At 43.2% G+C, this 144,179-nt stretch overlaps 7 protein-coding genes and 1 pseudogene across 7 annotated transcripts; 4 read left to right on the forward strand and 4 right to left on the reverse strand.

Moving 5' to 3' along the window:
• Nucleotides 29,159-35,116, forward strand: LOC8075065 (plasma membrane ATPase 1). Its single transcript, XM_002459444.2, has 21 exons — nt 29,159-29,376; nt 30,027-30,146; nt 30,232-30,330; nt 30,434-30,571; nt 30,649-30,783; nt 30,875-31,054; nt 31,150-31,356; nt 31,448-31,567; nt 31,647-31,766; nt 31,862-31,984; nt 32,064-32,168; nt 32,244-32,388; nt 32,549-32,713; nt 32,869-33,107; nt 33,191-33,223; nt 33,315-33,396; nt 33,546-33,706; nt 33,795-33,980; nt 34,067-34,249; nt 34,389-34,567; nt 34,685-35,116. The coding sequence occupies exons 1-21, from the start codon at nt 29,323-29,325 to the stop codon at nt 34,779-34,781; spliced, it is 2,871 nt and encodes a 956-aa protein (XP_002459489.1). The 5' UTR covers nt 29,159-29,322; the 3' UTR covers nt 34,782-35,116.
• On the forward strand, nt 36,839-38,942 carry LOC8063656 (pentatricopeptide repeat-containing protein At1g59720, chloroplastic/mitochondrial). Its single transcript, XM_002459445.2, has one exon. The coding sequence runs from the start codon at nt 36,907-36,909 to the stop codon at nt 38,578-38,580; it is 1,674 nt and encodes a 557-aa protein (XP_002459490.2). The 5' UTR covers nt 36,839-36,906; the 3' UTR covers nt 38,581-38,942.
• LOC8063657 (subtilisin-like protease SBT4.3) lies at nt 39,119-44,207 on the reverse strand. Its single transcript, XM_021453337.1, has 8 exons — nt 44,094-44,207; nt 43,860-43,975; nt 41,393-41,722; nt 40,753-41,310; nt 40,324-40,539; nt 40,105-40,246; nt 39,781-39,994; nt 39,119-39,692 (listed from the first exon to the last, which is right to left on the reverse strand). The coding sequence occupies exons 1-8, from the start codon at nt 44,205-44,207 to the stop codon at nt 39,127-39,129; spliced, it is 2,256 nt and encodes a 751-aa protein (XP_021309012.1). The 3' UTR covers nt 39,119-39,126.
• On the reverse strand, nt 48,190-51,741 carry LOC8075066 (subtilisin-like protease SBT4.3). Its single transcript, XM_021453339.1, has 9 exons — nt 51,716-51,741; nt 51,549-51,640; nt 51,031-51,271; nt 50,361-50,853; nt 50,171-50,232; nt 49,716-49,937; nt 49,529-49,637; nt 49,217-49,430; nt 48,190-49,118 (listed from the first exon to the last, which is right to left on the reverse strand). Exons 1-9 carry the CDS (start codon nt 51,739-51,741, stop codon nt 48,520-48,522), a joined length of 2,058 nt encoding a protein of 685 aa, XP_021309014.1. The 3' UTR covers nt 48,190-48,519.
• On the reverse strand, nt 56,796-59,491 carry LOC8075068 (annotated as a pseudogene).
• LOC8075069 (ent-cassadiene C2-hydroxylase) lies at nt 63,334-65,296 on the forward strand. Its single transcript, XM_002459446.2, has 2 exons — nt 63,334-64,319; nt 64,447-65,296. Exons 1-2 carry the CDS (start codon nt 63,405-63,407, stop codon nt 65,071-65,073), a joined length of 1,542 nt encoding a protein of 513 aa, XP_002459491.1. The 5' UTR covers nt 63,334-63,404; the 3' UTR covers nt 65,074-65,296.
• On the forward strand, nt 76,447-78,557 carry LOC8063658 (ent-isokaurene C2-hydroxylase). The gene is made up of 2 exons (XM_002459447.2): nt 76,447-77,403; nt 77,787-78,557. Exons 1-2 carry the CDS (start codon nt 76,501-76,503, stop codon nt 78,417-78,419), a joined length of 1,536 nt encoding a protein of 511 aa, XP_002459492.1. The 5' UTR covers nt 76,447-76,500; the 3' UTR covers nt 78,420-78,557.
• Nucleotides 103,394-107,676, reverse strand: LOC8075070 (subtilisin-like protease SBT4.3). Its single transcript, XM_021453340.1, has 10 exons — nt 107,584-107,676; nt 107,327-107,442; nt 106,865-106,956; nt 106,422-106,659; nt 105,208-105,712; nt 105,053-105,114; nt 104,727-104,954; nt 104,416-104,527; nt 104,064-104,277; nt 103,394-103,947 (listed from the first exon to the last, which is right to left on the reverse strand). The coding sequence occupies exons 1-10, from the start codon at nt 107,674-107,676 to the stop codon at nt 103,394-103,396; spliced, it is 2,214 nt and encodes a 737-aa protein (XP_021309015.1).

Here is a 144,179-nt window from a genome sequence, read left to right on the forward strand (position 1 = left end):
ATTGCCTATGCATCTAGACAGTTGAAGAAACATGAGGTGAATTATCCAACTCATGATCTTGAGTTAGCAGCTGTGGTCCATTCACTGAAAATCTGGAGACACTATATTCTGGGTCATAAGTGTGATATCTACACGGATCACAAGAGTCTGAAGTACATCTTCACTCAGAATGACTTGAACCTGAGACAGAGAAGATGGTTAGAGTTGATCAAGGACTATGAACTGGAGATTCATTACCACCCTGGCAAAGCTAATGTAGTTGCTGACGCTCTGAGTAGAAAGAGTCAAGTGAATATGATGGAAGCCACGGAGTTACCGATGGAACTACTGGCAGAATTTGAGTATCTCAATTTGGGGTTTCTTGCTAATACCCAAGGTACTTCCATGGACATAGAACCAACTCTTGAGCAAGAGATCAGAAAAGGTCAGAAAGAGGATGAAGAGATCAAAAAGATACTTAAGCTGATAGAGGAAGGTAGAGCACCTGGATTCAAAGTTGATCAAGAAGGGATTGTTTGGCACAAGGACCGATTGTGTGTCCCTGATATTCAGAGAATTAAGGATGTGATACTGAAGGAGTGCCATGAATCTGCTTACTCTATTCATCCAGGAGGTACTAAGATGTATCAGGACTTGAAGCAAAACTATTGGTGGCCTGGTATGAAGAAAGAAATTGGTGAATATGTGGCATTGTGTGACACCTGTCAGAGAGTGAAAGCGGAACATCAGAGGCCAGCAGGGTTGTTGCAACCGTTGAAGATACCTGAGTGGAAGTGGGATGAGATCAGCATGGACTTCATAGTGGGATTGCCGAAAACTCAACGAGGTTATGACTCAATATGGGTTGTAGTAGATCGATTGACCAAGGTAGCTCATTTCATACCGGTCAGAACTAACTACCGTGGAGATCAGTTAGCAGAAAAGTATATGGAACGGATTGTGTGTTTGCATGGAGTTCCTAAGAGGATTGTGTCTGATAGAGGTACACAGTTTACATCAAAGTTTTGGGAGAAGCTACATGATGCTTTGGGAACCGAGCTCAGATTCAGTACTGCTTATCACCCTCAGTCCGATGGTCAGACAGAGAGAGTCAACCAGATAGTAGAGGATATGCTCAGGTCTTGTGCTTTACAGTATGGGGATAGTTGGGATGCTAGTTTGCCCTACGCTGAGTTCTCCTATAACAACAGTTATCAGACTAGTCTTAAGATGACTCCTTTTGAAGCCTTGTATGGAAGGAAGTGTAGGACTCCATTGTTCTGGAACCAGACTGGTGAAAGGCAAGTGTTCGGCCCTGATTCATTGAGAATAGCCGAAGAAAGAGTTCAGTTCATCCGACAGACTCTGAAGGCAGCTCAGTCTAGACAGAAGAGTTATGCTGATGTGAGACGAAGGGAACTTGTATTTCAGGCAGGTGATTATGTATACCTGAAAGTGTCTCCGATGAGGGGTCTAAAGAGGTTCAATGTCAAGGGAAAGCTAGCTCCAAGATATGTTGGTCCTTTCAAGATTTTGGAGAGGAAAGGAGAAGTGGCTTATGAGTTTGAACTGCCTGTTAGTTTATCCAACGTGCACAATGTTTTCCATGTCTCCCAATTCAAGAAATGTTTGAGAGTGCCTGAGGAACAGTTGCCACTAGAGGAACTGGATTTACAGGATGATCTAACTTATGAAGAGAGTCCTATCAAAGTCCTGGACACCGCAGAGAGAATTACCAGGAGTAAAACTATCAGGATGTGTAAAGTACAATGGAAACACCATTCCGAGGAAGAAGCAACCTGGGAAAGAGAAGATGATCTAATGTCCAAATACCCTCAGTTATTCCCTGGTTCATCCTAATCTCGAGGACGAGATTCTTTTAAGGGGGGTAGGTTTATAACACTCCAAATTTTTGAATTTCAAATTTAGTTTAAATTTGATTTAATTTTGGCTCAGTTTGAATTTTTGGGAATTATTGAATAATTTACAAAATTAAATAAAATTAAATATAAGGTAGAAACATGTTTGAGTTTGCATTCATGCTGCAGCATAATTTTTGCTTGATTTTATTTATTTTTGCTGGTGCTTGTTTTGTTTAGTCTTGGAGCAAGAAAGTTAAAAAAAAAAAAATAAATAAATACAAGGGAGAGCCCTCACCTGGGCCGGCAGCGGCCCAGCCGCTCCCCGCGCCCCTCTCCCCGCGCGGCCCACCCGCGGCCCAAGCCGCACGGCAGCAGCCGGCCCCGCACTCACCCCCGCTACCCCCGCCCGCAGTCGCTGACGCGTGGGCCCCACGAGTGGGACCCACCGCCTTCTTCCACCTCCGGCCGGGACGGACTCGGGGCGCAACCGACGCCCCGGTTTCCGCGCGCGGCGCCCCCAATCCGAGCCGCACGCGCCCCAAGGATCGTCGTGCCTTTAAATAGCCCCCCCAGCCGCCGCTCGCGAACCCCCCTAGAACCCTAGCTTCGAAATCCGCGCCGCCGCCGTTCTCGCCAAGCTCGCGCCGCCGCCGTCGAAACCGCCGCCGTCGAGTTTCTCTTTGACTTCGTCGTTTCGCGGAGGTGAGCTCGCCATCGCGCTCGTCGTGTCGCGCCGACCCCGCCCGTGCCCTCGGCACGCTCCCCCGTGCCCTGCAGCACCGCCGCCGAAGCTCCGGGCGGCGCCCATGGCGCCACCGCCGCCCGCCGGCGCCCCTGCGCACGCACCCGCCCCTGCACCGGCGCGCGGTCCACCGTGGACTGCGGCCCTGCGCCCCCGTGCGGCCGGTCCACTGGACCGGGTCCAGGAGGCCGCCACTGCCGCTCCGCAGGCGCGGTCCACCATGGACCGCGGCCTCCCCCTGCCCCGCGCCCCGGTCTACAGCATAGTGCTGTGGACCGGCCACTCACCGGCCGCCACGTGGCCAGCCAAGCTGGCCAGCCCGCGCGCCCCTGGCCTTTTTGCGAAAAGGCCCTCGCGTTTCTTAAAAATTAACCCGCGATCCAACTCAGTTATAGTTTTATTTAAAATATGCCCCTGCTTTTACAGTTTAACCCCTGCACCCGTTGGTATTTATATATTTAATCTAAAATGCGTTTTAATTCAGTTTTAATTAGTTTTAATTACGAAAAATAGTTCAGATTATCTGTAGAAATGCCATTCAACTTGTTTTAGCCATAACTTTTGCATCGTAACTCCGATTTAGGTGATTCTAGTCGCTATGGTTTCGTTTCGTCGAGTAGAATATAGTAGTGCAGTTGCTTTCTGTTTTCGCATGCTTTGGTGTACTGTTTCTGATTAAGTTTGTTTGCTTGCATGTATTGTTCCTATGATTGATGATTGTCGCGTATAGCCAACGAGACGTTCGTGAAGGAAGAGGTTCAGGATCCCGCTGAGTTCGAGCAACCCGACTTCGATCAAGGCAAGTGCAGACACCGTTTGATCATTTTGAACCTACTCATTAATGTCATTTACTTTATATGCATGTGTCCAATGAATGCAAACCCTAAGGACATGACTAGCTTTACTTATTATTCCTTGCTCACCTGGGGTTATGTATTTGGGTAGACTAGACTATACTAGGTTTGCTTAGCTGCTCTACTCATCTTATACACATGCCTAAACAAGTATTAGTCTCTACTCAACTTGATGCTTAAATTGTGCTGAATCTTTGGTCACTGCGGTGATGGCGATGTTGGGTGCTTATGAGCATCGTGATGATGGTGGTGACAGGGGGAGCGGGTACCGTTGGTGGTCCGGTTTGCCGGGCGTACCCGTCTCTGCTCTCCGTAAGGACTTAGTCAGGGAGCGGCCCCCTGGGACTTACAGTGCAGCTCCAAGCTATATGGCTCTGGCTTGACTAATTAGCAGGACCTCCACTAGTAGGGTGTTACTTTCCGGGTAGGCGTGAGGAAGTAACTTGGGTAATGAATATTAAGTTGTCGGTTGATCGGTACGCCATGGCTATGGGTATCGACTGCCGAGCGCCCCGGCAAAAACTTGCGAGTGGCATCCTATTAGTTGGACCCTGTGAAAGGTCTCGTAGTGAGACCCTGCCTGCTCACCTTGGAAGTGTTTTGGGGAGTCGCGACCCCGGGCAAATGGGAATCACGACTTGGAGTGAAAGTGCACACCTCTGCAGAGTGTAAAACTGATATATCAGCCGTGCTCACGGTCACGAGCGGCCCAGACCCTCACTTGATGAGCAAATTGGATTCACTGGTTACTTGGAGATGGAACTTGGCGAGGTTGCTACCTCGTGTTTTGGCGGAATGGCTATTCCGTGTTGGCAGGATTGCTGTCCTGTGTTAATAATTGGGGTTAATCCCTGGATTACTATAATAATTAGGATAGTCTTTTAAAACATGCTAATTGCTACCTACACTAATTAAGGGTTGGGTTTATGCTACTCATATTTAGTATAATAGGTTGTTCTAATAATAGTCATAACTAAAAGTGTTCAACTAAAATGCTACCGCAGTCAAACCAAATCAGCTTTACCTTGTTTTAAGCCTTGCATGTCATTACTTTCCGTCTGTGCTTGCTGAGTTCGACATGAGCTCACCCTTGCTATAATCATTAAAGGTTGCTCGGACGATCAGGAGTACAATTGCGATTTCCCTGAGGATTACCCTGAGTCTCCCGGTTGTTAGGCTCGTGTGGTTCTACCGTCGACCTTCCTGTGGCAAGGTGGTCCTGCTACGTCGGCGTTTAGTTTTCCCTTTATTTATGGAACAGTTTAGTTAATGTTTCCCCTCCGCACTTTGATAAACATTTGGCTTGTAATAATGGTACTTTTACTCTCATTTATGTAATTCGTTTGAACTCTGTGTTTTGTACCATTGATGATGTCGGTCCATGTGTGTGAATTTGAGATCCTGGCGCACATGTGATTTGGCACCCGAATGCTCTCTTACATCCGGGTGTGACACGTTTGCTAGCATTTGCGAGGCACACCAGAGGCTGCTGCTAAATTAAAGTGATGCATCGATCGGATCATGCATCAGCTCCTGGTGGTTTTGCTTTGGGCGCACCTTTAGTTTGATTTTGATTTATACAGCAGCATGCACGAGAAGAGAAGATCGATTAGGTTCCCGCCCTCACCTCACTCGATAACATGAGTTTCATTTAGGGGCGAAAAAATTGCAAAAATAGTAGAATTAATTAAAATTTTACCATATATGCACCCCCTAAAACTCATATATATATATATGCACCCACAAGCTAACTGCACCTCTCTCTGATTTGCTCTAGCTTCGCCACGGTTTTCATTACAGGGCCGTACGTCCTTGGGTACAAAAAACAGAGGAAATAAAACTGTTGAATCTCTTTACTTCAGCCAAAAGTGTTCTGCAAGGGAATAATAATGATTTGGAGTAAATGGCACTAGTAATAAGCTCATATAAAAGCCCGCTGTTGGCTGAATCAGTGAATCCACTATGTCTATAGGATCGCATCACAAATGGAGCACCCAAACTCCATGCCGTACACCTCAGCTCTTCAATTCCGTGCACTTTCCGTAGTCCCTCTCGTACGGAAAAAGAGAGACCACAGCCCCATGCCATGCCACTAGCCTTGTTTAGTTCAACCAAAAACAAAAAACTTTTCAAGGTTTTCCTCACATCAAATCTTGCGGCACATGCGTGGAGTATTAAATATATAAAACAAAAACTAATTGCACAATTTACCTCTAAATCGCGAGACGAATCTTTTAAATCTACTTACTCCATAATTTGCTAATGTTTGTCAAATAAAAACAAAAATACTACAGTGTCAAAATTTAAAAACTTTTTGGATTTAAACAAGGGCAGGTTCATCAGGCGTGGACCATGACCATCCATGTGCAGACATGCAGTGCGTGCGTTGTGACCGTGCTTTGCACTATCTGGCTTTCCTTGTGTGTGTGTGTGTGTGGGGGGGGGGGGGGTTTGTTTCATTTGCACTTTTCATTATCTTTGGTTTGGTTGCGTCGAGGGAGGTTAAACAATAGGATCGGTTTCAACTTTCAGAGTTAGGCCTTGTTTAGTTCCGAAAAGATTTCGGATTTCGGTACTGTAGCACTTTCGTTTGTTTGTGACAAATATTATCCAATTATGGACTAACTAGGATCAAAAGATTTGTCTCGCGATTTACAACTAAACTGTGTAATTAGTTTTTGCTTTCGTCTATATTTAATGCTTCATGCATGTGCCGCAAGATTCGATGTGACGGGGAATCTTGAAAACTTTTTGCTTTTTGGGGTGAACTAAACAAGGCCTTAGCTTTTTCCTCTTGCTTGCACGGAGCTCACCTCGCTCTTGATGGGGGGAAATTAGGCTCCGTGACAATGACACAGAGCTACTTTTTATTAGGAGCCAAAGTGGTCTCATCATATATACTCGATCTTTACTACTCTCTTGTTCTTTAATTAGGCCATGTTTGGATCTCTATAGATAGTAGTTATCTGCTAATAATAATTATATATCTTTTGAATCTAAACAGGTGTGGATAAATAGACTAGCTAATTGTTAGGTTGTGCTTTAGATAACAACTATCTTACTAGCTGAACCAAATCATATAATGATATATTGGCCAGATAATACCAGATAGTGAATGTGAATATCTAAACTAGGCCTTAATTACAAAAAAGTAATGATTGAATGGCATTATACACATATAAAAAAGCATATAATGGCGCATAATTATATCGCATAACCTCTCAAGAATTTTGATGGATTAGTTTGAGAGTACAACTCTAACTCCTTATTAGCTTGCAACCGTGCACGGAGGAGCGTAAAGTCAAAACGACTTCACCGGCTTCCAATTTATTTTTCTAAAAAAATGAAATTAATTATATGCTATTGTGCTACAAAGAAGCTAGAGCCGAGCGTAGCTTTAACAAATAACGGTCATGTTTGCTTATATAATTATCCGTCGAATCTACGAGCTATTTAGTAATATTTTTTCCTTATAATAAATTAGCAAATAATATTTTTAGTCATGTCTTTTCAGATAAATAAACTTTTAAAACTAATTGTGGACGAAGTCGGTTGTAAATTGTAAGATAAATTATAAAATTAAATACAGTTTCTAGACAAGTTATATAATTTTTTTAATTAATCTATGTTTAATATTTCAAATATAAACATCTAAATTTTTTCTTTTATAAAACTAAACGAGGTCTTACCTAAATAGACTCCTCCCATATACAGTACCTCACACTCCAGTGTCGTCTACACCGTGCGGTAGTAGTTGGCTCCTACTGTACCCAAATTCCACGGCCGCTACCGTACGCTTCCGTGCGGTTCCGTAGCACTCCTCGTACGGAACGGGGCGCAGCGCGGACCGCGACAGGACACCCACCCCACCACGCGCACGCGGTGCCCGTGACTCCCGAGTCATGTGGGACCCACCACGAACCATGTCGGCTCGCGCTTCGGCCGCTGCTGTGTCCTGTCCTGTGTGCTGTGCGCCTTCCGATACATGATGGACGGTGCCGGTGGTCCCCAGGGATTTTCAGGTTTCGATGATGACGACTTTGAACGAGCTGTCGAGCAGTGACTGATGGATGGATTAAGTTAACAACCACACTAAGTTAACGACCACAGTTTGCCTGTAATTTTTACTAGATGAATTTTTTTGAGTTTAGTTATTCTATGATTAAACAATATTTATCGAATACAAAGAAAAGTGTTATAGTGTCAATTTTGTAAAAAAATTTGAAACTAAACAAGGCCTTAGTTTCCAAAAATTTTTGTAAAGTTTTTTAATTCTCCGACACATCGAAACTTGCAGCACATGTATAGAACATTAAATATAGATTAAAAAATAAATATTTGTATTGTCTGTAATTTACGAGACGAATCTTTTGAGCCTAGTTAGTTCATGATTGGACAATATTTGTCAAATAAAGCGAAAATGCTACCGTGCTCATTTTGCATAACTCTTTGTAACTAAACAAGGTCACAGTTCCGTGGGCATTAAATGCTGATGTGGCATCGTATTAATGAAGAGAGATGATAAAAATTATCATAAAAATAGAGAGAGTTTTATGACGATAAAACTCTTCTGCATAAATATAAATACGTTGAAAACTATATCATTAAACTTCCACTAAAGATGGTCTTAACAACGAGACTAAACTTATATCTAACTGTCAGGTGATCTCGATTGCATTAAAATAAATCCACGCGTCGTGAGCCTGAACACGGGACATGGTGGGTGGCGTGGGCCGATCCTTTTTCAAACTTTCTTTTTTTTAATCCATAGGTATATATATTATATACTAATATAATAATCCTTTTTATAAGGTCGAGAAGTTTTTACCTTGGATATCGAGGAAGAAAATATTTGGCCTGAGCTCCCTTGCTGTGGTTGACAACGCGACGCGCGCGTTCGAAAGTGTGATACTGTGATGGGGAGCGTCATGCCGGGATGCTAGATGCCATGGTTTTAGCATCGACAAGTTCCGTTCGTTAAGGTAAAAAGTTAGAAAGTACTCGGTCCATCCCAAATTATAAGTCGTTTGACTTTTTTAATATCAAGTTTGACCACTCGTCTTATTCAAAGTTTTATACAAAATATCACTTTTTTTTTGTTGTGTATTGGTTTATTAATAAAAGTTCTTCAAGAATGACTTAAATTTGACTATATTTGTACAAATTTTTTGAATAAGACGAGTGGTCAAACTTGGAGTAAAAAAAGTCAAACGACTTACAATTTGGGATGGAGGGAGTAATATTTACTGATTTATTATAAAAAAGATATTCTTAATAATAAGTAGATTAGACTGATAAGATTAAACAAAATTATTATAACGTCTCATCTTCATAAGGCCAGGGCCGCTTATATCAGGCTACTTTTCTAAGACATAGACTACTCTCACAGACCAATACTAGTTTTTCATGTGCACTTTGTCCTCATTCTTACGACCTGAGAAGAATTTTCCGATCGGTCACTCATTCCTAAGTTTTTTTAGGCCAAGCACGCTTAACTTTAGAGTTCTTTGCAGATAGCCTTTCGGAAAAGAAATTGCAACTTGTTAGTATGACTATCTTATTAATCCTATTAAGCCCTAACTGTGCCATGTTGTGTGACCACTCCGGGTCTACACCAGCTATGAACTGCGACACACACGTCCGTGAAACCACGAGAGTCGGCTCTGATACCACTCTGTAATGTTCCGCCTCTACAAGGTCAGTCCAGCTTACATCAGACAGCTTTTCTAGGACATAGACTACTCTCGTAGACTTAACTTTAGAGTTTTTTGAGGATAGGTTTTCAAAAAAAATACAACTTCTTAGTATGAATATCCAACTAATTGTATTAATCTCTGAGCCAAGTGTTACAATTATGACAGAAATTTATGGTTCTTCTTTTATTATCTCGCGCGCCTGTGGTCCACAGTTGCGGGCGAGGTTTGTGCAGGTCAGCCTGGGCGTTCGGTAATACCGAACCGATCGGTTCGGTTCCTCGGTACTCATACAAATTCGGTTCCTGAGAAAACTGGTACCGATCGGTTTCTAAAAAAATTCAGTACCGAGCTAATTCGGTATCGGTTCTTTCAGTTCGGTTCAGTATTTACCGAAAGAACCGAACATATTAGAGCAACATGTAACATCAAGTTTAATAGCTAATTTTAATAAAAATTCAGCGTGATTCATATAGAAATAACAATGTCAAAATCATATATATAAAAGGCCACAATATAATAGGAGTAGATTAACACAAATATGTAACATAATTGTCTATGATAGATCCATCAACAATATTACATATTGCTAATAGTCATATTCGGTACTAGTTCGGTACTTCGGTTTACCGAGGTACAGAACCGAATATACTTCGGTAAATTCGGTTCTTGAGAACTAGGTACCGAATAGGGACCGAATTTTTCGGTTTCGGTAAATTCGGTTCGGTTCTCGGTTTTCGGTATTTGGTGCCTAGGGTGATGTGCAGGGAGAAGGGAGAACCGACACGAACGTTTGCACCAAAACTGTTTGTACATATGTGACGCCGGTAAACCGAGGGCGATGGAGATGCACGACGCAGCCTGAACCACAACCAAAGCATACTGTATACGCCAGACTTTTACTACTCCGCGTTGAATTATTCTATGCGCACACGATTGAATCTAAACCATTAATTAACCATGTAAGTAGAGTACATATAGCTACTAGTAGGCCTTGTTTAGTTCCGAAAAAATTTCGGATTTCCGTACTGTAGCACTTTCGTTTGTTTGTGACAAATATTATTCAATTATGGACTAACTAGGATCAAAAGATTCGTCTCGCGATTTCCAGCTAAACTGTGTAATTAGTTTTTGCTTTCGTCTATATTTAATGCTTCATGCATGTGCCGTAAGATTCGATGTGACGGGAAATCTTGAAAACTTTTTGCTTTTTGAGGTGAACTAAACAAGGCCTTATTACTGAACTTATTACTAGTACGAGTTCTAGAGCTCTGAAACTGATCCAGGGGTGGTGGGAGGAAAAAATTTCTTCAAAACAAATGTACTCGATCTCTCAATTTGAGCCTAACGTTTCTGTGTCATGTGTCTCAGCGTCAGCGTGTCGGTGGTGGCAATCTCGGACGACCTTGACTAGAAACATGCATCATTTGTAGCCTCATAATCCAAACTTCCACCGGCCAGGAGGTACTAGTGACGCTAGTAATCTGTGCGACTTAAGCTAGCCTTCATACGAGCCATGCGTATGCTTGTCCCGGTTTTAAACCATGCTGACTAGTCCCACTTATTTTTTTTGTTCTTTATTTATTATTTATCACCTCCTCCTCTGTTTTAAATCAAAAATTACTTTGGATTTTCTAGTTATATAGCTTTTGCTATGCAATTAGAGACGTAATAGTTACTATTTTTTACCTAGAAAAGCCAAATCGATTCATAATTTGGAGTAGAGAGATTAGAAGAGAATGCGTTTGTGCTTATGTTTTGTCATCCTCCTTACATAATTAAAAAACAAGGAAAACCTTCCTTACATAGTATGTATGGGCATATTTGACTCCATGAGAAAAGGGACTAGAGACTAAAAATATAGTCTTTAATCCCTTTTAACCAAACAGCACGGATTAAAAATAGCGACGTCGTCCTATTTGCTTCAACAATAAATCAGTACACATCATCCGCAGCCGAAAAACCATCAGCCAGAATCTTAAGAGCTAGACAAAGCTCATGGAATATTTTATTCAAGAAGAAGGAGAGAGAAGCTAGCAATTAATGAAGAGCTAAGCTTATACAATTTCCTAGTGTTTAGGGGCCAGATTGACACCCTTTGCCCCTCAATAATCCCATTCCGTGATTTGAGCAATAAATAGGGGCACTTTGGTCTTTGTTGAATTGCATTAATGATGTTTAGTCCCTTCTAGTCCATTCAACTAAACACCATTAGGGACTACAATTTATTTCATGTTTTATTCTCTAGTCCTAGGACTGGAGAACCAAACAGGTTGATCCATGCATTGCTGGCCATCATGTCGAGTGTAGGTACCGAAGACCAAGGCCTTGTTTAGTTCACTCCGAAATCCAAAAAGTTTTCAAGATTCTCCGTCACATCGAATTTTGCGGCACATACATGAAGCATTAAATATAGATGAAAATAAAAACTAATTACACAGTTTGTGTGTAAATCACGAGACGAATCTTTTGATTCTAGTTAGTTCATGATTGGACAATATTTGTCAAATAAAAACGAAAGTGCTACAGTAGCGAAATCTGAAATTTTTTCGGAACTAAACAAGGCCCAACTGTATTTTGCACATGAAGAGAAGGCAACATCACATCCATTGCAATCAATTGATGTGCTTGCTCATGGTCACGGACTACGGCTCCCGACCAGCTCCGCCCGTCGTGCGCTGCCCACATCCATAGAAACCTAAAATAGAGACTCATTCTATCATATAGGTCATGTACAGAGGATAATCCACTCAAAACTTTCTTTCTTCAATAGCTACCGCAAAAACAAAGCACACAAAACTGTCACGCCCTACTCTAGCCACTCGCCTATGCTCCTCCGGCCGCTTGCCATGGGCACGCCGCGGACCTTGCTTTGCCCCGCCAGCCGCGCCCCGCTCCCTATCGTGGACCCGTCCCAGTCTTGGGCCAGAATTCCTCTTTCCCGACACCCGCCCCATTCCCATGGCCGTCGCAGGTAAGCTCCTCCGCTTGGCCGCAATGATCGCCGTGGACAAGCTCCTTCTCCAGGCCCAACCTGGATCCTACCAAGCCCATGCCACTCACCACCATTGTCGTCACCGTCCTCCACATCCGCAGCTCAGCCCACACCAGATTTGTCGCCATGTGGGCCTTTCCTCCTCTGAGTCGAAGGTCGCCGCCTCGTCCGTGACAAGGACATTGGTGTCGTCGTCTCTAGCCTCCACCTGCGCCTCCGGCTACGAGGACGACATCTACAACAACAACAAGGACCAGCAGACGAGCTGGCTAGCTTCGGTCGCGGTGGTTGGCCTGCTTCGGTCGTTGAGACGCAAAGAGACCGACAGAAGACGCTTACTTGCTTTCCATGTCGGAGGCAATGCAAAATGGGTGCTCCGTCTGGCTGCTTTGTTGGAGAGTGATTTTGCTCCAAAAACATCGTGCACCACTCATTTTGGTTATGTGTCACTATAACTACGCTATTGGAGATAGTCTTAGAACATTTACGCCTACCATGTGATGGGTACAGCGTCGTCCCTATCCAATTTTCCTTGCCACTGCATGCATGCATATATATACTCCATGCAAGAGTCTCGCAAAAACCAGTGCAAGCTGCAACAGCAATTCTCACTGCCTTGTTTCAGTGTTTCTGCACATATATGCAATCAGACCTTACTATATCGTGCCAATGTTAGCTAGCTTGTTTGGTCTTATATTGGCTGCTGCGCTGTGGGCTCTGCAGCAAAGAATGCATGTGTTGTGTAGTAGTAGCTGTGTGTGCAGCTCTGAACCTTGGCATGTGCAATGCAATCAGACCTAGCTAGCCAGGTAGGCAGGTTTTGGCACACATGAAAAAATAGTATAGTCTTCATCAGTGTGCAATTCGATCTCAACTTTGGCATGTGCACTTAGGCTCTCAGTCTCGGCAGTCAGCACTGGCTTAATGATGATGCATGCAGTTTAGTTAAGCCTTGCATTCTTTGTTGCAACAATCCAAACTTATCTGCGTACGCACTAATGACAACTCTAGCGGTTGAGCTAGCATGCTTGCAGATCCAGATATATGATGATGACGTAGTTTATCTAAGCAGGGTCTGATGTCTTGATCAACAATAATCTGCCTACGTACTTTGGCCTATTCCATTTGCTTTGTGGGTGGTTGGGCTAGCTTCAAGATTTGAATATTCTTTTTTTTTGTGACTTAAGATTTCAATATTCTTGAGGGCCTGTTTTGATGCCCATGTATATCCACTCAATCGATCCATGCATGTGTGAGGTATATTGGTGTGTGTAATTTAGTTTGAATTTGACATTCACCCACCTCAACACATATGAGTTGAGGCAGATACATGAACATCTAAAGGACTCTGAGTTTGTTTCTATGGAAAAGAGGGTATACGTGTCTCTAAGCTGATTCCTAGCTAGCTAGCTACTAGAACTCCAACACATTTTTATAGCATACTGACACCATTCTGGGAAAAGAAAAGAGCTCCAACACATTTTTCTAGCATACTCCAACACATTTTTAATAAAAATGTTTGATGGACTTTGTTTTAGCATCCACCAAGATCCATGCATTTATTTATTAATAATAAAAACTAAAGACTGAAGGAAATTTCCACGAACCGATCAAACAAACACAGACGAGTGGCTCAACAAGATGGGGATCGATTCCATCACCAATTCCACGCCTCTTGAGAAACGCCGGTCCGTCCTGACGTCTTCGAAAAGGACGTTTAAAGGGCTGAAGGCTCAAATTCAGTCTAGTTTCTTTTTCCTTTTTTTTGGCCTCAAGAGGCTCTGCTGCTAGATTTTAGGCCTTGTTTAGTTCTCACTTAAATAATTTTCACCCTATCTCATCGAATGTTTGGACATATGTATGGAGTATTAAATATAGATAAAATAAAAAATTAATTGCATAGATTAATTGAAATTTTATGAGACAAATCTTTTAAGCCTAAAAATTTATGATTAGATACTAATTGCTACATTAACACATGTGCTAATCATAGATTAATTAGGTATAACGAATTTGTCTCGTAGTTTTCTAACAGATTCTATAATTTGTTTTTCTATAAACACCTTATGCAACATCCTCTGATGTGATACTCAGAAACTTTTCGGTCTCAAACTAAACAAGACCTTATTAATAATGCTGAAAAACATGAGCGTCTGGTCGCCCCAAGCGTGCTTAGTTCGCGACAGAATCGTCTCGGTTAAGGATCTATTCCGTACTATTTGATAGCTCCGTACCGCGATTTGTCACACCAAATGTCATGCAGCGTTTAATTTTTGGCTACTCGTGTTTGATTATTGCAGGATCGGTCGACGACCCCAGGTGTAGTAGAGCAAATCGTCTGCCCATACTTTTGGCACGAGCACGATGCATATATAGTGGGCCCGCGTGCACTTTTTAGACAAATGACTCCTCACGCCGCGGTTTTGCAGCGCGCAGCATCCTGCGGTCCACATGAACCTATTTGTCAAACTTGTGACGACTCGGGCCTTGTTTAGTTCAAAAAAATTTTGGTAAATCGATACTGTAGCATTTTCGTTTGTATTTAACAAATATTGTCCAATCATAAACTAACTAGGCTTAAAAGATTTGTCTCGTCAATTTCGACCAAACTGTGCAATTAGTTTTTATTTTCATCTATATTTAATACTACATGCATGTATCTAAAGATTTGATGTGACGGGGAATCTGAAAAATTTTGTAAATTTTTTTGGAAACTAAACAAGGCCCGTATACCTTTTTACAGCCCTAAATACAAACGGGCATTGCAGTTTAATTTGCAATGCACGCATGTGTTCTGTCCAAGCGAGACTTGATTTAATTTTAGTATTTTATTTACCATAACTAGGACGGAAGCCTATAAGTGTGGCACACTGTGGTAATAACATGCGGGTACCAAGCAAATAAGTAGATCCTAACTACTTACCCGTGCATTTTAAGGCCTTGTTTAGTTCCCACCAAAATCTAAAAAAATTTCAAAATTTTCTGTCACATCGAATCTTATGCCACATGTATAGAGCACTAAATATAAATAAAAAAATAACTAATTACACAGTTTATCTGTAAATCGCGAGACGAATCTTTTGAGTCTAGTTATTAGTACATAATTAAACAATATTTGCTAAATACAAATGAAAGTGCTACATAGTGAAATCTAAAAAATTTTCACAACTAAACAAGGCCTAAATTAGATGAAAAAATTTCTATGCTATCAAATATAGAAAAAGACTAGATCGCAAGGCAAAATAATGGTGTGGAGGTGGAAGCAGCAGCAGCACATGTAAACTAGCACTCACGCTCACGGGCAGCCGTCCAACAGAGAGTAGTAGCACTGCCTGGCTTAATTCGTAGCAGGTGTGGAAATTTACCTCCTGCTGATGGTGATGCTAATTTATTTTGAAAAAAAATTATTATTTCATAATTAAAAAGTAGTGCTGATGAAAGCGACCCAGTGTAAATTTCCTTTTCATTTGAGAGAAAAAAAAAGCTGCATGCTTTGTTCCTTGCCATTTCTCTTGGATATCATAGCCTCACTGTGTAATTTAGATCATCATCGAAGCTTTATAAAAGGGTCATCCACTTGGATCGCATCACGGCTTCCCCAACGCGACAGTGTGGAGTGCTGCCCCAAACTCCATGTCTGTGTTAAACTTCCAAGTCACTGATATTGGTGGCCTCGTAAAGGTGCAAAGTCTCTTGCAGAAGTTCTCATAGCCTAATCCGACACAGAGTAGAAGCACTACTTCCTATGGAGAGTTTTGGGTGTGGAGAAAAGAAAAATGCTGCAGCATGGCAAGCTTTTAGCTCTGCAAGAGCAGTAGAGACACCAAGACTGTGATAAATGGAGTGTTGCTTGGTTTCATCTTTTATATAGGTGGAAGACTACTTTTATATGAGGCTAATGATTCTATCTGCTTGAGAAAGCCCTCAAATGCCACGGCAAACGGAGCACCCAAACTCGATGTCCATGTCATACGCCTCAGCTTCTTTCGGTGCACTTTCCGTAGTACCTCTCTGGTACGGAAAAGATCACATGCCCTGCAGCCTGCAGGCCACAAGACCATCCATGTGCAGACGTGCAGCGCTAGCGTGCGACAGTATATGTGATTGTGCTTTGTGTTCTCTGAGTTTTGTTTTGGGGTTACCTTTCATTTTTCATTATCTTAATTAATTTTGTTGCGCCGAGGGAGGTTAATAAAGAAATGGTTATTGGCTTTAACTTTTAGAGTTGGCTTCTTTGTCTTTGCTTGCACGGAGGCCGGAGCGAGCGAGCTCACCTCGCTTGGGAAAACTAGGTTATGCGACAACAATAGTGTATGATCGAATGGCAGCATACACAACAAAAAAACAAATTGGCACATATAACTGTATATCGCACAACACTATCAAGAGTTTTAATGGAGTAGAGTTTAAATAAAGCTAACTCCTTGGAACACTATCAAGAGCTAGAGAGCTGGTGAAGTCAAGTCAAAATAATGACTTCACCTCAGTTTTTTTTTTTTGACAAAGAACAGGAGAATGGTACTACTACATGCTTTGCTCCTTGTCATTTCTATATTGTAGCCTGATTGTGTAATTGGATCATCATCGATCAAAATTTAAAAAAGCCCACGATCTGTGTGCCGGGTCAATTTGGTAGCCACCTAAAATAGACTTGCCGCGGGAGATCTCTTTTTGGCCTTGTTTAGTTTTAAATTTTTTTTTTGCAAAATAGACAATGTAACATTTTTGTTTGTATTTGATAAATATTATCAAATTATGGACTAATTAGGTTTGAAAGATTCATCTCGCAAATTACAGGTAAACTAAGTAATTAGTTATTTTTTATCTATATTTAATGCTCCATGCATGTACCACAAGATTCAATGTGACAGAGAATTTGAAAATTTTTGCAAACTTTTTAAAACTAAACAAGGCCTTGGATGGGTACTTCTGATTTCCACAATTGCGAAATTTTTTTGTTTCTGCAACTGTAGTACTTTCGTTTGTATATGACAATTATTATCCAATTATATAGTAATTGGGCTTAAAAGATTTGTCTCGCAAATTACAGACAAACTATGTAATTAGTCTTTATTTTCGTCTATATTTAATACTCCGTACATGTGTACAAAGATTCGATGTGATGAAGAATCTTGAAAATTTTTGACAACTAAACAAGACCTTAATGCGTCTACTAGTCCACTCTCTCCGGTGTCATCGAGTCGTCGTCCACGGTGGTTGGCTCTTGGCCTATCTACCCAAATTCCACGGCCGTACGCTTCCGTGCGGTTCCGTAGCACCCCTCGTACGGAACAGGGACGCATTGAGCGCGGACAGCAGCCGCCCACCTACCACCCCGGGCTTGTGGGGCCCACCACGAACCATGTCCTGAGCTCCTGTCCTTTCCTGCCTTCTGATCGACGATGGACGGTGTTGTCGCAAAAAAAAAAAAGGATGGACGGTGCTGGTGGCCCTAGGTATTTTTATGTTTCAATTCAACGGTGTCAGTGATTGACCAAGGCCTTAGTTTAAAAAAAAAATTACAACAGGTTTTAGATTCTCTGTCACATCAAATCTTGTGATGTATGTATGAAGTATTAAATATAAATAAAAATAATAACTAATTGTATGGTTTGTCCATAATTTGCTTCTATATTTGAACAATATTTATTAAATATAAACAGAAATGCTACAGTATCCATTTTGTAAAAAATTTTGAAACTAAACAATGCCTGGATAGACGGATGAATTAACAGCGACTACTCTTAGGCGTTGTTTAGTTATAATTTTTTTAGATTTTAATACTATAGCATTTTTTTTATATTTGTTAATTATTGTTCAATTATGGATTAACTAGGTCCAAAAAAATTATTTTACAAATTGCAGACAAACTGTATAATTAATTATTTTTTATTTATATTTTATACTCTATGAAGATTTAATGTAGTAGAAAATCTTAAAAAGTTTTTAGATTTTCGATGCCTTAATTCAGTAACTGTCAGGTGATCTCGATTACTAGGCCTTGTTTAGTTCCGAAAAGTGAAAAGTTTTCGATACTGTAGCACTTTCGTTTGTTTGTGACAAATAATATCTAATTATGGACTAACTAGGATTAAAAGATTCGTCTCGTGATTTACAACTAAACTGTGTAATTAGTTTTTGTTTTCGTCTATATTTAGTATTTCATGCATGTGCCATAAGATTCGATGTGACGGGGAATCTTGAAAACTTTTTGGTTTTCAGGGTGAATTAAACAAGGCCTACATTAAATAAATCCACGCGTGTACGGTACAGCGGCGTGGACGTTTGTGCACGCTGACTAGTGGGTGGTGTGGGCCGTCCTTTTTCAAACTCACTTTTTTATTTATAATATAATACTTAAATTATAAGATAGAATATAGTAATCCTTTTTACAAGGTCCAGAAGTTTTTACTTTCGATCATCGAGGAAGAAATATCTGGCCCTGATCGAGAGCTCACTGGTTGTGGTTGACAACGGCGATGCGCGTTCGAAAGTGTGATACTACTGTGATGGGAGCGTGAGGGGTGCTCCGGATGCATGGTTTCAACGTCGATAAAAGTTCAAATTTACAGCCACCACACGTTAGGATTTACCGACGCTAGCTGAAGTTTATCATCTTCAGGCAGCCTTTTATTTTTCCCCTCACGCGCTTGTGGTTCACAGTCGCGGGCTCTGCAGCCGCGAGAAGAACCGACATATGCACGTAAGATGAGGTTAATTAATTATAAGCCACTTCACCACCTGCAGGTTAATTATCACTGGACACACCATGCGAGTATAATCATGAGCTACCTTATTATAAACTTGGCGAATGAAACTAAAACAGAGATGCTTGAGCTTATCTATCAAATTTATCAACCATTCAACAGTATTTTTCTCTCACAATATATATACTGTACTACACTCCAAGCTTTTACTACTACTCGTTGAACTCTATGTGCACACGATTGAATCCAATTAAGTAATATAGCTAGTTGACTTATTACTAAACTTACTAGTACGTACGCGAGTTCTAGAGCTTTGAAACTGAGGATTCGGAGGAAATTTCCTTCAAAAACAAATGTACTAGTACTCTCTTAAATTTGAGCCTAGCTAAGGTTTCTGTCATGTGTCTCAGGGTGTCGGCGGTGGTAATCTCGGACGACCTTGACTAGAAACATCATCGTAGCCTCATAATCCAACTTCCACCGGCTAAGGATCGGAGGTACTAGTAACACTAGTAATCTATGCGACTTAAGCTAGGCCTCATACGAGCCATGCATGCGTATGCTTGTCTCAGTAGCGAACCATGCATGCATGTGGACTAGCTACTCTCACCATAGAAGCATCACCTCCACTGCAACGAGGCCTTGTTTAGTTCACTAGTACAGAGAAGCTCTATGCTGACGGTGGAATTTAATTTTTACAGGCGATTTCAAATAAAGAACGTCTATACAAAGAAATTGGCGGGCCCAACTAAAAAACTACAAGTAAAAATCAATTTTTACAGACGATTTTCCTAATAAAACCGGCTCTAGAAAACATGTATTTCTACAGGCGGTTCTTCTAAGAAACCGCCTGTAAAAATCATATTTCTACATGCGAAATAATTTGAAATTAAATTTTTTTGAGTTTTTCAAATGACCTCGTTTGAAAAAACCATCAAAACGAAAGTTGTAGATCTCGAAAAGTTATGAAACTTTGTATTTGATAATTTTTTCATTTGAAATCATCTTGTCGTCGAAAACTACGTTTGGATTTCTCAAATTTGAAATTCAAATTTTGTAAATGACCTCGGATGGAGAAACTACCAATATAAAAGTTGTAGATCTTGAAAAGTTATGAAACTTTGTAGTTGACAACTTTTCTATTGGAATCCATTTAGGGCCTTAAATAATCAATATTGCTCGGTTTAGGATAATATGTGGAGAACTAAACTCTAATATAGACACAACTGAGTGATAGGTGGAGTGGTAGAGGAGGCTGCGCGCAGCGGTTCTTCCCCACACTGGTACAAAAGTGCTCAAAGCCAACGGTGGAACATAATTTTTACAGGCCGTTTTAATTAAAAAACGCCTGTGGAAAAAATGAGGCTTACCCGACTACAAAACCGCCTATGAAAATCAATTTGTACAGGCGGTTTTTCTAACAAAACCGCCTGTAGAAATCATGTATTTCTACAGGCGGATTTCTTAAGAAACCGCCTGTAGAAATATGATTTCTACAAGCGGTTTGTTAAGAAATCCGCCTGTAGAAATAATTTGAACTTGATTTTTTTAAGCTTTTTAAATGATCTCGTTTGAAAAAACCGTCAAAATAAAAGTTGTAGATCTTGAAAAGTTATGAAACTTTGTAGTTGATAATTTTTCATTTGAAATCATCTTGTCATCGAAAACTACGTTTGAATTTCTCAAATTTGAAATTCAAATTTTGTAAATGACCTCGGATGAAGGAACTACCAATATAAAAGTTGTAGGTCGTAAAAAGTTGTAAAACTTTGTAGTTGACGACTTTTTCCATTTGAATCCGTTTAGGGCCTCAAATAATCAATTTATACTTGGTTTATGATAGTATGTGAGGAACTAAACTCTATTACAAACACAAGTGAGTGATAGGTGGAGTGGTAAATATTTGAAAAAAAACTAATTACATAGTTTGTCTGTAATCTACGAGACGAATTTTTAAACCTAATTAATCTATAATTTGATAATATTTGTCATATACAAATAAAAATATTATACTATCTATTTTCTAAAAAAAACTTGGAACTAAACAGCCTGAATTGATGTGCCTGTTCATGATTATGGACTACGGGCGGCTCCGCCCGTCCTGCCCACATCCATCTCCGACAAACCTTGCTTACAACATTTACACCTGCCATGTGACGGGCCTGTCATAGAGGCCTTGTTTAGTTTTTTTAGTTTTTTTTTACAAAATGGACGCCATAATATTTTTTGTTTGTATTTAATAAATATTGTCAAATCATCAATTAACTAGGCTTAAAATATTCGTCTCGTAAATTATAGATAAACTGTACAGTTAGTTATTTTTTATCTATATTTAATGCTCTATGCATGTGCCGCAAGATTCGATGTGACGAAAAATCTAAGAACTAAACAAGGCCAGAGTTTTAAGTGAGAACTAAACAAGCTTAATTCTTAAAAGAAACAGTGCAAGCAACAACCACCAAATCTCCCTATCATGCCAATGCTAGCTAGCTTGTCTGGTCTTACTTGGCTGCTGCTGCTGCAGGCTCTGCGTTAGCAAGAATGCATTTGTTGTGTTGTGTAGTAGCTCTTGTGTGTGTGTGTGCAGCTCTGAACCTTGGCATGTGCAATGCAATCAGACCTTTTAGCTAGCTAGCCTAGAATCAAAAGGCCTTTTTTATTTCACTCTTTAATTTGTTGCAACAATCAAAAGGTAGCCACAGGACGGGAGGTTTTGGCACACACATGAAGAAGTAGTATACTAGTCTTCATAAATACAGTAATGTGCAGTGCAGCTAGCAGCAAAGCATGCATGTGGCGTTAATTTGTACGTACGTAACTCTAGCTGTGTGCAAGTCTCAACTTAATTTGGCATGTGCACTACTCGGCGATCAGCAGTCATCAGCACTGGCGTAAACAAAGCCTGCTGTTGCAACAATCCAAACTTACCAGCGTACGCACTGATGACAACTCTACCGACCGAGATAGTTGCTTAGCATGCTTGCGGATCCAGATATGTGATGATGACGCAGTTTAATCAAGTACGTCTTGATCAACAATGATCTGCGCCTATTCCATTTGCTTGATTTGTGGGTGATCTTCAGAGAATATTTCATTTCCTGAACAATAGCGTAATTAATAATCTCAGCGCAAAGTGTTAACTGACTTTCATTATTTGAAGATACAAGTGTATCGCAAGGTGGATATACCATACTAATAAAGCCAGTACTACTACCTTAGCACAGCCTAGTTTCAATAATGAAGTTATTTTTGTTTTTTTAGAAAAGAGCTTCATAAGCAACTTTCAAAGTAGAGTTATTTTTTAAAGTTATTTGACAAAACAGCTTCACCAGCAGCTTCATACATAGATGAAAGAAAAAAAATAGAGGAGAGAGCTAGGATATTTATTTTTGAGAGGAGAAGAAGAATAACTTCACCTGCAAAGTTGTTTTGAAAAAAGAGTATTTGGCAAAAAAAATAAATAAAAACAGCTCACAGCACTTACTTGATTGATTTCGACAATATGTGCGTGTGCAAAGTGAGCTTTAAAATGAAAGAATTCTCGTGCGTTTTCTAATTGATTAATTAATCAATGCTTCGGAGGAAAACATCTTGTCGCGTGAGATGGACTTTATTCAGCACCTACCAAGATCCATGCATTTATTAAAAGGATCTAGGTAAGCCTTGTTTAGTTCCAAAAAAATTTGCAAAATTTTTCAGATTCCCCGTCACATCGAATCTTTAGACGTATGCATGGAGTATTAAATATAGATGAAAATAAAAACTAATTGCACAGTTTGGTCGAAATTGACGAGACGAATCTTTTGAGCCTAGTTAGTCCATGATTGGACAATTTTTGTCAAATACAAACGAAAGTGCTACAGTGTCGATTTTATAAAATTTTTTTGGAACTAAACAAGGCCCAATGAACCAAAACAGACGAGTGGCAATGGCTCCAACAAGATGGGGATTTCAATTCCACCCACGCCTCTTCAGAAACGCCGGTCCGTCCTGGCGTCTTTGAAAACGATGTTTATACGAGCCTGAAGAACGATCGGAGGCCCCGAGGGTATTTGGTTACGAGTGTTAAAGCTTGATGTGCACTGTAGTATTTTTGTTTTTTACTTATCAATTAGTGTTCAAATATAAGTTTTAAAAATCATCTTGCAAATTATTTTTTAGCTGTGTTTTAATTTCATATAAATAATTTATTTTTAATACTTTATACATATGTCTAAATATTAAAGTCTACTGCCTCTAATTTACTCCCTCCGTTCCTTTTTAATTGTCGCTTGCGATTCACGAAAAACAACTGCCGACAATTATATATTAAAAAAATATTAATATTTATAATATATAATTAGTATCATTAGAGCGATCTTTGAATCTAGTTTTTGAACAAATTTATTTGGAGATACAAATGTTGCATGTATTTTCTATAAATCGAGTCAAACTTGTGGCACGTAATCCAACAACGACAATTAAAAAGAGACAGATAAAGTAGCTAGGTTTTTTTTTCCTTCCACAACCCGGCCAATCACACACTCACGCACGCTCACTCGAGCTATGAGTAGAGAGTAGGTAGTTTCGTGGGGCTCGATCTGCTGACAGATTTTAATGTTGACAAACATGAGCGTCATGCGTGCTTAGGTCGCGACAGAATCGTACGACGTCTCGGTTAAGGCCTTGTTTAGTTCGTAAAAATTTTCAAGATTCTCCGTCACATCGAATCTTTGGTCGCATGTATGGAGCATTAAAAATAGACGAAAATAAAAACTAACTGCACAGTCTATCTGTAATTTGTGAGATAAATCTTTTGAGCCTAGTTACTCCGTGATTGGACAATGTTTGTTAAATAAAAACAAAATGCTACGGTACCTAAAAACAAAAAAATTTGCTAACTAAACAAGGCCTAAGGATACTATCTGCTAGTACCGACTACCGCAGTAGCAAATCGTATCGTCTGGCATGGTTTTGACACGATGCATAGTATACTACTACATGGAGTACTCCACACACCGTTGCAGGAAACATGCAATGCAATGCAACCACCCCGGCCGGCCAGCCCGATTGCCGCAGGAATGCAGGATGATCGATGCTTGCCTCGCCTTCTCGTCGTGGAGCCATCCCTAGGGCCTTGTTTTTCAAAATATTTTAGAAAATAGGTACTGTAGCACTTTCATTTGTATGTGACAAATATTATCTAATCATAGATTAAATAAGCTTAAAAAATTTGTCTCGCAATTCACTGACAAATTGTATAATTAATTACTTTTTTTTTATCTATATTTAATGTTACATACATGTATTAAAGATTTTGATGTGACGAGAAATTGTGAAAAGTTTTGTAAAATTTTCTGGGAACTAAACAAGTCGCTAGCCTCGTCGTTCAACCACCACAGAATCCTGCGATCCACATGTAGGTATTTGTCAAACCTGTGACGACCTATAGCTTTTAAATTTACAGCCCTAGCTAGCTAAATAATCCAAACGAGCCTTGCTTAATTTGCAATGCATGTTCTTTCTAAGATAGTACCAAGCGAGACTTAGTTAGGATACATAGGAATGCGGTAACATGCATGCGTATATATCATCTTGATGAAGTCTAACTACTTACCCATTTACATTTAAAAGATTTTTCTATCTATACATCTATCAAAGGTAGAGAGGAGAGAGAGAAAAAAAAAGACTCACAAAGCAAAATAGTGTGGAGGTAGAAGTGGTGCCTCACGGTAGTAGGACGTGGCATGCCGCAGGCGTGAGAATCCGATCAGTCCAGCCAGCTCCCGGCGTTGTTGGGCGGTGGGGACTGGCGCCTGCGAGCCACACGCGGCGCCGCAGAAGATCTCGGTGGGCCCGCGGGCGGTGCGGGGCGATGCGGACGCGCACTGGGGGTGTGGTGCGGGCCGTAGCTACGGCCTACGGAACCGTACCGCCGCCTGTACCCGCCTCACCTTCCCCCCTCCCCACGTCGCCGTCGCCGGATCCTCTGCGCCCGCCGGCCCCCCCCCCGCCGTCCGGGGGAAAGAGAAGAGTAGGACATCGCTGCAGCCAGCTTGCCGCGCTGTGCTGTGCCGATGAACTCGAGTGTCCGTGAGACCATGTGGCCGTGTCCCTCCACCGGCACCGGGGGCGAACACCAGAGTGGCCCGAGTCTGCCAGTGCCAGCCCAGCAGGGCAGGTTCGATGTGTCATGTGTGCAACTCATTCACTGGCCTAAGCTTCCCTTACTAAATTTTAGTCACCTAAATTTTAGTTATTTTAGTAGTTAAACTTTTAAACACATCGACTTAAAAAAAAAAGAGCTAAAATAGTTTAGTCTCACCAATAATCTAAAAGTAGCTAAAATAATTTTAGCTTTCTAAAATTTAGTAAGGGAAACCAAATAAGACCTTAATCATGTACTACCTTATGCCTTCTTTAGTTTCTAAAATTTTTTGCCTTTGACTACTGTTGTACTTCGTTTGTATTTGATAACTGTTGTTCAATCGTGGATTAATTAAATTTAATAGATTCGTCTCACAAATTATAAGCAAATCGTGTAACTATTTTTTATTTTAGTTTATATTTAATATTTCATACGTCTAAAGATTTAATGTGACAGAAAATTTTAAAATTTTTTAAACTAAACAAAGCCTTAGGGCCTGTTTAGATTGTTGATGAAAATTTTTTGGATGTCACATTGGATGTGTCGGAAGGATGTCGGGAGGAGTTTTTATAATCTAATAAAAAAACAAATTACATAGCTCGTCTGGAAACTGCAAGATAAATCTATTAAGCATAATTAATCTATCATTAGCCCATGTAGGTTACTGTAACACTTAAGGCTAATCATAGACTAACTAGGCTTAAAAGATTCGTCTCGTGATTTTCAACCAAACTGTATAATTAGTTTATTTTTTTATCTATATTTATGTTCCATGCATGTGTCCAAAGATTCGATGGATGGATGAAAATTTTTTAGGTGGAAAACTAAACAGGGCCTTAATGAACTGCCAAAACCATCCAAACCAGGCAGGCAGGCAGAAGAATCTCATCGGGCCAGGCACCATGCCGTATATCACGGCCCCCCGTACGCCCACTTCCGTACAGCAGTCCCCCGCCCTGCCCATTTCACGCGTCACGACATCGATCGACAGCGCGCCGAGCAGTCGGCCCCACCTCCCCTTGTTCATTCAATTTCAATTAATAATTACTCCTTAATAATTAATAAATCCAAACAAACAGTCATGGTTGTCCGTCCGTACCTGGGTTGTCCCGCGCGGCCCGTACAAGTGGACGTGCCGCCACCGCACGGCGTTGGAATCCACTAGCGGAGCGGCGCCGGCCGGGGTCGTCTCGCCGGCGGCCGGCGCGCGAGGCCGCCGACCCTGATGCCCGCCCGGCCCGGCCGGCGCTCCTCCGTCGCGTGCTGGTTCAACGTACGCATGCAATTGGTCCAAATGTCGCCACGCAGCCTCTCCATCCGATCCGTTCAGGGAGGAGCATCTCCACAGCTACTTTTTTTTTTTGGTAGTAGTAGTTGTTAATTACACAGCTGTTTATAGTATTACTAGTAATCTGTTCTTGTCAATACTAAGGGTCTGTTTGGCATAGCTCAACTTCACTAGTAAAGCTGTTTTTTTAGAAAATAGCTTCATGAGTGACTTTCTAGATGAAGCTAAGCTGTTTTGGAAAAAGTGTTTGGCAAAATAGCTTCACCAACTGCTTCATGCATAGTTGAGAGAGAAATGAGGGAGAAGCTGCAATAAACTACTTTTTTTTCAGCTTCATCCAACTTATGTTTTTGTGAGAGGAGGGGAAAAACAGCTTCACTCATGAAGCTGTTTTGGAAATAAGTGTTTGGCAAAAAAAAAACAGCTCACAACAGCTCATGAAGCTGTTGTGAGCTGTACCAAACAGGCCCTAAACTCCTTGATGCGACAGCATTAGTGAAGTTCCGGTTACTGGTTAGGGAATACAGTACTAGTAGTAGTAACCAACTGATATTTTTGGAAAGAGCAAATGGGTTAGAGAGACTCAAACATCTAAAAAACAGGGTTTTATGGCCTTTTTCAACGTACTGTAGGTAGTTGGTATAGTAACAAACAAGCTATGAGTGACTACAAACGTCTTTACCACATCACCTCTAGAATTAGAATGTTTCGTTGAGAAGAGAAAGGCATTACTCTGGTTATTACTTGGTCTTTGAACGAGGGCGGTTCTTTCACGGCTCGATAAAAATGCATCAATCCCTAGCTATTAGTGGCATCAAGGTCTCAAAGGAAACCTCCCCTGAAAATTTAAATCTTTATGTCGTTTCATAAAAAGGTTCTAACAAAAAAATATAACTTAGCTAGAAGCAATTGGCTTGCGGTCTACTTACCGTTGTTTCTGAAGTAACATGGAGACTATTCAATGTAGTGTCGTTATGCTAATTTTTTTTGGCCAGCGTTACATATCAATATAGTATCATGTTTGGTATCAACTCCACCTTCAAATTAATGAACTCCATATTTGAGGAGGTTGTCGTAGGATCAATCATCAATAGTCTACCCTTTACACACACGAGAGGCCCTTTTTTGTGATAAAATATTCTCTCTGCCCTCTTGGATGCTAGTACGAATGCATGGCGATCCGAGCATCAGCATCACAAGCATGGATCATCATGTGCCATTTTCTACATGGGAATGCGTGGCATGCAGCACGATGGATGGGTGCATCTTTGGCCTTGTTTAGCCCTTGTTTACTTCCCAGAAAATTTTGCAAAATTTTTCACATTCTCCGTCACATCGAATCTTTAGACGCATGCATGGAGTATTAAATATAGACGAAAATAAAAACTAATTGCACAGTTTGGTCGAAATTGACAAGACAAATCTTTTGAGCCTAGTTAGTCCATGATTGGACAATATTTATCAAATACAAACGAAAATGCTACAGTGTCCATTTTTCGGAACTAAACACGGCCTTAGTTCCAAAAAAATTTGCAAAATTTTTCAGATTCTCCGTCACATCGAATCTTTAGACACATGCATTAAGTATTAAATATAGACAAAAATAAAAACTAATTGCACAGTTTGGTCGGAATTGACGAGACGAATCTTTTGAGCCTAGTTAGTACATGATTAGACAATATTTGTCAAATACAAACGAAAGAGCTACAGTGTCGATTTTGCAAAATATTTTGGAACTAAACAAGGCCTTTGTACAGGTGTACACCACCACACATGCGCACAGTACTTTACCTACGCTAATTATAATCAACAAAGCTGGTGCTGATTGTGTGGTTAGCTGTTTTGCATCCAGCAACACACTTCTCTTCCAGAAAAAATAATAATGTACATATACTATGCTTTTATATTATGTATAAATTAACAGCGGAGTACGGTTATATTATCTTATTAGTGTACGGACTTGAGTTATAGTACATGTACTCTTTCCATTCTAAATTGCTTTTATTCCAAATTGTAAGTTATTTTGATTTTTTTTGAGGTACATAGCTTTTATCATGTACCTAGATCTAGATATACATTGTGTCTAAGGTACATAGTAGAAATGTGGGCTTAGGCCTTGTTTAGTTCCTCCCAAAAGCCAAAACTTTTTTAAGATCTACGTCACATCGAGTCTTACGACACATGCTTGGAACATTAAATATAGTTAAAAAATAACTAATTACATAGTTTTTCTGTAATTTGCGAGACAAATCTTTTGAGACTAGTTATTTTATAATTGAATAATAATAATTACCACATACAAGCGAAAATGCTACAGTAGCCAACCAAAATTTCCCCCAACTAAACGAGGCCTTACAAAAATAAAATGAATGATTTTCAATAATTTGGAACATAGAGTGTTAGAAAACAGCTAGAGTACCTTTCAGGTGGCTATATGTTCACGTTGCGTCGCCAAATGGATACCGTACGTACCAATAATACATAGCCATGTATAAATATAAAACTTTGCATTGTAATCGTACATACTGTAGTACATATCTGTGTGAAGCCGCCGTATAGCTGTGCCAAAAATGACATTATATTGACCTGTTCGGTGTTACCGTTAGCTAGAGTGGATCAAGTTTGGGGGGTCAGCTGCATACAGCTCTCTTGTACTACCTCTGTAGGAGTATCAATCAATCAGGTGCGGTGCGGATCGAGCCAGCCAGCCCCCTATTTGCCCGGGGCACCGGACGGCCACAGCGGACGCAACACGGCAGGAGGCCGCACGGGATCCGGACCCACTCCCCCCTACTCCTCCTGTCTTCCAGCCCCGGTCTCCCCTGCAGTCCCCACCGCCTGCGCCTGCGAAAGATCCCTCCCCCCCACGCTGATTCGCTCGCCGCCCCGTCCCCTCCCCTCCCCTGCAGGAGCCCCGCCTCCTATATAGGGGGTGTGTGCGGCCGCGGCAGCCTGCGCTCGTGGTGTGCCGTGTGCGACAGTCGCCAGCCTGCCCTCCCCGCCTGCTGCCGGCCCGCGCCTGCCCGAAGCCGAGCGCCGGGACGCCGAGGAGAGGCCAGAGGAGAGGCCGGAACGATGGAGGACAAGGCGTCCAACCTGGACGCCGTGCTCAAGGAGGCCGTCGATCTCGTACGCGCCAACTCTCTCATCCTCCTCTCTCTCTCCCTCCACGTTTTGCTTGCCTTTTCCTGCTCTCGCGGTTGCTTCTTGGGCTATCGTGCCGTCCGTGGGTGCCCGGCGCGGCGCGGCGCCGGCGCGCTGCTGCTGCTGCTGCTTCCCCAGTTCGTGGCGTGCGTGCATCCCTCGTTCCGCGGAGTTTTCTTGGTGTGAGGCGGATGTGTGGGGTTTTGCCGTTTTGGTGCCCTGCCGGCTGTCGCTGGCGGTGAACTAGTACCACTCCCTCTTCTTCCTTCCCGTTCGTGCCCCCCCTCCCCGCCTCGATCTCGTCGGCGGGACTCCCTGATCTTGTCGGCGGCCGCGCTTTGCCCCCCTCCACCCACTGGGCACTGCTCGATTCGGCGCTCTGATTGCGTGATCTCGCGCTGCGGTTACGCTCGACGCGGCCCAGGTTCTCTCGGTTCTTCTTAGTTCTTCCCAGTTGCTCCACTCCGCTGGTTACTTTTGTTGTTTTTTTTTTCTCCCTTTCCTGCCCCGTTCTTTCTGCTTTTATTTCTTTTTGTGTGGTTTTCAACGCACCAATTCTTTATCTTCTTGGGCGGTTCTTGTCTGTTGACTGATGATCCCTCTGCCGCCGCGATGCTGTTCTTGCGCCCGCGCAGGAGAACATACCGATCGAGGAGGTGTTCGAGAACCTGCGATGCAGCCCGCAGGGTCTCTCCACGGAGCAGGCCGAGCAGCGCCTCGCCATCTTCGGGCCCAACAAGCTGGAGGAGAAGCAGGTAAAAGGAATCCGCCCGCCTCTCCCTTGGCCTTTCATGCGTTTCTGTTCCTGGTGGTCCGCTTACATGATGGATGTGCCTGCAGGAGAGCAAGATCTTCAAGTTCTTGGGATTCATGTGGAACCCGCTGTCCTGGGTCATGGAGGCGGCCGCCATCATGGCCATCGCGCTCGCGAACGGGGGAGTAAGTACTGAAATTTCACATCGTGTGGGCATGGCAGAGGCGTTCTGGAGACTGGCTTCAGAGGTTTTGATGTGTTTTCTCTGTTTTTTTCTTCTTTTTTCAGAACAAGCCGCCCGACTGGCAGGACTTCGTGGGGATCATTACTCTGCTCATCATCAACTCCACAATCAGCTTCATTGAGGAGAACAATGCGGGCAATGCTGCCGCCGCTCTCATGGCGCGCCTCGCCCCCAAGGCCAAGGTACTGACAGGATCTTGTTTGCAGCGTTGTGTTGTTTTTCTGGAGGGTGTGCTGATTTCTGTTTCGCCGTGATAAAGGTTCTCAGAAATGGCCGGTGGACCGAGGAGGAATCGGCAATCCTTGTGCCAGGGGACATCATCAGTGTGAAGCTTGGGGATATCATTCCGGCTGACGCTCGTCTGCTTGAAGGGGATCCACTGAAAATTGATCAGGTAATGCAAACTGAAGCTGCTCCCCTCTGTATGTGGATTTTTTTGGGTTGATGTTAAACTGTGCTTCTCCTGACTTTTGAGTTGCTCGCAGTCTGCACTCACCGGCGAGTCCCTTCCGGTGACCAAAGGCCCTGGTGATGGAGTGTACTCTGGTTCCACTTGCAAACAGGGTGAGATTGAGGCCGTTGTCATTGCCACTGGTGTGCACACATTCTTTGGCAAGGCAGCACATCTTGTCGATTCAACAAACCAAGTTGGTCATTTCCAGAAGGCAAGCTTCTAATCCTGCTTTTCTGAACTTGCTTACTTTCTTCATTTGCAAATTTATGACGTGACCAAGGACGTCTGTTGTTTCACTATATACAGGTTCTCACTGCCATTGGGAACTTTTGCATCTGTTCAATTGCTGTGGGAATGGTCGTGGAGCTTATCGTCATGTACCCTATCCAACACAGGGGTTACAGACCAGGAATTGACAACCTGTTGGTGCTTCTGATTGGAGGAATTCCAATTGCCATGCCCACTGTCCTTTCTGTGACTATGGCAATTGGGGCTCATCGCTTGGCTCAACAGGTATGAACTTGTCAATTGGGAAAATTTTGATCTTTGTTTCTCATATATCTAATGTAGGAATTGAATACTGAAGTTGTGCTTGGTGGTTTAGGGAGCAATTACTAAGAGAATGACAGCAATTGAAGAAATGGCTGGCATGGATGTTCTTTGCAGTGACAAGACTGGGACATTAACCTTGAACAAGTTGACTGTGGACAAGAGTCTTGTAGAGGTAGGCTGTTGTTACTAGAAGTTCAATTTCCTTTCTGTTTATGGATCATTGCAGCCTAACCTGATCGTTAACTGGTCAGGTTTTCCAAAAAGGCATTGACCAAGATACAGTAATTCTGATGGCTGCCAGAGCTTCTCGTACAGAAAACCAGGATGCCATAGATGCCACAATAGTTGGTATGCTGGCTGATCCGAAGGAGGTACCCAGATTCCTCAGGAGTTTGTGATGTGCAGGCTGCAGCTAATTTTACTTTTACTCTAACTATTTCTCTTTTTTCTGCTTGTTTGACAAAAGGCTCGTGCTGGTGTTCGAGAGATTCATTTTCTGCCATTTAATCCAACTGACAAAAGAACTGCTTTAACCTACCTTGATGGTGAGGGAAGAATGCATCGTGTTAGCAAGGGAGCACCAGAGCAGGTACTGTTTTCCTAAGCACATATTGGGAACTCTACAATTGTGACAATGATTTCAATTATTAATAGTGGAAGTTAAACAGATCCTTCATCTTGCACACAACAAGTCGGATATTGAAAGAAGGGTCAGAGCTGTGATTGACAAATTTGCTGAACGTGGTTTGCGAGCACTTGGTGTAGCTTACCAGGTTTGTGATCCCTGACATGCACTATTGCTACTCTCTACAAGGTCTAGGTACTTGACTGACAAAATTCATGTACAGGAAGTGCCAGATGGTAGGAAAGAGAGTCCTGGAGGACCATGGCAATTCATTGGGCTCTTGCCACTTTTCGACCCCCCTCGCCATGATAGTGCAGAAACTATCAGAAGGGCACTCCATCTTGGTGTTAATGTCAAGATGATTACAGGTTTGTCATATTCGTTCCTGTCCACCTTGAGTTTATTCCTCTAATCTGAAGTTTCATCCTCTGATTCCTTGTTAGCTTGTTGATAGCAATATGTTTCCAGATTTGGCTAGTGCTACTGAACCACTTTACTGTAATACTGACTCGGTTTTTCTCCCCTCAGGTGATCAGCTTGCTATTGGGAAGGAAACAGCACGTCGTTTGGGAATGGGTACTAATATGTACCCTTCATCTGCTTTACTCGGACAGAATAAGGATGAGTCAATTGCTTCTTTACCAATTGATGAATTGATCGAGAAGGCTGATGGCTTTGCTGGAGTCTTTCCAGGTACAAATATGCAGATTACCTGTTTTTTATTACTCTTGTTTGATAGGCTCAACAGTTCTTCAGCATCTATATGCAGTACTTATGTCTAATTAATTTTTTTATTATTGCTTGATAGAACACAATGTCTAATTCATTTTTTTATTATTGCTTGATAGAACACAAGTATGAGATCGTGAAACGCTTGCAAGCAAGAAAACATATATGTGGTATGACTGGGGATGGTGTAAATGATGCCCCAGCTTTGAAGAAGGCTGATATCGGTATTGCAGTAGCAGACTCCACCGACGCAGCTCGTAGTGCTTCTGACATTGTCCTAACTGAACCAGGCCTTAGTGTGATTATTAGTGCTGTGCTGACGAGTCGGGCAATTTTCCAAAGGATGAAGAATTACACAGTACGTCAATTCTGCAGTTCCTTTTTGAGTCTCTTAGTGTTCCATTGTGTGCAGTTTTTTTCAAAGTTTATTCTTGCTTGCAGATCTATGCTGTATCAATTACCATCCGTATTGTGGTATGTACCTGTACTTAATTTTTAGAAAATAATGCTTGGTTGACTAATTGGACAAATAGTTTCTGACCCCTAGATACTTTTGTTGTAACAGCTTGGTTTTATGCTTCTTGCTCTGATATGGAAGTTTGACTTCCCACCATTTATGGTCCTGATCATTGCCATCCTCAATGATGGTAAGCATCCTTTTAGTTGGTTAATATAATTCATGATGAGTTAAATATGAAGTTAATCTTTAATTTGTTCTGTTTATATCTACACTCCTTTAGTCAGTGTCAGTATCATATTAGGTTACCTAACAACTTCAACCTCTTGACATGGATAGGTACCATTATGACTATCTCAAAGGACAGAGTAAAACCATCTCCACAACCTGATAGTTGGAAGTTAGCTGAGATTTTTGCAACTGGAGTTGTCCTTGGTGGTTATTTGGCCATGATGACTGTCATTTTCTTCTGGGCAGCGTACAAGACTGACTTCTTCCCGGTATGGACCAGTAATTTGTTAAGCATTATTGAAGTTTTTGAGGGACCGTTGCAGTTTGTTCATCCTTATCATGGTTGTCAATTTGCAGCGACTGTTCCATGTTGAAAGCCTTGAGAAGACTGCCCAGGATGATTTTCAGAAGCTTGCGTCCGCTGTGTACCTTCAAGTTAGCACAATCAGCCAGGCCCTTATCTTTGTGACACGGTCTCGCAGCTGGTCATTTGTGGAGCGCCCTGGGTTCTTGCTTGTCTTTGCTTTCTTGGTGGCGCAGCTGGTGAGTCATCTGAATCCAGTTTCATGCCTTACTGCCATGTTGTCTTTCTGTGTCTCGTCTTGCTCACATTGTGTCATGTTTTGCAGATTGCTACTCTGATCGCTGTATATGCCAACTGGGCATTTGCTTCGATCAAGGGCATTGGATGGGGCTGGGCCGGTGTCATCTGGCTCTACAACCTCGTCTTCTACTTCCCGCTGGATATCATCAAGTTTCTCATCCGTTATGCGCTGAGTGGGAGAGCATGGAATCTCGTCCTTGAGCAGAGGGTAAGAACACACACATAAGAGAATGATTGTTGACTTCCAATGTTCAGTTTTCTGACTGTCAAAAATGCGCACTCATCTGTGCTTGTTGTTGCCTGCCAAATGTGTGTTAATCATCTGTTTTGCTGGCATACACATTTAGATTGCATTCACAAGCAAGAAGAATTTCGGTACGGAAGAAAGGGAGCGCAAGTGGGCGCACGCTCAGAGGACTCTCCATGGCCTCCAGCCACCTGAGGCATCCATCTTCGAGAACAAGACGACCTTCAACGAACTGAACCAGCTCGCGGAAGAGGCCCGTAGGAGAGCCGAGATGGCGAGGTACATGCTATTTCAGAGCTTCTGGATATCCCATCTAGCCCAAGTGTAGATTTCTCGAGCGTTTCCACTGAATGTGACAAACCTGACTTGCCCTGCCCCCGTCTGATTTTGTTACAGGTTGCGAGAAGTGAGCACCCTGAAGGGGAAGATGGAGTCGGTGGTGAAGCAGAAGGGTTTGGACATTGAGACCATCCAGCAGTCCTACACCGTGTGACTGACGGATCATACAGGCACGATTATAGAGGCGGTTTCTTCTTACTATATATATATGTGGTTAGGGGAGCAATAATAAGGATTAAGGAACCAACCCTACATATGACTGGTTCGCGAGGATGATGATGATATATTTACGATGCCGGTGTGGTGCTCTGTCGCCAACACACCATAGCCGCCCTCACTCACCCCTATATGCTGTGCATTATTAACCACCCCCGGCAGGCATTGAGATTGAGATGAGAGATATATGCTCTGTTGTAGCCCTTAGTAGACGATGTTGATGATACAATACATTTTTGCTTGTTATTATATCTATTATTAGCCTTTGCTCCCTGGTTCTGGTTCTGCTCTGCGTGTTTTGATGCTGCTGCTGGTTTTGTTGTTCCTGATTTCCTAAATCTGATGAAGTGGTAGCAATAGAACTGCATATCTGCATAGGCATGTGCCATGAGCTTAGCATGTGCGGTGTTACCGTTGCAGCATGGGCAGCATCAGTTGCTCACATGCCCCAGAGATGGTGTCATGGTGTTGGGTGTGGTTTGTGAGGCCGCTATGGTCGCAGTTGAATTGAATTCATGGCATGAGAGGGTGTCGGGGTGTGATCTGCTCGCCTAGTTGTTAAAAAATGGCCTGATGCTATCTGGTCCTGGTGAACCATGTGCAAGTCCTTGCTCATAATGGCCGTCCAGCATCGTTGCCTACTTGCCTTGTTGGGTATCGACAGGCACAGTACGGCCGCCTGCCGCGTCACAGGTTGGATGGCGGGACGACGGTTCCTGCACAACGTGGCCGGCTAGTGTCAGAGATTCAGTGACCGATCCCGTGGAAACCCCATGGGCCGGGCCAGGCATAAGCAAACTCTGGAAAAAATCTACTTTTTCTCCCTCAACTTTCATAAAAGTCTACTTTTACTCCTTTAATTTCAAAACCAGACAAATTACCTCAACTTTTCAAACCGTACATTCTACCTTCCTGGAGCCGTTTCGAAGGCAGTTTTGCTATAGTAAACAGTGGTTTTGCTATAGGAACGGTGGTTTTGTCTTTTTGTTTTTTTTATTATTCCGACTGAATATTTGGAAAACCATAGTAAATCATATAAATATCATAAAATAAAAAATCCAATTTTATTGGACTCCACACAAGTAGATCTACACAATGAACATATAATATGATATATTATATTATATGTTTACTATGTAGATATACTTATATGGAAAAATCATAAAATAGAAAATACATATAATTTATTTTGCTGTTTATATGTTTATATATGTTTACTATGTAGAAAAATCATAAAATAGAAAATACATATGATTATTTTGTCAGACTAAAACATACATATATTATATGTTCATTTTTTTGTCGGACTAAAGCATATCATTATATGTTTACTATGTAGATATACTTATGTGGAGTCTAAAAAAAAATAGATTTTATATTTTATGATTTTTTCTATGATTTACTATGATTTTTTAAAGATTCAGCCAAAATAATTAAAAAAAGACAAAAACACCATTACTATAGCAAACCAATATTTACTATAGTAAAATCGCTTTCATAACCGCTATAGGGAGGTAAAATGCACGGTTTGTAAAGTTAAGGGAGGTGATTTGCCAGATTTTGGAATTGAGGGAGGAAAACAGACTTTCGTGAAAGTTGGGTAAGAAAAGTAGACTTTTTTCCAGCAAACTCCAATGTGTGGAATACTCACCGACGGCCAGCCCATGGAGCAAATGTCGCAAGGAAGCCCAAGTCAGCAGCTAGGCCTGGATGGGTCGCCGCGGCTGTTCTTCCAGCCTGCCAGTGCCCAGGCTCACAGGCCTGGACCATACCTGGCCCATATGCCCCTGCGAGGCCCGGAGAATAATAATAATAATAATAATAATAATAATAATAATAATAATAATAATAATAATAATAATAAACACGCCAAAATCTCCCAACGCGCGCTGCCGTCCACACAACACAACCACACGCTGCCCACCATATCCTCTCTACTCCCACTCCCCGTCCAAAACCTCTCCACCAACCCCGCCCCCCCCCCCCCCCCCCCCCCCGGCCGGGACACCGGCGCGCACCATGCGCCGCGCCACGCCCACGCCTCGCCTCCTCGTCGTCGCACCATGCCGCCCCTCGCCGCGCCAGCCTCCTCCATCCCCGCCGCCCCGCCGCAGGGCACCTCTACCGACGCCCGCTCCGCCGTCAACCTCCTGCGCTCCCTCGCGCGCGCGCGGCGCGCGGACCTGTCCCACCGCGCGCTGCTCCTCTTCCGCACGCTCCACGCCTCCGACACCCCGCCGCCGCCGCGGTACTCCCTCCCGCCCGCGCTCTCCGCGGCCGCCTTCCTCGCCGCGCTCCCGGAGGGCCGCCAGCTGCACGCGCTGGCCGCCAAGCTCGCGCTCCTCGCGCCCGCGCACAACAACACCGTCGTCGTCGTCGTCGCCAACTCGCTCGTCCACCTCTACGCCTCCTGCGGCCGCCCGGACGCCGCGCTCGCCGTCTTCCGCGGGGTCCCGGACCGCGACAGGTCGCTCGTGTCGTGGAACACCGCCGTCGACGCGCTCGCGGGCAACGGGGACCACCTCGCGGCGCTCGACCTGTTCCGGGAGATGCAGCGCGACAGGCCCGACCTCGCGCCCGACGCATACACGCTGCAGAGCGTGCTCGGTGCCTGCGCCGCCGCCGGCGCGCTCTCGCTTGGGCTCTACGCGCACGCGCTGCTGCTCCGGGAGCTCGGCGCCGACGCGTCGGCGGCGGTGTCGCGCGACGTGCTCATCAACAACTCGCTCGTCGACCTCTACGGCAAGTGCGGCGCGGTGGAGCTCGCGCGCCAGGTGTTCGACCGGATGCCCGAGCGGGACCTCGCGTCCTGGAACGCTATGGTCCTCGCGCTCGCCAACCACGGTCGCGTCCGGGACTCGCTCGACCTGTTCGACAGGATGACGAGGGTGGAGAACGTGAGGCCAAATGCGATCACCTTCGTCGCGGTGCTCAGTGCCTGCAACTACGGTGGGCTGGTGGAGGAAGGCAGGAGGTACTTTGCTGCCATGGTCAGCGAGTACGGGATCAGGCCGAGGATCGAGCACTACGGGTGCTTGGTCGACATCCTTGCGCGGGCGGGGTTCATTGAGGAGGCCCTTGATGTCGTGGCTGGGATGAACTGCCGGCCAGATTCCATCATCTGGAGGAGCCTGCTCGATGCATGCTGCAAGAGGAATGCTGGGCTGGAGCTCAGTGAGGCAATGGCCAAGCTCGCGCTTGATGTCCCTGATGATGCTGTGAGCGGCGTCTACGTCCTGCTCTCGAGGGTCTATGCATCCGCGCAGCGGTGGAATGATGTGGGCATGATCCGGCGGTTGATGAGCGAAGAGGGTTTCAAGAAGGAGCCCGGGTTCAGCTCCATTGAAATGGATGGATCGGTGCACCAGTTTGTCGCGGGTGACACTTCGCATCCTCAGTCGGAAGAGATATACGAGAAGCTGGATGAGATTCAGCAGAGGCTCACGTCTGCTGGATACAAGCCGGACTTATCGGAGGCGCCTATGGTCGCCGACATCGATCGCACCAAGGGCGCCACCCTGCGTTTGCACAGCGAACGGCTAGCCATATCCTTTGGTCTGCTGAACGTGACACCCGGGGCACCCATCCGGATTCTGAAGAACCTTAGAGTGTGCAAAGACTGCCACACCATCAGCAAGCTCATATCAAAGCTATACGATGTAGAAATCATTGTGAGGGATCGAATTCGGTTTCATCACTTCAAGGGTGGATCATGTTCTTGCAAAGATTACTGGTGATCCTTGAGCTATGATGACCCGTGATGCTATCTGGACAAATATTCTGAAGAGATCATTCTTGTGAGGGATCGGATTCAATTCCATCAATTCAAGGATGGATCATGTTCTTGCAAAGACTACTGGTGATCCTTGAACCATGATGACCTGTGATGCTGTCTGGAGGTGAGTGCCATTTTAAGTGCTGACGGCTACAGTGACCTTCATCTTTAAGCCGGGAGAAAAATGACCGGTTGTTGTTTAGTAAGTTGTGAATTAAATGGTTTTGTTCACCATGTTACTGATTATAGAAGCTCATTTGAGCGTTTTTCTTTGATCTAACGTAGTAACTCGAACTCAATGTATTCCAGTGGATCAGTTCTTCACACGCATTGCAATTTGAAATCTTGCCAATCCAAGAATTGCTAGTCACCTGTATTGTTGGCATATCTGGGATTGACGAATTCGTCCGACGACAGATATGCCGTGTTGTCCCCACGCTCCACTCCCCAGCACTATTTTGCTAGCTGTTGCAACATTAGTGTCCTGAGCAGAGCAGTGTCCTCATCCTCACTTAGGTGTGTACTCAACATCCACTGTGTGCACAATAATCGGACTCCTAACCTGACGCACACCATCAGACCACACGACAGCAGCCGACACGAACTCGTTGGCATCCGGCAGGGCTCCGGAGACCGTCACGGTGAAAGACACCTTCTGAAGCAGCCTGCTGAACGCCAGCCTCCTCGGCTTGACGGCGACTCTGATGTATGGCCCCAAGCCAGCGATCTTGGCGGTGTACACGGAGCCCGGCGCCCCGACGTTGGTGACGGTGCGCGGGAAGTGGACGGTGAAGTTCTTACCCGGCTTGGCGAGGTGCGCCATCGTCGGGTAGTTGAGGTCGGCGGCGCTGCCGCTGCCGCTGGTCGCCGCGGCATGGCAGGCCGTGGCGTCGGAGCCGGTGACGGCGCGGAGCTGCGTGGAGTTGTACCCCTCCGCGCACAGCATGCGGACGTAGTCGTCCTCGCGCGCGTCGTAGACGAGGCCCGGGTCGTGCGCCCGCGACGGGTTCAGCTGCCCGGCGCCGTAGACGAGCTCGCCGCCGCCCGGGTTGCGCGACGGGTCCATCGGCGTAGCTTCACGCAGGCATGTCCAATGGATTATTTACTTCTCTTGGAAGGATCACTAGTACGTGCATTGTTGAATTCGATGCAAGATATATACCTGTTGTGATGAGAGCTGACATGATCATCGCCGGCGACCAGTCGGGGTGGAAGGACTTGATGTACGCCGCGACGCCGGTGGCGTGGGGGCACGCCATGGACGTGCCTGAGATGATGCTGTACGGCGCGAACCTGTTGTCCTTGAGGTTGCCCGACACCGGCGACAGCGGCGTCCATGCTGCCAGGATGTCGATCCCCGGCGCAGACAGGTCGGGCTGCAGGTTAATTTCAGGGGTAAACAAAACGTCACGTATGGATGACCTACACAACACCATCATCAGTATTGGTCTTTGTTGATTGTGATTTACTAGTCGATGTTAACAACCTTGAGAATCCCTGGACTGATCAAGTTTGGCCCTCTAGATGAGAAGGAGGCGACGATGGGCGCCTTGGAGTCGAAGGCCGTCTCGGTGCTGCGTATCGTGCCCACAGGGTTGCTGCAGAAACATAGCAAAGCAAGCATTGTTCAGCACACATAGCAACAAATGCCACAGAATCTTCGTTCTTGTTGCCTGAGGGAATCGATCGAGCTAAGTCGTCGCACCGTGTCTTGTTGAAGTATGCCATGATTTTGGTGAATTGGTCCGTACTAATCGTCAGGGCAGGGAGGGGCAGCAGGAAGGCGACGTCGTGAGCGCCGCTGACGATGACTGCGCCGGCGGCGCCAGCAGCGAGAGGGCCCGTGCCGTCACTTCCACTCGCGCAGAGAAGGATCTTTCCCCTGTATGATTGTCCGGCCAGTAATTCCGGTTTGCAGGAGCTGCAATGCAGACAGAGTTCATGGTAAATTGGAGTTACTGAACCATTGTCCATTAACAGAAACACTGCTTCATACAAGCTGTTTTTGGATTAATTAATTATGTACCCGTTGATGTTCATCGGCAGGACGAGCGGGGCTTTCTTTAGATCAGGGAAGATGTTAACGGAGGCTCCCTGTGCCACACAAGAACATGATCACCATCGCAAAGAATTTCATGTTACGCAACGATTTCCCAAAAGGATCAAATCGGTGCATGGTGTACAGAGGCTCACCACAATGGTCTTGCCGTTGCCGAGGACAAGCTTGCCGACGAGTCGACGATCGGTGCTGCTCGCGGCGACGGACAGCATCCATGGCGCGACATTGTCGACGCGGCCGCCGTCGAGCGCGGAGTTGCCGGCCGCGGCGGAGGTGAGCACCCTGCGCCTCATGGCGTGGAACGCCCCGATGGCCGGCGCGTCCTCGAAGTAGGGCGCCGGGAGCTTTCCCCCGATGGAGAAGGAGATGAGGTCGACGCCGTCGGCGACGGCGTCGTCGAACGCGGCCAGCATGTCCTCGCTGCGGCAGAAGTCGTCCCAGCACACCTTGTAGACGGCGAGCCTGGCGCCCGGCACCGCGCCGCGCGCCGAGCCGGCGGCCAGGCCGCCGAGGTCGACGCCCTCCACCACACGCCCGCCCACCGTCGACGCCGTGTGGGTGCCGTGGCCGGCGGTGTCCACCGCCGACAGGGTCGTGTAGCCTCGCCTGTACGCGCGGGCGCCGATGATCTTGCTGTCAAGTGTCAAGAGTATCATTTTGTGTCAAGCAACCAGCAGTGGCACACGATAAGAGCACGACGCGGTGGCGAACGTACTTGTTGCAGGTGAAGTTGTGGCAGACGCCCTTCCACCGGCTCGGCGGCGGGCCGAAGCCCTCGTCGGAGAAGGACGGGGAGTCCGGCCACACGCCGGTGTCGATCATGCCGACGATGACCTCCGCCTCCGTGGGCAGGCTCCGGGGGGCCGTCTCGGGGAAGCCGAGGAAGTCCCATGATCTGGTGGTCTGGAGGTGGTACGTCCGGCTTGGGAAGACGGACACCACGCCCTCCTTGCTTGACAGCTTCCGCTTCTCCTCCTCGGTCAGCCTGGCCGCGAATCCATTGATGCTCCTCGTGTAGCTGTAGATGATCCTGTCCATAGCGTCGCTGCAGAATGCCACGCAGAAGCCGTCAGGGTTTTTTTTTGTTTTTTTTTTTGTTTTTGCAGTACTGCCTTGTTGTCTGACTCTAGCTAGAGCCGTTTGATGTTTACACATAAAGAAATTTATTTCAGAATTGAAATTTATTTCTACCCAAAGGATTTTTTTTACCCATTTGGATCCTTAGAATTGAAGTCCATTCTAATAATTATAATTTATATGCACAAATAAATTAAGTTAATATTATTGTGTTCGGAACATATCTATATACTATTGTTTAATAAAATGAAAACTAACTCGATTATGCAGGTAATTTTCAGAGGAGCATATTGGTTACGCTCTTGGGCCCAGCTACAGCGTGACGAGACAGCCAAGGACGCCCTCTCAATGATGAGCAAGAAATTAGAAATAATTGCTTTAGAGATTTCCAATAGGAGTTGGAACATTTATACTGTTTGCTTTAGCGTCCTGGTCAATTTATAAGACTATGACTTTTACTGTGATTCTCTCAAACTCTGTAATAATTGGCTGTGTACATCTCTAGATGTAGAGGCCGGATATTTGTTTATCCATTATCTAAAAAAATATGAGGGAATTCCCATATGAGAGAGGTATTTATGTGCTGTTGTAGAATTACAAGTCGAAGGGTTGTTGCTACAATGACGTTTCCAACAAGGTAGCTTAGAGCTGGCTTCGTGCTGACATGGAGAAGAGAGACACCAAAAGCCGCTCGCTAGAGAGATAACAAAATCTAGTCTTGCAAGAGACCCGACGCTCACCCTCTCACAGCTTGTGTTAGTAGGCTTTGATGTCGTATTTGTTTTTTTTTCTTGCTTGTCTCTCTTACATGTCAGCTGGCTCTTCGAAAAGGCTGTTGCATATGCTCTAAGTTGTAGAGTAGAAATATATCATGGTGCTTTATAGAATCAATTTTCATTTCTCATTCTATGACTTTAAGATAGACTTATATCTGACCATTGGAAAGTTGTCGAATGTTAATTTCCAAGCCAAATAACCTAATCTATTAAATAGCTTTCATTTCCACTAAAATGAGAGGATCCAAATGCCCCCTAAATGTTTCTACGTTTGCAACTGTTAGGAAACTAAAGAGTAATGTTCAATTGAACCTCTAAAAAGCTGTCGCTATTTCGACAACACTCTCGAACTTAAAATAATCCATTGGTTCCTTAGATGGTTTTGTTGACGTGGTGGTGGGTCTAGGTCAGATGGTATCTGCCTTTATGTTATTTAAAGTTATATTTTTTGTGTGAAGTTTGATATATACAAACTTTATATCAGAATGTTAGAGCTCAATGTTATCTAAAACTTTATATTTGCCAACTTTTTATTTATAATATTTTAGAGGCTCAAATATTCATTCCATGTTATTAGATTTTGAAATTCAAAATTTTGAATTTTTGGAATGGCCCATGATATTGAAATGGTATATAAAGTTGTAGATGTCAATGGTAGACACAACTTGTTTTTGACATTTTTTTATCTTTGATAATTTAAAGGCTCAAATGTTCATTTTTAAGTTATCAGATTTTAAAATTCAATTTTGAACTTCTTTGAAACGATCTTGGATTTGGACATAGTCTATAACAAAATTATAGCTCTCAACTTGATATATATACAACTTTGTTGTTGCAACCTTTTTTATCTGAGATCATTTGGAGGCTCAAATGTTTTTTTATGTTCTTGATTTTGAAATCCAATGTGTTTTGAATTTTTCAAATGACCTTGGATGCCGACATGCTAGATACCAAAGTTGTAGCTCCAAATGCAACTTACAACTTTGTAGTTGATACAATTTTTATATGAAATCTTTTAGAGACCCAAATATTTATTTAAATTTCTCACATTTTAAGATTCTTTTTTGCTAATTTTTGAAATGTCCTTGGACATTGTTGAAAACATCTTTACTTGAGACCATGTAGATGTCCAAATATTCATTTTCAAACGATCACTGGTGGAGATACGTACGCTCTACGCCGAATTTGTATTGCTTGAAGAGATCTAGAACTTTCTACTTGATTTTGTTTTTCCATTTAAGACCATTTAAGACCCCAAATATTCAATATAAGATGGCACAGTCAAATATATGTGGCTTATCAGTTATCACTGGGAATGAATGGCCTGACCTGCCATCGTCGAGGACCTTGTTGAGCAGGCCGTGATGAGCAGCTTTTGCTGCAGAGAAGCCACCAGCCAGTAACTCTGACGGCTCATGCTGATGACCCATGTACACGATGTACACCTGCACAAGTACATACACATTATATATAAGTTCTTGCTCCATCGATCAGGAGCTCGATGCATTCGCACGATCGAGTTGATGATCGCACGGACTAGATCTCAGGGATCGTCGTACTGACCTGCTGCGGCCCTTCATCGCCATGGCTGCTGACCTCTGAAGCATGCGAGCTGCCGAGGAAGAAGCAGCAGACAGCAAGAACGCATAGGGAGAGTGCCTTGAACACGGTGCTCATATTCCAAATTCGGCAGTATACGCGTGGATGCTGGATTGGATGTGCACGCGTGTGGGGCTTTTTTTGTATGCCACATGCGTAGAACCGGTCGTGAGGTTCCTTGGATAAATCGACTCATACACTCCCCGTCCACGTAATGGTTTAGGATCTCTGCATATCTACCTCGTTTTCACCGCAGTGTTTTGTTTCATTGTCTGAGTCTGACGGTGAGTTCGGGGACACTAGAGTGGATCATTCCTCGCTTGGTTTATAATTTCGACGTTTTGCTGAAATGGAATGGTCAAACAAAACATTCTTTTAATGATTCAGAACATAGGCCAACTTGTGCACTGATTAAGAAGATAGGAGAACTACATGTGTAAGCAGTGCCAATAGCTTTCCAGGATTGACAGACTGTCGAGCTGGGCAAACAAATGTAGAGATACCTTGCATTAGGTTTGTTATGACGATATTATATGATATAGTCTCACCTCTTTTCTCTTCCAGGTTTACCTGATGTGTTCGGCTATTATTAGTCGATTTTGTTGTACTTATACCTGTTCTAAGCAATGTGTGTGTGTAGCCAAGCTATGCAGTAATATTTTTTAATTAGTCTCATCCAATCTTCTATATGTTCTTCTTTCTAATTTCTTCATGCATGTCCTTCTTCACTTTTCTATATTTTTCTCTTCTCCTGCCTGTCAACCTCGTGCTATCTCTCATTCTGTATTGGGTCATCACACCCGTACAAATGCATGCCCATGCATGTATATGCTGTCATGCAGCAAAAGCTGTAGTTTCTCCATCCAAAAAGAATGTAAATCTCGAAAAAAAAAATCTTAAATTTGATTTAAGTTTGTAAGTTGTGCCATACAGGGCGCCCAGCAGTTGGACACTTGGATGAGCGCCAAGCCCCCCTGCGTTGTTTCGTGCACAAGGCTACGGAGCAAGCAATGGCAATAATGCACGCTGCAAGCTGATGCACGCCTGCTCACATCCTATATATCGTGAGTTGCACACACATATGTATTGCCCACACGAGTGTTCGTTTCGTTCCTGGAGCAGCGCGCTGCACCAAGGCTTCCAACACCGTGTCGGATACCATATATATGCATGGCTCGTCCCAGAACACAGCCGCGCTAGCTGCTTCTCCTCGTCCTCACTGTCGTCTTCGCCGCGAGCCTGAGCGCGTTCTGAATCCATCAGGGACGGAGGCAAAGATAGAGATCATCGATTCATCGGCAATTCATGCATGCATGGTCTGCATGGATCTACGAAGTTTTATCTCATCTACTCCCTCCATCCCAAATTTGTAAACCGTTTGACTTTTTTAACCTAAGTTTGACCACTCATCTTATTTAAAAGATTTGTGTAAATATAGTCAAATTTAAATTATTCTTAAAGAATTTTTATTAATAAACCAATACAAGATAAAAAAGTAATATTTTGTACAAATTTTCGAATAAAACGAATGATCAAATTTGATATAAAAAAGTCAAACAACTTACAATTTGGAATGGATTAAGTATTTAATTGATGGTGATCATATAAGCAAGCAGGTCTACATCGTGTACCTGGGGCACCTACCTAGCACGGATGCGTCGTCAGAGCCTGAAGGTTCCTCTGCTGTAGAGTTTACTCATCACGACCTGCTGAACCAGGTCCTGGACGATATATATAATCCCCAATGATGCATGCAGCCACTCCGATGAACACACCGCCGGGAAACTCCAACACGACCGCGCTCAAGTACGGCGCCGGCGGGGAATAATAACTTCTCCGTGGTCTTCCCGCGCACTGCCACCTAGGTCGGGGCTGCGGCCGCCGTGTATATATGACGTGATGGTCGTGTTTGAGGCATAGTTATTAGGACCGGATCGGACATCGAACCGGTGAGACCATCAGTTCAATGGTTCATTGGTCCAACCGTTAAGAACCGGTTGAACCGCTGGTTCGATTGTTTTGGACCAGATGAATTGAACCGTTCATAAATACTTTGAACTGATGTAATATAATGACATATAATAAATATTTTTTAAGAAAATATATAATAAATAATTAGCAACATACATTTGATCACATATATAAATAGCTAAATAAGATGATAAAGCACAATTATATAACTTGCTTCCCACTAATCTACACATGTACTTCAATATATCGGTGCTGTGCTTTGTTTTACCAGATATGTAGAAATATGTATAATTAATATACGGAGTAGTTATAAATTTGTGCAAAAATGGCTAGAATATTATTTTAAATATTCACCGTTGGAAAACAATCAAGAATACTAAATAGAGAACGTCATTGCGAAGAGCTTGTTGAGATAATCAAAATAGATATATTATTTTTCTAATTTGGAGCTTATTTAAAAAAGTTATGAAATTTCGAAATTTAAAAGCCATCCATCAAGCAATCAGCAGCACCACCCCATGCATGGAACATTCAAAATCCAAAAGGGAGCAGCAGCCATGTGGCCCACCAATGGCAAGTGCAGCGTACAGGCGCTCCATCAGCTTGGATAGGACCACGTGTCCATGCTGCACAGGTGCACAGCAGAACTGAATGAGCAGCATCAAACGGGGGCGGTTCACACAGAACCGGCCGGTTCACCGGTTCCAAAAAAAAACGGCCGGTTCCACCGGTTTTACCGATTCAATTACACAAACGATCTTTTAAGTGAACCGGACCGGTTAGCACTCTGGTTCGGTCTTTTAACTGTCGAACCGCCGGTCCGGTCCGGTCCCAATAACTATGTTTGAGGAGATCAATGACCTCACCGTTGATGTGTCGCCGAGCAGACTAGAGTTCAGCGTGCAGGGCCCCAAAAGATTTTGTTCACCGTGGGGGTGTCCGGCGGGGCGATGGAGGAGGAGGGTAGGGTCCATTTAGGCGCCGTCGTCTGGTACAACGACGAGCATGAGGTGAGGAGCCCGGTGGTGGGTCTACGCAACATCGGACGACTCCCATCCTCCCAGCAAAATGGGGCTTAGACGGTGAAGGAGCTGCCTGTTGGAAACTAACGGATAAGTGATCTCTAGCTCGAGCCGTTATATACAAAGGGGTACTAGGTTAAAGACCGTTTTCTCTGACCGAGTTAGTCGGACGCTCGTGAGGGCATCCCACGTACGCGCGATGGTCGGTAGCGCCCAAACCAATCAATGGTTGTGGTCACGAGTCAAACAACGCAATATAAAAAGAGAGACCCGAAAGAGAGACCTGACTTCTCTTTAGGTTACGGCTTCTCTTTAGGTTACGGCTTAACAGAGAAACAGTTCTCCGACACTTCTCACTCCGATCTAAAGAGGGCACTGGATCGACCCGAATGCCGCCGCCCTTCTTCCCCAACTCCGACACCGGCCAAGGTGTTTGGCTAGTGTCGTTTGCGTCCTAAAGGTCGGCGCTACCCCAACTCCGAACGACGACATCAACCTCGTATACACGTCCCTACTCCACCATGGAACATCAAAGTCTATATTTTATTGAATGTTCTTGATGTGATCTATCGACTAGGCTAGATCGTCTAATTGTATTGATCTTCGATCTGACACTGCCATCTAGGGCTTTTGAGAATTGTGCAACGGTGTCAGGATAAAACTTCCTTGTTTTGGCCAGCAAAAAATAGATCAGCTTGTGAAATCCCTGTACTTCAACTAATGCCAAGCCACTCATGCTGTATTTTGACCCTTCAATTTGACATCAAGATTTCTGGCTCCAAAAATGATGATCTCGTTACCTTTGTTAAAATCTGAGGGATATCGTTCTGGCGTGACTCATTCACTGTTATCCACGGTTTCCACAAGTTCATTTATTTATTAACCGCGGCCAAAATATGGAAGTTTAATTCTTGAATCATTATTGCACAAAACAGAAGCATTGAAAGTGCCAGGAAACGCAATCACACGCTGTATGGTGGCTAATCCTAACAATGAAACGCTGAACGCAAGAATGCACTGAAGAACACGAACAGCAACTGTCAGAGGACAGAGCTATTTTACTCACATCGTGGTGTTCAGTACAGGGCGCTTAACCAGCGGTTCAAGCAATAACACAACACACAGAGGTCTCGGCTACTTATACCAGCAGCTTAACACACGCACATTTAGCTAAGATAACCGCTAAAACAAAGATACACAAGATGTTGTAAAACACACATTCAGTAAAGCGACATGTAGTGGGCGCGGTCACCGCGAACTGCCGTTCCCGCTCTAGCTTCTCAACTTCAAACTGAAGTTTCTGGCCGCCCTGCTCCACCGTACCTCGCCATCTCTGAATCAGTCTTCAGCATCAGCGTCGACAGCATTACACCAACAAAGCGTTGCATGGCATCCCCTCACTGTCTAAACCCCCGTTTGATGCCAGCCCTGGGAGTCCGTCGTTGACTCCTTGTGTACACCACCACAGGGCTCCTCACCTTATGTTCCTTGTTGTACCACACGACGGTGAAAGAGTAGACCTGGCCCTCCTCCGGCGCCATGCCGGACACGGTCACGGTGAATGAGACCTTCTGGTTCAGCTCACTGAACTCTAGCTCGCTCGGTGAAACTTCAGCAGTGAGGACATTGTCCGCCTGATCAACAGGAGACTCGAACCAGAGGTCGTAAACGGCGCTTGCGGACCCGACATTGGTGACGGTCCGCGGGAAAACCACGGTGAAGTTCTTCCCCGGCTCCACACGGGCCGCCATGGTCGGGTAGTTGAGGTCCCGGGGAGAGCTGGACGACGAGCTGTTGCTGCAGGTCGTGGTGTTGGAGCCGGTGATGAGCGCGAGCTGCGTGGCGTTGTACCCCTGCGCGCACAGCATAGCCACGTAGTCGCTCTCCGATGCGTCGTACACGAGCCCTGGGTCGTGCGCCATTGCCGGGTTGAGCTGCCCGGCGCCGTACTTGAGCACGCTGGTGTTGGCGTTGGCCGGTGTGTCCATCGGAGTGGCTGCATATGCATGACGACGAGCACCATGCGTTGCGATGTATTGACAAAGAACTCGGAATGGATCGATCTTTGATGCCATGGGATATAATGGAACATACCGGTGGTGATGAGAGCAGACATGATCATCGCCGGCGACCAGTCACGGTGGAATGACTTGACGTAGGCGGCGGCACCGCTCGCGTGTGGGCACGCCATGGATGTGCCGGAGATGATGTTGTACTGAACCTTCCTGGTGTCGTTGGCGATGCCCGTAGGCGATGACAGCAGCGACCATGAGGCTATGATGTCAATCCCCGGTGCAGACAGATCAGGCTGCATTAGTTTGAACGTTGTACAAATTAATTTCCGCATGACATTTTTAACTGTGCGATGAACGTTGCAATGACGATTAGCATCAGGCAGGCACACACCTTCAAGATATCAGGGGTGACCACGTTGGGGCCTGGAGAAGAGAACGAAGCGGCTACCGGAGCTTGTGAACTGATTGTCTCGGTGGTGTGTATGGTACCCACAGGATTACTGCAGAACATTACAGGAATATCAGACAATCGAACACGATTACAGGAAAGTATTATGTGGTCAGCGAATTTCAGTCACCTTGTGCTGTTGACATACACCATGATTTGGTCGAACTGATCCTGAGTTACAGTCAGACCGGGGAGAGGCAGAGTGAAGGCCACATCGGGTGCTTCGCTGACTATGACGACGCCTGCTGCACCGGCCAAGAGAGGACCTGAGCCGTCGTTTTCACTGGCCTCCTGGCAGAGGACGATTTTGCCTGTGTATGAACCTCCGGCGAGGTTATCAGGATCACAGGACCTACACATGTAACAAGAAACCATAAACACGTACATACTAGTACTTGGTAGTGGCTAGTCCAATTCAGAATATATATAATTTTTGGCGTGTTAGAGTTTTGGCCGGCCATCGAACTGATTGATATGAAATTCTGCAAAATTCCAGTTTTCCAAATGCTTATATATGGTTGCCATGCATGTGCACTGAATTATACTAGTCACTAACTCATGCATTGTCATCATCTCTTCTATTACCCGTTGGCGGGGAACGCAAGTCTGGCATCTGATAGGGTTGGGAAGGTGTTAATGGAGGCTCCCTGCAAAAGAAGAACACAATGTAATGCATAATACAGTACATATTCATTTCAGTGAAGAAAAAAAAAGGTAGTAGCATTATTATTACAGGGATCGGAGCTCCCATGAGCATGTTGATTTCAGCGCTTACCACTATGGTCTTGCCGTTCCCAAGAACAATCTTGTCGACGAACTTGCGATCGATGCTGCTCGCCGCCACAGACAGCATCCACGGCGCGACGTTGCAGACGGTGAAGCCTTCCAGCCCCGAGTTCCCGGCCGATGCCGACGTGAGCACCCCACGCTTCATGGCGTGGAAGGCACCGATGGCTATCACGTCTCTGACGTAGTCAAATGCAAAGGGGCTGCCGATGGAGATGGAGATCACGTCGACGCCGTCGGCGATGGCGTCGTCGAACCCGGCGAGGATCTCGGCCTCGCCGCAGCAAACCTTGTAGACGGCGAGCCTGGCGCCGGGCACGGCGCCGCGAGCTGTGCCGGCGGCCAAGCCGTACAAGCTGGTGTTGGCCACCGCACGCCCGGCCGCGGTGGACGCCGTGTGGCTGCCGTGGCCGTCATCGTCTAGTGGCGACAGGCTAGAGTTGCTGGATCGTCCGTCGTAGGCGCGTGCTCCGATGATTTTACTGCATGCATGTCATGCCAGAATCGAACAGTGAGTCTGTGTTCTCCTTTGCTTTAACTGAACCGTTCTATTGATAAATTTTCGTTACAATGAGGAAAATTACTAACGAATAAAGAATATCTAAAATAACTAATCTGAACTAGGTGCTAGACAGTAAAAAGAAGAGGTGTTTACATACTTGTTGCATGTGAAGTTGTGGCATGTACCCTTCCACCTGCTCGGCGGTGGGCCAAAGCCTTCGTCGGAGAAGGATGGTGAGTCAGGCCATATACCGGTGTCGAGCATACCGACAATGACATCTCCTTCCAGTGGTAGTAGCTCTTCAAAAGGTGATTGAGGGAAGCCCAGGAAGTCCCAGGATCTTGTGGTTAAAAGATCGAGGGTTCTACTTGGAAAGACTGAGACAACGCCATTCATGCCTAATGGTAACAAATTAAAGGAAAATAGCACGTATAAGCTGGAGATAGATTCATGCTTGGTCATACCGTGATATATATATATATATATATATATCAATTAAAAGTTGATATCTGTGCACACGCATGTGTGTGTTGTGTTGTGTTTGGATTCATCCAGCTATCCCTTGATCTTGCATTGATGTCTCTACGTCGTCCTTGTGACATATATCTCAAACCTTATATGCATAATAACAAAATAAAAATGATTGAAAAGAAGAACATGTTAATTGTCACAAACCAGACAGTTTATCTGCCTCTTCTTTGCTAAGCTTGGCGGCGAAGCCATTTAAGCTTCTCTTGTAACTACGGAGAATCCTATCTGAAGCAGAGCTGCAAAAGACAAAAATACATTGGCTCCTGTATAAAGACAATCATTTTTTTTGTGTTTTCTTTCGGGTAGGTAGCTAGTCAACATTGGCTCTTGGGAGCATCGATTATTCCAATCCGTTGGGACACTTGTATCCGTTCCTTTGACAACTAATTAATAGCCTGACCAAATAAGGCCTTGTTTAGTTCCCCAAAAATTTTGCAAAATTTTTCAGATTCTCCGTCACATCGAATTTTTAGACGTATGCATGGAGTATTAAATATAGATAAAAATAAAAACTAATTGCACAGTTTAGTCGGAATTGACGAGACGAATCTTTTGAGCCTAGTTAGTCCATGATTGAACAATATTTGTCAAATACAAACGAAATTGCTACAGTGCTCATTTTGCTAAAAATTTTGGAACTAAACAAGGCCTAAAAGCAGAGGTCTGGATTGCTAAAAAGGAGAGTTTTTTCGACCTGCCGTCGTCGAGGACCTGATTCAACATGTCGTGATGAGCAAATTCTATAGCAGTGAAACCTTCCGATTCAGACGCATCCGTGCTTGCTGGTAGATGCCCCAGGTACACGATGTACACCTGCTTATCACGACCAAACAGATGTGACAAAATTGCATATAGATCTTTTCAGATCCTAAAAAACAAAAGGCACAAGACAACCAACATGCTACAAGCACGCATGCTAGCTAGCAACTGGCGGCAAAATCATGCATGCATGCTGATTTTCCATCTGACCTGCTGGCTTCCATTGCCGATGGATTCAGAGGCGCTCAAGCTCGCGGCGATGACAGTGATGACGAAGAGCAGAAGCATCGGTGTTCTGGGACGAGGCATCGTACCCTAGCAGCGCTGCTCCAGGAACCAACACTCGTACGTGTGAGCAAATATATATGCTTTGTGTAACTCAACGATAGGACGAGAGCAGGCGTGCATCAGCTTGCAGCGCGCATTGCTTGCTCCGTAGCCTCGGCTAAGCGTCCAGCTGGGCGCCCTTGTCCGGAAGCACGCCATACTTGCTTTCCACGAAATATCTCGGGCTCCTGCTGGTGCCGTAATAATATTCAGCGTGTGCTGACGCGTAATAATATCCCGTTTATTAGAGCATCTCCAACCGTTTTGCATAGTTCGTTTAGCAAATGAGGGAGTTGCCAAGTCTGAGTTTGCCAAGATCTGAAAGATAAAGGTACCTCTAAAAATTAAAATTTTTCTTTGGTTTCTGCAAAGGGGTGTCGTCCTAACCAAAGACAACCTTGCTAGAAAAAATTGGAAAGGGATTCAGAAGTGTATTTGCTGTAATGGGAATGAAACTATTCAGCATCTATTCCTAGACTGTCCCTTTACCAAAATGATTTGGAGGCTTATCTTCTTTGCTACTAGTTTGACCCAACCTTGATCAATCAGCCACATGTTTGGTACTTGGCTATCTAATCAAAATAAAAAGATTAGAGATTTGATCTGGGTGGGGGTGGCTGCTTTGCTTTGGGCTATCTGGAGATGCCGCAATGATTATGTTTTTAATAAAGTGAAAACTAACTCTATTATGCAGGTAATTTTCAGGGGAGCGTACTGGTTATGCTTTTAGGCTCAGCTGCAGCATGATGAGACAGCCAAGGACGTGCTCTCGAAGATAAGCAAGAAATTAGAAGTATTTGCTTTAGAGATATCCAATAAAGGATGGAAACATTTATATTGTTTAAACTAGCGTCCCGGTCCATGTATAGGACTATGGCTCTCTTTGTTTATCTCATTTTAAAACTCTGTAATTTTAGGCTGTGTTCATCCTCGGATGTAGAGGCCGGATTTTATATCCATTATCTAAAAAAAGTCTCAAATAAATATGGCAAAGATAAAAAGAGGCAATCTTCAATGGTTTGACATTAATCACTTGGTAAAAAAGAAATAGCGGTGGCGGGAGGAGGGAGTAGTCGCACAACCACACGCGGGGGCGACGGATTTCGCGCAAGGGACACGATGTCAAGCGCAAAGGGGTTTGGCATATATGCAAGTCCTTCCCCTTCTATTTGCCAAGTTAACAAAATTGCAAAGCCCAATTGCCAAACTGTTCAATAAGTGTTTTTTAAACTTTTTTAGAGCATCTCTAATGGTTTCGCAATTTTGGTTTGACATTTGTTGTTGTTTGCCAACTCCCAAATACAAATGTAAAGGAAAAAATATAGTCATCTCCAAGGGTTTGGCATTTTTGACTTGGCAATTAGCTAAAGTGGATCCGACCAAATCCTTTTGCGCTTCTTTCTGTCGCGCGCATGAGTTGGTTCGCGCCTATTCTCCTTCGCGTGTATGGAGGCGCCGCCGCTCGTAGGTATGTGTATGTCGCCGCCGGTTGTGCCGTCTTTCGTGATGCATATCATTGATGCACCAGATTTCTCTGTTCTCTGTCCCATCTGTCCCATCTTCTCCCATCACATTTCGGCAAGCAGTAGGCAGACAGACAGCAGCAACACACCACGAGATTTGCCGGCGTGGAAACTTGGCGCGAGGACTCCCAGCGACGAAGGAAACCGCGACAAAGAGATATGCTCGCGCGTGGGATGGATGCAGGAATACCGCGTGGAGGCGTTTGCCAAGCCACAACCCAACTCACAAATATGCCAAGGGGAGCCTCTCAAATGCCAAGTTTACTAAAATGCAAATCCATTTGCAAAACCATTGGAGGAGTGGTTTTTACTTTTTTGGCAAATAATACAAATGGCAAACTAGAATGCCAAACCGTTGGAGATGCTCTTATAAATACATGAATGCAAAGCCTATTTATCAAACGGTTGGGGATGCTCTTAGTAGCTCTTGGAAAAAGGGCCAAAAGGCTGCTAGGGTTATGGTATATGAAATTTCGGTATGTAGAAGATATATGCTTCTAGAGACTTTTGTAGAATGTTATAACAAGGGTGATAATTGTCAAAATGGATGGAAGCCCCATGTTTACACCGCCGCCATAAAAAATGTCTACAAGAAGTGTGGCATAGAAGTAGTGCCAGAGGGTGAATCAAAGGTTGCTCAAAGCCCCATACCTTGTTGATCATGTTGGGGATGATGAATCTAGGTATCTTGCGGCAGATGGTAGAGGGCTCATGAATTGCCGGTGTGGTTGTTAGGTAGAGCATCTCACCAAACATGAAGTCAATGCCACTGAGGTCATATGGCAAGTTCAGTTGGTGGCGGTTGTTGATGTTGGTGTTGATCTCGATGGCAACATTGCTGAGACTCAAGCTTTGGCACCCCATGTTGTATAAGAAGATGCCAATTGCCTTGAGTGGATTGCCCCTTGCCCATTGGCAAGTGAGCAGTATTCTAGAGGACAAGTTATCAGTTTGAGTTGTTGACATTGGGAGGGTATGGAACCCCACCGCTAGGCAGTCAAGGTTGTGGACGCGACACTGATTAATGTGTCGATGAGGGCTCGCATTAGAGGTGAAGCCACTGGTATATATGTAGAGGTGCTTGTCAAAGAAGATGTAGCTACCTTCCAGCGACCATACGCGGGCCGCCATCTTGTTGATGATGGTGGTGGCGATGTCGTGTAGTTTTGTTTCACGCAAGGTTGCTTGACGAGGTGCATCGAAGAATGGTACCTTTGTGTTGATGTTGAGGAGGCAGTTCAGTTGTGGAGGCTGTGTTTCCCTGCTTAGGAGGCAGTATGCCAGCGATGGTGGTGGAGGGGACCATGGTCGTTGTGTGGCTAGTCCGGGTGTCATCGTCACCGGAGTTAGAGAAGGGAGATGCAGGGTAGTGCCACTACCCATTTAGCTACCTCTAGTGCTACTGCCCATGCGACCGACTCAGTAGTTGGTGCTGGTGTTGCCACCCATGCGGCTGGTGCTGGTGGTGCCACCCATGGTGCCGCCCATGTAGCTAGCGTTGCTGCAATTGCCCGTGTGGGTGACGCTAGTGCCGCTTCTTGGCCATGTTGCTAGTGCTAGTGTTGTTGCTAACATTTGCTAGGGTGAGGCGCTGTGGTGGTGCTTGGTGGTCAGGGACGATGCAGGTGAAGGGGACCATCTGATTGTCCCACCGTTATCGCATCTCTAGGGATGTGAAATTCTAGAGGGCAATGGTGATGTCTGTCAGCCATGGATCCACAAGATGATGTCAATGTCATTGCGGATGGATAGGAGGAAGGCATCAATCTAGAACGTCTCACCAATAATGTAAAGTGGGATGCTGATGTAGGCTCCTCGGCAAGCTAGCTCTATACCACTACCAACGAGCATGTATTGGTGATTCATGTGGCACTCGATGAGGGTGATGGTACGTGTGGTGCTAGAGTCAATGACGTTCTGGGTGGTGCTGATGTCGATGAGGATCTAAATGCCCTTGATGAGGATGGATGCCACCATGAGCATGGTATGTCTTGCTTACACCCTTGACTTTGGGGCGGTGGTTAGCATCATCATGCGGGGTTCAATGTTGGTGCTGTCATCGTCGTCGTTGTCACTATCGATGATGATCTGTGATGAGGATCATGGAGTTGTAGCAATGATGTTAGTGATTCTCCTCATTGGCTCCATAGGTGGGGAAGCTATGGTGAACAACTTGTTTGCCATGGCGTCCACAAGATTGAGAGGCATGGTGGTGGTGGTGGGAACCTCTTCCTTCCTGTTGAGGAACGTGTGGCCGGTGTCCTCCATGACGCGCTTGGTCTCCTCCTCAAGCTCCTTGGTTGTGGCCTCACGTGCCTTAAGGGAGCATTCGTGCTCAATGTTGGCGAGGAGGATGTTGCATTGAGCTTGGTGAAGTTCGCGTCGATCCCATTGAAGCGACTACTCATGTTGACGGAGAAGATGTTAATCTTCTTCTTCATCCTAACTAGAATATATGGTGATGGTGACCAAATGATTGATCTGGTCTTCGGATACAAGTTGTCAAGGACTTTCTCAGGGTTGGTCGGCTACGCGGGGGGGGGGGGGGGAGGGGTTGCTAGGGTAGGGGAGGTGGCGGTGGGTGCAGGCGATGGCAGCAGCGTCAGACACTAGGAGAGGGGTGACAATGCTAGGGAATGTGGGACCACCAGTCCAGCGACTCGGGAGACCCATATCGTAAAAATACCACATTATTGAAATCAGTTCTTCTTTTTGCTTAAAAACGTTGCTTGCACATAAAAATACCACATTATTGAAAGTTACATAAAAATACAAATGCCTGGAAGTAATAAAATCATATCCGCAATAACATCTATGTGGAGCATGTCTTGAAGATCCTATGTGCTCTTACAAGAGGCCATGACTATTCATTATTATTAGTAATACCATACTGAAGCCATGAGTATCCTAATAGCATATGGCATGGCCAAACTGAACTTAAGCAGGACCCCTGAGGAAGATTGAGGTAACGATATCCTTGAGGTTGGCTCCAAAGGTGTAGGCGTCCAAGCCGCCTAAGTAGAAGACCTCCGACGTCCTTGACAGGTTGACTGCCGCCAGGTGAGCCGCTGGTAGTAGGATGGGTTTTATCTCCATACACCCCCTGTTGATCTTCCTCCAAGCATGCTCTGACATGGCAGCACATTCTGCCATCGCTTCCTCCCCTGTGCATCCATGTTCTTTCATGTAGCACTCCACCGTGCTAGCCACATCCTTCTTGTTCTTCCCCTTCTGCTTACATAAATGTGCGTATGTATGAAATGATTTCTATATACGTATCCACATATATTTCTTATATCTTACATATTCCTCCAGCAAGAAACTAGCTAGCTAATGAATGCCTCAAAAATTATATACCTTGTAGGAAGCAATATCGTTGAGGAGACGGCCGACCTCTCCGCAGGCTCGGAGCATCTCAGGGATGCCGACTCCCCACTCGAATGCCTCTTTGGTTGCGACGCGGCCTGAGCCCATCCACGCCGCAACTGAGAACATCGGGAGACCTGCCGACATGCCCGACAGATGTAGCTGCTCTCTGAAGCTTGGCACGTGGTTTCCGTGGCACCATGTAGCCTCTTGAAGGTAGAACGTGGATAGCAATTTGTACTGCATGCGTTGCAGAATGTATATACATACAAGTTAATTAACGTTGGATTAATTCATCGATCGAGGTCAAGGGCACAAATATATATAGCTAGCTAGTAGCAAGTAGCAACACTGTCTCTGCTGAAAAATATGATGCGAAACGAAACATATGGTATGATCCACTATATTTACCGCTTTTATGGTATAATGCACGCCGTGCTTCTCGTGCGGCGCCAAACTATCCTCAAATTCCTTGAATTGGCTGAGTGTTCGATATATAGCGCGTGCAGGTATTCTGGAAGGAGTGAAACCGCACTTGCATCCCATCTGCACAAAACAGTGACGATGGTCCATATGTACTTACAATCCGGTACAAATGTGGTGTATAAATTAATGAATTAACCTAGCTAGCAGCTAGCTACCTTTGCATAGCTTCATTCACTTTCTTGCATTCTTCAAAGCTAGCGTGGACGTCGTAGGTGTCATCCATCAGACTAGTCAGGGCAACTATCTTGGTATGAATCATTCGCGCGCGGGAGTGCTCCTCTGCGTGGGACACTCCAAAGGCCCAGAAGTACATCTCCACGATGCGGTCTCGAGTGTAGGGCAGATTCACCTCCTTGTACAGATCCCTCCACCACCTTCATAAGATAATTAATAACGTACTCTTGTTGCAGGTATAATATAAGTTAAGTTATAATAATGGATTAATCTAGGAGGCCGGCACAGCGAGACAGACACACGTACAAGGTGAGGTCCCTGAGCTCCTTCAGATGCAGAGAATTGAGGAGGGCATAGTCCAGCCTCGCAAGCTCCAGGATCTCCGGGTCATGCCCCTCCTCCTGTTGGTACTCGGAGATGTAGTACACAGCCTCTAGCCGCGGCATGAAGCGTGGGAGAGGAATATCGAGGGCGCGTGTGACCTGCTCTGACATTGGAGGCCTAAGCTTGCCTTGGGCAGCTTCGAGGTGCTGCCTTGTAAAGACTATGGCTTGGTCGAGAATTTCTTCAAAAGGAGTTGCCATGTGAGCCGCGTTGTATAGACTCAACAGGCCCCTCACATCGTTGCTCAGACTTTGGCTAAATTTGCCTGTCGTCTCATCTCTGAACTTATCAAACACGTCTGCATGCAGCACGAAACAATAATGTTCATCATGAGACATTATATTATTAGCTGTTTTGTGTGAGTGAATTATATATTTTTGTCAACTGCATGCATTATGCATGTATAGAGTATAGTATGTACGTACCTGTGGAAACCCATAGGCCATGTTGCCTGAGTAGACGGAAGTGGAGTGCGACGATATGCAGATCGTGGGAGCTGACAATGTCGGCCGGCTCCTCCCTGTGGACATGGCTTAATGCCAAGTCAATATCCTTGCGAAAATGGTGGTTGATTCCGAGGCGCTCCAGCGTGTCCACCAGCATCAGCATATCGCCCGTGCCCATCTTCTTGATGGCCTCCAACTTCAGGGCCACTTGTCCCTTGAGATGATCAGCCCTCTCTCTCATCCACTCCTCCGACCTCTGCAAATATATATTAGTAGTAGACAAAAGAATTAACTAATGTATTTATCCGAATTACACATTGATTCTAGCTATTAGCTATATAGCAGAAAGAAAAAAAAAGGTCCCTTGATTAAAAAGAGTTCATATATACAGGTATGTGCATGCCTGTGATGGAGGGGTGTAGTTGATAAAGAAGTCACCCCACACGCTGGGTTCGAAAGGGCCGCCGCCGGCATAGGCGCCGCCGTTGGCAGGATGCAGAGGTGCAGCGGGGATAGTGATGCTCGCAGCCATAGCACCAATGCAACGATACTCGATCGATCAGTAACAAGCTAGCTAGCTACGTTTTGTTTTAGATTGAAGCTACTTTATAAGTGCTTGGTATTACTGCTTGCTGCAAAACTCAATGGAGCGCTGCTTCCTCTTCGTCTCTATTTATAGGGCAACCTTCAGCTAGAAATGCCAAGTCTCTGTTCAACGACGTATGTCTGAGATGAATGCATGGAAGTCACCCAAGTCGCAGGCATGCTCTACTGTTGGAAAGAAAAGCCGCTGAAGAAACGCTGAGATGAATGTACGCACGGAAGTCCACTGGCATGCTGTTGGGAAAAAAAATCCTATAATAAATTCTTCAAAAAAAATGGAAACATATATGCATGAATTCGGTATTCTAATTTGAGATATCATTTTCATAAAGTATTCTATGTCAATTATCAGTTCAAGAAACATCGAGGAAAAAATTGCAGTTGGAATCCTATCAATGTGTTCTATGTCAATTATCAGTTCAAGAAACTAGTCAACATCTATTCAGTGACTGTCCATTTGCCAAGGACTGCTATAGAACTTACTGGGTATAACTTTTCAAATTGGAAACGGCATCAAATGACTGCATTTTGCAAATTAAGAGTCAATCCCATCCGGTCTTTTTCACGGTGGTGGTCGCTATCCTGATGACCTGGACGATTTGGACACTAAAAAATGACTACATATTCACGAATGTTTTGGAATTGCCTAGATTTGTCATGCGATTGGCGTGATCGTGATCTCTTTGCGGCCTCCACAGTGATAACATTAGGAAATAGTAAAACTACAAATTTTTGACGTCGTCCTGGATTGAGGGTACATCGCCAAAGAGCATTGCGCCGAACCTATTCCGAAAAGCTAAGAGAAAAAAAATTACGGTGTGGAAGGCACTTCAATATAACCGGTGAGTGGCACATATATATATCCTACCACTGCAAACAGTTCAAGAGCTGCATGAGTACGCCGCACTATGGGAACGAGTACAAGAAACTACACTTTAGGAAAACAGTGAGGACACAATACGTTGGAGATGGACAAGAGATGGGGAATACACAATCAAAAGCGCATACACCATCCAAGTTTAAGGATCTTTCAGCAAGCTAAAATTGACACCAATTTGGAAAGCACAAGCTGAACCTAAATGGCGATTCTTTGCATGGACACTTCTACACAAGAAAATTCTAAGTGCCAACAACTTGATGAAACGTAATTGGGCAAATGATTCCATTTGCAAACTATGTGGAATGGACCCAGAAACGCCAACTCATCTTTGCAAAGATTGCACCTATGCAAAGCAAGTCTGGTTCTATTTAAAACAATGGCTCAATCTGTACGCGCTAAACTCGGTTGATCCTTACATGGTTACTGGCGCAAATGCCGAGCAAAGTTTGATAGAAATGACGAAGAAAGATAGATGGTGTCATGGAACGTCTAGAAGGAACACAATAGAAGAACTTTCCAACAAAAACATCTGCAACCGATCCAAGTAGCCCAGCTGTGCAAGGATGAAATTCAACGATACCAAATGGCAACAAGAACTAGCACTGTTGTTGAGTAGGTGTTTATGCTAGTGCAATACAGTGGTTTGGAACCGGTTACTTTTTTCTTTCTGTCTCTTCTTTTTCAGTAGTCTTTTGGTTTTTGGCATGTGTGCCATAGTAGTTTCAAGTCGAGTTGCAATGTAAGTTGTTGTAAATCTGTTCTGTTTTTTTCCTCGTCTAATAAAAATATGGCAAAGCTCTTGCCGCCTTTCTAAAAAAATTCACAAATGTTCAGCCAAATCTTCAAACAGCTAAGGAACTCTTCAGAAAAGAATTAGCTTTGTTATCTTGGAGGGCAGAGACTAAAGTTTCAGTCACATTTGATCTATGGATACAAAATCCGTTGTAATCTTTCTGTTTGGCCTTAGTTTCTTCCTTTCCTTCTTTGTTTCTTAAGTTTCCTCTCTGTACTGTGTACTCTGTTTTCTATTATTTTAATAAATTTGTAGGCGTGCAAATCCCTCCTATTTCATAAAAAAATAATTACCTACATCTGTCATTATTAAAAAGTAGCCTAAATCCTAGTATATCTTTACTTAAATTCTACAATTGTTATGAGTATAGTATGAAAACTATGTTCATATCTAAATTGCCCACCTCTATCAATACGAAAAAGATAGCCTAAGACTGCATCAACTTTCCTAAAGGATACAATCTCAGAGTAGTACACCAAAGATTCGCATGCAATAGAGATTTCATTTCGGGGTGTTCTGATGGGGACATAACGAGATCTCCTGGTCGGACACTTTGTGGCCGTGGCGGTGGTGTTCACTGGTGACGGTTTTCAATCCAAGAGCATACAATCTGGACCTCATTTTTGGTGCATGTGCCCCAATGCATGGGCAGTAACAACACAAGTCAATGGGAGTAGGTGGGATGGACGGATTGCATTGGGAATCCTTGCCACGCGCAGAGAACTCCAGTCACCAAGGGCTCAGGATTATATTTTGGATATAGCCTAAGCCGAAGAGACACCATAGCCCTTCCGTCGCAGTTGGCGTTCCGTGCCCTGCCGTGATCGTCGACTATACATTACATGTGCGCCAAATACCTACGGGGGAAATGATCTGCAGATATATCATCTCACTACCACAATTCTAAATTGCGTTGAGTGCCAAAAACTGCCAAGGAAAGGACTTAAACCGCCAAGAAAATAATTCTTAGCCACAAACCGTTATGCAAACACACTAAGGCCTCGTTTAGATCTAAAAAGTTTTTGGCTTTTGACACTATAACACTTTCGTTTTTATTTGACAAACATTGGTCAATCATGAAGTAACTAGGCTTAAAAGATACGTCTCGCGATTTACAATCAAACTGTGCAATTAGTTTTTATTTTGAATCTATATTTAATGTTCCATGCCTATGCCGCAAGATTTAATGTGACGGAAAATCTTGAATTTTTTTTGGTTTTTAGGGTAAACTACTAAAGAATAGAAGACATGAGAAATTAGTTTCTTTTATTGTTTTGGCACTTAGGGATGATTTTCTTGGACGCTGACCGTCCACAAAACTACAACCAAACTTAATTAATTTGCCCAAGAGCCAAGAAAATATGTTGCAACCGCTAAAGAAAGAAGTTTTCTTGAGGATTGACAAACAGTCAAGTAAATTAATTTTCATAGGGGCTTACAACCACCAAGGAAACTATCTAAATAGCCAAGGTAATAGATTCCACTCATTAGCCTATTTTACAACTAATTAAAAATAATATTTACACCAAAATGAAAATAGTAAAATATAGTTTAATGAGATGTAATCTACCCTTACTAAACGAAGAAATTTCCATAATCTAAAGTGAGCAACATATGGTCTTAGTAAGTTTTCAAAGGAACTTACATATGCATGCCACGTGGAGCATGAGGTGGACGGCATTGTGGCATGCACCTATAGCCATAATTCTCCATACCGGCCGAAAATCGGTCAATATTGGTCCCGGTATTGAATAGTATTGTAAATTTTGATTAAAATTTGATTAAAAATTTAATCATTATTAGACTGATTTTAGTGAAATTTTGATTAAAAATTGGCCTTTCGGTCTTACGGGCTCCCTCCGGTATTTTTAGTTACACCGAAGAAACCCAAAACTATACCTGTAGAAGGCGAGAGCAATAAGTACAGCAGCTATCCCTCCCGGGCGCCGAAGGAGACGCATCGCAGATGCATTGCACCCTGCACTACCCGCCGAACGAGGTGAAGCTGACCGCGTGACCAAATTGTCAAACCACGATATCCCAATGTCAAGCCACAACATCTTTACTTTGACTGCCTTCAACAAAAGAGTACATGACTTTTACATGTACTATTTTGCAGGCTGCCGCGTACTCCACATCAGTATAAACTAAGCCACGACCACGAGCTTTATCGTGCTCCACATCAGTATTGCACACACACACACACAACAAGTTCATCTAGCAACCAAAAGCGTGGGGGAAAAAAATTAAGATAGCCACATGGAAGGCAGCAAGTTGTTCCTCGTCTTGTCCTTGCCCGTGCTTCTCATCGTCGTGCTCTCCAGGCTCAAGTCTCTGCTCGTCGCCAAACCAAAGCTTAACCTTCCCCCAGCGCCATGGATGCTGCCAGTGATCGGCAGCCTCCACCACCTCATCAGCAGCACCCCTAGCCCCCACCAAGCAATGTGCCGGCTGGCGAAGAAGTACGGTCCGATCATGATGCTCCGGCTCGGCGAGGTGCCGGCGTTGGTGCTATCGTCGCCGGAGGCGGCAGAGGAGGTCTTGAAGACAAACGACCTCAAGTTCGCCGACCGGAACTTGAACGCCACCCTCAACGCACTCACCTACAACGGCACTGACCTCACCTTCGCCCCCTACGGCGAGCGGTGGCGTCAGCTCCGGAAGATCTGTGTGACGGAGCTGCTCAACCCCGGCGCCGCCCGGCTGCTGTCGTACCGGCACATCCGGGAGGAGGAGGTTGCCCGGTTCATTCAGAACCTCACCACGCTCGCCGGCGCAGGCTCCCCCGTCGACCTCACCAAGATGATCTACAGGTTCATCAATGACACCTTCGTCAGGGAGTCCGTCGGCAGCCGGTGCAAGTATCAAGACGAGTACCTCGACGCCTTCCGCACAGCGCTCCGGCAGACCTCGTCGGTGACCGTCGCTGACATCTTCCCGTCGTCGAGGCTCTTGCAGCTTCTTGGCACGGCACCGCGCAAGGTATTCACGGCCCGCAGCAGGATGCAGCGCGTCCTCAAGCAGGTCATAAGAGAGAAAATGGAAGCCATGGACCGCGGCGACGACGAGGAAGGCGCCGGGAACGAATGCTTCCTCAGTGTCCTGATAAGGCTCCAGAAGGAAAACAGTGCACCTGTCGAGCTCACCGACAACACTGTCGTGGCCTTGATGTTTGTAAGTGGATCTATATATTCTCTGATCGCCTCCTCCGATCCATCCATATTATTCATCCGGCTAAAATTAAACTGGTGACGATGACTACTGACATGCGTGCTCTTCTTATTATTTCATGTGCTACTAGGACATGTTTGCGGCGGGCAGCGAGACCTCGTCGATCACGCTTACCTGGTGCATGACTGAGCTACTCCGGTTCCCGGCGGTGATGGCGAAAGCGCAGGCCGAGGTACGGGATGCCTTCAAAGGGAAAAACAAGATAACCGAGCAAGACCTTGAGGGTCTCAGATACCTGAAGCTGGTGATCAAGGAGACCCTCAGGCTGCACCCCCCAGGTCCAGTGCTGATCCCTCGGGTGTGCCGAGAGACATGCCAGATCATGGGCTACGACATCGCCGAGGGCACGGTGTTGTTCATAAATGTGTGGTCAATTGGCAGGGACCCCAAGTATTGGGACAATCCCATGGAGTTCAAGCCAGAGCGGTTTGAAAAAAACAACCTAGACTACAAAGGAACAAACTTCGAGTACCTCCCGTTTGGAGCTGGCCGTCGGATGTGCCCAGGAATAAACCTAGGGTTGGACAACATTGAGCTTGCACTAGCGAGCTTTCTATACCACTTTGACTGGAAGCTGCCTGACGGGATAGAGCCCAAGGATGTTGATGTATCCGAGGCTTCAGGAATGGCTGCAAGTAAGAAAACAAGCCTGATTTTGCACCCGGTTACTCGCATTTCTCCGGCTAATAATGCATAAATAAGGTGCAATATGGTGGATCAACCAGCATGGCACTAATAATGCATAAAAATAAGCCTGATTTTGCCGTGACTATATTGTTTCTAGACGTACAGCAAATAAGAATCAGGCTTGGATAATATGTATATATCCAGTCGCATGCATATCGGTCCCTTCTGCTGTTGAATGTATTTTTATGTAATTAGTGTTTTTCGTATATATTTTGTCCGCTATATATAAATAACAAAAGCAAATGAGTCACAATGTGCCATATTACTGCTTGGTAACAATCTATTATATTTATAGTTGATCAACAAAAGAAGCCTCCATGTTCGCTCTCAAGGTCTAGAAATTCCAATGTTAATCAGAAAAAAAAATAAAGACGTAGACCATTTTTTATAACAAGGATGTAGACCATTGATTATTATGATAATCTAACAGTGTAGGTAAAACCAAGAGTCTATGGTACATCCAAGAATGTCTCCATCGCGTCCCTCATTGTTCCCCTACTATTCTCCTCACTCCCAATGTTCTCTCTTCGTGCATCAGCCGCCATGGCCGAAGCTCGTGCTCACCATCGATTGGCCGTCACCGTCCACCTTCAGGCCGAGGAAACCCTACCACCAGTTAGCCCTCACCTCGTTCACTACTCCATACACTCATGCCAATTTCACTATTGCGCCCATCGCTATGCGTGCGCCCATGCACCGCCGCTATCAGCCATCATCACCGCACTACCTCCAGTCGTCATCTGACTTCACCGATAGCGTTAGTGAGCTTCACCCTTGCCTACGGAGTCTGGTGCGTGCACTAGTTCTTCCCAAGCACACATCTGGTTCCATGTGCATGCACCGTCGTGTCACCCTTGCTTTGCGCCATAGCCGTCGTTAGCTGCGATACCATCATGTGCAATCCTACCGCCACCTCTAGCAGCTCAGGTGTTCTCCGCACGCTCCCAGGACTGATGAACCTGCCACTGGGTCTGCCGTCGGGGAGGCCAGATCTGCTACTAGTCCACATCCGCCGCCCCAAAGGCTAGATCCATAGCCTTAGAGACGGGATCCAGCAGATCCATCGCTCACATGACGTGCAGCCCCTTCCACCACCTCGAGGTCACGAACTGCTCGGAGACACCCGCCGCTTGTCTTCTCGCCCTGCCACCTCTCCTCTCTCGACCTGTGAGGAACGTGCGGAGGGGTGGAGAGGGGTGGATGAGGGAGAGTAGAGCGGAGAGGGGAGGACCACATAGAGGAGCCGGGAGAGAGGAGGAGCACATATGGGAGGGGCTAAGAGGAGAGCGGATAAGAGAGATAAATGAGGTAGAAAAAAGACAAATGAGGCAGGGAAAAAAAGGGTGGGGCCTGGATGCGAAGTGAGATTTAGTCGGAGTTAAAACAATTTTTGGGTCTGAGGGAGAGGGTCCAGTCAAGTTAGTATTTCAATCCAGCATTGATAACTAACACCGGGCACTAATAGTTATGATTACCTAGCAATGATATGGTCAACTATCATAGCCGATTCAATCCACAAACCAGTTGTGATATATCCCTGCCACCAGTAATTTGTGTTTACAACAGGCGGTGGTTGCCCATCTATCACTACCGGATTGACCGCTCACTGCCGCTTGGTGTTCCAGATGAACCGACAATGATGTCCAATAGTCATTGTTGGTTCATCAGTAGTGTATCAAGAACCACCATCAGGGACATGGGTCTCTTGCTGATCATCTATTCAAGGAGAAGGATTGATGCCTCCAGCTAATCTCCTTGTGCAGTTGATTTTCTGGATTCCTTCAACATTAATCTATTGATTGTTAGGTATAAACTTGTGGTGAATGATTTTTTTGCTACCACTTATCACTACTTTTGGCTGGTCCTTTGCCAAGTGCCTGGGACACTCGGTAAAGCCACATTTGCACTCGATAAAGGCTTTACCAAGTTTCGCACTCGGCAAAGGGGCCTCGGCAGAGCCCTATTCGGTAAAGGCTCCTTTGCTGAGTGTCAGATGTTGGACACTCGGTAAAGGCTTTGCCGAATGTCATCTCGACACTCAGCAAAGATAGAGACAGGCCCGCCTGTCTCCGTCTTAGTCACAAGTCACGGTAATTTCTTGCACAAATTTCTCTGCTATGCGGCCGATGGGATTCGAACCCGTGACCTCGCTCTCACATGTCTCCCTCACTAACCACTGCACTATATTGTCACTTATGTCTATATTGCATTTTGGTTTCTCATATTTTATACCAAATCATATGTAAATTAATTATTTGAGGCCCTAAACAATTTTAAATCAAAAAGTTGTTAACTACAAAATTTCATAACTTTTTGAGAACTACAATTTTCATCTAGGAAGTTTCTCCATCCGAGGCCGTTTACAAACATTTGAATTTGAAATTTGAGAAATTCAAATGTAGTTTTTGCATGATAAAATGATTTCAAATCTGAAAAATTGTCAACTACAAAGTTTCATAACCTTGGGTCTAAAAGGTTATTTAGGAAGTTTTTCCATCTGAGATTATTTGAAAAATTCAAATTTTAAAAATTCAAATAAAGACGTAGTTTTACATGAAAAGATGAACTTAAATGAAAATGTTTCCAATACAAAATTTCATAACTTCTTAAGATCTACAAAGTTTATTTTGGTTATTTGATCATTTGTTCATCTGATATGGTGATTCTAAAATTTTTCACAAATCTTATACATCTCTCTTGTAGTTTTATAAACTATAAAAGAGATATGTAAAATTTGTGAACAAATTTATTTTCACTTTATCAAATGAAGAAATGACCAAAATAAAGGTTGTAGATCTTAGAAGTTATACAACTTTGTAATTGAAAACTTTTTGATTTGAATTTGATAAGGGCTTCAAAATTTAATTTAAAATTTTCTTTACAGAGTAATTTTGGACACTTGGTAAAGAAGATCTTTGTCGAGTGTCGAAAAAAAACATTTAGCAAAGAGGCTTTTTTGCCGGTAAGAAAAAACACTCGGCAAAGAAGCCTCTTTGCCGAGTGTTTTTTCTCTCTTTGCTGAGTGCTTTTTTGCTGAGCCCGAAAAAAATAACACTCGACAAAGAGGTTGTCTGCCGTAGTGTATTTTATATGATTCATCTTAGGGACTTTATAAATTTGTCCTGTGCTCTGCTCTATGTGTGATGATATTTAGCCAATGTTCCAGATCTTGGTGCTAGCAGTGATCCTAGCCGCTGTGATCTGGGGAGTGATTCGTGAAAACGGGAGCGATGATGACACCTATAGCCAGGGCGAGAAACCAGTTTAACACCATCGTCAGAGACTCAGAGGATGGACCGGGAGTAGTATCTACTGACTATTGTGTTAGAAAATGAAAAGTGAAAGACGTGTAATTAAATACAAGTACATTTTATTTGTTACAAATATATTAAATAACTCATGCTTACGTCTAATAAGATTCTAATCCGTACGTGCGTAAGCACGGGTTGACGGACTAGTCTACATAATTTTGGAAGAAGAACATCCACAACCGATTGCATGTCAGCATGTGACGGGTGTACTGGTTGCCGGCTGGATATTTCACCAGGAGCAGACAGCTGCGGGCATCGATCGTGTATAAGACATTTTCTCACTGGCGTGCATGCGCGGTGACCTTTCCGCTCACAGCTCTGTACGTCGTCGTCGAGGTTAGCCCCGGCGCCAACGCATGATGATCTGGGCCTTGTTTAAAACTTTTAAAGATTTCCCGTCACATCAAATCTTGGAGCACATGCATGAAACATTAGATATAGACGAAAATAAAAACTAATTATATAGTTTGTCTGTAAATTATGAGATGAATCTTTTGAGCCTAGTTAGTCCATAGTTAGATAATATTTATCAAATAAAAACAAAAATGTTACAGTGCCGAAATCTGAATTTTTTTCCGAACTAAATAAGGCCCTGGTTGGTGGTTGCTGATTGATGTTTTAATTTGCAGGTAGGCATCATATTTCTTTGACATATATATATATATATATATATATATATATATAATTCCGTCGTTCTCCCCCCCCCCCCCAAAACAGCACGTTTCATCTTGAGAACAGAATCTCAGTTTTTATCAATCATTCAATAGAAGACCTCTTTTATGAAAGTCGATTTTATTTTCATAGAAGTATGATTTATTTAATGGAAATCGCTTTATGGGAAGAAAGTTTCTTCGTATAAACAAAATTCCAAAGCCACCTAGATTTTTTGAATATTTTTTTTTGTACATTTGAAAGAAAGGACCTAAAGGCCTCTAGAAATCTTGTAGTTTTCTAAATAGATATAAAAATTCAAGCATGTTCTGTATTTGGGTATATCTTTTTTTTTAGTGAGCCAACACACGAGTGTACAAGGAAGTAGCAGCAACTAAACTTACATCAAAACAATATATATATATATATATATATATATATATATATATATATATATATATATAGTCTATCACAAGCATTGCATGCATGCAAGACTAATATTGTTCGTAGGTGGTCTCGTCCATAACGATCCAGCACACATATGGTGACCGAGGCCTTGGACAGGCATGCATGCATCGAGACGTAGCGATCCGTCAGTTATCAGTACCGTCCAAAATTTTACAGTATGTCCAGGCACATGAGCATAGACTGGACTACGTGATGACCAGTCCGGCCTGTCCTTTGCAGAAGAATGGATGAATGCACGACGAGCTAGTGAGTCGCTATATATATAGACAGCTGTTCAATAATGGCTGCTTTTGAGCACATGTGAACACTTACTCCTGCTCCTACACATGTAGACAGCTGTTCAATGGCTGCTTTTGAGCACGTGTGAACACTTAGGCCTTGTTCAGTTCTCAAAATTTTGGATTTTTGGGCACTGTAGTACTTTTATTTTTATTTGATAAATATTATCTAATCGTGGACTAACTAAGTTTAAAAGATTAATCTCATAATTTACAGGTAAACTGTGCAATTAGTTTTTATTTTCATCTATTCGATGTGATGGGGAATCTTAAATTTTTTTGAAACTAAACAAGGCCTTACTCGTACTCCTACACATGTATGTACGCAAACTCTATCTATATAAGCACCTTCAAAGTACTGAGTCGGCACATCTTGAAATTTACGAAGTTACCATCAAGCGTCTTGTTGTTGATAGAGACGTTACCTATCTACCACTGAAAGCGTAGCACCATTAAATCCTAAAATAAATTTTAGAAAAATACAAGTTCTATCGAGGACTTAAATCCAGATAGACATGTTATATGGTTTCATCTTAGTTAATTACTTTATATGTTTGTCCTGTGCGGCTGCTCTATGCATGTGTGATGAACTCCTACATATATAATCTTGGTTCGAGATCTTGGTTGCTAGAGGTGATCCTAGTCGTTGTCATAGATTGCTTGCTGAATACCACCACACATGCATGTGTCAGACCTAAGACCTTGGTAATATATGTACGTTGTGGGCAGCACGAATGGCACTAGCTCGTGGATATAATGAGGTGGGTTGTATTCCGCTAAGCACTCTAACAAACATATGTCTATATCCAAGGCAGGAAAACCTGTGGAACACCATCAGAGGATCGACAGGGCCATATGAAATCGTGGCTTCAACATAATTTTAGTTTAATTTAATTTTAATTGGAAAGCTGTATTTTATCTAAGGATGAAAACGGTCGGAAACGGTCGAAAAACTGCTAAATTGTTTTCTACTTTTACATTTGAAATACGAAAACGAAAACGAAAACGGTAAAGTCAGACACGAAAACGAACACGAACTTACGAAATATCGAGAATTTAAAAAACGAACCAATTCGATCGGATTTATGTCGAACACGATCGATATACGAAAACTCAATACGAAATACCGATATATAGTACCAAGTGCATGACTAAGTATATACAGGATCAAGTTCAAGTGCATATAATAATTAGAAAGTGCATGATCCTTGGTCTTAGGTATTTAATACAATAGCCCACACATAAATACAAGTCTAGAAAAGCAATTAATAGCCAAAATGAACGCAACTAGCCACCAGTAGAAAGAACGTAGATGTATGATGAGTAGTATGTAATTGGGCTGTGTGACCCTACAGTTGACTAAATTCGGTTTAAACTAAATTTTGAATTCGAAATATTTCAAATTAAAAGTAGAAAAGTAGAAAACGGTCGAAAAATGTCAAAACCGTTTTCTATTTTTATATTTGAAATACGAAACATCTAAAATACGAAAGCGAAAACGATATAGTCGGACAAAAAAATACGAATTCGATCGGATCAAGTATAGAAAGCGGTTCGGTTCGATTCGGGATATTTTCGTTCCGTTTTCATCCTTAATTTTATCAGGTTGCTGATAGATGTTTTGCAGGTAGCTAGGCATCATATTTCTTTGACGGCGCCACAATGACTACACACACTACTATTAAACATATATATTCTGTCCTTGAAAGAATCAATTTACAACGTCAATCAACTTTTTTAAAACTGGCTAACATTTTTGAAAAAAGTAACAATATCTATGACATAGAATGAGTATCTTATGAAAAATATATTTTATAAAAAATATAATGATACTAATTTTATACCCTAAATCTTAGCGGTTTTTTCTAAAAGCTCGGTCAAATTTAAAAATTTTGGCTTAAAATAACTCTAGAAATTGATTCATTGTTCAAAGTTGGTTGACCATAAGCTAGGGATGCTTGAACGATCAGCACACGTATCGTGACCGAGGCCATGGACTGGCATACTTCGAGACGTACCAATCCGTCAGCTATATCAGTACACTACCGACCAAAATTTTGCAGTAAAAGTTCTAGGCACATGAGCATATATAGACTGGACTACGTGGTGACCAGTCCTTTGTGGAAGAATGAACGACTAGCTAGTCAGTCGCTATAGACAGCTGAGGAATGAAAGAATTTAATTGCGACTAGCTAGTGAGTCGCTATATATATAGACAACTGTTGTTCGGCTGCTTTTGAGCTAGAGTCAAAGTTGCTCCTTGTTGTCTGCAGCGCAAAATGAACTTGGCTACTGGGGTATGACCGTATGGTCGAGCAAGAAGCTCTAACTGCATGCTGGCAGCAGCGACACTAGATCCACACTACAGAGGTAATCGTTCAAAGAGGACGCTCCAATGTGATTTCAACACTCATTTGATCACTGCAAATAGACAGCTAGTTAGTATAAGCAGGAGCAAAAGGCGGACGTAACAGGACTTGTCGACAGCAAACCTCTTTGCCGAGAGTCGAAACACGTGCTCTCGGTAAAGAAAAGCCACCGTGACGGCCCAAGTCACCGTGACGGCCCACTTTGCCGAGAGCTGGGCTGCCTCTCGGCAAAGAATTTTTTCTTTTTTTTTAAAAAAAAAGGTTTGTCGAGAGTCGGCTCTCAGCAGAGAATTTTTTTCTTTTTTTACAAAACTCTTTGCGGAGAGCTGTGGTGCGGTTCTCGGCAAAGAATCTTTTTTCTTTTTAAAAAAATTAGCTTTGCCGAGAGCTAGGCATGGCTTTCGGCAAAGCCTTAATTCTTTGTCGAGAGTCTAACCATTGCCCTCGGCAAAGCCTCCAGGGAAATTCCATTTTTTTTGTTTTTTCATTTTCTGACAACATATAAACATATATATCATATCCAAACCACATATGTCACAATATATCACATTCAAACCACATATATCACAATATATCACATTCAAACCACATATGTCACATCACAAACGAAGTATTAAGTTCAAACTCGCAAATGGAAGTCTCTAAGTACCAACATAAGCAGTATCCATGATAAACAACCTAAAGAATAAATAATAGGCTCCAAGCTGGTCACGGTGACGGCCCCTATGGCGCCGAGGTCCCCACGTGTGATCCCGACGAGTTGCCTAGCAGAAGGGCTGGATCGTTGGACGCCGCCGACTGACGCTGCACAAATTTGATGTGGAATGTATGATATAAGATAAATAGGAAACCAATAAGTAGTAGCACTAGGTTTCACTAGGTTTCACTACATGTCACTATGTTTGACACCTCGAGAAAGAAAAGCCTTCGTTCGGGTACTCATCGGAGTAGAAGACGGAGGAGATATCACTATATCACATGTGAAGGCCATGATAAAAAATTTGGAAGGTTTCGAGTAAGTTGTGACAGACGATGGTTAAAACCCAGACATCTCTTCATGTGATCACATGAAGAGATGTCTAGGTTTTAACCATCGCCTGTCACAACTTGTTCTTCATGTGACATCTGCTAAAGTTTTGTGAATTTTGGACTTCGTCTGCTATTTATAAAAATTTTGAAAAAAATTTCAGTCAACGTACACATGTCGTGTTATCCAGACAAGATGCTTGTAATTTCATGTGAGCTACTGAATATGACCTCAACATACACTAAGTATCATGAAAAATATTTTTTGAATCACTAAATCCCATTATTTCATACACCTGCAGTTCAAAATTGATTTATCAAAAAAATTAAAGTAAATGAAATAAATGAATAAAATATATCTAAAGTTAATAAAGTTGTCCCAAATTTTAAATCTGACTTCAAGTTACATTGGTGACGCTACAGAAAAAATTTTGAGGAAAAAAACAAAAAAAATTCTTTGCCGAGAGCCTAAGGTTAGCTCTTGGCAAACAAATACTTTGCCGAGAGCTAACCCAGAACTCTCGGCAAAGGAAACGCCAGGGGACGGCTCTTACCCCTGCCGTTTTCTTTACTGACGGTCTGGCTAACGAGAGTTAACCTTTGCCGAGAGCCCCTTTGTCGGCAAAGATATCTTTGCCAATGGTTGTTCTTTCAAATATTATTTCACCGACAACCGTTCTTTGCCGAGGGCCGACTCTCGGCAAACAATATATTTGTCGAGAGCCCGCGTTTAGACCCTCGGCAAAGATTCTAGATCTCGGCAAAGAGGTTGTTTCTAGTAGTGAGGGAGTGTTAACCGCCAAGATAATACTCAGTTTTCTTGCGGGTCCCGTGAAACCCGCCAAGAAAATAACATGTTTTCTTTGTGGCTACTTTGAACCACCAAGAAAATGTTGGCTTTTCTTTAGTGTTATCATGAACGTCAAAGAATTTTGATGTGTTTTCTTGGGTGGTTTCCTTAGACCGCCACAAAAACTACATTTGCACAGGCATTTTATTGGAACACGCCCTTGGTTGAACTTTACTAGAATTATGCATGTGTTTGGCTTCCATGGTTCGGTTGGTGACTTATTAAATGGCATGTGTGGCAAATGCCAGCATTGAATTTTCCTTTGTCAAGTCACTCTCATCAGGCCTTGTTTAGTTCGCGAATTTTTTTGGATTTTGCTATTGTAACACTTTTGTTTTTATTTGACAAATATTGTCTAATCATGGACTAACTAGGTTCAAAAGATTCGTCTCGTAAATTACAGGTAAACTGTGCAATTAATTATCTTTTTTATCTATATTTAATGCTTTATATATGTGCCGCAAGATTTGATGTGATGGGGAATGTTGAAAAATTTTAGAAACTAAACAAGGCCTCATTATCATTGACGCGTTGTGCAGTAAAACATCTTCTTGCAGCTAACATCGGCATCTATGCTTCCTAACCTTTTGAATTTGTACTTCTGCACATCTCAGAGTACTAATTCTTCACATGTTGGCTCAAAACTGGAAAACGGCATCAGCATGGTTGAGAATGCAAATGGTACAAGATTTGGTGACGTCAACACCATGAAGCTTTGATGCCACATGCTTACCTCAGTTTAGCACCACCATTCCAGTGTTATGCATACGAAACCGTACGTAGGTAGAATTGATTTAAGGTATATGATGTTTTACAGTTTTATTAGTAGTAGCCAAGTCAATGTAAGACGACTTCTCTTATTTTCTATGTTGCAAACTTACTGACATGAAGATGTGTACCTGATGTGTTAAATGTGAAGTCGAATTGTTGGTTCACATATGAATGTGAGAATGGTGCATCCCTGTGTTCATGTGCAGAGATTGTATGATGATCATATGATTTCTATTTAGATATATGTGCAAATGCTACAATTAATTGTGGCTACAATTAAATGTGAGGTTGAATTTCTAATGTCACCTTATTTTTTATTTTGAAATTTGGCTAGCTATTGTTAGTGCCTATTTCGTATCATAGTCGAACTTCTAATTTAACCTTACTTTTTATTCCAAATTAGCTTTTATTTGTTGTATTCTATCTTGGACTCTTTGTTTTATTTAGATCTACCAAGGACTCTTGGTTTTACCTACACCGTTAGATATCATAACAATCAACGTTCCAGATCTTTCTCTTTTTTCCAGTTAACATGGAAATTTCTAGACCATGAGAGTGGACGTGGAGGCTTCTTTTTGTTGATCAACTATTAATATAAAATATACATTTTAACTTAGGATAAAGTGTAATTGAAATGAAGAGAGCGTATCATAGTAAAAAACTTAATTAACAGTTGCGAATAGGCCTGTGTTCCAATGGTAGGACTATCATATAGGACGCTACTCACCAGGGTTGGTGCTGCACCTTTTTCTGAATTTCTTCTGGAAATTTTAGGGTCACATTTAGTGGTATTGTGTGTTTGTGCACCGTAGGCTAGAGAGCCTTCCAATCTCTTCTTTGCGTGTGTATACGTGTGGTGTGAGTATGAAGTGTTGTGGGGTTGTGTGTGTCCAAATTGTACTAACTAAAAAAAATATTCATCTATACTTCCTCCATATATATATATATATAAAGAAAGTCGTTTTGGACAAGGTTTATGTCAACGTTGAGAATATAAATCATACATAGCTTTTAAGTTGTTGAGTTGAAATATGAAAACCATATGAATAGATTTGTCTTGAAAAATATTTTCATAAAAATATACTCCCTCTATCCCAAATTGTAAGTCATTCCAAGAATCTTGGAGAGTCAAAGCATTTTCACGTTTGACCAAAATTATAGAGTAAAATACTAAGATTTGTAACGTAAGAGTATATTATGAAAATATAATTTAGGAAGAATCTAATAATATTTAGTTGGTACCATAATAATAATAATTATTTTATCATATAAATTTGGTCAAACTTTGAAAAATTTGACTCTCCAAGATTCTTGGAATGATTTACAATTTGGGATGGAGGAAGTACGTATACCATTATTTAAGAAATATTTTAATAAAAGTAAGAGTTGAAGTTAGGTTTTAGAAATCATGTCGTTGTTCTAAACGATATATTTTTTTTTGTATATAACAGTCGTCCTTGGATCTTTTACTATTTTCTAACCACGTGCTTGCAATGCTGTGCCCAAGCTTACGTAGCAAACTTCTCGGTCCAATACTCAAAAATGTCAAGCCACGATGTTTTGACGATATACGTAATGCAGGCTGCTCCCATACTACAGTAGTATGGATATAAATTAAGCCAGGGCAACATCATAATGCCGAGCACGAGCGCACAAACCTTGTCCCTGTCGAAAACACTTAATAAAGTCTACTCCTTGCAGTGGTTAGCCACCATGGAGAGCAAGGTGCTCCTCGCCTTGTCTGTGTCCGTGCTTGTCGTCGTCCTCCTCACCAAGCTCATCATCAAGTCTCCGCTCCTCGCGAAACCAAAGCTTAACCTGCCGCCGGGGCCATGGACGCTGCCAGTGATCGGCAGCCTCCACCACCTCATCGCCGGCGGCCTACCCCACCACGCAATGCGCCGGCTGGCGCACAAGTACGGACCAGTCATGATGCTCCGGCTTGGCGAGGTGCCGGCGTTGGTCCTGTCGTCGCCGGAGGCGGCGCAGGAGGCCCTGAAGACGCAGGACCTCGCGTTCGCCGACCGGAACGTGAACCCCACGCTCAAAGCTCTCACCTTCGACGGCAACGACGTCGCGCTGGCACCCTACGGCGAGCGGTGGCGCCAGCTCCGCAAGATCTGCGTGACGGAGCTGCTCACCCACTCCCGGGTGCAGTCGTTCCAGCACATCCGCGAGCAGGAGGTGGCCCGGCTCCTCCAGGACGTCAGTGCGTCCGCCGCCGCAGGCGCTGCCGTCGACCTCACCAAGATGGTGTCCAAGTTCGTCAATGACACCTTCGTGCTGGAGTCCGTCGGCAACCGCTGCAAGTACCATCACGAGTTCCTCGACGCCTTCAGCACAGGTCTCAGGGAAACCTTTTCACTGACCGTTGCTGACCTCTTCCCGTCCTCGAGGGTCCTACAGTTTTTCGCCATGGCGCCGCGCAAGGTGCTCGCGTGCCGCAAGAGGATGCAGCGCGTCCTCGAGCAGGTCATACAAGAGAAAGCGGAAGCCATGGCCATGGATGGCGGCGGTGGCGAGGGGAACAACGAGGGCTTCGTCGGCGTCCTACTAAGGCTCCAGAAGGAACACAGCACCCTGCTCAACCACGCGTCCGTCGTCGGATTGTTGTTTGTAAGCCTTCCTAGCTCATCGATCGATCAGTTATATATATATTAAGCCAAAAGTAAGCATAAAAAAATACTAAGTAGTACTTAAAAGCGTTCGGTATCATTGACTACTACACTCAGGATCAAAATACTGAACAATACCGAAACATGAATACTGAATGAGCCAATATATATAAACGATACTAAATTTTGTTTAGTATAACAATTCAGTATCCTTCAGTATTGTTCAATATTTCGTTGCTCAAATGACTTGTGATATATGATAATATTCTACGCCTATGGTGTAGAATAAAACGCTACCGTATGTATATATATATATACACACAAGTGTACATGCTTGTTAATTGCATGCGTGCTTCTTGTTTGTTTTGCTATGTATATATATAGGACATGTTTGCTGCCGGCAGCGAGACAACGTCGGCGACGCTTAACTGGTGCATGACAGCGCTGATACGGAACCCGGCGGTGTTGGCGAAGGCGCAGGCCGAGGTACGGGATGCCTTCAAAGGAAGAAACAAGGCGCAGATAACCGAGCAGGACCTTGGGAGGCTCAGCTACCTCAAGCTGGTGATCAAGGAGGCCCTGAGGCTGCACACCCCAGGTCCAGTCCTGATTCCTCGCGTGTGCCGCGAGGCATGCCGGATCATGGGCTACGACATTCCCAAGGGCATGGTCTTGTTTGTCAATGTGTGGGGAATGTGCAGGGACCCTAAGTATTGGGACCAACCCGAGGAGTTCAAGCCAGAGCGGTTTGAAGATAGCAACCTAGACTACAAAGGAACAAGCTACGAGTACCTCCCATTTGGAGCTGGCCGTCGGATGTGCCCGGGGGTTACCCTAGGGCTCGCCAACATCGAGCTTGCATTGGCAAGCCTTCTATACCACTTTGACTGGAAACTGCCAGAAGGAATGGAGCCCAAGGATGTTGATGTTTCTGAGGTTTCAGGGTTAGCTGCTTCTAAGAAAACAAGCCTGATTTTGTACCCCGTTACTCATGTTCCTCTGGCTGCTAATGTGTGAACAAGACATGCAGATCTAATAATAATATAATAATAATAATACGGCGGCGCGTTTTTCAACTGTATGGCACTAGCAGCTATGAAAGATGGTACGTGTAGGAAATAAAGATTTATCCTCTATGATGTATATATCCAGTTGCCACTGTGTCACACCCATATTTTAAGAACAAAATAGGATGCATAAAAAACTCATATGTGCCCCAGGAATAGTCGCACACATAAGTAGACAAATCTCAAATGTACCATTGCAGTGTTTATTACATAGCGAAACATAATAAATCACATAGTCTCATACAAAAATGATAGCATAGAGTAAACAACGCTCTCGACGGAAGCTCCACACAGGGACACTGTTGACTGGTTGACTCCAAACCTAGTACTCATAACGGTAATCCTCATTCCAGTCATCTTCATTATCATTTCCTGAGGTGTTGGGAAATTGCAAGAGTGAGCACATATCGTACTCAACAAGTATAACCAGGGGTTCATGAGGCTCAAATAGCTGACACTGGTTTGACTGCATTTAGCTTTTAATGGTGGATAGCATGTTCATAATTAATGAGCAATTGTCAAGGTAACATAAATATTCCTTTAATTCCATGATCAAGTGTAAGCATAATTAATTCATAGCATAAACGATAATCAAATGAACATAACAACTTAATAAGCTCATCGTCGGCGCAGCAAGAACCCCCAAGGCCGCTCATAACCGTGAGCACGGCTAGTATACTAGTTTTAACACTCTGCAGAGGTTGTACATCTTTACCCATGAGTCATGATTTACCCTTTCGCCCGAGGTGATCAGCCTCTTAACCCACTTCCAAGGAAGGTCGGCAGGGATCACTATGAAGCTTTTCAAAAGTTCGTCTAACATGTTAGGGCCGCAAGGTTTCCTTTGCGAGCAGATATAGATACCCTCCTTCCGAATGGCACAATGACGCGCAGCCTATACACATAGGGACAGGGGCTCGCACTATACCCGTGTCGGTTCAGCCCCTCCGCCCTTTCGGGTAACCTCTAACAAGCTAGAAAAGGTCTTCATACTAAGCTAAAGCCAGAGCCATTATAGCCCTCATGGTTGCACTGTTGTCCCGGTGATCACTTACAGACAAGATCTCATATAGTTATTTGTCATCTTTTAACGTTCATTGCATAGCTATTAATCATCTTACAAGATCATGGATTTATCAAGCACTAGCACATCTACACCAAATGCATATCAAGTAGGTAGCAAGGAATCCAGGTAACAATCATCTATGATTTTGCTAAGGTCGACAGGGTAATAGCATGCATATGACATATATGTGTAGTTATAAGTGAATAGGTAACAAGGATGATCCCAAGTTATACTTGCCTTGCTCAAAGCTCTCCTGAGCCTGCTGGTCCTCAAAAGCTTGGTCTTGGTCACCAACGTACGGCTCACCGTCTAATCCCACATCAATCAACAACACGCAATCCAATGTAGACAATCATACACGAAGCAACAAGGTATAATTAGAACATTACACCAACCAGTGGTAAAACAAATATAAAAGTTCATCAAAATATTCTACGCAGCGATACGATCCCACAGACGGAAAGTTCACGAAAATCGGAATTAAAACGTGAAAGATATGAATTTTCTAAGATTTCCTATAGAGAAATAATTAATTAAATAGTACTGCAGAAATAAAAAGTTTCAAAACTGTAACTAATGTTTCCAACATGTAGAGCATATAATTACGAACCTAACGCAATTTGAATGGATAAAAACGGAGTTGAAATGAGTATTTTATAAGCTAAACAAGATCAATGGCATTTCTGTAATTAACTGAAAACGTAATCTGAGAGCTATGAGCTAAAATACGCTTTTAAAACATGAAAACGTATTCCTTCCAGGACGCCAGGGACCGCGGCTTAAATCCCCCAGAATCCCAGGGACTCTTTAGCAAGATGGCGGCCGAAACGGTATGATCTATTCTGGGCCCTTGATTTCCGATCGGGCGATCCTGATTTGCCCCAGGGGCAACGGCGGTTCGGCCGGCCGGCTGCCTACTCCGGCGCGGTGGCGCCATGGCCCGAGGCCTTGAGCTCGCCGGCGTCGTACCACTTCTCAAATCCGTGCACCAAAACTCGAACCGAGGACACCGGGAGATGGAGAAACGCGCCACGAGCTCACCGAGAAGGTTCGTTTAGGCCGAAAAGGAGCAGGAGAGGCGCGCCGCGGCGGCAGCTTCGCTCCCAACTCGGCGAGATCCAAACATGCACCGATTAGGGTGTCTAGGGCTCGGTTCAGCAGCCGCGCAGCAAGGGGAGACCCCGGGGTTGGAAAAGGACTTTATAGCGCACAAAACGGCAAAAAATCGCGAGAGTTTCGGGATCTTGGAAGATTACGCTGGTTCGGTTGCTCCCACCGAGTTCCACTCGGCTACGACGAGGGAGAAGAAGGGCGCTGCGCGCTGGGCCCCGCGCGTCAGCCAAAGGGAGGGAGAAGGCGCGGGTGAGCTGCCCAACTGGGCCGCGGGGAGGAGGAACTGGGCCGCGCCCGGCCATGAGAGGGGGGGGGAAAAGGGGCAGGCCGGGGGCCTGGTCTTCCAGGGAGTTTTCTTTTTTTTTTTTTCAATTCCTTTTTCCAAAGAGACTTTGAAACAAAATAATCACAATAAAAACAGAACATACAATACAAAAATAATTATGCTCCAGCATGAATGCAAAACTCACGTTTCTAAACTTATGATAAATTTTAATTTGCACAAAACTATTTATTTTGCTAGATTCAAATGCTCACACAAACTCTTAAATAAATCAAATTAATTCCTATTAATTGAAATTCACATTTTTGGGTGTTACAAACTCTACCCCCCTTAAAAGAATCTCGTCCTCGAGATAGAGCGGGGCTTACTCGAACAGATATGAGTATGATTTCCTCAGATCATCCTCTCTTTCCTAAGTTGCCTCTGCTTCCGAATACCGATTCCACTGCACTTTGCACATTCTGATGACCCGACTTCTGGTGACTCTCTCAGCTGTCTCCAAAATTCTGACCGGATACTCCTCATAAGTGAGATCACCTTTAACAGAAAGCTCTTCTAATGGTATTTGTTCCTCAGGTACACGCAAACACTTCTTAAGTTGTGACACATGGAACACATCATGCACACCAGATAAGCTTTCAGGCAATTCTAACTGATATGCTACCTCTCCACGTCTTTCCAAAACCTTAAACGGACCAACATACCTTGGAGCTAGCTTTCCCTTCATATTAAACCTCTTCACACTCCGCATAGGTGACACTTTCAGATAGACATAATCACCTACTTCAAAAGCCAACTCTCTCCTACGCGTATCTGCATAGCTTTTCTGACGAGATTGAGCAACTCTCAAGTTATCCCGAATGGTCCGCACTTGTTGTTCTGCATGTCTAAGCACATCTGTCCCAAACACCTGAGTTTCTCCTGTCTGATTCCAAAACAAAGGTGTCCTGCACTTCCGACCATATAGTGCCTCGAACGGTGCCATCTTAAGACTTTGTTGATAGCTATTGTTGTAGGAGAATTCTGCATATGGCAAACTCTTGTCCCAACTAGTCCCATACTGCAAAGCACAAGCTCTCAACATATCCTCCAATATCTGATTTATCCTCTCGGTTTGTCCATCTGTCTGTGGATGATACGCTGTACTGAAATTCAACTTTGTTCCCAAGGAATCATGCACTGCTTTCCAAAAGTGAGATGTGAATTGAGTACCCCTATCTGACACAATCTTCTTAGGTACTCCATGCAAACAAACAATTCTTTCCATGTATAACTCTGCCAGCCGGTCCCCACTATATGAAGTTTTGACAGGTATGAAATGAGCAACTTTGGTTAAACGATCCACTATCACCCATATTGAGTCATACCCTCTTTGTGTACGTGGTAATCCCACTATAAAATCCATACCCACTTCTTCCCACTTCCATTCCGGAATCTTCATTGGTTGCAACAGTCCAGCTGGCCTCTGATGTTCAGCTTTCACTCGCTGACAAGTATCACACAAAGCAACATACTCAGCTACATCTCTCTTTAAACCATACCACCAGTACTTCTGCCTCAGATCTAGATACATCTTGGTGCTACCAGGGTGAATGGAATATGCTGACTCATGAGCCTCTCTCAGAATCGTATCACGAATAGCCTTCACTTCCGGAACACATATCCTTTTTCCAAACCACAATACACCATTGTCATCTATTCTGAATCCTGGTGCTTTGCCTAACGCCACATTCTGTGCTATCTCCTTTAGTTTCTCATCTTCCAATTGTCCTTTCAATATCTCTTCCTCTAGAGTAGGAGTGATCTCAATCTCCGTAGCATTTACTACCATTCCCAAGTTCAAATATGCAAATTCAGCACACAACTCCTCAGATTCAGGTGTCGCCTGAAGCTCATTAGCATATTTCTTTCTGCTAAGTGCATCAGCTACGACGTTCGCCTTCCCAGGATGATAATGCACTTCCAAATCATAATCCTTTATCAGTTCCAACCATCTTCGTTGCCTCAAGTTCAAGTCGGTCTGGGTGAAGATATACTTCAAACTCTTATGATCAGTATATATGTCACTTTTATGCCCAATCAAATAGTGTCTCCAAATCTTGAGTGCATGAACCACAGCTGCTAACTCCAAATCATGAGTAGGATAATTCAGTTCATGTTTCCTCAACTGTCTGGATGCATAAGCAACAACTCTACCTTCTTGCATAAGAACACAACCCAAGCCCAGACGAGAAGCATCACAATAGATAGAGAATCTCTTACTCAGATCTGGCAATACCAACACAGGTGCAGTAGTCAATCTCTTCTTAAACTCCTCAAAACTAGCTTGACACTTATCAGACCATACAAACTTAGCATTCTTCTCCAACAAAGCAGTCATAGGCTTTGCAAGTTTTGAGAACCCTTCAATGAATCTACGATAGTAACCAGCTAGACCAAGAAAACTGCGAATTTCACTTACATCAGTAGGTGGTTTCCAATTCAACACATCTCTCACCTTACTAGGATCCACTGCAATACCCCCATTAGAGACAACATGACCAAGAAAAGAAACTTCCTCCAACCAAAACTCACATTTACTACGCTTAGCATACAACTTATGTTCTCTAAGTTTCTGTAAGACCAGTCTCAGATGTTCAGCATGTTCTTCCTTGGTTTTAGAGAATACCAGAATATCATCAATAAAGACCACCACAAACTTATCCAGATACTCCATAAATACTTTATTCATCATGTACATAAAGTAAGCTGGTGCATTGGTCAAACCAAAAGACATAACTGTATACTCATATAACCCATACCTTGTTGTGAAAGCTGTCTTTGGTATGTCTGAATTCCGAATCTTCAATTGATGATAACCAGAACGCAGATCAATCTTAGAGAACACACAAGCACCTCTTAGCTGATCAAATAAGTCATCAATCCTAGGCAATGGATATTTATTCTTGATAGTGACCTCATTAAGTGACCGATAATCAACACACATCCTCTGACTACCATCCTTCTTATCAACAAAGATAACTGGTGCACCCCATGGTGATGAACTAGGACGAATGAACCCTTTATCTTGCAATTCCTTAATTTGTTTCTTAAGTTCTTCTAGTTCTTTAACCCCCATTCTATATGGTCTTTTAGCTATGGGTGCAGTACCAGGTAGTAACTCAATAATAAATTCAATGTCTCGGTCAGGTGGCATACCTGGCAATTCATCTGGAAAGACATCCGGAAACTCATCCACTACCAGATTCGGAGGATCAACATCATCAGTCAGTTGGTTCACTTTAGCTGTGAGTGGTGCTTGCATTGTTACATCAACACTGATTCTTTCTCCCTTTGGTGTTGTCAGAGCCACTACTCTCTCTTTGCAATTAATATTTGTCGCATGTTGCTTCATCCAATCCAAACCCAAGATCACATCTATGCCTGAAGTTCTCATAACCATGGGACTGATAGGAAAATCTACCCCCCTTAAAGAAAGACTTGCTGAGGGGCAACATAAAGAAACTGGTATAGTCCCACCCGGTGAATTAACTAGCATAGGAGTTTTCATTGCAACTAGTGGAAGGCTATGTACTCTAACAAATGCTTGTGATATGAATGTATGTGAAGCTCCAGAATCAAATAAAACTGTAGCAGGGATAGAGTTGATGCTGAACGTACCCATCATGATTTCTGGTCCCTCCTGAACAGTTTCTGCTGCCACGTTGTTCACCTTTGCTGAATTAGGAGTGGATCTCCGGTCGTTGTACTGCGGATTAAACTTCTCTGGGCAATCATAGGACATATGCCCTTCCTTCCCACAACGGAAACACCTGGTAGGATTGTTAGAAGCACTCCTTTTTGTAGAGTTGGCATTTGAGTTCCCTGAGCGAGGTGTCTGCTGACCATGCTGCTGCTGATTATGGTTACGTTGTTGGAATGGAGGACGTTGGTCCCCACTCTGTGACTGATTCTGGAAACGCTGGGGTTGCTGGTTACGGTTCCACTGACTAACTGGTCCCTGGAACCTCTGCCGATGGCCTTGATGAGAACTGAAACGCTGACGGTTGTTGCTCCCAGATCCTTGTGCCAGCATCCTTCTCTTCTTATCCTGACCCTTCCGCATATTATCAAGCACAATGGCACGATTCACAAGAGCTTGGAAGGTAGGATAAGTGTTTCCTGCCAACTGCAACCTGAGTTCGTAGTACAAGCCCTTCATGAATAAACGCTGCTTATCAGCATCTTCCCTGACATCATTTGGAGCATAGCGGGCCAACTGTTCAAATGTGTCATGATATTCTGCCACAGTCATGGAGCCCATCCTGAGTGATCTGAATTCTTCTTGTTTGAGCTCCATCACTCCTTCATTTATATGTCGAGCTCTGAAGTCCCTACAGAATTCCAGCCATGTGACAGGAGAAGCATTGTTGGGGCGAGCAGCTTGATACGACTCCCACCATGTCTGAGCTGCACCTTGAAGCTGTCCAGAAGCATACAACACCTTCTCCAAGTCATTGCACTGTGCTATGTTTAGCTGCCTCTCCACAGCACGTAACCAATCATCTGCCTCCATGGGATCAGCTGAGTGTGTAAATACCGGAGGTCTTCCCTTCATAAACTCTCCACGCTTGTCCCTCACATGAACAGGTGGTGGTGTTGGTGGAGGTTGTTGCTGCAGGTGCTGCATGAAAACGTGCATCATCTGATTTTGGGTTTGCATGAGTTCCTCCACGGTGATTGGGGCATTGCCACCATTGCCATTGTCATTGCCATTGCCACGGCCTCTGCCTCTGCCTCTTCCCCTTGCCGCCATCTGCATTCCAAGGTATATAAACACATCTTAGTAATGCCCAACATGACAATTACAAGAGTTAACCGAATCTAAAATTTTCTGGGTAACATCCAACATCAGCAGATCAGAAAATCAGTAATATCTCGAGTTCCAGAATTTAAAAGAATACATGCTGTACACCGTTGGAAAGATAAAGAAATTGTCTACAACTTTCATTTAGATCATATTACCAGATTCCAACGTGAGGTTAACCAAAAACTGGGTACAACCGAAACTGTTCCAGAATTCCAGACTGCGCAGAAACCTCAACTTTAAACAGTCATAACTCACAGCTCATAATAGATAATATGGTCATTCTTGCGGCATTGGAAATATATGAAAGTCTACTTTTTCCCAGAAAAATTTGATGAACATTGCACGAGCAGAATTTGATTTATTCCAGAATCATTGCAGACTGCTCCAGAAAACAGCAAAAGACAGAAACAGGATAGGACCCCAACCCACTATTTATTCATGTTCTTACTTAAGGTTCTTAACTAGGGAACTTGTGGACATGCCCCCAAAGTCCCAGCACTCATTACAAAAATCCAAATCAAGCATAAGCATAATAACAAACCAAACCAAGCATCAAAGGTTCACACTTCAAGCATTAACTTAACTTGCGGTACTATCGTTCTCTTCCTATTAAGGGCAATGATCCTAAAATTCTCTTTCAACTATGTAAGCAGGTGGTAAGAGAAGGTTCTAAAAGCATATTCAAGGCAAGGAGTGGGGATGAGAACAAGTCTTTAAGATAAGCAACAAGGTGAAGATGAATATGATATAGTGTAGAAGAAAATATCAAGGTTTATAGAACAAGGACTTTGTAGCAATTTCAAAACCTTAAGACGGCCATTTACTAACTAGGCTTGCGTCCTACAGTCAACAAAGCTCTGATACCAATTTGTCACACCCATATTTTAAGAACAAAATAGGATGCATAAAAGACTCATATGTGCCCCAGGAATAGTCGCACACATAAGTAGACAAATCTCAAATGTACCATTGCAGTGTTTATTACATAGCGAAACATAATAAATCACATAGTCTCATACAAAAATGATAGCATAGAGTAAACAACGCTCTCGACGGAAGCTCCACACAGGGACACTGTTGACTGGTTGACTCCAAACCTAGTACTCATAACGGTAATCCTCATTCCAGTCATCTTCATTATCATTTCCTGAGGTGTTGGGAAATTGCAAGAGTGAGCACATATCGTACTCAACAAGTATAACCAGGGGTTCATGAGGCTCAAATAGCTGACACTGGTTTGACTGCATTTAGCTTTTAATGGTGGATAGCATGTTCATAATTAATGAGCAATTGTCAAGGTAACATAAATATTCCTTTAATTCCATGATCAAGTGTAAGCATAATTAATTCATAGCATAAACGATAATCAAATGAACATAACAACTTAATAAGCTCATCGTCGGCGCAGCAAGAACCCCCAAGGCCGCTCATAACCGTGAGCACGGCTAGTATACTAGTTTTAACACTCTGCAGAGGTTGTACATCTTTACCCATGAGTCATGATTTACCCTTTCGCCCGAGGTGATCAGCCTCTTAACCCACTTCCAAGGAAGGTCGGCAGGGATCACTATGAAGCTTTTCAAAAGTTCGTCTAACATGTTAGGGCCGCAAGGTTTCCTTTGCGAGCAGATATAGATACCCCCCTTCCGAATGGCACAATGACGCGCAGCCTATACACATAGGGACAGGGGCTCGCACTATACCCGTGTCGGTTCAGCCCCTCCGCCCTTTCGGGTAACCTCTAACAAGCTAGAAAAGGTCTTCATACTAAGCTAAAGCCAGAGCCATTATAGCCCTCATGGTTGCACTGTTGTCCCGGTGATCACTTACAGACAAGATCTCATATAGTTATTTGTCATCTTTTAACGTTCATTGCATAGCTATTAATCATCTTACAAGATCATGGATTTATCAAGCACTAGCACATCTACACCAAATGCATATCAAGTAGGTAGCAAGGAATCCAGGTAACAATCATCTATGATTTTGCTAAGGTCGACAGGGTAATAGCATGCATATGACATATATGTGTAGTTATAAGTGAATAGGTAACAAGGATGATCCCAAGTTATACTTGCCTTGCTCAAAGCTCTCCTGAGCCTGCTGGTCCTCAAAAGCTTGGTCTTGGTCACCAACGTACGGCTCACCGTCTAATCCCACATCAATCAACAACACGCAATCCAATGTAGACAATCATACACGAAGCAACAAGGTATAATTAGAACATTACACCAACCAGTGGTAAAACAAATATAAAAGTTCATCAAAATATTCTACGCAGCGATACGATCCCACAGACGGAAAGTTCACGAAAATCGGAATTAAAACGTGAAAGATATGAATTTTCTAAGATTTCCTATAGAGAAATAATTAATTAAATAGTACTGCAGAAATAAAAAGTTTCAAAACTGTAACTAATGTTTCCAACATGTAGAGCATATAATTACGAACCTAACGCAATTTGAATGGATAAAAACGGAGTTGAAATGAGTATTTTATAAGCTAAACAAGATCAATGGCATTTCTGTAATTAACTGAAAACGTAATCTGAGAGCTATGAGCTAAAATACGCTTTTAAAACATGAAAACGTATTCCTTCCAGGACGCCAGGGACCGCGGCTTAAATCCCCCAGAATCCCAGGGACTCTTTAGCAAGATGGCGGCCGAAACGGTATGATCTATTCTGGGCCCTTGATTTCCGATCGGGCGATCCTGATTTGCCCCAGGGGCAACGGCGGTTCGGCCGGCCGGCTGCCTACTCCGGCGCGGTGGCGCCATGGCCCGAGGCCTTGAGCTCGCCGGCGTCGTACCACTTCTCAAATCCGTGCACCAAAACTCGAACCGAGGACACCGGGAGATGGAGAAACGCGCCACGAGCTCACCGAGAAGGTTCGTTTAGGCCGAAAAGGAGCAGGAGAGGCGCGCCGCGGCAGCAGCTTCGCTCCCAACTCGGCGAGATCCAAACGTGCACCGATTAGGGTGTCTAGGGCTCGGTTCAGCAGCCGCGCAGCAAGGGGAGACCCCGGGGTTGGAAAAGGACTTTATAGCGCACAAAACGGCAAAAAATCGCGAGAGTTTCGGGATCTTGGAAGATTACGCTGGTTCGGTTGCTCCCACCGAGTTCCACTCGGCTACGGCGAGGGAGAAGAAGGGCGCTGCGCGCTGGGCCCCGCGCGTCAGCCAATGGGAGGGAGAAGGCGCGGGTGAGCTGCCCAACTGGGCCGCGGGGAGGAGGAACTGGGCCGCGCCCGGCCATGAGAGGGGGGGGAAAAGGGGCAGGCCGGGGGCCTGGTCTTCCAGGGAGTTTTCTTTTTTTTTTTTTCAATTCCTTTTTCCAAAGAGACTTTGAAACAAAATAATCACAATAAAAACAGAACATACAATACAAAAATAATTATGCTCCAGCATGAATGCAAAACTCACGTTTCTAAACTTATGATAAATTTTAATTTGCACAAAACTATTTATTTTGCTAGATTCAAATGCTCACACAAACTCTTAAATAAATCAAATTAATTCCTATTAATTGAAATTTACATTTTTGGGTGTTACACACTGGCTCACTACTAAAAATGATCATTGATCACCTTTTTTTTTCCCAGTCGGCTCGTAATCGGGCGTCAATGTGCATGGCTATGAAATCATGTAAATAAGCACATTTACATGATAGGTTAACTTAATAAACCTATTGCCAACGGATGCTAGACCTAGTCAAGCACTCCGGGCGTTGCACCCTTGCGGCCTAGGTTCAATTTGATCTCTATGAGGTGAATTGCAGTGTCGGAGGTTAAAAAAAACCTTGTCGGCCCGCGTTACGCAAAGCACAAGTTTGTGGCCTCCTTGATCGCTTGTCAGCGGGATTTCTTCTTCTTCATTTGTCCTCCTCCGTGATTGAAGTGGATGGTACACAAGTCTTGAGACAGCCATCTAAAAACAGAGACGGTCTTCCTATGTCCAATCGGTAGTTGGTCTAGGCTTTGACTGCAGTTGTCCGATGGATCGAAAGCTGACTCAAAAAACTTGGTCATGACTGAGTTGGACTCAAGCGTCTTGAGGTGTTTCCGCGTCCGGGACAAACCAAAAATTAAATATTTGCTGAAATGCCTGATGAGATATTCCAGCACATCTAGATGAGGAGGTGGAGAAGCTTGATCCGTAGTAGTCTCCATGAGACGGCTATGGAGCTTACTGGAGTCATCCACACCGTGTAGACCAGGAACCAAAGATGAAAGTAATGTTGATCTTGGGGTCCATCGTGTAAGAAGATATGCAATCAAGAGGTACCCTCTAGGTCCTCGGTCATTGCTTTATATATTGACATAGGTTACAACAGGTGTTACAGATGTTATATGGTAACAAACCCTATACAATATCTCAATGACTACATTCTATAAATATCACATATTCTAACATCCTCCCTCAATCTCAGCCACTAACAAGATTGAGATTGAATCTGAATTCTCGCAACTTGGACACCGAGATAGGCTTAGTGAAGCCATCGGCGACTTGATCACCTATATTGATGAACTGTATGTCAAGCAATTTCTATGCAACTCTTTCACGAACAAAGTAATCAATTTCAATGTGCTTTGTCCTGGCATGGAAGACTGGACTAGCAGACAAATACTTTGCACCAATGTTATCACACCACAACTGGGCAACGGGAGGGTGTGACACGCCAAGCTCAGTGAGTAATCTCTATATCCACATCATCTCAGCAATTGCATTCGCCAATGCCTTATATTCTGCTTCAGTACTTTACCGAGACACCGTGGGTTGTTTCCTAGAACTCCATGACACAAGATTGGGACCAAGGAACACAACAAACCCACCTGTAGAACGTTTATCATCAACACATCCGGCCCAGTCTGAGAGAATGCACGGACAAGAGTAGAACTAGACACTCGCATGTTAAGACCCATGGTCAATGTGCCTTTGACATACTTGTAAGATCCGTTTTACTGCAGTCCAATGTGTTGTAGTGGGTGAGTGAAGAAACTGACACACCTTATTAACAGCAAAGGACAGATCGGGTAAGAGTCAAATATTGAAGAGCACCAACCACACTCCTATATCGTGTGGAATCTTCGTCACCAAGTCGGACTCCCTCAGCAAGACTAAGCTTTTCAGTGTCCGAGATGGGTGTATCAACTGGCCGACAATTCCACATGTTAGACCGCTTCAAGACATTTGTAGCATACCGCTGTTGTGTCATGATCAAACCATTGGCATTCCTCTAAACTTCTATGCCAAGAAAATAATGAAGATCACCTAGATCTTTTAACGCAAATTCGGCTTGAAGATCAGTAAGGCCTTGGTTGCTGCTAAAGAAGAACTGGCGACAATGATGTCATCAACATAAAACCAAGACAAATATTGTAACCTGTCCCTTTTGATAATAAAATAGAGAAGTGTCACCTTTCAATGGTGTGAAGCCAAGCCGAATGAGCTTACCACAAAGCCGAGCATACCAAGCCCTTGGAGCTTGCTTAAGACCATAGAGAGCTTTATCCAACTTACAAACAAAGTTGGGACGGTCCTTATCTTCAAAACCCGGAGGCTGACGCATATACACTTCTTCCTCAAGCAAACCATGCAGAAAAGTGTTTTGCACATTAAGTTGCCGCAAGGACCACCCCTTGGAAACTGCTAGTGTCAGAATGAGCCAAACTATGGCTTCTTTAACAACTGGACTGAATGTATCTTCATAATCAATGTCATAACGCTGTTTGTACCATTTGGCCACAAGTCTTGCCTTGTAGCGATCAATGCTGCCATCAGCCTTGCGTTTCACTTTATAAACCCACTTACATCCTATGATGTTTTTGTGAGAGGGAGCAGGAACAAGATGCTAGGTCTTGTTATTCATGAAGGCTTCATACTCTTTGTGTTCATGGCTGTAGCCCATCGATCATCAAGAAGAGCAGCTTTAACACTTGTTGGTTCCGCAGGTTCAACAGAACTGTGCATCCCTGAAAGCCCTAGTTTGGTTTTGGATAATGATGAAACCCTAGTACTAACCTCTATACTAAGTGTGTGTAGACTTAATGAGGTTGGTACATGCCAAGTGATGAAGCAAGTGATGATCATGGTGATGAAGGTGATGACCACAAGATGATCAAGTGCTCAACTTGGAAAAGAAGAAAGAGAAAAACAAAACCCTATGGAGATCAAGGCAAAGGTATTGCTTAGGGTTTTGGTTTTGGTGATCAAGACACCATAGAGGGTGTGATCACATTTAGGATAGATAGCCGTACTATAAAGAGGGGAATTCTTTGGGTAAGAGGTTATCAAGTGCCACTAGGTGTCATTGTTCTTGTGCATGCATTTAGAACCTAGTGAGCTAACTTAACTCCTTCGAAGAAAATATTTGTGAAAATGCTAACACACGTGCACTTGTTGGTACACACTTTGTGGTGTTGGCACACTTTGAGAAGGGAGTTGAAGTTTGAAGGGTAGAGAGAGGATGGGTTCCTCTCTCCCTCGGCGCTTTTCAAGAAAATGAAGTGCATATTTTCTATTGCGCCGGTGGGAGTTTTTGGAGAAGTCGCGGGAGTGTTTCTCAGTAGGAAACACTCACCGGACGCTCTGCGCGGAGGCACCGGACGCTGGCCTTTAGCGTCCGGTGTGCTGTCGGGTGCAGCAGAGTGCACCGGACGCACCGGAGAGAGTCCGGTGCTCAGCGTCCGGTGTGCAGGCGGTTTGGCGACCCTCTCTGCGCATGAGTCCGGTGAGCACCGGACGCTTAGGGTGCGTCCGGTGGCTTGCGTCCGGTGACCCTGCAAGTTTGTGGAGCTCTCTGCGCATGAGTCCGGTGTGCACCGGTTGCTCAGCGTCCGGTGCACTGCAGGTGACCGTTAGACTCTGACACGAGAAGTTCAAAAGGCGATACGTGGCTGACGTTGGAGCACCGGACGCAGGTGTTGAGCATCCGGTGCCCCTTTAAGAGCGTCCGGTGACCCCGCAGTTTGCCTTTTGAAAAGAGCCAACGGCTCTATTTGTTTGAGGGGCTATATATACATGTTTGGCCGGCTTGGGACTCACACTCTTGGCATTTTAACTTACTTGACATCCTTGTGAGCCTAAGCAAACTCCTCCCACTCATCTCTTTTATAGATTATACATCTTTGTGAGATTGGGAGTGATTCCAAGTGCATTTGCTTGAGTGACTGCATCTAGTGGCACTTGGGGATCGTTCTAGCTGCGGTTTTCTTGTTACTCTTGGTGGTTGCCGCCACCTAGACGGTTTGGAGCAGCGGAGGAGCTTTGGCACGAGTTGGTGATTGTTCGTGGCCATCTCCCGGTGATTGTGAGGGGTCTTGTACCTTCCCCGGCGGAGAGCCGAAAGGTAACTCTAGTGGATTGCTCGTGTCATTGAGTTACCTCACTTGTGGGTAGGTTCTTGTGGTGTCCTAGTGAGGACGAGGTTCGTGCTACACCTCTTAGCCACCGAACCACCAAGTGTTGGTCGACACAACGGTGACGTAGCGTGCCGGCAAGCACGTGAACCTCGGGAGAAAAATTGTGTGTCTCCATTGTGATTGTTCATTGGATTTCTCCCGGTGATTGGACTTCATATTATTGATTGGTTCATCCCCTCTACGCGGCGGTATAAAGTTCAAACCATCTCCTTACATTCCCGCAAACTAGAGTAGCTTACTTACTTGTATAGAAACTTTAGGTAGCTTTCTAGTGTAAGTGGTGACATAGCTCTTGTGTGCCTAGTGATTATATCAACTAGAATTGTTGGATAGGTGGCTTGCAAACACCCCATTAGAGCTAGAGCAAAAAGCTTCGCTTTGTTATTTACTAACCTCTTGCTCTAGTGAGTTTGTAAAATTTTTAAATAGGCTATTCACCCCCTCTAGCCATATTAGGACCTTTCAATCCCCCAGCGCACGGTGCCATCTGTAAAAATCCTGGGCTGTGTGATGCCATGTTGGAGCTGAGTACCATACCGATGAGGAGGTTGAGCAGGTTGTATAGCAGATTGCATAGGGACCACAGCAGGAGCACCATCCGCAGGAGATCGGGGCCCTAGTGATGCAGGAGGAGACGGAGGATCAGCTGCTGAAGTCATAGACGGAGTTGATGAGACTGGTGTGGGTGAATTCAGCATAGAGGATCTTGGTTCGGCTGTCGGGCCTGACACAGCACCAGGCGACAGAACGGAGCCGAGGAAAGGCAATGCTGATCCGAGCATAGGAGACCACGATCCTGAAGTAGATGCTATCGGTGAGCCAGTACAAGGTTTAGGCAAAGCAACTTTGTGTCACGCACCAGCCATGGTAGTTTCTGTATCGGATGAGGGCAGCATGAAATGTCGATCATGCGACCCCGTTCTTGCACCGTTTTGAGCTGAATGTTCTCCTGTAGCATCAACAACACCAAAGGAACTGGAAACAACATTAGTGGGGTCAGAATTAACCAAGCATTGATCATATATTTGTGCACTCCCAAAGTCACATGATAGATTCTTGAGAACATCCAGAAGGAGATCCAGCTCACAGCGAAGAAGAGCTCCAGCATTGGGATGAAGCTGGGCAAAAGGATACACGATTTCGTCAAAGACGTCTCGAGATATATAAATACGACCCGTGGAAGGTTCCAGGCACTTAAATCCTTTATGAAGATTACTGTATGGAGCAGAATTGAACCTTCTTAGTGTTGTATGGTCGCAAAATTGGCCACACGACACACCCAAAAGTACGAAAGAAAGAATAATCTAGAGAGGTGCCAAGAAGCCAGTCATGGGGTGTATCATTGTTAATAACTCTAGATGGAAGGCGATTGATGTTAAAAACCACAGTTAAGAAAGCTTCATCCTAATATTTAAGTCGCATGGACGCATGAGCAAGAAGAGAGAGCCCAACCTCAACAATGTGGTGATGTTTTCTTTTAGCAGATCCATTTTGTTGGTGTGCATGGGGGCAAGAGACATGATGAGCAATGCCTAATCGTGTGAAAAAGGTATTGAGGGGTAGATATTCTCCTCCCCAATCTGGTTGGACAGCTAAAATCTTATGATTAAATTGGCGTTCTACCATATTCTGAAAATCACGTAAACACTGGAAAACTTCATATTTAAAGCGCAACAAATAAATCCAAGTGTATTTGCTGAAATCATCAATAAAGCTGACATAATAAGAATGCCGACCCACAGAATTAGGTGCTGCTCCCCATACATCAGAGAACACAAGCTCAAAAGGTTTAGATGACACACTGTTTGACTTGGGATAGGGTAACTGATTACTCTTGCCCATTTGATAGGCATCACAAACCACACCACTACAGTTTGAAGAACTAGACACACCTAGCTTATGACGACTAACAATTTGTTGAATGACAGATGACGAAGCATGACCAAGACAACTATGCCACAAGGAGATGGAAGCCTTGACAACACCTAAGGCTTGTTTATTTGATGATGCAGATGGAGGTTGCAGTGGATAAAGGCCACCCTCACATCGCCCTTCGAGGAATGTCTTCCTCATCAACTGTTCCTTAAGAGAAAAATGTTTTGGATGAAGTTCAAAGAATGTATTATTGTCTTTAACAAGACGGTGTGCTGAGACTAGACTTTTACTTGCACTAGGAACATGAAGAACATTATTTAGATGGATGTCACGAACTGAGGATTACAAAATACTATGACCAATGTGATTATTTTTCATACCGGCCCCATTAGCCGTGACCACTTGTTCTCCACCATGATACTTGTCCCGGAAGAGAGCTTCTCAAGTTCACTAGTTATGTGATCCGTAGCATCAGAATCAACATACCAGTTTGTATCCACCCCATAGGATGCAGTGTTTGTCGAGGACATGCTCTTCTGCGGTGGTCCAGTAAAGTTGGTGTGAAATCGCCTAAAGCAGCGCACCACCATGTGCCCTTCTCTGTTGCAAAGCTGGCAGAAGACACCAACCAAGAAGTTCCGGCCACCACCACCAGATCTGTTGTTGCCAGAACCATTGTGTCCACGTCCACCATTGCCGCGGCCACCACCACCACATCGAAAACCACCGCGACCAGCATCACCACGGTTTCCATCACCACCATGGTTGCGTTGCTGATAGTTTGAGGAATTTCTCCCACGGCCACCCTTGGTGGCAATATTTGCGGAGGACTGAGATCTGCTACCATGAAGATCACGACGCTGCTCAAACGCCACAAGCTGGGCATACAGTTCATTGACAAAGATGGGCTCAACATAGGACGTGATAGCCGTGATGATTGACTCATAGTCCTCACCGAGACCTGTGACAATGAAGGTGACGAGCTCATCATCTTCAAGCTTCTTCCCCGCCGAGGCCATTTCACCGGCGAGTCCTTTCATCTTGACAAAATACTCCGACATCGACGACGTGCCCTTAGACATCGTGGACAGAGCCATACGCGTCGCCATAATGCGTGCACGGGATGGAGAAGCATGTTGCTCCTGAATAGCAGCCCACAAATCCTTGGCCGTGGTCGCAGTCGCAACTTGGGCGAAGATCTAAGAATGATATGATTTTTAGCCACCCACTTGTCATACACCAGATTTGGCGTTGGTTCAAGCTTCTTGTCGTCCGCCGTGGAGGAGGACTCGGCATCGAGGAACTCTGGCGGTGGCTCCGCCTTTGTCAGGATGTAGCCACTGAGACGGCCCCCTTGACGGCAGAATTAACAGTAGTGAACCACATGTTATAGTTCCCGTGTGTCAACTTCTCAAAGACAACGGGAAGACGGCCAAAGGCCAGCGGTGCTTGGGAAGGAGCAGCCATGGCAAGGGCGATGAAGGAGGGCGAGTGGAGGCATGTAGATTGGACCGAGAAATCTCCGTTAGGAAGAGGCGGCTGATACCATGTAAGATGATATGCAATCAAGAGGTACCCTCTAGGTCCTCGGTCATTGCTTTATATATTGACATAGGTTACAACAGGTGTTACAGATGTTATATGGTAACAAACCCTGTACAATATCTCAATGATTACATTCTATTAATATCACATATTCTAACACATCGAGCTCTCGAAAGCTTTTTGGAAGCCCCTACTTGGCGTGCCAACTGTTGGTGTCTGATGACCGGCAATCTTGCTATCGGGTTACCTGGAGCTAGGATTGGTCTGGGTTCAGCGTAAACTAAGCTCAGTGGTTAACGTGAGACAGTGATTTGTACAAGTTCAAGCTGCTGAATAGCGTAATACCCTCTGTCCTCTGTGGCTTGTTGCCTTGTGTTGGATTGCTTTGTATGATGTGTTATAACAGTGGTGCCCCTGCCTCTCTTTGTATAGTCTAGAGGGCAGGTGTACAATTCTAGTCCTAGTCGGTTACAATACAAGTCCTAATCCTCTTACAAAGATACTTTCTTTATGTCCGATTAGGTCAGTTTACTTGCCGAAGATGTCGTGCCACCTAGTCCTGTGCCTTCCTGGTATTTCGTTGGCAAGCCCATCTTCTTGCTAAATAGTCGGCCCTATGGAAACTAGATTTCCTAACCTTGATAAAATTTTTGTCATAGATGTTCATATTTCTGGCCCGACCGTCGAGCATCGACATCATGATTAGATTGCGACATTGCGCCCCTCCGAGAACTTGTAGTGCTCGCAATACTTAAAGGGGAGATCAAGAAGCTCATGTCAACACGAGGATGAGGTGTGCAGTGGCATGGCTGCCTGACTCAGGCAGGTGGTGGCATGGTGGGTGCGGTGCGCACGTGATAGCTGACCAAAATCTGTTTTTTTTTGGGAAGTCTGACCAAAATCTGTTTGGAATCGTGATGTAGCATATCCAAGTTTCTATATATAGATCATCATTTTTGGAGCCAGAAATCCTCATGTCAAATTGAAGGGTTAAATAAAATACAGCATGAGTGGCTTGCCATTAGTTAAAGTGCAGGGATTTTGCAAGTTTTGATGTATTTTTTGCTGGCTGAAAAACAAGGAAGTTTTATTCTGACACCATTGCACAAATCTCAAAAGCCCTAGATGGCAGCTCCTTCACTGTCGAAACCCCATTTTGCTGGGAGAGGCTGGGAAGTCATCCGATGATGTTGCATAGACCACCATCGGCCTTCTCACCTCATGCTCGTTGTTGTACCGTACGATGGCGGCCGAGTGCACCTTGCGGTCCTCCATTGCCACGCCGGTCACCGTCACGCTGAACGAGACCTTTTGGTTCTGCGTGTTGAACTCTAGTCTGCTCGGCGACACATCAACGACGAGGTCATTGGCAGCCTCAATAGGATACACGACCTTCACATTGTACACGGCACTTGCAGCCCCAACGTTGGTGGCAGTCCATGGGAAGACCACGGTGAAGTTCTTGCCGGCCTCCACACGGGCCGCCATGGTCGGGTAGTTGAGGTCACTGGGTGCGCCGGATGTCGAGGCATTGCCGCAGGCCGTGGTGTTGGAGCCGGTTGACAAGCACAAGCTGCATGGCGTTGTATCCCTGCGAGCGCAGCATAGCCACATAGTCGCTCTCCGATGCGTCGTACACTAGGCCAGGGTCCTGCGCCTTCACCGGGTTGAGCTGCCAAGCGCCGTACTTGAGCGCTGTCGTGTTGGAGTTGCCCGGTGTGTTCATCGGAGTGGCTGCATACATTATGAACACCATCATTGTGATATGAAAAATATTGTGAGTTATTATAGCTAGTTACGAGATGGACACATTAACGGAAATAATACCGAACTCTTTGGGGGATGAAAATGATGGTTTACACGGTCGTCGTACCGGTGGTGATGAGAGCCGACATGATCATCACCGCCGACCAGTCACGGTGGAGCGACTTGACGTAGGCGGCGGCACTGCTCGCGTGCGGGCATGCCATTGATGTGCCGGAGATGATGTTGTACTGAACCTTCCTCGTGTCGTTAGGATTGGTCGAGGGTGATGACAGCGGCGACCATGAAGCAATGATGTCGACCCCCGGCCGGCGCAGACAGATCAGGCTATAGACCCATTTGAACACTGTACAGATTTCTCTTTAGAACATTTTAACCGCAACCAAGTTCTATTGGCTGCAGACCATGCATATAATCAATTGGGACAAGCTGATAGTGAAGCTGCAACTATTTAATTGCAATAGCCTGGAATATTTGGTTGGCAAGAAACAGAAAAGTATTTGACAGTATTATAATACATTGGTCAGCAAAAAAAGAAAATGTTGTGCAAACTTTACATCTCTGGAAACACAAAACAAGAAAGGAACCAAAGAGTATGACTATCGAAGCATGGACATATATTTGGGAACAACGGACTGCAAGAACAAGAGGACCATCAATTTGAGACTTCAAAGTCACTCTAGACTCTGTCAACTCCATTCAAGTTTTTAGTTCTGCATGTTCTTTCTCTCGTACTCTGTAGCTCTTTCTTCTGCTTTTGTATTCTTCTCTCTTTTGTATTTTCTCTTTTTTTCACTCTGAGCCTCGTGTGGCTTTGCACCTTTTGTACAGTTTGCATCGCTTTTAATACAAATTAGGTAGGAGCCTCCCCTCCCGACTTCTAAAAAAAAAATATTTTAACCGCAACATTTCTATGGAATGACGCAAGATGTTCGTGAAATGTTATATCAGGCACCTTCAAGATCGAAGGGGTGATCAAGTTGGGGCCTGGAGAAGACAAAGAGGCGGGCACTGGAGCTTGTGGATTGACTGTAGTCTCGGTGCGGTCTATCATGCCCACAGGATTATTAGTTTGAGACAATAATTGACCACGAATAATGTGGCAATCTGTATATATGAGCTCACCTAGTGCTGTTTGACATACGCCATGATTTAGTCGAACTTGTCCTGAGTTACCGTGAGACCTGGGAGAGCCAGAGTGCGTGAAAGCGATGTCGGGCTCACGAGTGACGAAGACGACACCTGCTGCACCGGCCAAGAGAGGATCTTCAGAGTCGCCGGTCTGGGGTGAGCAGAGGAGGATCTTGCACGATTAACCGTGGTCATTAAGGCAACTGCCTCTAAGGCACGATTAACCGTGACATTATGCTGAGACGGTTGCGAAAACTACCACTGTTAATCCAAAACACCCGCCGAGGTTAAAAATAGTGTAGTAGTGAATCGACATCAATCACAAAACTATTTTATAAAAGCTCAATTAAACCTTTGAGTTAAACCCTAATACGCCAATTCTCATTCCAGAAAATCCGATAAAATTTCTGAGTTCCTTGTTGTTTTGACCATCACTCTCAATCCTCTTATCCAAATAAATGCAGCAAACAAATACATCTTAGACATCTACAGAAAATTTCCTATAACTTTTTTTTTCAGGTGACCAGGACCAAAAACTCTAACTATGACCAAATTAAATGAAAGCATACTTGCAGAGAAAATTTGTAGCCGGACAGAACAGCAAAACACAGTATTTTACTCTGATCCCAAACCGCTTGTCAGATTCAAGTGAAACCGGCACCGCTAGAGAGAAAAATCGAGAGCTCCAACTTTTGTTTGAGTTCTCTGTTCAAATTCTGCACCTATTATAATCTGAAATTCGTTAAACAAAGAAGAAAAAAATAATAAGCTTAATTCATGCGTGCTATCAGCCTATCAATTGATCTACCAGCTATCAAACTTACAATGGTTAGAATGGTTTCCAATCACCTCCGCTAAAAAACTTTTTTTCTTGATTTAATTCGTGAAAGGGTAATAACGTCATTGTACAAGGTTCTCTCAAACCCAAACCCTATCATCAGCGGCAACAGCTCCCTATAACACGCACTAGTGGACCTTGGCTAGTGGAACTCTACGAAGATTTTAAAAAAAACTTAAGAAGAAGGTTTTTATCTAACTAACTATAGTACTTGAATCATACATCCTAACTATGTTATCCAAAATATTATTTTTACAATTATGAATTTACCTTTTTACCCTTCATTAAAGAAAGAAATATGAAAAAAAGGAATTATCACTCCTTTATTTAGGGTCCTAATCCTCATAATTTCAGAGGCGATGGAAGGCAATGTGTCGTCTATGGCCCACCGATCATAGACACACCTACGCTTCCCATCGCCTTGCTCCCATCGTGTCTCATCGCTTTTTATATTCTGGATCCACCGACCATAGACACACCAATCGCTTCTCATCGTCTATCTAACCGTTGTAAAAATATTCCCAAACTAATTCTCCAAAGGAAATCATGTGTTAGGGATTGATTAAAGATTACCCTTGAACAGAAAAAACACGAATTTTGGAACGGTAGCGTTTTAGCTTATCTTCCTTGCGGTGCTTTCCTGAATCACTTCTCGGCAACCAATCAGACACCACTACTGACTAGCAGCAGCTAGCAAATACGTAGCTCAAACTTAGAGAACAGCTCCAACAGCGACAGCAAAGATGGCAGCTCGTGCTGCAGCAACCTGCGGCAATTAATAATCAAGGCACGTTCCACTCAATCCAGACGTATGGGACTGGGAAACAAAAAGCGGCAGGACATGCATGGCTTACTCGTACCAGGTGCCTAAGAATTCAGTTGCAATGCCTTGATTGTAGGTGACAGCGGGGTGAGAAATCAGCCATAGCACAATCAAGGCGCGACGCAACCAAGAAATGCGTGGATCTAAATAAGAGATGGTGGATATTCAAATGAAACATGTTAGTGGTCAAACGGGTTCGTTACGTACAGTGAGCTCTATGCGACCACGATCTCTGATTGTCCATAGACTGACGGTTCAAAACTTTAAAATTTCTTCCATCTGTAGTCTATTTGATCTATACATTAATTTCGTATTAAAAAAATCTAAGGTATTAAACTGAGATAGTGTCACTCTAAGTTTTGACTAGATTTTGTAAGGGCGATGCCCTCAGCTTGTCCTAGAGCTGGACCGTACCCTCAAACCGCTCCTCTCCCTCATTCCTAAGTAGCCAGCATAGCTCTATCGGTCGTGGCCCTATATGGCCATCTTTGCTGGGATCTACGCTACCGTGCTTATCGGTGCCCTCGGCAAAGGGTGCCTCGTCTCTTTCCCTGAACGGTACCCCCTGACTATATGAACAATGGCAAAGACGTCTCGCTAACGCTCTTGATGAAGATAACTTTTATTCTATGAGAGGGCCATTCAGACAAGAAGCCCTCGCATAGTCAACTTTGCCTCCGTGAGACGGAAATGGAACTCCCAATGACGTTAGATGAGTAGCCCGTCGAATGACCATAGTGCCCCTGCACCCCTGTAAAATGGCGCCCTTCTCGGCGAAGGTACTAGTTATAATTTTGACTCGCCCTCAGGTATGTCCTACAGATACTTGGTAGGAGGCACAGTAATGGATGATGAACTATGTCTATTTACTCCAGAATTTATTATTATTCTGCTCAGTCTTTGCTTCTTTAAATTTGAGCCCTCTCACTTCCTCGTACTCCTCCGTGCTATCCCTATGTGAGGGTATAGGAGGGATAGCATAGCCCAAGATGTCTCCAAATAGAAAAAAATTGTCAAAAACATTGAACTATTATTATTACTTATCCAAAACTCAAAAATAGAAATTTTAGGGTCTAACATTTGTGACAATATAAGAAACTACACCAATAAATATTATGTCACCACACTCTACTGTCACTTAGTGACACTTTCATATTGGTTGGGACTGCTCTTAGATGTGGGTCATGCTTGCTAGCATAGGTCATAAAAACATTTGTATTTCACAATTTAAAAAATTATATTCGAAATTATCATAAAACATGATCACAAATGTGATACAAAGTTTGAAGTGATGATTTTTGGTTGCTTTCTACAACGATAACATGGTTTGTCATAAACATATACCACCATCTGCAAAAAAAAAAACATCATAAACATAGTGGATTTATGACACAACAAATTTATCATCATTCAAAATATGTCACAGAAGGCTAGATCTCTTGAGCTGACTGATTAACAAAAATAAACTACAAACATAATACAAATCCATTCTAAGTGACATTTGAAGCATTGCTATTTCTTTCTAGCTACACACATATCTAACTGACTTATTGTTTCTAACATCATAAATGCAAAATGTCTAGATAACAAATCATGGAACGACCTTGGTCTCCCAAAATCAATTTTTATTCCTAGAGTAAAAAAATCAAACGAAGATTGGAGGAACTAGGGGATTTCTGACTAAGAAGAAAATAGACACAAAACTTAAAATTGAAAAGAACTCAAAGCTAGGTGATTGAGATGTATGACCGTGTCTTTCACCTGAAACAGTCGAGGTAGACCCAATTTATTTTTTATTACTAGAGTACCATAGGAATTTTTCAATGATAAAATTAGATGTTTAATTCTTGCACAAGGAAATGGTAGATGCTACTCCCCAGTCCCAAAAAGAAAGTAATTCTCATTTTTCCAGAAATCAAATAATTTTAAGTTTGACTGAACTTATATAAAAAGCACTAACTTTTATGAAACCCAATAAGTATCATTAGGTTCATCAAGGAATACAATTTCATAGTATATCTATATTGACTCACAAATCTGATATTATTGTTTCTATAAATTTAGTCAAACATAAGAAATTTTGTGCTCAAAATGAAACCCATATTGCATCTTTTTGGGGACACAGGGTACGTAGTATAATAATGGAATTCAACCCAAAGCATCGAAATATAATCATTCATTCTTCAGCCAATTATTCGTTAAAAAGAATTCTTGGGTCATATACTCATATCCACCGTGAACACCACCAACGGACTCCTCACTTCGTGCTTGCCGTCAGACCACACGACGGCCGCCGAGATGACCTCGTCCGCTGCCAGCCCCTCGCCGGACATGGACACACCAAACTTGGCCTTCTCGTTCTGGCCGTCGAACTCCAGCCTGTCCGGCGAAACAATAACCGAGACGCCGGGCCGCCCGCTGAGGAGAAGCACCTTAGCGACGTACACGGCGTCCGGAGAGGAGGCTCCGACGTTGGTCACGGTCCGGGTGAAGCTCACGGTGAAGTTTTCCCCGGGTGCAACGTGAGCCGCCATGGTTGGGTAGTTGAGGTCGTCGGCGTTGGCGCCGTCGTCGCAAGACGTGGCGTTGGAGCCGGTGATGATGCCGAGCTGCGTGGCGTTGTACCCCTGCGTGCACAGCATGGCGACGTAGTCGCCCTCCGACGCGTCGTAGACCAACCCGGGGTCACGCGCCTTGGACGGGTTGAGCTCGCCGGCGCCGTACTTGAGCTCACTGTAGCCGGAATTGGCCGGCGTGTTCATCGGAGTGGCTGGATGTGCATGCATGCAGGGCAACACATTGTAATTTTGTTTAGTACTAAATTCAACCATGCAGGGAAAAAAGAAGTTTGTACCATATATATATATATATATATGCGATCGGTACCTGTGGTGATGAGAGCTGACATGATCATCGCCGGAGACCAGTCGCGGTGGTAGGACTTGACATATGCGGCGGCGCCACTCGCGTGTGGACATGCCATGGACGTGCCGGACTCGATGTTGTACAGGACTCTCCTGTTGTCTTCAGGCTCGCCCGTCGGCGATGACAGGAGTGTCCATGCGGCTATGATGTCAATCCCGGGTGCAGCTAGATCAGGCTGTGCACAGTTACACACTGTATATAAGAATATAGATCTAACGAGCAGAGAACCTATATTTAATTTTTTAATAACGTGACAGGTTTGACAATTTATTACTGAAGAAGATGGTCGTGAAATGTCAACTAGAGACAGCACCTTCAAAATTCCAGGAGTGATTAGGTTAGGGCCTGGAGAAGAGAAGGAGGCGGCTATGGGAGCTTGAGGATCGACCGTTGTCTCCGTGCTGTCTATGGTACCCACAGGACTACTGCAAAAAAACAGACCAATGAATCCACTTCCTCCAGACAATTAAGCAGCAGCCAGCAGAATAATGCGACAGTTCAGCTAGCTATTAAGCATATTTACTACAGCACAAAATCCATGCATCAATTCCTCTAAAGATATATTTAAAAATAGAGACCAAATATGCTTAGTTGCTGACAGTTCATCAGTGAACGACTCATCACCTGCTGCTTTTCACGTAGGCCAGGATTTCATCAAACTGGTCCTGAGTCACTACGAGCGCAGGGAGAATCACAGTTTGGGCAAGGTCGGGGTTATAGCCGACGATGACAGCGCCAGCTGCACCTGCCATGAACGGGCCTGTGCCATCGTTAAGGCTGCCATTGTTAGCCGGACAGAGGAGGATCTTCCCTTTGTACGAACCACCGGCCAGACCTTGTGGTTCACAAGAACTACAGCGCAAAAAAAGGAACTAAATTATGACTATTATGAGCAAGAACTTTACTCAAAATTTCTACATAGTATTGTCAGCCATGACGATCTTAATTACCCGTTGATAGGGAACGCAAGAGTCGCATTCTGCAGCGGCGGGAAGGTGTTAATGGAGGCTCCCTGTGCATACAAGGTAGAAGAACACTATATATGTCAGCTTCTAGTCTAGGAGCAAAAAACAAAACTGATGACATGTTTCGATTCAGGAATGACCACTATAGTCCTGCCATTCCCAAGGACAATCTTGTCGACGAACCCACGATCGATGCCGCTTGCCCCAACGGACAGCATCCAGGGCGCAACGTTGCTGACATGGCCGCCATACAACCCGGAGTTGCCGGCCGCGGCGGAAGTGAGAACACCATGCCTCATGGCGTGGAAGGAGCCGATGGCGCCGGCGTCCATGAAGTACTGTGACGGGACCACATCCCCGATGGAGAACGAGATGATGTCGACGCCATCGGCGATGGCGTCGTCAAAGGCAGCCAGGATGTCGGCGTCGTGGCAGCCCCCGTGGCACACCTTGTAGATGGCGAGCCTGGCGCCAGGCACGGCACCACGGGCAGTGCCGGCAGCCAGGCCACCGAGGCTCACGTTGTGCACTGCTCTGCCGGCCGCGATTGATGCTGTGTGGCTGCCGTGGCCACCCTTGTCCAGCGGCGACAAGCCGGCGCTGTCATTCAGTCCGATGCCGTAGACCCGAGCTCCAATGATTTTACTGCATGTCGCAGTACGTATGCTGATCAACCTTTTAATTTCTATTATGACAAGGCCAAGCACTACTACTCCATATAAAATTATGTAAGGACACACTTAACAGACCATAAACAACAAGAAAGACTAAGGGCCTAAAGCAGTGTTGTCAGCCATGTTCGCATCTTGTTGTCCAAATGCTCCAACACGTTAGTGCAAGGGTACAGCAAAAATTATTTTCTAGGGCTCGAAATGGTCCATTGTCACTCAGGATTTGCATACCAAGTAGGAGCCAATATTCTCTAGCAAAAGCAAAGTCAAGTAAGACATGTTGCAAGGTTTCATCCACCATATCTCATAACTGGACAAAGACTTTAAAATAAGTATATGATGTCAGTTGCATTTTTTCCCTAAGGTGTTCAACCTGTTTGGCAGCTCTTTCCTGTCGGTTCCAAATGTCAAGAAAACACGTGGGTTCCAGTCGGGAATTATTCCTGACCGGAAATCCTGATAGCTGGGCTGGCAGGAGTCGATTTTGATTGGTCAAACGTAAGCCGTCACGAACTCCTTTCCAAATATAAGTTGTTCTTGACTCTTCTAGATACATTTTTTCTTTAATGTGTTTATATAGTATACATATTTAGGTCCATAGATAAATTTGGATCGACAAAAGTTAAAACGACTTATAATTTGGAATGGATAGACTACTAATTAAAGAAAAGGGACTTTCATACTTGTTGCACGTGAAGTTGTGGCATGTACCCCTCCACCTGCTCGGCGGTGGACCAAAACCTTCGTCAGAGAAAGATGGCGAGTGAGGCCATACACCGCTGTCGAGCATACCGATGATGACGTCTCCTTGCAGTGGTAGCTCTTCCTTGGGCGTTTGAGGGAAGCCTAGGAAGTCCCAGGACCTTGTGGTCAAAGGCTTAAGGGTCCTACTTGGGAAGACTGAGACAACAGCCTTCATGCCTAAAGGTACGGAACATAGTATAGTTAAGATAAGCTAGATTCATGCATGCCATACTATCTACCGCCGACACATATGAAATAAAAGTTGGTATGTCTATTGGGTTCATCCAACTATCCTATGATATATATTGCATTGAGGCCTCAAATCGCAATGCACAATCCCAAAAGAAGGATTGAAAATAAGAGCTTGTTAATTGTCACAAACCAGACAGTTTATGTGCCTCTTCTTCGCTTAGCTTGGCAGCAAAGCCATTTAAGCTTCTCTTGTAACTATGAAGGATTCTCTCTGAAGCAGAGCTGCGAAAGACAAAATAGTATATAGGTTTACAATCCAAGCTTTTTGTAGTAAAATACGATCTATATAAAATTTCCACCAAATGCTAAACATTTTTATGAAATGTTATATATACCTGGTGTTCACTACTAGGAAAGGAAAAACAAGAGAACATGCATGCACAGTTTTATTTTTCTTCATGAAACAAAAGCGTGAGTTGCTATAAAAACTTTGCACCTCCTAGCACAGAATAAGTACTACTGTACAGCTGCATACATAGTATATATGAGCATATAACCACAAATAATATATATAATTGCCTGACCAAAGAAGAAAAAAAATGTCCTGTAAATATGTCGGTTGCTAGTCTATGCTGAAAAGAGAGTTTTAAACCTGTCGTCGTCGAGGACCTGGTTCAGCAGGTCCTGATGAGCAAACTCAACAGCAGAGAAACCTCCAGGCTCGGATGCATCCGTGTTGGGTAGGTGTCCCAGGTACACGATGTAGACCTGCATGCTCATCACGATCAAATAATAGATGTGATTGCGTACGTGCGTGGCTAGAAATCTATGCAGATCCTGGGAAAAAAACAAGACACAACCAATAAGCAAAATCGTGCATGCTGTATATCGATCGATGATCCGTCTGACCTGCCTCCCATCGCCGATGGATTCAGCGGCACTCCGGCAAGCGACGACGAAGACTGTGACGAGGAGAAGCAGCAGTGTTCTGGGACGAGGCATCGTATCCTAGCTATGTGTTGGAAGCTTGCATTGGTGCAGCTTAATTTGCTCCACGCATGCATGAACACTCATGTATGTGTGTGTTGCCACATCATTATATATATATAGAAGCGTATATCAGGCTCATCGACAGGATGCGATTTGCACTGGAGGCAGCTGGGCACCACCACACCAGACTTGCAGGCTTGCAGAGCGCGCATTGCTTCCTCCGTAGCCCTTTGTCCTGGCGCGATCAGCATGCCAAGGCTTATCATATGCGTTTTCTCAGCAGCTGTATCGACGAGAGCCGAGAGGTTTAGTTTAATTTGGTTCGATTTCGAAGCTGGTATTTATCCCTGTTCTAGGCCAGCTCCAAGCAGAGATATCCGTGTGTTTTCATGTTTGCTGATGTCTACAGGGAATAGATTATTTGGTGTGCCGGGGAAGTGTACATCCACATGAAAACAATAACAGTTGGATTTTCGAAACCGACGGCAAGGGCCATGATATATCTCGGTGCAAATGGGTTGGGCACACGGAGAATAGAGCTGGTACTTTGGCCGTGCCATTTTGAGGGCGGGTCATGGCACGGTCTTTCGGCACGATTCGAAGATCGGTACGGCATGAAATATTTTGGACTATGCTCATGACATGAACACGAGGGCTGTGTCATATCTAGAATGTCAGCATGACAAGCTACATGGCACGGTCCATATTTTGTGTCGTGCTTGGACCGACACGACACAAAAAGGCACGTAGACATTTCTACAGTTATACAATGTAATTTTCTAACATTTACTATAGTACCTCTCATCTAATTCATCAATAAATTATAGAAGTCATTAAAACTTTTATTAAAATAGTATACACAAGATATATATTTGATATCACAAGTAAAAAAATAAAACCATTAAAAATATTTTGAGGACCGTGTTTGGGCCGGCATGACCAGAAAGCGTATGGATGTGCTATGGGCCGTGTTTGGGTCAAAGAAAAGGTTCAGTGTGTCGTATCGGCGGGCATGACCTGAAGCGGCACAAAGCACGAGAGGGCTAGGTCGTGCCAGCATGGCGGCGAATGTTATATTGCCGACTTCCACCATGCCATAAGATATTAGAGACGGAACAACACCGTGTGTCTCTAATGAGTAATGAGAGAAAAGTCAACTGTACACGTATCTGAGATTGGTTTTTGGAGTTAAATTAGAACAATGCACCAATCTGTGAAAAGGTGTAATCTACACATTAGTACGAACACACATACGTGAAAAGCAAGCTAATTGAAGCAATGGTGCATAAGAAATGGCTACTGGAAGATTGACTCATTAAAAGCGGAAAAGAAGGATCTATAGACTTGATTTATTTTATTTAATAAAATATGCAAAGATTATTTGGGATAAATAACCCTTTTTGATATATGTGAAATTGAAAACAAGATAAGACTAATCATATTTTATTTAATAAATCTACTAGTGCCTTAAACATTATTCAAGTTGGGATTTTATTAATATAGTTCATAGAATTTAACAAGCTAAACATCATTACCAATCACGGGTTACGTCATTATAAATCTGACGCAACTTGAACAGGCTAAAACTTAGGAGATATTGCCTAAACAGTGTTGGATGGCAATTTTGTAAATACTAGATATGGATTTGGAGTTAAAAGAAACTAGAAGGATTGCCCCTGCGTTGCCGTGAGTATGAAGAAGAAATATAAATAGGTTAAGTGTTAATCACTAAGAATCGAGAAATATATATATGTATGGTGTTAGTATTGTAGCAATATATATTAATAAATGATGTGGCTTGCTAATGTGCATATCTTAAATAGAGACATAATGGCATGTGTTAGTTGGATGTGTTAGTGGATGTTGATATGGACACTTTGCACAGCGAAATAACTGAATGTGCTATGTGCTAGAAGTGGGATGTTCTAGTGAATGATGATGTGGATACTTTGCATAGTAAGAGAAATAGCTAGTGAGATTTATTATAAGAGATAAGATAGATAAAATCAGATTTTTGAATCAGACTACGGACGGTGGGTTAACTTCCAGAAGAAAACGGAGGGGCTCTTCTACAAAAATAAATGCCAGGGCCGGCTGGTTGACTTGGTCTTTGCCAGCATCACGGGACACATGCACGGTGGAGCGGCTATGGAACGCTTTGAGATTAAGGCCATTCTCAATGGAAGTTACATGACCTATACATCCATATTTTGGAAACAATACATAGGAGTTTTATAGGGATGAAACTTTCTCTACTCCCATAAAACTCTTATCATCTCTCTCTTCATTACTATAGAGCCACATCACCATATTTAATGTGCATGAAAACTCTTATGAAACACCATTGAGACTGGCCTAATTGGCCCATAGTGGGATTATGGGACACATCATGGGACGCTTTGGGATTAATTGGCCCATAGTGGTGGACCGGTTATGGACTTGACGGGAGCTAGCATGGTGGACTGGATCCACGGGGTGCGTGGTGCACTAAACCGGTAAGAGCACTCACAATGCAAGACTCTATCATATAGTCCAAAATAATTAATTACATATTATTTATAATATTTTGCTGATGTGGCAACATATTTATTGAAGAAATAGGTATAAAAAATAAGACTCTAAGTCTTATTTACACTCTAAGTCCATATGGTTCGAGATAATAAATAACTTTAGACTCTATAATAGCGTCTGCATTATGAGTGCCCTAAGGGGCCTCCCTTTCTAATCTGCGCCATTGATCGATGGATGGATGATTTGCAAGTGAAGGGGAGGCTTTGGGTCATCGGGGTGGTGCTTCTGGTGGCCAGGCGCCATTGCCACCGTCAAGGTGCTCGCCGGGGGCGATTCTGGCATGGTTCACAAAACCTAGAGCCCTAGGGTGTAGAATATGATGTGGCAAACTCCTCCATGCGGTTGGTGGTGGCAGTGGCCAAGCAGAGGTGCCATGGTGCTCTATTAAGAAGCACACACAGAAGAGAGTCTATTGAGAAGCACACACAGAAGAGAGCGAGACAAGGAGCAAAGAAGATATTTTCTTGCTACTTAACTTTAAGCGCAGCTGGCCAGGCAGACACGGTGGCAGAAAAGACAACGGCAACGAAAGGCAACCTTCGGGGTGAGGCGCGGCAACTAGATTAGAGCTAGACCTAGGCTGCATGGAGCGATGGTGTCAGTATTCAGAGCAACTCTAACAGTTTGGCAAACATCATTTGGTAAATTTTTAGTTTTGCCAAGTCTCAAACCCAAATATCAAGTAAAAAAATAGTCATTCTCCAACAGTTTGCTATTTAGACTTGGCAAATTAAAAATTAGTGGCCCACATGTCTTAATTTTTTGGAGGGTCCAGTGCCTGGCAATTCCCTTCAGGTCACGCACGCGAGGGACCCCTTCACCTTCGACGCCGCACAGGGCCGCTCCGATCTTCTCCTCTACCGCCGCCCCTTCTTCCTAGGTTGCTTCCCTTCCATCGATCTAGGCCATCTTTCCCTCCCTCGAACTCCATCTTCTCAAACCAAGAACCATGCCTAGAAAGAGATCCCGTGCATGGAGACAATTAGGCGATGAATCTTCATCCGATGAAGCTGACCTTCTTCTGTCCTCGGTTGCTTAAACTGTGAGCAATTTTTCTAGCGACGACGAAAGAAGGCCCGGTGGCTCTGTCTCTGGTCATCGAGTTATTTATCGTGATAGAAAAGACGGCCATGGCAGGATGTTCCAAGATTATTTGGCGGATAATCCAATATATGGTGAAGTTATATTCCGTCGAAGGTTTGTTTGTGATATGTGCTTTTTTATTTTTTTTTTTTGCTCAAATATGTGCTAGCTATCACATCAGATTTGTTTGTAATATTTGTTTTCTTTTTTTTTGCTCAAATATGTGCTAGCTATCACATCGGATATGTAATTTGTTTCTTCAGGTTCTGGATGTCCAAGAAGCTTTTTCTACGCATAATGAATGCTGTTGAAGGGTAGGGTGATTACTTCGTCCAGAAAAGAAATGCAGCCAATGTACTTGGACTGAGTTACTTCCAAAAGGTCACTGCCGCTATGTGGATGCTCACTTATGGGGTTCCAGCTGCATATGAGTAAGTTCGCATTGGCGAAAGTACTGCACTAGAGAGCCTTTTGAATGTACACATATTTTAAAATAAACCCAATTTAACACTGAATACAAATCTCAGACCTTATTTTGGATAGTCAGTCCACTTTGATTCCTTCGTTCAACTGCCTCATAGCATGCACAATACTTGTTCACCTGTAACTGAATTGTCAGCCACCGATGCATAATTGAACTTTGTGTCCTCACAGCTGTAGTCTAGATGTTCTTCTCAAAAAAAGAATGAACTCTTTTCCAAAAGGATGCACGAGTTTGATTAGCACCATGAATGGGATCCTTGCTAATGCTCAACCAGCCTGAGCATATCACTTCATCCTCCTACCATACAAAATTTTTGGTCCTCTTGGATCCTTTTGTACCGCGACTTGCCTGCACCTCTTCCACATCGACATGCTGCACTTCTTCCACATCGTCATGTTGTGTTTCTTGGGTCATCGGAATGGCGAGGTCGTCGATGCCAGCAAGATCACCTTCATCTTGGCACCTCCATGGAGAACAATGTCACTCAGAAATCCATCCCCTTCCATTTGATCTGTATGGAGCAGCATCAATTAGGAAAGGCAGCAGCATCAATCGAGATCAAAAACTCTATACCATTTATAAAGAACAACAGCAGATGCATAAACTGTGATGTATATCAAGATGCATAAGACTAGAGGGCAAATCAAGATGCAAACAACCAGATGCATAGCTACAGATGCCTCCACTGTATCCTAGCAGACATATGAAGATCGATCTATCTTTACCGGCCCCTAACTGATCGGTCCTATGAATACCATAGCCGCCGATGCATCTCTGCTCGAGGGATACAAAAGCTGATCGATGAAACAAGGATCGAGGAAAGAATATACATATCATGTCGTGTCGATCCTTCTCTCAACGCGGACACCAGACGACGGCACAAACTGAGGAAAGGACCGGCGGCGGCGATCTTTCTCCTAGCAACTAGACTAGGCACACGAGGAGAGGACCGGTGACGCGACCATGCGATATATACCGCGCCGGCCTATCTCATTCCGCGCCCGCGGGAAAGGAAGGGCGGGTCCGCTTCACGCGCGCGGGAGAACCGGAGAAGTGCCAAAATTACCCGATGCCAAGCACTCCAACACACGCATATTTGCGCCAGGAAGGGGGATATTTGCCAAGCTCCCCAAAATGCCAAGTGCTTTTGCCAACTTGTTGGAGCCTATTTTTTGTGGTTTTGCCAAAAATCCTAATTTGCAAAGTGTTTTTGCCAAACTGTTGGAGTTGCTCTTATAGCCCAGCATAGGCGGAGCCACTAGGGCGGCCGCCCTAGGTCTCTCTAGCCAGGCACCCCATCCAACATTTCATCTTTTCCCCTCAGTCTCCATGGCCGGCAGAGCTCAGCACCTTGGCAACAGTGGTTGACTGTAAGAGCAATCAAGCCCTAGTTGTGGGTTTTGGTGATAATGACCACACAATTAGAGGACTAATGAGATTTGTTGAGATGACAAGCAGGTAAAATAAGAATGAGGATAACACATAAGATGTGAGATGGAAAAAGCCCAATTTACCAAATGTGTTGGTCCATTGATGGAGTTGAACGAAAACATTCGGTGAATTTTAGCACCCCAAGTTTTCAACAGATGAATGGCGTTTCGACTCAAGTGGCTACAAAGTTTTTATCTTTTGTTGAGTTTTAGGAAACGCCGCACTATCAAGAGGGATGCAAATTAAGTTGGTAAGATGAGGATAGGGGTGCTCAAGTCAATTTACCTAATGCGCATGAGAGACACACTTGCACTCACAGGCACTCACGAAATTTCTTCTCTGTCAGGGTGACCCGGTAGTACCAACCCTCAGGGCCGGTGGTACCGGCAGTGCCAGCCCTTCTCCTGAGTTTTGCGAGAAAATGAACTACCGGTAGTACTGGGCTCGGGCCGGTGGTACCGGCCAGCCCCAGTAGTACCGGTGTGAAACGCCGGTAGTACCGGCAGGCCAAATCTGCGCTGACTTTGGTTGCGGAGATTTGAACTGTCGGTGGTACCGGCCTTCCACCGGTGGTACCTGCAATGGTCGGTAGTACCGACAAAAGCCCGGTGGTACCGGTAGGCTTATTTCTCGCAAGTCATAGAGACTTCTTATTGTTAGATCTGAGGTAGCCGGTGGTACCGGTGGTTGCCCCGGTAGTACCGGCAGTTGTTCAGGACCTATGTATAAATAGCTCTTCCCTCATTTCTAACTGTTGGCTCTTCCATTCCTTCGAATCCACATCTAAGAAAACAGTCTCCAAGCTTTGACTCACCCACTCTCTCTCCCTCTTTGCTCCTAGGCTTCAATCCTTGAGAGATTTGATCTAGAGAAGTGAGTTTAGAGAGTTGGGAGCTTCGATTCATGACTTGAGCACTTGGTTTCTTCGTCTTGCCGGTTGGTTTGCATTTGTTACTCTTGGGTTCTTGGAACCCTAGCCGGCTAGGCGTTCTTCGTGGTTGCCCGTGTTGTTTCACTTGTGAGGGCACCCCGAAGTGTTTGTATTACCCTTTGGTTCTTAGTGGAAATCTCTAGCTAACCTTCGTGGTTGCTTGAGGGAGGAGGCCTAAGTGGTCGGACCTTCGTGGTCACCTCAACAACGAGGACGTAGGAACTCCTTAGTGGGGATTACCGAACCTCAGGATAAATATCTTGTCTTGCTGTGGAGGTAGCATCGACTATCCTTGTTCTTGTGTTCTTCGTGTTCTTCCTCTCTATCCCTTTTCATAGGTGAACAAGGGCCGATCTATGTTTTGGAGAAGAACCGAGTCAAGGGAACTTCAACATCATCCTCAACTACATCTAGGAGAGTGGGGTAACTCCCATATCTGAAATCAAAACTCATTATACTCTGATTTCGTAGCTCTCTTAGGAGGTCGGTAGTACCAACAGTTTGCGTCGGTAGTACCGGCTGTCTTACACCAGTAGTACCGGCCCAAACTGTCAGTGGTACCGACAGGCATTTAACTTCTGCAATTTGAGTTTTTGAGTTTCAGGTTTTTTAGATACGCCTATTCACCCCCCCTCTAGGCTACCAAGGATCCTTACATTGACTAGCGGCGCCTTCGGTTCTGGGTGTGTGGGCGATTGGAGAAGAATGAATCGAAGGGGTATATGGGCTGGTGTAGACTGTGTTTGGCATTAGGCTGTATAGACAGTTTTAGACTAAAGCCCAATTGGCCACCAAAAGAGGCATATGAATGAAAGAGATAAGCTCCAAGGGCCCAAGACAAATGCACGTTGGCACTCACACTCACCCAGTGCCTCCTAGTGCTCGACGTTCCTGTCTGTCGTTCACGCTCACAAATAGTGAACCCTAGGGCCTAGGCAGATGCGATAATCCAATGGCACGTCAGTCGCAAACCCTCATTGTTTCGTGTATTTCAGCATCAGACTTGCTTATTAATTCTTTACTAGTGGTACATATGTTCTTTTTTATTGGAATGGTGCATATATTCTTGTTATATTTATCCATGTTTAGTAAAGCAAATAATAATTTGATAACTGTTGACGGTAGATAAATCTCTTTTTAATCTGTCAAAATAACTTGAGAAAGGACTAAAACAAGAATACTATCTAGCTATAGGGGTTTACGCAAATAGAATTCCATGAGTTTTGATGATTGTCTATTTCATCAGGGGGTTATTTGAAAAAGACCAAAAAGAGGTCTATATGTCGGATTTACATAGAGATAAGACCACGTCGGTAACTCAGGAATACTTCAGGAGACACGAGAAGGCAACCCTGCAAAGCAGGGCCCACCCTGGCAGCCACCCTTGGGCGGGCGCCCAAGGGGTGGGAGCGGCCGCCCCACCTCCTCAACCAATGAGGAGCAACCTCATAGATTTTGTCTTCACTGACTTTGAGGAGTAATCTTGACCATCTATCAAGGTCGGTTTGATCCAAAGGTTGTGGTGCTTCCTAGGGGGCTATATATTCAGGGCCCCTGGCCCCGGGAGAGGAGGAATTCATTCTCTTATTTCATATCAAATCATCAGGAGAATTCAGAGAAGCCCTAGAGCCACCATCTCAATTAGAGCTCTATAGTTCTTTAGCATAGCTACATTAGAATAGATCTAGAAGGAGTCAAGCCTAGCTTGGAGTCCAGATCTATCTTTGTTCTTGATAATTTCTTATTCTTCATTATAGAATTTATTATTGTTCTTGCGATTATGAATATCTTGATTATATCAGAATTGACTTTATTCTATTTGCTTATGTTCTCAATTATATTGTTCTTAGTTTACTTTGATTATATGCTTAGCGTAGTTAGATTAGAATTATGTTTATGCATAGGATCGTATAGCGCTTGCTCATTGGGCCAATGGGTGAGTGGTAGATGTTGTGTAGACGAGGTGCCTACACCGTATTTATCTGCAATTACCCCTTATAGTCCGGATCGTGAGGTAGATCATGGGAGTGATAGTCCGGTTGAGTCCTTCGTAGTCCTCCTCCAGAGTATAGGGACCGTAGAACACCAGTACTACGGGGAAGTGATTGCTTTGTTCATGATCTTTTTTGGTAATATAACTATGCATAGGTATAACCTTTTCCTACGATGATGCTAGGTATAGTTGCACTAATCATTGTATGCTTTGACATTATAGTTAGAATACTTAGGATTTATTTTTGTAGATCATCCTAGGCCATGCTAGTGTTATAGACTTAGAGTAATTTATTGAGATGATTATCATATTTATATGTGGCTATCTGCTCTCATTTATCTTTTATCACTTATTATTCATATTCATATTATTTATCTTATGTGACACTTACCCTGCATGAGAGATAGATAAAGATATGGTTAAGCTCTCTATTATTACACATGCAGTGCTCATTGCTCATTATCCCATGCATTCCCTTCCTAGTGGTAAAAATATAAATAATGATACCTGGATTCCTCCCGGTTAAAATGCTACACTGTATTATCTATACGCTTGCAGATCCCTTATTCATTCTCTAGAAAAGCATATACATTTAATACTAGCACCTCTGCTCCATGCTGGGGATGACAACCTAGCTTAAGTGGTGTTAGAGGTGTCAACAATAACTTCATCACTCATAGATTACTCAGTAAAAATTTTTGAAGGTGGTAAATTATGTATAGATACTTTTTTATGTTTGTTCAAGCCGCTGAATTTTAGAGTTTGACCCACCTATGAAAAATTCTAGATCCACCACTGGTTACGGTCATTTGCATAGCGCCAACAGTCGTCCAACCTTAGGCCGATAGACCAAAGCCTTGAGGAAAGGGGTTTCACATGTTGCCTCATCCTCGCTCAACTGCGCTGCCATGCGCCTGCTTGTTGTCTCCAGGCTCCCCGCTCGCCCCTCTCCCCGCTGTCGATTCACTAGCCTCCGTGTCAAATGCCGAAGGATCCTCCGCCTAGCTCCTCAGCTCCCCATAACCCTGCCTCTCGAAGTTTGCCCTAGGCCATTTCTTGGGCTGGATTTGCCACTGTAGCCGAGGGTGCACCATCGATGGAAGGGAGATCAACCTCCCCAAAAAGAGGAAGGGCCCCACTTCCGGAAAAGGAAGAAGGAGAGGAGGAAGAAGGAACGTGATGGCATGATAACTAATGGGTGGGACTAACTAGTCGGCAGAAGAAGGTAATGGAACTATGAGTCAAATTGGAGGGGGGGGTGCTCGTGCTGAGTTGGGCTCTGTCACTGGATGCAACATGGGGCTTGCCCAAGCTAGGACCCAAAGGGAGAAGGAGACGAGGGGCAGGCTTCCATCATGGTGGGCATGTTTGAGCAGGAGGGAAAGAGAGGCGGGCCTCCTTTCAAAAAGGGGAGAGGGTGAGTTTTCTAAATTTCTTTCTTTTATTTCAAAGCCTTTACACAACCATTTTCAAAAGAAATTCAAACCATTTTGAATTTTGATAAAGCCACACATAACAATAAATTCAATGCACCTGCATGTATGCAAAAACAAGTTGGTAAACCTTATGATGAATTTTCTATGTTTTGATGAGCATAAAAATATATAAATAAATCATTTTCAGTCAATTTAAAAAAAATAGGGTGCTACATAATCGAACGACGACTTGACTAATTTGTCCTTTGTTGTTTTTTTCCATAGGAGGCCTAGAAGAATTTGGCGGCAAAGTCCACCTATATGTGAAGCAATTACCAAGACGAGCTGCGTGGAATCTCATAAAGTGAGCAGCGTCCTTCGTGGGTGGAAATGGAGGTGGAAGTTCAGGGCCTTAACACGTCCGATGCAAACCCAAGTACTACAAAAATAATTTAGGAGGCGCACCTCTTTTATTTTTTGAGGTGGGCAGAACTGCCATGTGTCTTGTATGACGATTAACGCTAGTAGTTATTTTATTCATGAAGACAACTAAAATTGTCTGTCTCACAGAACTGATTTACAGAGGTAGTCATTTTATTTAGGAAGGTGATCAAAATTTGACCACTTCTAAAAATGGATTTTTGGAGATGGGCCACTTAAGAGGCCCATATCAAGAAAAGGCCTGAGGCCCAATTTCCCCAAGAGGCCCATTACTTATGCCCAAGCCGGTATATAAGCATTTGTCAGGGTTCGGATCGGCAGGCACTCTCTCTTCTCTCTTAGTGACACTCTCACACATCTCCCTCTCTTTCTCAGCAGCACTCTTAGATCTCTCTCCTCTTAAATCGGAAGAGGCACGGACACTACTATTGTAACCTTTTCCAAGGTGGCTAAATCACTATTTTGGAGGCGAGCAATGTGGGCGCCTTGAGACAAGCGTCTGCATTAATGCGATTTTCACAGTCAGCAACAAAAACCACTTCCATTAACCAAGATTTACATAGTGAGCCACAAATGCCAACCTTTGAAAAGAAACTCCGAAAACAAAGAAAATCCCGCTAGTGAGCTTGTCAAACCCATTGAGCTTCTCAAGCCCGCTAGCAAGCCCGTCGTTGTTGACCACCCGGTCGTTAATATGGTTGTAACCTGTTGGTCGTGGAGCAGCATTGTCGTCACAACATGGATCTATAATGCTATACATGCTCTGCCCTCATGATCCGCTCGACGTGCCATGGATTTGGGAGATCTGCTACCATAGGGGTGCCATGCGAGCTTCGCCACTGTGAATCCATCTCCTGTCACCTTGGATCCACGAGATTCATCGTAGCAGGAACACGCCAGCTCTGCTACCGTTGATTGTGAGATCTTGCCATGAGCTCTACCAGTTGAGATTCGCTGGTTGTAGGCTCTGCCTCACGAGATCTACTGCAAGCCGACACTGTATGCGTGAAGTCTACCACTTGCCATGAGACACGGGCAGCGCGACCTCCACTGTCGGCCACATATCGAGAGAGAGAGAGAGAGAGAGAGCATAGATGGAGCGACAGATAGTGGGAAGGACATGGCGTGAGTGTGTGGTGGAGACGTCCGTCTGCTCGGCTTCCAACACATGGAGAGAGAAGTGAAAGATGAGAAACCCTAAGAATTTTTTTGAGGAACATGAGAAACCCCAAGTGTGGCTTTTATATGTGACTATGGTGATGGGCCAGATAGGCTCTGGGCCTATTTATAGAGGCAGGACAATTTAAAAATGTCCTCCATTTGTAGAAGTGGACCTCTTAAGAGACGCGCACACTTTTTGGCTGCCCTCTGTTAGTCAATTTTACAGGATAGAGAATCTTGACCGTCTCTATAAATAAAATTTCCACCTCCATCAATGCATTTTGTGAGACAGTCAATTGTGATGACCACCTTCATAAATGAAAATGTCTGCCTCTAAAAATACTTAGTGCTCTCCCTTATATTTTCTCTAGTTGAATACCTTAGACTCCCCTTAATAGTAAGACCAAAGAAAAACATAGACTAACTGCACACTACTTAATGAATGTCCCCATGCCAGCAACATACATTCACTCTAGAGTGTCATTAGTTTCACAAATACCCTTTGTGCCACACACTTTCATGAACCAAGTCTTGGGGCCAAGACACAAGTGGTCATTCTCAATGTGACTAACTCATTTCCATTTAACCCTGCAAAACACACGTTACCCACAACTACTTATGTTCCACAATCACTCAAACCCTATAATCTCCACAATAGGGACTATATGTGTTCCATGTCTTCAATGTTAAGACCCTCGTACATTTTCCTTTCCATTGCAAAAAGTCAAATATCTGTAGCCATTGCAAACTTAGGACTAGCTGTGATTTTTGGGGAGGACTGCATGTGTGAAACCATGCATTTGTCACAAATTCGATACAACATAATTAAATTTAGTTTATGGTAATGGATGTAGAAAATATGAAGAAGATAAGGTATTCAAGGAGCATGGTGTTGGGCCCTTGGCCTAAGCTAAGTTGGGTCTTTGGCCATCTTAGGACATTGTGGGTAGTTGGGCCGCTAGACTGCTAGAGGTGGCAATGAAAAACTGGACTTTAATGTCATTAATAATTTTTTACGAAATCATAAATGTGCTGAACAATACAATACTTTAAAGTCCTTGAGGCTCTCCCCCTCCCTACTTAACCATTCTAGCCTTTAAACTAGTCTGATGTTGTTAGTGCTATCCTCTACCACCTATATGCCCCAATAGCCCTTGGCCATCGTGCAACTACTTCGCTTGGATTTATACCTTTAATGGTGCACTCTATGGTCAATCATCTTAATGAAGATGAAAACCGTTCACAGCTAACTCCAGCAGTGCCTAGAAATGGCAAGTCTTGTCCTTGACTAGTGTGAACACTTGTCTTTCACATGTCATGGCTGGGTTTCTCTAGATATTAAGCACTAGCTGAATATTTCTACACCTAGAATATGTACCAACTTAAAACCGAACAATTTCCATTAAAAAAACTGTCAATCTGAAGCCATACGATGCCATCATGACATTCTAAAGGTAAAATTACAAAAGTTAAGTAATCAACAAAGATAGCAGACAGATATATTGATTGAGCCATATCTACTACATCCCAAAGAAGATTACACAAGCTGAAGCATATGAGAATATAATGTCTGGCTGGCTGAACAGATAGCAAGATGCTGAGCTTAAGCATCGAATTTGAGTAACATTATCAATAACAACATGAAGTTTATAAATAGTACTAATATAGTATATATAACATACTAAGGTGCTCTCCTCAAGTCCAGACTATGCATACAACATTTGTTCACTACTCAGCCTCATAATTAATTCCCAAGAATTCAGCTTCCTCTTCAAGTTCCCAAAATAATGCTTCGTAGTCAGATCCATAGGATGATGTTTCGTCAGTTTCAGAGTTAGAGAAGTCCCAATCCCAATCGCTGAAGATCATTTGGTATAGTTCATGATAGTGGACAGACCTACAGTAATCTGCAAAGACTTGGGTGATTGTGAACGGACGGAAGCAACCTTCAAGGATACCTTGCTCAAACATGATAAGACCAGCTTGCGGCCCAGGAGCAACTTGATAAGTGGTGATTGTTGAAGGTGCATAGTCATCTTGAGCTAGGATCACCGGTTCCACAAAGTGGATGCAACCACCTTTGATGCCCTGGAACTTGTCGGCGTCGATGGAGATGCACCTGACATGACTGACAAAGATCGCACGACTGCCGATGCTACTGACTGGCTCAAGAACATTTTGCTTGGTGTCCACCCTACGAACTAATGGCTCATTAGCAGCACCATCCAGTGGCCTGGTCACGAGTAGCAGATATCCCCCAGACTGCACAAGATAATATCTGCCGCCACCTCCAGCCAATGCGTCAGGACTTGCATCGGGACTAGCATTGTGGTTATGGCTAGGAATGGTGACACCCATATAGATTATAGCCGCAGAGCGGCATTTTTTCCCATCAGGGACATCGTCAACATTCGACGTGAAGATCACACCATGCGGATCACTGGCGTACACATCGTCATTGAAGGCAACTATCGGTGTAGGCTTGTCAGATTCCGAGCGGTTAAAGCGCTTGAAATTCTCGCTACTCTGGTCAGCCCATATGATGTCGCCATCCTCTAAGGAGACGAACACCATCAGTGGCTTTGTGGTCACCGCGACCACCATCACCCCTTCTGCGGGTGCTCTCACCTTGAAGTGGGCAATGGCACCCGTGAAGGGGTTGAGTAGACAAGCCTGGTGGGGCTCCTGTTTCTCCCCGAGGAGGATGAGACCGCCACTCGTGGCACCGATGAAGAGGTAGTTGCAGAGGATTGGGATGCTCATGTGGAGGAATCGGCCAGCGTCGACATCCAAGAATGTGACGTGGTCTTCCTGCTTGTTGAGCAACGCCCACTTGGTAGGTTGGAAGCAGGTGGGGTCGGTGTGGTCGTTCACCTTCCCAGGCTTGTCGGTGGTCTCCGTGCGCCAACTGTGGCAAACGGCACGGAAAGCCATGTAGCTGTCGATGTCGTTGTCATCGACGATGCGCTCGGCCAGCTTGATGGTGATGTCTTGGGGAAGTGAGGTCGACCAAGAAGGGGTCGCAGCCGCTGGTGCCGCCTGATGGGCAAGGTGAGCCCTCTTCTGTGTGGAGAGTGTGCAAGGCATGGTTTGGTGTTGCTGGTTTGGCTACTACTACTGCTGTATATTTGTGTTGCTCCTGCTTTAGCTTTTTGATGATTGGGTTGGAGTAAGTACTTCACAGATGATTGGGTATATATAGAGGATTCTGTGGTAGAAAACCTGGTGCTGTACAACTGTAACGATGGCGTGCATTTCAACCTTCGTCTATACAGGGGGCATGCATTTAATTGTCTCCAAAAATATATTACTAGAACAATATTATACCATGCCCCGGTTAGTGTTGCTAATTTTGGCATGAGTTTATTAGTCATGAATATGTGACTTGTCACGTCAGCAACTGTAATTAGATTTGAATTTGGTAGGAGGCAGTTAATAAAGACCTGCTTATTATATTAAGGGAAGCAGATATATACGCGGCTTTATTTGACATAAACCTGCTTGCCTGTAAATTTGGTGCAGCCAGCATTTGGGGACCAAAAAATCTTGACCAGCAAGCAAAGGAAGCGTAGTCTACACTACTGCAGTAGTACAAATTGGTGGTTAAGGACCAGTGCTGTAAATTATTTTGTGCTGTGAACATGGGCAAATTAAAGAAGGTGATGACAATTTTCAACTCAGTAATGGAGTACGAAGTTCCATGAATGAAATATATACACCTCATTGCTGCATTATTGTATGTGAAAGGGTGTACGTACGTAATACATTGCGTACACGAGAGTAAGAATACATAAATAATTCATCCCAAAAGGTGTTATATATATTGACAATAAGAACCATGTCAGCATTATATATATTGCCAGACTTATTTATTGCCCCCGAATTATTTTCTATGTTGTGAGCACAAAAAATCATTAGCACCAGTTTTTGGGTCAGCTGATAATGATTGAAGTTTTTTTTTTGCAAGAATATCAGCAGCATAATGCTATGAGTCTATAATAATAGTGCTCCTCTCACAGTTTTCACAAGATGCAATAATATGTTTTCCTAATATTCTATGTGGCAAAATAATATGCAATCCAATTTCACAAACAGAATATAAACAATAATAACATGAAGGAAAATAAAGTATACCACAATACATCCAGTTCATGCTATAGTCAAGGAAAGAAAACAACCAATTTAATCATTGCATCTTAACTTGGAACCTAGCAGCAAGAATGCTAGCTACAGACACCTCACTACTCACTACTCAGCCTCGTTAAATTTGAATTGGCTAGTGCAGCATGCAGCCTCAATTGATCGAACAACCAAATAAAAAGATTATTATAATGAGATAAAACACAAGTTAGAGAACAAAAATTTCCATCCCCCCTACTTTTAGCAAGAGAATATTAATACGGAAAGACATCGTGCCACACCTAAAGAAAGTGGAAGATCGTATGTGGTAGTTTTTGTGTCGTATTATCCAATATAAGTTCAACTTCTTTTTAGGATAATTGGTAGCTCTCCTTCCTGATTCATTTTGAAAAAATAAAATAAAGAGAAAGAGAAATGGAAGTGGAAAGAACATGACAGCTAGGAAGGGGAAGAATAATTAAACCCAGCGACTACTTAATTTCTCTGAAAACTCAGTTCAAGGCGTTTGTAGCGCTGTATACTCCTCATAACTCAGTCTCGTCAACGTGAATTGGCTAGTGCAGCACACAACATGAATCGATCCACCAACTAAAAAGATTGTTAAATTGAGAAAATATCAAAAGTCAGGAAGAAAAAAAAATTATGCCTATAATTTCCTTGGTAAGATAATAAAATATATGACCTCCCAGGGAAAGTACGTGGAAGAGAAACAAACATGGAAAACACATGCAGCTTGGGAAGGGGAACACAACAAAGCCAATGACTACTTAGAATCTTAGTTTCTACCAAAAAAAAGTTTCAAATTGAAGCATTTGTAGATCTATATAGACCTCATAAAAAAGCCTTGTCAACTCAAATTAGATAGTGCAGCATGTTGCCTTATCGATCGACCAACTAAAGAGATTATTGTAATAACATAAAAAGTGCAAAATAGAAAAGTAAAACTATATGCCTCTAATTTCCTTGATAATAAGATAAATATAAGAAATATGTTGTATCACTTAGGAAAAGTGGAAGAGAAACGGAAATGCAAAGCGTGTTACAGCTTAGGAAAGCACAGTAAGACCAAAAAAATCATTATCATCACGCGTTTGTATGTTGTAAAAGATTATTTTAAAGAGATAAGAACACAAGATAGGGAAGAAAAAACTATATGCCTATAATTTCCTTGGCAATAGAATAAGATGTCCAGACACAAAGGTAAAGTGGAAGAGAAACGGCAGCGGAAAGCGCGTGAAAGCTTGGGACAGGGAAGAGTTAACCAAAGTGACTACTTATTTATATTTCTCCCAAAATATAAAAGGGAAGAGTTAACCATGAGTACTTAATTTCTTCCAAAACACACATCTGTAACGCTGTAAACACCTCATAACTCAACCACTTCAACGTGAACCATTCGGTGCAGCGTGAAGGCTCAGTCATTACATACCCCAAAAATATTACTACAATGAGAAGAACTGAATATAGAGATAAAAAACAATATAGGCCCCTAATTTCCATGGCAACAATGCATTTGATTTAATAATGATATCTACTAGCTGCACCTCTTATATGTTCATCACCGTTGGTTTGAATTTGATATATATATCTTGTTATTCTAGAAGAAAAATTGTCAACTTTTAGTATAACCTATTTGTGCTTGATTAGATCCTCTCATGTCTACTTGCAGTCACCAATGTAATATATTTTCTTGAGTAATGCTTTTCTGTTTTGCAATCCTGATTTTTGTGCATGCTTGTTTTACATTTCTATGTCAACAATACTGAAATAGTTATTTTGACGAATTAATGAATTAGTTGAATTGCACTCCATCGAGATCTTCAATAACGATCTTAATGAATTAGTTGAATTGCATGCCAATAAATTGATACTCCTGCCACTACTGTTTTGGAATAGACCTGTTCTTTGCAAGACTATTTGTAAGGATCATGCAAAATTAATCCATGCAACTAGCCTTGCACTTAGGTCTGCACTCTTGCAAGAATACTGCACGGTCATATCTACTAACATCAGATCTGATTTCTCACTCGTGTGTGCACGAAGGACACCGCAATGGCTGTCGGAATTGGTAAGTTAAACTCAAACTTTTAGTAATGGTTGAATAGCAATGATCCTGACATGTGAGAGACTTTTGGTCTGTATTTAAGATGTGGGTCCATATGTGTCTCTTCTATTCAAGATTTAAATTTGGTTGACCTGATTTGGCATTGAATGTAATGGTATTGATAATGATGTGTAAGACCTATGTATTGATTATCATAATATAGTTCTTACGCTGTTGGGCTTTTCATTTTGTAATTGGATTGTTTGTGTTCGGGCTGGTCTAAGAAAAATGTGGCAAGGAAAAAATGCAATATGGGCTGGTCTAGAAAATATGTGGTGTGGGCTGGCCTAACAAAAATGCTACATGCGCTAGTCCAAAAAGTGTTATTTGGATTGAGCAAAAGAGTCTGGTTAGGCTGAGTAAACTAAAAATGGGCTAAAAACCTTTAAATAAATTCCGGGTCAGAAAAATAATAGCCTTAATAATGGGCTTGGCCCATTATAAGCCTACCTGGTACGTGGATTAAAGAGGCTAAATTCAATTTTACGACATTTCAAGAGTCCAGCACCCTAGCGCCCTGTCAACGAGCCATCCTATGTGGCATTTGCTTACACGGCAAGGTACAAGAACCTGTGACATAAAAGTATATATCATAAACGTTTGTAGCATCCAAAATCAATGTCATAATGTTATGGCATGAACACCTTAAGGTCATAAGTTGTCATTTAGTATTCTCGTTGTTTGACATTTTCTGTTGTGTCACAAATAGTGACCTGTGACATATTTTGTGGCTATTATGACCTATATGATATATCAAATGTCAAAATATGGAACATTTCTCGTAGTGATAATAAAATAGATATAGAACCACACCTTTGGCAACTGGACGAGAAACGGAAGTGGAAAGCATATGACAGCTCTGGAAGTGGAAGAGTGTCGACAACTAAATAGTAATGGATCTCAATAAAGTTGTATTCAACAAGATCAAACTTAAAGAAACCTCAAAATATATACAGAGAGTGCATTAGATGTTTGGAACCCTATTGGTGGATTATCTAGTGACACTTGCATAGTTTTTTTTGCCCCAATAGTGATTGGTCATTGTATGATCTAGTGATGACTTTATATAACACCTAATGGATCATCTAGTGAGGCTTAGTCTTGTCTTAATGACAAGTGACTTACCCATTAATGTTCATCATATGATCTATTGGTAACTTTGTGACATGCAGTTGGTGATGAGCCTGACTTAACTAGGTGACAAGCAACCCAATTATTGGGGTGCATTGTATGATCCAGTGGGGACTTCATGGCGCACGGACTAAACCGTATGTGCATATACTACAAGAGCTTAGGCCTTCTATGACTAATTGATTGTGACAACTACCATCTTTTTCTTGTCATTGTACCCCTCATAAGACATAGCAGTGATGATATGGATATGGTCGAAGGTGGGTCACTATCCCTCTTTCTGTGACTAACAAACCTAATTGTCTTTAATCTTAGTGACAATTGCATATTTGTCACCTGGTTAAGACAATGATCACTATTTGTCATAATATATTAGATGGGATGCTAACAAGTGTATAGTGATTTGAAGTGGCACATGACGTAGCATGTGACGTGGCATAGGCAGTATGACGAAAACAATTGTTATAAACACAAATTTGGTCCAATTGGCCCGTATAGGATGGGGTGGTTTTTACAATTATAATTAAACTACGCCCAACTAGACCATATGTGGCTAGCCAGTTTTTTTGGCTTGATTCTTGTCAGCCTTTTCAGTTTTTTTCCTATAATGGCCCAGCACTATTTTCGCCCACTATATCTCATACTATATGGGCCAAACCCATATAAAAAATCATCACAAATAATAAACCACATCCGAATAGATCAATAAAAAAAGGTTCGTACAAGTGTACAACATGTACCATACATTCAAAATTCACAATACAACAGTACCGAAGTTTCATAGGCAAAAGGTCAGATCAAAAGAATACAGAATATTCTAGCTGTAAAAAAACATTCAATCGTTACTCCTTAATCCATGCATTAACTATTGGGTTGGCTTTTCCTGCGTGTAAATGAAGCTGACTGAGATCAATGTGAAGATCAAAGCTGACTGCTTCTAAAACTAACAAGCGGCAGAACAAAATAGTGATCAATGTCAATTGGAGCAACTACTGCTGTCAATTGGCAAAGGAAAAAACAACACATAGATGCTACAGACCAACTGAGATAAAGCTTGACATATAACACAAGAGCGCAAAATATTTTCATTCATGAAAGAACATGCAGGGTATTTGGTCATTAGCCAAATTAGGAACCTGAACTTAGAACTAGAACCTAAATTAGGAACATGTTAGACAAAAAAGCTAACATGTTTTGAATAAACAATTACCCAAATGCATGAACATGGGTAATATTCAAGGATGAACTAATTAAAGTATCATGATAGCTAGGACAATTTAATTAATGTGCATACTACGCTGGTGCTCTCAAGGTTCAGTAACCGAAAAGAATGAACAACTTGCTGGTATGCTGCTTACCTGTCGACACATCGAGAACTAAGAAATTTTTCATAGCTGAGCTGGCATGCTTACCCTGGTAGCATCCCTGTCTTAGAAATGAAAAGATAAAACTGCACAGTCTTATACGAAGTAGTAATAATAATGAATAAAGTGGCATCTACAAGTCCAGCAACATTATTGAATTGTTGGGCAAAGCAGGCACCACGATCTTAATTTTTCCCAATTCTGTATCTCCATGGCAGAAAAAAAAAACAACACATATACCGCAAACCTTCACCAGTTTCTACCCAGGAAACATACTAATCAATCACACCAGCAGAGCGAATCACAACATTCAAGCACCACCATCATCGCCATCTAACAGCAGCAAGTCCCTTAACTCATCATCTGATCTACTACTAAGAAGTTATATATTAAGGGTTCAAAGGCTAACTAGCTAGCAGGAACTTTTCCCTATAGCAAAGTCGCTTGAATTATAGAATAAAATATATATAGCTCGATAGTTACTCATCACAAATCTGAGAGAAATAAATATTTGATGAACCGTTTAGGCAAGAAGCCTCTAGCATGAATAGCACTGTTGATCCAAATAAAAAAAAATAGCTCAACAGGTGCACAAGCAAGGAAGCAAAGAGGTCGGAGATCGAGCAAGCAACACCATCGAGATCACTGACGTCTGAGAACCCCTGTTCTAAATAGCGCGCTATAGCGGACGCTATAGCGTTATTTAGCGTTTCTGGAAGAGGACTGCTAAGCTATGAAGATTTTAACGCTAAATGATTGTTCCCGCTATTAGCAGCTAATAGCGCGCTAATTTCGCTAAATTAGATTAGTTTAGCGCCGCTATTTGGCCTTGGGATTCATTTTCATCGGCCCAAATAACTTGGAGGCTTATGTGATGTATGCTATTATTGATGTATCATGTATGAACTACGAACTTTGATGTAATATGTTAGTAACCCTTTGAAATATCTATCACTATTGGTATTCATAATGTTTTCATCTTTATTATGTGTAAAATTACATGATATTTGACATATTTTTTGCTCAACCGCTAAATGGCTTAGCCCGCTATAGCTTTTCTTAGCCTTTTAGAGAGGCTGCCGCTAAGAGACTTAGCACGCTATTTAAAACACTGCTGAGAACTAAGAAGCCTGTAGCAAGCAAACAATAGCATCAGTCGGACGGTTGACCAACACCATCACTGACGTCTGACTCTGAGAACTAAGAAGCTAGAAAAGCCTCACCTCTGTACCTTAAGCACGAAACCTGGGGTGTCCATGATTGTGAGGTTGGGGCAGTGGGGGTGTACTCAGCCCTTATGACGACGGGCTTGGATGAGACAGCAACCTGGATCTTGCGGAGGTGTGATTCAGTCCGCTGCTTCATGAGGTCGGCGATGGCCGTAGCCATCAGCCCATCTCAGCATCGATCGAGCTCCCGTACTCCTCGGAGTCGTCCTCCTGCAACGCGCCTCACAACAATTAAACCATGTTAAACAACCGCTCGTCGAGTTCACATTATTCATTACTAGACTCGATCTGGGAGAAAACCTAGGAGAGGAATCGGAGTACACAGACCTGGAATCGGCATCTGGGCTCCAGGGCGGTAGGATCGTGGACCATCTGGAGGACGAGAGAGGACGGCGAAGCAAGTTGCCAGTAGGGCCTCCAGGAGTTAGCTCTTCGTGTCCGACTGGCCTCCTATCACCACTATCGATCGTCTCTGGGATGGGGAGCTTCTCGACGAATATCACCGCCGCTGCCTGCAGCCGGTTGTAAGGCCTTCTTTAGTTTTCAAAGAGTTTTGTTAAATTTTTCATTCGTCACATCAAATCTTACGGCGCATGTATAAAGCATTAAATATAGATTAAAAAATTATTAATTGCACAGTTTACGAACGAATTATTTGAGACACTACCGGAGAGCCGGCCTTTGCCGTGTGCCCGACTGTTTGCCGTGAGCAACACACAGCAAAGACTGGGTTTTCCGTGTGCCCAGTCCACGCACACGGCAAACACCAGGCACATGGTATACCTGGCCTTTGTCGTGTGTGCAAAAGCTAACCCCACGCGTTAACCGTCAACGTTTGGCGTGTGTGGCCGTTAGACACACGGCAAAAGCCTGGGTTTGCCATGTGCTTGAGGCTAACACACGGCAAATACAAACTTTGTCGTGTGCCAGAGGTACAGCGCACGGTAAACAATATGTTTTTTTTTCAGATTTTGCCCTCTAAATTTTTTCTTCTCTACACACTCACCATTTGTAACTCCATACTCGAATTTCATAAAATTTAAAACATGTTTGCTATCTTTTACAATTAACAATATTTATTTTCATTTTTCCGGATGTGGTCAAATTTGAACTACGTGTCAGTGAAATAGTTGAAAATGACTTTTGAAACGGAAATGACTTTCGAATGTCGTGGTTAGGAGACACGACGCCAAACGTGTGTCGGTACTTTTCAAAAATTCTAATAAATGCTATTTTATTTCGTAAATTCTGAAACTTATACATATGTCATGTTATCATACATAGAGGCCATAGAAAAAGTTTGAAAAGATTTCGAATAAATTGTCATATATGATATGTAGAAACCGGACAATCTCCGGAGAAGTTTCACAGAGTCATGATTGGAGGAGCATGAGTTGGAGTATATTCGACTTTCATATTTGAGTTTGATTTCCAAACTTTTTCTATAGGTACTACACCACATAGGTTGTGTCGTGTCCAAATTTAGGAATTTTTCGGAATTGTTTGCTATTTCTTAATTATTTTTAGCATTTTGATTGAAAATTTTAAAATTTAAATTTTTTAAATAACTTCGGATGAAAAAACTCTCTAAATAAACTTTATAGATCTCAAAAAGTTAGGAAACTTTGTAGTTGACAACTTTTTGTTTTGGAATCATCTTGTCATGCAAAAACTACGTTTGAATTTTTCAAATTTGAAATTCAAATTTTTTAAACGACCTCGGATGGAGAAACTCCCTAAATAAAAATTGTAGATCCCAAAAAGTTATGAAACATTGTAGTTGATAACTTTTTGATTTAAAATCATTTAGGACCTCAAATAATCAATTTATACATAATTTGGTATAATATTTGAGGAACCGAAATGTAATATAAACATAAGTCATAGTGTGGTGCAGTGATTAAGAGCAGAGACACGTGAGAGAGAGGTTATGGGTTCAAAGACGTAAAAAAATCAGAACTTTGGATTTTTTTTTGTTTTGGGGTTCGCTGTGTGCCCAACCTTGACACACGGCAAACATTGAGACTTTGTCGTGTGTCTGCATGGTGACACACAGCAAACCCTACCGTCAAGCTGTCTCCCGCCGTCCGTCACCTTTTTTTGTCGTGTGTAAAGATTAACTCACGGCAAAGCTTCGCCGTGTGCCCAGAATTTAGCCGTGAGTAAAGATAAGGTTCACCGTGGGAGGGTTTGCCGTGTGTTTTTTGCCGTGAGCAACACACGGTAAAGCCTTCGCCGTGTGCTACTTAGGCTTTGCCGTGTGCGCCAAGCACACGGCGAACCCCCGAATCCGGTAGTGAGACTAGTTAGTCCATAATTTGATAATATTTATCAAATACAAAATAAAAGTACTATAGTGTTTATTTTACAAATTTTTTTGCAACTAAACAAGGCATAATCCTCAAAACGTGCCTTGGAGTCCGTAGCGGAAGGGGGAGGTGGGAGAGGAGCTACCCGTCGGGCGGCTGGGCCCACGTCTTTGGCTAGATCTGCGAGGGCTTGGGTGGGGCAGGGTCACAGACGTTGCTAGGCTCACACGAGCTGACCAGCGGGGCCTCAGCCGCAAGCGATCTGTGGTGGAGCGGCGGGGCGCTGGGGCAGCCGAGTGGGTTGGAAGGAAAGAACTAGGGGCGATTTAGGGTTTGGAGGCTTCACAGGATACCTATTGCAACAACTATTTTACCAATTTATTGTCTGCTGTAAGGCTAAATGTCTAACTATGTGTGGATAGAAATGTCATTTTAGCTCAAAATTTTGTGAGAGCAGCAGTGCAGGAAGGCCCACCAGGTCATGGTGCCTGCTGCCAAATCTTGGCATTCAAAAGCTTTTTCACTTACTAAATAATAAAAAAATTATAATTTTAAAACAATAAATAAATTCAAATTAAAAAGTTGTCAACTACAAATTTTTAGAACAAATCGAGATCTACAACTTTGGTTTTGGTCATTTTTTTATATGATTTTATTTGGACAACTAAAACTTTGAATTTCAAAATATGACAATTTCAAACAATATTTTGACACGGCAAACGATTTCAAACAAAAAAATCATAAACTACAAAGTCTTAGAATCCATCTGGATTTATAACTTTTAGTTTTATCATTTCTGCATTTGACTTTGTTTGAACAACTAAAATTTTAATTTCAAAATATGAGAACTTCAAAAAACATTTTAAAATAGTAAATGATTTTAAATGAAAAAATCATCAATAACAAACTTGTATAACCCATCGAGAGCTAAAACTTTTGTATTGCTGATTTCTCTATCCTAACAAAGTAGTGGTATACATTGTTCACAATCAAAAATAAGTTTCATATTGCTATATCCTTGTTGAAATCATTTGAGTTTTTTACGTAAAGATTATGTAACAAAAAACATGTTACCATACAAATTTGTAGAATTTTCAGGCAAAATTTAGAATTGTTGTAATTATTTTATGGTAATTTAGGAATAGAAGGATGTATTATACCTAACAAACAAATGTTTCTACCCCAACAACTGTGGGATATAGGATAGCTTGAAGCATATGGACATAAATATATTCTCTATATTTTTTTGAAACATATTGGAAGTACGCATAGTTCGATTTGAAACTACTTTCGGTAAGTACCCATAAATTCATTTAAATGATAGAAAATTTGAAATAAGTTCCCAAATTTTTGAAACTCATGGCATCTTTCCTAAGGTAGTTTCACAACGATCATTGTCCATTTACGTGAGAAGTAAAATGACCAAAACAACATCAATACAAAAAAGCAGTAAGAACATTATGAATTGATAAGGCATGATTTTAGAAACTTTTAAAAAAAAGAGTCATTACATTTAAAGTTAGTATAAGGGAGAAAAACTAGTTACAACATTTAATTGCAGATTAAAACAAAAAAAATGTGATGCCTTTCTAGATTCATGGATGAGCGTGGCAAGTGGCAAATTGCGACATGGATGTGTGGCCCTGACGTACGTGCAGCGGCAGCGTGGAAGTACCCTAAAACTAGGAAAAGGCTAACCTTATTTGGAATTTTGAGATGTTGTTGTCATCAAATCTTATACTCTTATAAAGCAAAATCTCATTATCTATTTTTCTCAACATGTAAGCTATTCTATTAGGCAATTCACTATCACACACAATTAAAATCCATTAGCTCATACAATTATTATGTCCACGTCAGTAAGTCACCTATTTCTATGAACATGCAAGTTGTCCAACTAGGCAATAGACATTCTAACATATTTATATTCTTTCTTCATACCGGTGGAAATGTGTGGGAAATCCTCCTAGTTCTATATGTTCTAGTGTGCCGTGTTCATGGTTGTGTAGTTGATCATCCAAGTTTGAATCCTGGTTGTGGTTTGTTTCACCATCTTTTGTTATATTTTTTTATTTTCATCCACTTAATCTTCAAAAACCATAACTTCTATATTTAAACTCGGATGGAGAAAAGTTTCTATATAAATTATAGAGAAAAAGAGATCTACAACTTTGTAATTTATGACTTTTTTAACATTGTTATGGTTTCAACGATGGTGGGCAAACTTTAGAGTGAGGCGGCGACTGGATAAGGCTAGATGAAATCTACGTGAAGCGGCAGTGTCAGCTTGTATAACCCAGGGCTGCGCCAACTATGGATGGGAGGAGATCGAGATCTCAGCCAAAAATGAAAGGGCGTCGCATCCTGCAGAAAAGGAAAGGAGAGAAAAGGAAGAAGGAAGGTGATGACGTGTTTGCTGATGAGTGGGACCGACTAGTCGGTGGAAGATGGGCCACGGGCTCGCAAGTTAGAGAGAATGAGGGGGCACACATGCTGAGTTGAGCTCTGCCGCAAGATGGGCCTTGCCCAAGCTAGGCTCGAAGGGAGAAGGAGAAGGAGTGGGCTAGTGTCGAGCTGGGCTTGTGGAAGGGTGAGAGAAAGTGTGGTGGGCCTCGCCTCATGCCAAAGGAAGAAAGAGAGTTTTTTTTCTTTTGTTTTATAGCTTTTTCAAAACCATTTTCAAAACAATTCAAACCATTTTGAATTTTGACAAAGCCACACAAAACAACAATCCAATGCTCCAGCATATGCAAAAATAAGTTGCTAAACCTTATGAATTTTATTTTAATGAAAAATACTATTTTCATGTGTTTTCATGAACACAAAATTACATAAATAATAAATCATTTTAAGTGTATTTAACAAAGCAAGTTTTAGGATATTATAGAGTTGAATGAGGACTTGACCAATCTGTCTTTTGTTGTTTTTCCCTAGGAGGCCTAGAAAAATTTGTCATCAGAGTCCACCTATGTCTGGAGCCATTTCGTCAAGATGAGGTGGACAAAACTGTTATATGTCTTATAAAATACCTGACGATTAACGGTGGTTGTTCTTTTATTTATGGAGAAACCTAAATTGCCCGTCTTGCAAAATCGATTTATGAAGAGAAAGTTGTTTTATTTAGGAAGATGTTAAAAAATTGTTTACTTCTGAAAATGGATTTACACTCAGGAAAAGACCTGAGGCCCAATTGGTCTGGGAGGCTCATTACTTATGTACGGACCGATATATAAGCGTGAGTTAGGGTTTGGATCGGCAACACACTTTGGGCTCTCTCTCTTTTCTCTTATGGGGACTCTCACACCTCTCCCTCTTCTTTCTTAGTGGCACTCTCTTAGCTCTCTCTCTTCTCTCAAATGGCTAGGGGTGCACACACTCCTACTGTAACCTTTTCCTAGGTGGCCAAAACACTTTTTTGGACTTGGGCAACATGTCTGCCTTGAGACAAATGCTTATATTAATGTGATTTTCAAAGTCAGCACCAAAAGACCACCTTCGTTAACTAAGTTTTACACAGTGAAACTCAAAAAACAAAGAAAACCCCACTAACGAGCTTGTCAAACCCATTGAGCCTACCGAGCCCATCACCATCGACCACCCGGTTGTCACTGTGGTCATGGTCCATTGGTCATGAAGTTGCTACTGTCGTGCAGGAGTGAGTGTTGTCTCGATCTACCACGATGACCTAGAATACTGGGGCTCCATCACCACAACATGCATGGATCTACAACACATAGATGCTCTACCCTCATGGATCCACTCACCACACTGCGGATTCGGGAGATCCGCTACCATAGGGATTTCGTGTGACCTTTGCCGTGTGGATCCACGAGATCCATCGTGGTCAAAGCACCATCTCTACCACCGTCAGTTGCGAGATCCACTACCGTGAGCTCCACCGGTCATGAGATCTACTACAAGTCAAGTCACGCTGGCCATGCGAACTCCACCACGTGGGCGGTGTGACCTCCGCTGTTGGCCGCACGGTGATAGAGAAAGTGGATGGATGAAGGCAAGGAGAGATGGGGGACATCGCATGGGCATGTGGGGAAGATGTCCACTTGACTTGCAATGTATGAAGAAGAGAGAAGTGGGAGATACGGCAACCTTGACTGCCTATGTAAATCAAATGTCCACCACGTACAGATACGGTGGCTTGCGAAAAATGGTGGGTGAGATCCGGTGAGCACACATCTCTTCCAGGTAACGGTGGTCCTCTCTCTATACATCTCTACTAGCTCCTCTCACTCTCTCATTCTCCTAGGGCGAATGGCAGTCCGACCGACTGCAGCAGGTGCTGCTCCCACCAGCTGTGAATCGATGTGGTAGCGAGCGAGCAGCGTCAATGGCATCCGGATCTATGGAGGATGCGGCTGTGGGGCTCAAATCACCGAGCAGTGGTGATGGCACCTGAATCCGGCCATCAAGGTTGTGGATCTAGCCCGTAGCGATGTGGCGATGACGGACACAAAGCACGGTGGCGGGCTCGATTGGTCTAGCTCTGTTTTTTATTTATTTTTTAAAATTGATTAACGGAGACTAGTTTTTTAAGATCCCTGTCTTCGTTAATCGATTAACAGAGATGGGCAAAGTAACCACCTCCATTGATCTTCATTAACAGTGACCCTTTGATTAGAGGCGGTTGCAATGCCCACCTCCATTAATCAATTATGTCCACTGCATTAAGTTTTGTGTAGTAGTGTCAATGCATTTTGTGAGACGGACAATTTTGACCGCCTTCATAAATGAAATGCCCGCTTCCAAAAATCCTTACTGCTCCTTAAATTATCTCTAGTTGAATACTTTGGCCTTAAGAGTAAGACCAAAGAAAAATAAAGACCAATTGCACACTACAAAAAGAATGTCCCCAAGCGAGCAACATACATTCACTCTAGCTAGAGTGTCCTTAGTTTCACAAATATCCATTGTGACATACACTTTTGTGAACCAGGTCTTGGGGCCAACCGGCCAGACACAAGTGGACCTTATGTAACTAACTCAGTTCCATTTAACCCTACAAAACACACGTTACCCACAACTACTTATGTTCCACAATCACCAAAACCCTATAATCTCCACAATAGAGCCTATATGTGTTCAAAATCTTCAATGTTAAGACCCTGATACATTTTCCTTTCCATATTGCAAAAACTCAAATATCTGTGGCCATTGCAACTTGGGAGTAGCGGATTTTGGGGTAGGACTGCATGTGTGAAACAATGCATTTGCCACATAGTCGATACAACATAAGTAAATTTAGTTTAAAGTATGGACCTAGAAAATATAAAGAAGGTAATGTATTCAATGAGCATGGTGGAGCCCTTTGCCTAAGCTGAGTTTGGGTCTCTGGCCATCTTGGAACATTGTGGGTATTTGGGCTGCTAGCCTGCTAGAGGTGGCAATGGAAACTGGACTTGTGTGTTGATAATTATCGACGGAATCGTAAATGTGCTTAACAATAAAGTACATTGATGTCCTTGAGGCACCCCCCTCCTCCCTCAACACTCCATTAAGTGAGTCTGATGTCGTTGATGCTATCGTCTACCACCTATATGCCCCATTAACCCGGGTCGTCGCGCACAACTATTTCGCTCTACCTCTAGTGGTGCCTTTCTATGGTCAAACATCTTCATGAAGACGAAAACCGTTCATAGCTAACTCTAGCAGCGCAAGTCTTGTCCCTCACTAGTGTGAACACACTTTCCTTTCAGATGTCATACCTGGGTTTCTCTAGATATTAAGCACCAGCTGAATATTTCTACATCTAGAATATGTACCGACGGAAACCCAAACGCATATATCCATTAAAATTCTATCAATTTGGAATCATATGATTTCATCATGACATTCCAAAGATAAAATTACAAAAATTAGGTAATAGACAAAGATAGCGGACTGATATATTAATTGAACCATATCGACTACATCCCAAAAAAGATTACACAAGTTGTAGCATATAGAGAATATAATGTCTGGCTGGCTGAACAGATAGCAAGTTGCTGGGCTAAAGCATAGAATTTGAGTAACATTATTATAACGACATGAAGTTTATAAATAGTACTAGTATATAGCATACTAAGGAGCCCTCCTCAAGTCCAGACTATGTATACAACATTTGTTCACTCAGCTTCATAATTAATTCCCAAAAATTCAGCTGCCTCTTCAAGTTCCCATAATGCTGCTTCGTAGTCAGATCCATAGTATGATGTTTCATCAGATTCGGAGTCGGAGAAGTCCCAATCCCAGTCGCTGAAGATCATTTGGTATGGTTCGTGATAGTGGACAGACCTGCAGTAATCTGCAAAGACTTGTGTGATTGTTAAAGGACGGAAGCAGCCTTCAAGGATACCTTGCTCAAACATGATATGACCAGCTTGCGGCCCAGGAGCAACTTGATAAGTGGTGATTGTTGAAGCCTTGAAGGTGCATAATCGTCTTGAGCTAGGATCAGCAGTAGATCTCCCCTAGACTGCACTAGATAATATCTGCCACCACCCCCAGCCAATGCTTCAGGACTTGCATCAGGACTAGCATTGTTGTTATGGCTAGGAATGGTGGCCCTCATATAGATTATCACCGCAGAGCGGCATTTTTTCCCATCAGGGACATCGTCAACAGTCGACGTGAAGATCGCACCGTGCGGATCACTGGCGTACACGTCGCCATTGAAGGCAACTATCGGCGTAGGCTTGTCAGATTCCAAGCGGTTAAAGCGCTTGAAGTGCTCGCTACTCTGATCCGCCCATATGATGTCGCCATCCTCCAGGGAGACGAACACCATCAATGGCTTTGTAGTCACTGCGACCGTCATAACCCCTTCTGCGGGTGCTCTCACCTTGAAGTGGGCGATGGCGCCCGTGAAGGGGTTGAGCAGACAAGTCTGGTGGGGCTCCTCTTTCTCCCCAAGGAGGACGAGGCCGCCACTCGTGGTGCCCACCAAGAGGTAGCTCTGGAGGATCGGGATGCTCATGTGGAGGAACCGGCCAGCATTGACATCCACGAACATGATGTGGTCGCCCTGCTTGTCGAGTAGTGCCCACTTGGTGGGCTGGAAGCGGGTGGGGTCGGTGTGGTCGTCCACCTTCCCAGGCTTGTCGTTAGTCTCGGTGCGCCAGTTGTGGCAGACGACACGGAAAGCTAGGTAGCTATCGATGTCATTGTCAGCCACGAGGCGCTCGGCCAGCTTGATGGTGATGTCTTTCGGAAGCGAGGACGACCAATAGGTCGTCACAGCAGCCGGCCCGGCCTGATGGGCAAGATGAGCCCTCTTCTGTGTGGAGAGTGTGCAAGGCATGGTTTGGTTGCTGGGTTGGCCACTACAGTACTACTACTACTGTGGTTTTGTGTCTCTCTTCTGTTTAGCCTCTGCTTGGTTGGAGTACTTCACAGAGGATTGGGTGGGTATATATAGAAGTAAAATAGTACTCTTACCTAGTAGTGTCTTCTCTGGTTTCTATGGAAGAAAATTAAAACCTGGTGCTGTACACCTGTAAATGTATATGGACGATGGCGTGCATTTGAACGCGTTTATACAGGGCATGCATTCAATTGTCTCCAAAAATATATTACTAGAAGCATATTACCATATCCCGGTTAGTATTGGTAATTTTGGCAAGAGTTTATTAGTCATGATTATGTGACTTGGCACGTCAGCAACCCTGGTCATATTTGAGGCAGTTAATAAAGACCTGCTTATTATATTAAGGGAAGCAGCATATATATATATATATATATATATATATATATAATCCTGCTTGCTTGTAAATTTGGTGGAGCCAGCAGCATTTGGAGGCCAAAAACCTTGACCAGCCAGCAAAGAGTGAGCGTATAGTCTACACTCCTGCAGACTACTAGTGCTCTAAATTTGTGCTGTAAACATGGGCAAAATTAAGAATGTGATGACAATTTTCAACTCAATAATGGAGTAGGTAGTTCCATGAAATACTGAAATATACACACCTCATTGTTGAACTATTTGCATGTCACTTCGTTGTCAAAGGGTGTACGTACTACAATATGCAAGCACTATACACTGGATGCGAGGGGTTCGCCGTGTGCCTGGCACACATGGCAAAGTCCAAATCTCGCACACGACAAAGGCTTTGTCGTGTGTTGCTCACGGCGAAGAACACACGGCAAACCCTCCCATGATGAACCTTGCTTTTACTCACGACCAAACTGTGGGCACACGGCAAAGCTTTGTCGTAAGTCAATCTTAACACATGGCAAAAAAAAGGTGACAGACGGCTTGGTTTTCCGTGTGTCACCATGCAGGCACACGGTAATGTCTCAATGTTTGCCGTGTGCCAGGGTTGGGCACACGGCAAACCCCCTTCCCAGGTTTGGCGCAGATAAAAACGAAAAAATTCAAAGTTCTTTTGCATCTTTGTGACCCATGGGATTTAAACTCATGACCTCTCTCTCACGTATCTCTGCACTTAACCACTGCACCACATTATGACTTGTGTTTATATTGCATTTCGGTTCCTCAAATATTATACCAAATTATGTTTAAATTGATTATTTGAGGTCCTAAATGGTTTCAAATCAAAAAGTTAACAACTACAAAGTTTCATAACTTTTTGGGATCTATAATTTTTATTTAGGGAGTTTCTCCATCTGAGGTTGTTTACAAAATTTGAATTTCAAATTTGAGAAATTCAAACGTAGTTTTTGCATGACAAGATGATTTCAAAACAAAACATTGTCAACTACAAAGTTCCATAACTTTTTGAGATATACAAAGTTTATTTAGAGAGTTTTTTCATCCAAGGTTATTTAAAAAATTCAAAATTTAAAATTTTCAATTAAAATGCTGAAAATAATTAAGAAATAGCAAACGATTCTGAAAAAATTTCCAAATTCAACCTATGTGGTGTAATGCCTATAGAAAAAGCGTCGAAATCAAACTCAAATATGAAAGTCGAATCCTACTCCAACTCATGCTCCTTCACGCTCCTTCACTTATAACTCTCTCAAACTTCTCCAGAGATGATCCGATTTCTACACATCCTATGTGACAACTTGTTCGAAATCTTCCCAAACTTTTTCTATGACCTCTATGTATGATAACATGACATATGTACAAGTTTCAGGAATTACGAAATAAAATAGCATTTATTAGAATTTTTGAAAAGTACCAACGCACGTTCGGTGTCATGTCTCCTAACCACGACATTCGAAAGTCATCTTTGTTTCGAATATGTGTTCTTAGATAGGGTTGGATAACATGAATGTCATTTTTCCGATATTTTTTCCAACTATTTCACTGACTCGTAGTTCAAATTTGATCGTATCTGAAAAAATGAAAATAAATAATATTAATTGCAAAAATATAGCAAATATGTTTCAAATTTTATGAAATTTGTGTATGGAGTTACAAATGGTGAGTGTGTAGAGAGAAAAAATTGGAGGGCAAAATCTGAAAAAAAAAGACAAATTGTTTGTCGTGTGCTGCACCCCTGGCACACGGCAAAGTTTGTGTTTGTGGTGTGCCAACCTCAAGCACACGGCAAACCCAGGCTTTGCCGTGTGCCTAACGGTTGCACATAGCAAACATTGACGGCTAGAGGTGGGCGTTAGCGTGGGGTTAGCTTTTGTCGTGTGCCCTGTTTTTACCGTGTGTTGCTCACGGCAAAGGTTTAAGTTCGCCGTGTATCTGGTGTTTGCCGTGTGCAACACACGGCAAAGACCAGATATACTGTGTGCCTGGCGTTTGCCGTGTGCGTGGGCTGGGCACACGGCAAACGCGGCCTTTGCCGTGTGTTGCTCACGGCAAAGGCCGGCTCTCCGGTAGTGATATAGTGATATACTTTAAGTAATTCTCTTATACAAGAGTAAGAATAGACAATTCGTGCCAAAAAGGTGTTATATATTGAAAATAAGAACCATGTCAGCATTTATATATTAGCAGACTTACTTGGTCCCGAATTAATTTCTATGTGTTGTGAGCAAAAAAATCATTAGCTCCAGTTTCTGGACCTGATAAGTGTTTTGAAGTTCTTTTTTGCAGGGAATATGTATTATTAGTGCTTCCCTCACACTTTTCACAAGATGCAATAATATGTTTTCATAATTCTATGTAGGAAAATCATATGGAATCCAGTTTCACAAACAGAATAACAATACATAATATGAAGGAAAATAGATCCTCTACCACACAACACATCTCATGCTAGTCAAGGAAAGAAAACAACCAATTTAATTATAATTAAATCTTGAGGTGCAAACTTAATTTGGAACCTAGCGGGCTAGAGTGCTACAGACACCTCAGTACTCAGCCTCGTTTAATTTCAACTGGCTGGTGCAGCATGCAGCCTCATTTGATCGACCAACTAATTAAAAAGATTACTATAACCATATAAAAACACAAGATAGAAAACAAAAATTTGCATTCCCCCTATTTTTTGTTGTAGTGGAAGATCATCCTCTCTGTTGTAGTTTTTATTGTATTACCCAATCTAGATTCATCTTCTTAATCGGCAGCTCTCCTGCTTGGTTTATTTCAAAAAAAAAGTGAAAGAGAAACAGAAGTGGAAAGAACATGACAGCTAGGAAGGGGAAGAAATCGGCAGCTCTCCTGCCTAGTTCATTTCGAAAAAAATAAATAGTGGAAGAGAAACCGAAGTGGAAAGAACATGACAGCTAGGAAGGGGAAGAATAATTAAACCCAGCGACTACTCCTTAATTTCTCCCAAAACTCAGTTTCAAGGCATTTGTAGCGTTGCATATATAGTCATCATAACTCAGTCTCGTCAACGTGAATTGGCTAGTGCAGCACATAGCGTGAATCGATACGCCAACTAAAAAGATTGTTGAATCGAGAAAATAACACAAGGTAGGGAAGAAAAAAATTATATGCCTATAATTTCCTTGGTAAGAAAAAAAGAAATATATGACATGCCACCTAGGGAAAGGGAAAAGGGAAAAGCATGCTGCTTGGGACGGGGAAAAATAAACCCAATGACTAGAATCTAGTTTCTAGCAAAAAAAAATATGTTTCAAATTGAAGCATTTATAGAGCTATGTAGACCTCATGACAAAGCCTTGTCAACTCAAATAGGATAGTGTAGCATGTTGCCTCAATCGATTGACGAACTAAAGAGCTTATTGTAATAACATTAGAACACAAGATAGAGGATAAAAATTATATGCCTCTAATTTCCTTGGTAATAAGAGGAGATATAAGAAATATGTTGTATCACCTAGGAAAAGTTGAAAAGAAACGGAAATGGAAAGCACGTGACAGGTTAGGAAAAAGCAGTAAGACCAAAAAATCAGTATCATCACGCATTTGTAGTTCTGTAAAAGATTATTGTAATGAGATAAGAAAACAAGATAGGGAAGAAAAAACTGTGTGCCTGTAGTTTGCTTGGAAATAGAATAAGGAAGACGTTGGGACACACAGTTTAAGTGGAAGAGAAACGGCAGCGGAAAGTTGGGGACGGGTAGGGAAGAGTTAACAAATGACTACTTAATTACATTTCTTCCAAAATGCAAAAGGGAAGAGTTAACCAAGTGACTACTTAATTTCTCTAAAAACACATCTGTAGCGCTGTAAACAACTCATAACTCAGCCACTTCAATGTGAAACATTTGGTGCAGCGCGAAGCCTCAGTCATTACATAATCTAAAAAGATTACTACAATGAGAGAAAAACTAAATATAGAGAACATGTACTACAAGAAATGGCATTTGATTTATTACTGATGTCTACTAGCAGCACCTCTTATATGTTCATCACTGTTGGTGCGGAATGTGATATATCTTGATATTCCAGGAAAAAATTCAACTTTTAGTAACCTATTTGTGCTTGATTAGATCCTCACATATGTCTACTTGCAGTCACCAATATAATGTGTCTTCTTGAGTAATGGTTTTTTGTGTTGCAATCCTGATTTTGTGTATGCTTGTTTTATATTTCGATGACAAAATGCTGAAGGTGCTAGTTTGATGAATTAATGAATTAGTTGAATTCAACTCCATTGAGATCTTCAACAAAGATCTTAATGAATTAGTTGTATTTCCTGCTAATAAATTGTTACTCCTGCAACTATTGTTTTGGAACTGCTTTTGCATGATGCATTTAGACCTGTTCTTTGCAAGACTATCTGTAAGGATTATGCAAAATTAATCTATGCAACTAGCCTTACACTTAGATCTGCACTCTTGCACAAATACTGCATGGCCATATCTACTAACGTCTATTCTGATTTCTCACACATGTGTGTAGGAAGAACACAGCAAAGGTTGTCAGAATTGGTAAGTTAAACTCAATCTTTTAATTATGTTTTAATAGCAATCATCCTGAGATGTGAGAGACTTTGGTCTGTATTTAAGATGTGGACCCATATGTTTCTCTTCATTCAATATTTAAATCTGGTTGACCTGATTGGGCATTGGATGTAATGGTATTGATAATTGATGTGTAAGATCTATGTATTGATTATCCTACTACAATTCATATGTTGTTGGGATTTTCTGATTTTGTAATTGGATTGTTTGTGTTTGGGCTGGTCTAAGACAAATGTGGCAAGGACAAATGCAATATGGGCTGGCCAAGAAAATATGTAGTGTGGGATGGTCTAACAAAAATGCTACGTAGGCCCAAAACATGTTGTGGATTGAGCAATAAAAAGAGTCTCATTAGGCTGAGTAAAATAAAAATAGGCTAAAAACCTTGAAATAAATAACAAGCTAGCAAAATAATACATCAATCATGGGCTTGG

The sequence above is a fragment of the Sorghum bicolor genome, chromosome 2 (assembly GCF_000003195.3).
Source record: "Sorghum bicolor cultivar BTx623 chromosome 2, Sorghum_bicolor_NCBIv3, whole genome shotgun sequence".
In the NCBI taxonomy this organism is placed as follows: Eukaryota; Viridiplantae; Streptophyta; class Magnoliopsida; order Poales; family Poaceae; genus Sorghum; species Sorghum bicolor.

Bases quoted from the DNA above. Each gene is read 5' to 3' on its own strand.
- LOC8075065 (XM_002459444.2), top strand. From the start codon at position 29,323: ATGGAGGACAAGGCGTCCAACCTGGACGCCGTGCTCAAGGAGGCCGTC. The intron at 32,714-32,868 runs GTACAAATATGC...ATTGCTTGATAG, and splicing joins CTTTGCTGGAGTCTTTCCAG to AACACAAGTATGAGATCGTG. The intron at 34,250-34,388 runs GTAAGAACACAC...ATACACATTTAG, and splicing joins ATCTCGTCCTTGAGCAGAGG to ATTGCATTCACAAGCAAGAA.
- LOC8063656 (XM_002459445.2), top strand. From the start codon at position 36,907: ATGCCGCCCCTCGCCGCGCCAGCCTCCTCCATCCCCGCCGCCCCGCCG.
- LOC8063657 (XM_021453337.1), bottom strand. From the start codon at position 44,207: ATGAGCACCGTGTTCAAGGCACTCTCCCTATGCGTTCTTGCTGTCTGC. The intron at 40,540-40,752 runs AAATTCTTTGCG...TCTGCATTGCAG, and splicing joins GGAAATCGTTGCGTAACATG to CTCCTGCAAACCGGAATTAC. The intron at 39,693-39,780 runs GTATATATCTTG...GCCTGCGTGAAG, and splicing joins GTCAGCTCTCATCACAACAG to CTACGCCGATGGACCCGTCG.
- LOC8075066 (XM_021453339.1), bottom strand. From the start codon at position 51,741: ATGCTCCCAAGAGCCAATGTTGACTA. The intron at 51,641-51,715 runs GCTACCTACCCG...TGTCTTTTGCAG, and splicing joins CCAAGAGCCAATGTTGACTA to CTCTGCTTCAGATAGGATTC. The intron at 51,272-51,548 runs GTTTGTGACAAT...TGTTACCATTAG, and splicing joins AGAGGCAGATAAACTGTCTG to GCATGAATGGCGTTGTCTCA.
- LOC8075069 (XM_002459446.2), top strand. From the start codon at position 63,405: ATGGAAGGCAGCAAGTTGTTCCTCGTCTTGTCCTTGCCCGTGCTTCTC. The intron at 64,320-64,446 runs GTAAGTGGATCT...ATGTGCTACTAG, and splicing joins CTGTCGTGGCCTTGATGTTT to GACATGTTTGCGGCGGGCAG.
- LOC8063658 (XM_002459447.2), top strand. From the start codon at position 76,501: ATGGAGAGCAAGGTGCTCCTCGCCTTGTCTGTGTCCGTGCTTGTCGTC. The intron at 77,404-77,786 runs GTAAGCCTTCCT...GTATATATATAG, and splicing joins CCGTCGTCGGATTGTTGTTT to GACATGTTTGCTGCCGGCAG.
- LOC8075070 (XM_021453340.1), bottom strand. From the start codon at position 107,676: ATGCCTCGTCCCAGAACACTGCTGCTTCTCCTCGTCACAGTCTTCGTC. The intron at 106,660-106,864 runs GTTTGTGACAAT...CCGTACCTTTAG, and splicing joins AGAGGCACATAAACTGTCTG to GCATGAAGGCTGTTGTCTCA. The intron at 104,278-104,415 runs GTGCTGTCTCTA...AACTGTGCACAG, and splicing joins TCACTCCTGGAATTTTGAAG to CCTGATCTAGCTGCACCCGG.